Source organism: Chelonoidis abingdonii, chromosome 3 (genome assembly GCF_003597395.2).
Source record: "Chelonoidis abingdonii isolate Lonesome George chromosome 3, CheloAbing_2.0, whole genome shotgun sequence".
Taxonomy (NCBI): domain Eukaryota; kingdom Metazoa; phylum Chordata; order Testudines; family Testudinidae; genus Chelonoidis; species Chelonoidis abingdonii.
The window spans coordinates 140,436,451-140,573,585 of record NC_133771.1 but is presented as its reverse complement, the minus strand read 5'-3'; the positions used below and the strand labels follow the sequence as shown (position 1 = coordinate 140,573,585).

Genomic DNA, 137,135 nt, shown 5'->3' with positions numbered 1-137,135 from the left:
GGAGTTTCTCAAAACTAAAGCTCGTTAAAAACTATCTCCGCTCTACAATGAGTCAGGAACACTTGACTGGTCTTGCTATTCTTACAGTCGAACAAGACATCACTTTGTCTTTGTCATACGATGACATTATTACTGATTTTGCAGCCAAAAAAGCCAGAAAGATTGTTTTTAATTAAAAACTAATCCTTGTTTCAATACCTTTGCATATAAATTTCCAATAAAATGTTGACAAATTAAAAAAATTATATTATTTGCATCATTCTGTCAAATCAGAATTCTTTCTATAGTGCTACTTTTTAGTGTTAGTTCATCAGCATTACAGTGTGCTTAATTAAGTTAAACTGGTTTTAGTAACATGCCTGTGGCAAGTTTTCCTATACTGTAAGCTTATGTTTGTGTTGCTAAGAGCCAGGCAGGCACAGGGGCACCAGTTTAATAATCTCGCCTAGGGCACCATAAATCCTAAGGACGGCCCTGCCTGGAAGTGGGGGAAGGTTTGGGCTTTCCAGCATCTCTCTAGGTCTGCTTGACATCATCTTCTCCACCCAACCTCTCTGCACCCTAACCTGTGTTCCCCACTCAAAACTTCTGTGCTGCAAGAACTACATTTAAACTCTGGAACATAAAAAAACAAAATGAAACATGCCCCCTACCCCTGAATTCCTCCCAAACTCAGACTTTGAAGGATTTCTTAGGCTCTTGTGACTGCCTTCAAAACCTCCAGACTTTTATTGGGTCAACCTTGTCAGTGACCACGAATGTAGATCAGAGAGAGAGAGGAGAAATGAACCCCGACCAGGGAGTCTGCAAATAAGAAAGTTCTTGAATTCCAGACCAACGCCTGTCTCACTTCAATTAAAGTAGGAAATATATTTGTTGCTGAGTTATACAATTGTTGATGTTTTTGAACAGCTAAAATAAACCTGTGGGGTTGGGGAGGGGCAGATGTCAGGCAGGGAGAACTGCAGGTTTTGCAGATACCCCTTGGAGGCAGGAATGCATATTACCATATGTTACCTGATGCATCAGTTGCTCTAGCTCATATTGTGTAATTATTTGCAGGCATCCTGCTATTGTTTTACAAAAGTAATATCTCTGCTGTTTGTTTTGTTCTTACATTAACCTGACACGTAGTTTCATAGCTTCCAAGCAGAGGAAGCTTTACTCTTAAGGAGTGGGTTATATTATTTCCTAGCTTTAGAAGACCAGTGAATGGACACAGAAGCAGGATCTTTGTCTCCCTTACTGGAAACATGTGCACTTCCCGCAGCAGTTAGTTTTGGAAGATAAGTGATCATTGCTATTACACATGCTTTCTTCTAGCACCCTTTACTACTATGCCATATCTAGGGCATCAAAAGCCCCGCACAGTAAAAGTCTGTGTACTCCCAAGCGGAAGCCAACACTCAACCCCAAGGACCTCAGTCAGTGTCACTCAAAATCTTGATTATCTGTAACTGCTTTTCTCACTGGTCCAGCAGGTTTAACAACCTCCTCCACTGCTCAGATCTTCCAGAAGAATCCAGTGTCTTCTAGGAGGACGCAGCGTATCTTGTTGACGGGTGCTTCTTCAGTTGGCCTCCTGAGTGACTTAATGTCCATTGAGCAGCTCCCGATGGTCAGGCTGCCTATGGATTTAAAGTGCTCTTACCGCTATACATAGGACTTGTGTGTGTGTATAGATTGTTACAGCAAATCCACAGATGCAGTTTACATTACATCCCTCACACCATGCAAGTGGGAATCAGTACTTCTCTCTTGCTCTTTCTGATCCTGATTTAAGCCTTTAGAGGGCAGCTCAGTTGCATATTGGTACTTGTATGTGAATGTCCATTTTGTGTACGTATCTCTGAGCATCCAGCTGGATAACTTGGCCATGTTCTGTTGGAAGCCTAAGCTCGTGTGACTTCACTGAACTTGCCAGACTTACAGCAGGGATGAGTGGGGCCTTATCTACAATGTGTGTCCGCTGTGAGTGAGTGAGCTGTACCGTTGTCAATCCACTGCATTACAACTCCTTTGGGGTTTTTTATTGCTGCAGGTGACACTTAAAACTCAGGAAAACCCCTGCTGTGCTGGTGCCAGCCACTATGTCTCATAAGGCACAGTTGAGGCCTTATTTATAAAGGGTCCTTACTCCTGAAAAAGAGCTCAGCATAAGCTTGACTCTCTGACCAACGGAAGCTGGTCCAACAAAGGGCATTACCTCACCCACCTTGTCTCTCTCACGCCAAAAGACAGCAGTAGCTGCTAACTCCCCATCACGTTCAAAGGCATCTCTTATTTTGCAAATTATTTTTAAGCACTTACCAATTAAATCAGTTTTGTTGTTCAGCTGGAAGGATTTTGGAATATTCTTTCCCTCCCACTCCCTCATTTAAAAGGAGAACATTTACAAGCTTCACATCTTTATTGCTTCTGCTAGCTGCCTTCTTTTCTTCTCACTAATTAACAGTTGGCTTTCATGCAGTGAGGCACAGCTGCAGTCTACTTTTGTGGGGGGTGAAAGTTGCCTCTGAACAGGTTTGTGAAGTTAAAGCGATTATTGAAAACAAATTCTCTCTCCCCACCCCTTTCACACTAGTTCTTGCTTGTCTGCTGTGGAAACGTAGGTGTCCGTAAAAAAGACAATCTCGACAACATGTGTAATTATAGGACAAGCCATCTCCCTATCGGTTGGGAGCAAAGAACTAATAAAAGTGAACTAAAAATGTATACATTTGTTCCATGTATTAGGTTATATTCCCACCATGACTGTGCTTGTGTTTCTAATCTCAACTCCTTGTTTTAGCTGGGTGGAACCTTATTACAAGTGGGACTTTCCATGGGATTAACTAGCAGGGAAGCAAACAGCAACAAATACAGTAATCATTTGCTTGTCTCTGGCACCTTTCAATCATTACTTGTAAAGTCCTTTGCAAATATAATTTTTAAAGCCTCACAACACCAGGTCAGTATTATACTCCGTTTACAGAGGGGCAAAGTAAGGCTTAGAGAGCTTGTGACTTACTCATGGTGACACAGCACAATTGATGACAAGATTAGAACCCAGGAGCCTTAACTTTTTCCCCTCCTTTAAGCACTGCAATCTAGTGCAGCGGTTCTCAAACTTCATTGCACCGTGACCCCCTTCTGACAACAAAAATTACTACACAACCCCAGGAGGGAAGACCGAGTCTGCCCCAGCCCTGCGGCTCCAGGTGGGGGCACAACGCTGAAGCCTAAGGCCCTGGGTGGGGGGCCTGTAACCTTAGCCCTGGGTGATGGGGCTTGGGCTTCAGACTTGCTGGGGCCCAGGGCCAACACCAGCCTCACAGCCCACTTTGAGGTCCAGACCCACAGTTTGAGAACCCCTGGTCTAGTGGATCTCAGTCTATTTACCATTGTGAGCTCCATATGCAGCTCCCTATGTATTATGTGGGCTGCATCTACACAATATATATAGTACTTGTATGGCCCTGAGGATGTCAGATGGGCTGCAGCTGTGTGCTGATTGGGCCGCAGGTTGAGAACCACTGCACTTGACCATACTCATTACATAGCTTCAAAGTGCTACCAGGCAGCAATGTTATAATCCAAGTAAAATGAAAATGTGAGTACATACATATAAACTCTCTCACTCTCTCTCTCTTTTGGATTTTCCTTGAGATGAAAGGAATCAATTACCTATACTACTAAGCCCCCCAGTGCATTCTCCATACTCATTTAATCCTTAGCTTCTTGACTGGGAGCCAAGAGACTAAATTCTCCCTTCAGAAGACTTCAATGGGAGTTGCACGTGTGTGTGAATTTGGTCCATTTAGTGCCAACTATGGTGACCGATGGCTTTTGTGTGATATTGGACACCTGTCTCTTGGAAACTGGACCACCACCAAATTCATTACACAATAGCCAGGAAATCACTATCTTATAATACCAACCTCGGGTCACTACCAGCTCTCACCCTTACCACATGCGGTTCTATAGTTCTTATTTGGTGGCACTCGGTTTCAGAAGCCAGTCTCTTTTCTTCAGTAAGATTATTTGTAATTTGCAGACCTAAAGTAGTTGTTACCTCTGGGAAACCACTTAGAAGGCATGTGTAAAAATCAGTCTGGTCTAGGACCTAATGGATAGGTAGTCCACACCACAAACTCTTTATTATAACTTGCACTCTAGAAGGTAGTCCCAGCGCAGTGTTCAAGCAGGGAGACAGAACTGCACACTCACCCATAAGGTCCAGCTATGTTAGGAAGGTGACTCATTACTGATACAGGTAATATAAGGGCAGAATTCAGAGGAAGTTTGGCTTTGTGATTAAGGCAGTAGGACTCAGGAATTCTAGTCTCAAATCCCAGTTTCTTGTTTGACCTTTCTTTGTCTCAGTTCTCCATTTGTAAAACAGGGAAAAATTTTCTTCCCTCAATTCCATCTTGTCTATTTAGATTATAAGCTTTGAGGCAGAGACTATCTCTTACTGTGTGTTTGTACGGCACCTAGCACAGTGGAACCCTTGTCTCAGTTGGGGCCTCCCCCAAGATGCTACTCTAATACAAATAAGAATAATAATTTGGGCCTGCAATAGGAATCTAGTTAACAATTCTGTTACTGATACGCAAAGAAAAAGAGAGTCCAGCTCAATGACTTATACTGGCATTGCAGAACCATCAGGAGTAAACAACAAGATCTCATTTTTTGTCAGTACAGCTATGCAATATGATTCTGAATGCACACAGAACAGCTGAGGCAGGAGGTTTTACAGTGTCCCTTTGAGCAGAACTGCACTTTAGACAGCCACTATAAAATAACCCCAAGGTTTCCAGTACAATTTGTTCAACCTGAGGTTAAATGTCACCTTTAACTCGGCAACAGCTTTATTTATTGCTTCTCCCCAGCATTGTAGCAGTTGTCACTTGCCTTCCAAAACACAAAGTTCCAAATTAAGTACATTAAATGCACTTCTTTCCCTGCCTGGGAAATCACATCTCTCTTACAAACCTTTAAAAAAGTTAAAGCTTTACACTTCTGTAGTACTTAATCAATCCAGGCACAGAAATGTCCGGTCCTTACCTGAGTGAAGTAAAGATTCATCAGTGCCAGTGTGAAAAACTGGAGGCAAACTGGGAAGCAATAGAGAAGCCAGAAGATGAAGGGTCTGAGAGAGTTTGCTGTGACAAAATCTTTGAAGTAAAATGAAAAGAGCACAGTCCTAAGCGAGGCCCAAAATAGGCACAGAAACAGAAACACAGTTTGGTAACTGAACCTCTTGTGCCTGTAGTGGAGGACCAGCCAAAGCTGGACGTAGATAAACACAAAGAGGAGGGAATAAAAAATAGTATATACAGTGGTCAGGCCCAGCTTCACATACGGAGGGACAGCTGGTGTCAGAGTTGGTGGCAGGGTGTCATTTTTCAGTGGGTCCCACTCAGAGGCCTCCATTTGAGATCAGAAATCGTCAAGAGTTGCTTATTCAGTTTGGCTGCTTCTGCTCCTGCTTCCTCCTCCTTTCATCTTCCTACAGCAGCATAGGAACCAAGAAAATGAGAGAAAGAAAACAAGCTGCACTTCCTCTTTGGCAGCTCACTGACGGCTGGAGGCACATGATCACAATTCAGAATGATTCATTAGGGCTGCCTGTGTCAGCAATTGGCAGGGAACGATTCTGAAGGCTGCCGTGCTCTTTACCGATGTTTCTGGACAACCCCTGCCCATCCTTCTGAAAACAAAGAAACCTATCTCCTCCCTGTGCAATTTATAACCACACGCTTTCCTAAACATGCTAATCTTGATTTAAGATGAGGTCAGTAACACTGGTGTGTTATGTAGGAAGCAGTTTCTTGATGTTTTTACTAGTGATAGCCAGGTCAGATGCTGTGTTTTAGTTTTTTTTAACAAGCAACTTCTTTGCTAGTGTTTAACAAAGCTAGTGTTTAACAAAAACAAATAAGAACTAGTGTTGCCAACCCACCAGGATTGGCCTGGAGTCTCCAGGAATTAAAGATTAATCTTTAATTAAAGGTTATGTCATGTGATGAAACCCCTGGGAATATGTCTGACCAAAATTGGCAACCCTGCAAAGGCATCAACCTAAATGTATTGTGTCTGCCTCTTAACAGGAACAAAAGAAAACACTAAATGCCAAAATGTGCTAGAGCATAAGTGTTATTGCACAGGAATTCCTCACTCAAATATTTTCTACCTTGGCCACCTCTGGGACAATAATTGATTGGAGATCCTTATTGAAAAATATGCAGCCATGATGTTGGGATTAGTTTTATAAAATAACACCTTTCTTTGTGAGCATTTCTTATGTTGTGAATGTTTGTCATATGTGGATGAGGCTTGGGAAGTGAAACTGAGTGGTTTTGACATCTGCACTATGAAGAGAAAAAGTTCTCCAGCACCTCAAAGTCATGTAGAAAGTTATGAAAAAAACATCCTGGCTAAAGCAGGTGCAGAGTTAGTGTTCTTGCTGGGTTTTGTTTTATTTTATAATCTACAATAAATTGATTTGAAAAGAACACCCCTGCTAAACTGGAATAGTTTTCAGGGAATCCCAAATTTCCTATGAGCAGTGGGAGCATCTGTTTCAGCAAAATACTTCTACTTCACGGCTATTATCAAAGGCTTTCGGGATCTGAGCAATGGAGGAGATGATGAATTATGTTATGAAAAAACCTACCTGACAAATATCTGCAGACAGAAAGGATGACATGCTAACTTCTGCCTCGCTGAAAGAATTTGATGATGGTGATGATGATGACGATGAATGATTAGCGTGTCTGTAGCATGCATAATTTAAGATGGCACTTTAAAGATATTTTTTTTAAAGATGTTGACCCTGCCCTGAAACTCTTCAAATCTGGGTGTCTGAAGCTATGCTCTTATTAGGCACCTAAATATAAATGGCCTGATTTTCAAAGGTGCTGAGCAATCCCAGATCTCATTGGCTTGAAAGGGATTTGAGGATGCTCAGTGCTTCTGAAAATAAGGCTTCTTATATTTAGGTGCCTAAATATGGATTTAGGAGGCTCGCTTTAGGCATCCAGGTTTGAGGACTTTGGATAAAGAACCTATTACCATAAGGTTCTGAGCACTTCCTAAGATGTGCTGAGTGTCCTAAACTCCCACCTGTTGGGAGACCGTAAACTACCACATAGGATAAGGCCCTAAATTAGACACATCTAGAATATTAAGATGGACAAAGGAAAGGGGGGAAAGGAGGGATAAGTGTAAAACAAATTAAAATGAATCTTATAACTGCAAATGAATGCAAAGTTCTGAGATATAAGCTGCAATAACACTTACATGCTAAGTGCTGTGAAAAAAAGGATTAAAATTGTGGCCCTAGCATCAATAATCCCTGGATTTGACTTTAAATAAGCACCTGGCATGAAATAAATAAGATCTACATTGAACAAATAGAACTCTGTAGGCAGTCAGATTGGGTTTCTAAAAGCGACTCATGGCATTCCAGAAGTGTCACTTTCATTATGTGGAGGTGGGGAAGAACAAGGAGTTTGGATTAGAGATGAAACAGTATATATAGCAACTGAAACAGATATACTCAAAAATAGTTCAATACAAACTACAACAACCCAGTGCATTTAACCCGCACTCAGCTAGATGGAGTCCTCAACGCACACAGTAAAAGACTGGAGCGGGGTAATTTACATTGTCTGATTTAAGTTTCTGAATTACATCCAAGCAAAAGGCAGATGAGTTTCAGTGATGTCACAGTCATATATGGAGCTTCCTTCTTGAGCAACCTCGCAGGAACTCTCCTCTGCAATATCCAGTGACTGTAGCATGCAAGTTACTGCTGGAGGTTCTGCAGGTCAGGCAAAGTCAATACTCTGCTGTCTGGGGCAGTTGATATGACCAGAGTCTCTGGCACCTGTTTCAAAGTAGCGCTAGAGAGGCCTAGTCATACTGGAACCAGGGCTGGCTTTAGGCACCGTGGGGCCTGATTTGAAGGAGCTGCCACTGAAGTCCCGCTGCTGTCTTCGGCAGCAGCTCAATTGCTGCCACGGAGGAAGGTTCCTCCACCAAAAATGCCACCGAAGACAGTGGAAATGATTGAGCTGCCAAAGACGACAGTGTCGTGACTTCGGTGGCAGCTCCTTCAGGACGTTGTGGGGCCCTCTTAAGAGGCGCGGGGCCCGATTCCGGGGAATCAGCTGAATCGCCCTAAAGCCAGCCCTGATTGGAACTGGCACCATGTGAATTCTCCCTCCAGTTCATCTCAGCCAACTCTGTATCCCAGTCCAGAAACTTCTCCCCTAGATTGATGCCAGATACATCCCCCCTCCTTCATTCATATTATCCCTTCCCCACTAGGGGACCTGTGGCAAAGAGAAGGACATGATACATTCCCCAAGAGTATGTCTACAGAGCAAATAGACACACATGGGTGGCCCATGCTAGCTGACTTGGGCTCACGGGACTCTGGTCTCCTATCTCACAGGGTTCTAGAGCCTGTGCACTAGAAGAGCCCAGAAGTCTACATAGCGATGAAACAGCCCCTCAGCCCCAGCCCTGCATGCCCGAGTCGGTTGGCATGGGCGAACCGCGGGCATCTAGCTGCTGTATAGATATACCCAAAAGTCTCCACTACCCTGATATATATAAATAGAACTGAGTAAAAAACTTTTCAGCAAATAGTTTCTTTGCTGGAAAATGCAGTTTTGATCGACCTAAAACCATTTGCAAATTCATGTTGAGTTCGACAAATAGTTTTGAACTGAAATATCAAAAAGTTTTGGAACTGTTGAAATTAAATTTTTTTTGTTTTGACCTGGCTTGACATTATTTTCAATTCACTGAAAATTTTGAAAAATTTCATTTTCAGTTTGTTGCAAAATGATATTTTGGAATTGCCAGTGAACAGAAATAATCTATCATTCACCCAGGTCAACTTATAAATGCCATGTAGAGGCCAGGATGCAAGGACAATGGGATACAGAGGCTTACAAACGCTTCCACTGTCCTCAGCAAAGATATTCCCAGAACTGTTGCTTGTGACTAACATTAACTAAAGATGAAACATGATGTCTCATCACATTTTATCAGTGACCTATAACAAATGTTCACATCTTATGCTGTCAAACTTTAACTCACTAAATGAGTGTAAAAGCGTCTCTGGAATACCAATAGTTCAACACCAATATTTTCCAACTCTTGTATTTGAGCTGTCCTTGAACCAGAACTTACTGTGAAAATGTAGAAGCCAAAACCCATTGCATACAACAATAATTATGTTAAGTATCAGGGGGGTAGCCGTGTTAGTCTGGATCTGTAAAAGCAGTAAAGAATCCTGTGGCACCTTATAGACTAACAGACGTTTTGGAGCATGAGCTTTCATGAGTGAATACCCACCTCGTCGGATGCATGTAGTGGAAATTTCCAGGGGCAGGTATATATATGCAAGCAAGCTAGAGATAACAAGGTTGGTTCAATCAGGAAGGATGAGGCCCTGTTCTAGCAGTTGAGGTGTGAAAACCAAGGGAGGAGAAACTGGTTTTGTAGTTGGCAAGCCATTCACAGTCTTTGTTTAATCCTGAGCTGATGGTGTCAAATTTGCAGATATGAAAACTGAAGCTCAAGCAGTTTCTCCTTTGAAGTCTGTCCTGAAGTTTTTTTTGATGCAGGAATAGCCCCTTAAGATCTAGACAATAGTGGTAGCCAGGGAGGTGAAGTGCTTCCTAACAGGTTTTTGTTTATATTGCATATTCCTAATTCTGGTTTGTACCATTTATCCTTTTCCGTAAAGAGACCTGTCAAGTTTTGGGGCCGATGTACATAAGCAGAGGGCATTTGCTGGCATAATGATGGCGTATATTACATTGGTGAGTACGTGCAGGTGAATGAAACCAGTGATGGTGTGGTGGCTGATTCGGTTAGGTCCTGTGTGATGGTGTCGCCTGGTAGTTATTAAGGCAAGCTGGCCATTGGAAGGTTTTGTTGCATGGATTGTTCCTGAGCTAGAGGTTACTATGGTGCTGGTGGTGCAGTTACTGGTATGAGAATGCTCCAGGTTGGCAGGTTGTCTGTGGTTGGGACGGCTGCCACCCAATGCCGATATTGAGAGTTCATTGGGTCATTCTAATCAAGAGGCTGATAAGGTGAGCATGGCTGTTGTCATCATGAACAGGTCCCGACTACCAAAGGAGGCCGCCAGACAACTCATGAGGAAATACACTAAGAACTGCACCATCTTCCTCAGGACACTCCTCTAAGAGAAACAAATCAACATACCCTTAGAGCCCGGACCAGTTTCCTCCTCCTTCTTCTGGTTTTTTCACACCTCAACTGCTAGAACAGGGCCTCATCCTCTCTGATTGAACAAACCTCATTATCTCTGGCTTGCTTGCATATATATACCTGCCCCTGGAAATTTCCACTACATGCATCCGACGAAGTGGGTATTCACCCATGAAAGCTCATGCTCCAAAACGTCTGTTAGCCTATAAGGTGCCACAGGATTCTTTGCAACAATAATTATGGTTTCACTTAGTGCCCCGGGGCATCATCAGGGAATTTCTTATTAGGCCTAACCTCTTGTTCGTAAAGCATGGTGGGGGTTCAGTTATGGGTTGTCCTTCATCAGGCTCTGAATCTCTGGGGACATTCTAAAATTCAGGAGATTCAGGTGCACTACTATCATCTCTCTAAGGGTCAGCATCCAAAGAATGAAATGGTAGGGCAGCCTTAGGGGTCAAACTGCTGTCTGGCTCAGTTAACATACAGTTCTGGGACTCTAAAGTTCCAACAGCAGGTAACACAGACTCAGGAGCATCTGGATCCTGCTAGCTGAAATGCTGCTTTTCTGGATAGACACTCATCTTTGGAGTCAGTGGAAACTAGAGTCTGCTGGCTGAAATGTCAATGAATCAATGTGTGTGGACAATACACTCTGCAGTTGAAGACTGTCCTCCCCCCAAGTATAAAGAACAGGAGTACATGTGGCACCTGAGAGACTAACAAATTTATTTGAGCATGAGCTTTCATGGGCTGCAGCCCACTTCTTTGGATGCATAGAATGGAACACACAGAAAGAAGATATTTATACATACAGAGAATATGAAAAGGTGGAATTAGCCATGCCAACTGTAAGAGGTTGGCTGACAGACAAGCGTCTTACCCAAATATAAGAAAATAGAATGAGAAGCTGGGTGCAGTTATACACAGTCTTGGAAACTGAAGTGCTTATTCCACTTCTGCTTTTATTCTGCGTAAATCCTCTGTGTGAAGACTGTGATCACTAAAATCAACATCCTGACCCCTGTCATTTCTATTCAACAGACTGTGGGCCTGAAATCTGCTGGTGAGAGATCAGCCTACAGAGCGGGCCAATGGAGAGTGGAAATATTAAGAGTGTTTTGGGACTGCCCAAGCTGAGACCTTACACCATGGAGTTGGGAGGTAATAGTTTCATTCTATACAGCTGTGGGCTGGGGTAACAATACCAGGGATACTGCTTTCAGTTACGAGTGCCTCAATCCTAGGGAGATATTAAAAAACCGGAGGGAATTCAGGGAAGAACAACAAAATGATCAGGCCTCAGGGGATAGCCGTGTTAGTTTGTATTCCCAAAACAACCAGCAATCCAGTGGCACCTTAAAGACTAACAGATTTATTTGGGTATAAGTTTTCATGGGTAAAAAACCTCACTTCTTCAGATGCATGAAGTTTATATTATATTATATTTATATTTATTTATTATAATGCCTGCATCTGTAACTTTCACTCCATGCATCTGAAGAAATGAAGGGGTTTTTACCCATGAAAGCTTATGCCCAAATAAATCTGTTACTCTTTAAGGTGCCACTGGACTCTTTGTTGTCAAAATGATCAGGAGGCTGAAGGGAAGGGTACAGGAGGAGAGATTGAAAGAGCAAAATAAGTGACAACTAAGTTGGAAGATATAGTACCTAGAAATTTCTGAAGGGTTTAAACACCAAGAAGAGAGAGAAATGGAATGAAAGAGCACCTGTGACTGATTTATTTTATATCTTTCAACTCTGATTTCAGAGTTAACAGCCCATGAGGTGAATGGGAAAGTTCACACTTCTCTTAAGGGCCTGAATGAGAAAGAAGAGTCTTATTTACATTGGCCATAAATTAGCCAGATGTGATCACTTTGAATCTACCAAACCTTTGCAGAAGATTGATCATACAGGCTAGTTTAGAACATTTTCCATGTGACTTCTAACTTAATTTACAGATTGTCCAGAGATCCCAGTAAGGCTTAAAACTCTAGTTGATACAGGATTTTAAGGGAATACTTGAACCCTGAAAGGCCATCAAACAGTATTCAGCACAACTCTGAGATTAGAAAATAAAATTATGTTGAGATTATAATGCAATCACCAAGGATATTAATTCATTAGGTTTTGCCTTCCTGAATATACATCATCCCCCTATATAATTATTTCATGAAATTAAACATTAAAACATAATCTGAGTGAGACACTGAATGTTTCAAATGCTTTTCACATCATGGGTTTTGGTTTCAGTACAAACCATGGGCTTGTTAGAACCCATTTAGTTTTGCCTGTAAATATGTAGGAGAAGCCTGTTAATAAAGTCAGTAGCGGGCTTTCACATTTTTACCGTTTTATTTGAATGGTATCAGCATCTTCTCAGGATGGTGCAGAAAGCATCCTAGGTCAGTGAGCTGGAAGCTAACATGCTAAGGAAGCAAATGTACTGATAGGAGCTTGCTATTTGTTTTGTTGCTGGCGAAGGGGAGGGAGTAGAGGAGAGAAGCCAATCTGCTCATGAATGTCAGGCTGTCCTAGAAGGGTATGCTAATAGGCTCCATATGTCCCTCTTTCTGGTGTAAAGCTGAGGAAAAGTAAAACTCTTGACCTCCAAAGATTAGTGGACTTTATTCCTTCTGCTGCATCTTCGCCTCTTTGTAGGCGACGCTGTATAGAAAAACTAGGGAGTTTTGTGCTGCCATCACTTCCTGCAGCAGCCTAAGATCCACAGCTGTGAACTCCCCTAATCCCATGGATCTCAGTGACAGAAGTATACTGCATAGTGTGGTTCTTGGCATCTACAAGCAATGGCAACTTGGTTGACTTCTTGCTACGCTTCCACTGGCCTCATCCCAGCCACCTCTGATCATGTGACCTATGCCGTGTGGTGGTCACATGGTGCATAGCAGAATTTAATGCTGCTTTGACTGGAAACATAGACAATTATTAATTGTTATGCAGGAAAAGTAGAGACATGTCCACATAAACCAAACCAGACACAATAAACAGAGAAAATAGCTTTTGTTGTTGCTCTGGGTAATAAGGAATCAAAGTAACTTCTGTTTTTTTGTTTCTCATCTGTCTCTCTTCTCTTCATTTACAGTGTACTTGGGCAATATTTTTCTCTGACTTCCTCACATGCCTGAATTCCTCCTATCAGACCAAGACCAGTCAGACCAGTCTCTGGACTAGAAGACAGGTAAAAATACTTCAGAATTCCTGGTCATTTCTTTATTCATTCCCCTGAATTGGAGTTTGCCATAGAGTTTTAAATGCCTCATTCTTCACTCTGTCTACAGCAGAGATATCAGACCACCTCCCTGCAGCTCAGCAACTTCAAATTCTCCACTGTCCTGGGCAAAGGATTATTTGAAAAGATAAATTCCTAAAGAGCTTAATAGAAGAAGGTATGAGAAAGGAAAAACTTAGCTATGTAGCAATCGTTCATCCAGAATTTCAGATGCTGCAGGCCAAGCACGGGTCCGCAATACAGATATATGGAATCAAAGCTTTTAATATATCAGATATCCTGACCAGATGCGGCACTGAAAGGTCAACTGGAAGCAAATCAGCAGCTGTGCTACGTGAAAACATGGATGTTTCCTCTGTTGGGGGGGGGGAGAAAAGCTCCAAGTAACTAGGCAATATGGCGTGGGGTCAGAAGTTTACATTCTTAGGCCTGCTAGCTAGCATAAGTACATGTGATCATTTATCATTTTCTTTTGTTCTTTTGTTTGTGGTACAGGAGGTAATCGATCAAAGGGAGGGGGTCGGTAGTATGAGTTAAGGATATAGTTAATTAAAAGATCTGGTAGTTAATGAATTGTAAATGATGAATTGTAGCACCTGTGAACATCTCTGTAAACAAGTAAGGTATATAAGACATGGCAAAGGCTAGTGATGTGTGCATGATTTGAGAGTTGCATCTCCGTGCACCTTATTTGAGATCAAATAAAGTAATACTAGCCTCTCTCTTCGTTTGCCCGGTGTGGTTATTTGCGGATATGCACACCGGGCAAACGAACCCCAAACCATTGCTCTCCCTGCAACACCTCTAAGCAGAATCAGGAATTTGACTTTATTACATAGCTGATACCTAGATACTGCAAGATTGGCGCCCTCTAAATACCAAGGATGGATTAATACAGAAGGAATAAATCAACTCTGCTGGTTTACAGACTCACTTTCAAGAAGTATACGGGAAGCCATCAGTTAGAAGCATTTATAATACAGCTTTTTGGTTACTTCCAAACTGCTGAGCATGTGGAATGAGCTTGGAATATGCTTCCGGTGAGACACTTCTGATCTCTGCTCAGTATGGGTGCTTCTTTGAGTTATGGGCAATAAAAGTGTCTTTTGGATCCAGCTCCTCTGCTATTAATTATTTGGAGGTTCTGATGGAAACTAAACAATATGCTGAGAACTAGTTTTCCCAGGGGAAAAACATCTCCTGGAAGATAGGCTTCCCCTATGAGCATTAGATTCCATTAGCTGTCCCTGGCATGTGCCTTTTATGCACTAAAAAATCTCTATATAGCCCTCATGATAAACCAAATTTATTTTTCTAATCTTATTTTGGGTCATACTGTGTAGTCAACAACAATACAAATTTAGGCATCTATTTTATAATCCTTATGTAGGCAAAGCTTCCAGTGACTTCAAAGAAAGTATAGCATGTGCATAGAGGGCAGGATCCAGCCCTCACAGGATAATCAGATTAAACCAAAATATAAGTAGCTTTAAAGCATGAAATTGCTGGTTGATATTTTTAGGTGCTATTTCCATGGAAAAAAATCCTTCTGGAAGCCTCTCCAAATGCTAGGTCAATGACTGGGTGATTGAAAGGGACAGATTTAATTAACCAACAGAGTTAGAGTTTTGGTGTCTTCTTTGCCACCTTGGACTTTTGTGTAAAGCTTTGTCAGGTAGCCTTAAGATTATGTCAGACAGTTCATAGAATTATAGAATATCAGGGTTGGAAGGAACCTCAGGAGGTCATGTAGTCCAACTCCCTGCTTAAAGCAGGACCAATTCCCAGCCAGATTTTTGCCCCAGATACCTAAATGGCCCCCTCAAGGACTGAGCTCACAACCCTGAGTTTAGCAGGCCAAGGCTCAGTTCTGCAGACTCCCATCTCTCTCATCTCTTCCTAGGGCCCAATCCTGCTCCCACTGATGGTCCATTGACAAATCTCTCATTGCATAATGAACTGTAAAACTCCCATTGATTTCTGTGAGAGCAAGCTCAGGCCCAGTAAGACATCACTAATTTCCTTTTGTAAGAAGATTTCTAAATCCTGATGTTTCTGACCAGGCTGCTGAGACTCCCTCATCCCTCATGGGATAATTCTGTGTGATTTAAAGCAGGATTTTGCAACCTGCAAATCAAAGGTTGAAAAGTGTTGAAATGGATTTGTTACCTTTTTACTATTTGAACAGCTCTGTGCAACCTGCATTGTCCTCGGGATCCAGTATCTGCATGAAAATAAGTATTTATGGGGAACCATAAGAGAGGAACTGAAATTTCCAAGTATTTCCCTTCAGTGGGGATTTCCTTGCCTATTTCCATCATATGGGAGGAGACTGGGGATCAGGAAGGTGTAGTTCTTCCAAACTGTGGAGCAAAGGGATCTGTGGATCTTTGGCCCCATCTCCTTAGGTTTCAGAATCTCTACATGCATCCTTGTTATAGTGGTTCTTGGGGACTTCTGCTCTCCAGAAGAATCTTAATAAATCAAGAATAAAAGCCCTTTTAGGGTGGGCTGATTTTAGCTGCATCCAGCAAAGGGGATTAACTTAATTATTTTTCTTCCTTTGGCTTTTAATGCTACTTTAATATCTGTTAGTTTGCATAATGTCAATATAGTCCTTCAAGAGCTTCCATTTTGTTAGAAATTAACATAGCTTTTTGCCCTGGTTCTCTTTTAGTTCAAGCAACTGTGGTCCTGGCTTTGGGAGCAGAAGGATCTGAGTTCACCTGAGATATAAGTTGCCACATTACAGATCACATGGCTTCCCATTCTGCTCCAGCTAAACCCCATGGGCGGGTCTGTAACACCAGTGTCCTAGGTGTTAGAGACAAAGGACAAACCAGGAAACTACACTAGGAATTGAGAAGGGTTATTTTATATGTTTTTGCTCAGTAACTTTTTGTTTAACACTAAGGATTCTGCAAATAAAATGAACTCAAAATGTATATATCTTTGGACTATCATTTTCTTTGCTACCTGATAACTTTTACAAACCACCCACCTTCAGCTGAGAGTAAAGAAATTAGGTGATTCCTCTAGCTGTAACAGGAATATGGCCAGAGTAGGAGAGAAATGACACCTCCAGACCAACACCCACTATCTTCAGCTGTAGCTATTTACAGGTAGGAAAACACGTAGCCCAGTTGAGGGAGAGAATGAGAGTTTGGGCCCTCCGGTATCGTGGATTATAGTGCGTCTTCTCTGTGGGAGTCTGGTTCCCAGCTATGGTTGCCAACTGTCTAATCACACAAACCCAAACACACTTGCCCCGCCCTTTCCCTGAGGCCATGCCCCTGCCCTGCTACTTCTCTGAGACCCCACCCCCTGCTCACTGTCCCTCATCCTCACTCACTTTCCCCAGGCTGGGGCAGGGGGTTGGGGTGCAGGACAGGTTGTGGTGTGTGGGCTCTGGGAGAGAGTTTGGGTGCGGGGTGTGGGCTCTGGGCTGGGGCAGGGAGTTGGGGTGCAAGTGGGGGTGAAAGGGGCAGCCTCGGGCGGCTCCTGAAAGTGACCAGCACCTCGCTTAGGCAGTGGCTCCTAGGTGGGAAGGGCAGGGGATCTCCAAGCACTGCCCCTGCCCGCAGGCACCGCCTCTACAGCTCCCATTAGCTGCAGTTCCCGGCCAATGAGAACTGTGGAATCGGCACTCCTGACCCCCCCCCAGGAGCCAGAAAGCCTGCCTTAGTCCCGCGGTGCCACCAGACTGTTAACACCTAAAATCTCCCGGTTTGGCTGCAGTAGCCACCAGGAGATAGGGTCTGATTCTGGGAGACTCCAGGCAAAACGGAAAGTGTTGGTAACCCTAATTCCCAACCCTCTTCCACTGTAAGATACATGGTGACTGTGAAAATGGGCTCTGAGGAGAGAGGTAATGAGTAATATGGGGGTGGAGGAATAGAGGAACTCTGAGGGACACCTCCTAAGGTGCAGGTAGAAACAGTTCTGATGTAACCTGCCCTCTTTCTGATGGGGGCGATTAAGTCAGGCTGGTTCTAGCTAGGCAGGTTTCCTTTCCCCTTTGACAGGGGCTCAAAGGAGAACAGGCTGAGACAGAACTGACCATGGCTTAAGGAAAGCCCCTGTGCACTCAGTCCATTTCTCCTTGTTCCCCATTGTGCTGTCACCTCCTCCACATCACTCTCTAGCATCACAGCAGCCCCTGGTAGTCAGGAGTTGTCACTGCAGGATGGATGCATGAGCAAATCCAAAAAAAAAAAAAATCCCAGGCATCCATTTGGTTTTCCTTACTTTTAATCTTGTAAATAAAAAAGTAAGACAAGTGTTTCAGGCTCTGCAGTGTACGAGAACCTACACTAGACCACTCTCTCCTCCCATAGCTGGGAACAGACCCCCAACCCTAGTCCTAACTCACAGGAGCAAGAGTTCCAATCACAGGATATGGCTCTAACCACAAGATGACGTTTAATTCCACTGCATTTCTGCTGATTGCTTATGCTGTTCCATTTGTTATCTTCTCCCACAAAAGAGCTTTGGAGGCCATTAGATGTTTTTGGACAACTCAAGAACACAGCAGGATATGGAGGCAAAGTGGATGGAGAAAAGCTGGGAATTGAAAAAGTGTGAGAAGAAAGGAACATTTTTAAATGGATGTTCTTAAACTTCCAAATTAAGCCACAAATTAAAATCATCCACAAGCAAGTGGTAAAATCCTAGGCTATCTTTCCCATTTCTGTTTGCATGTGTATATATGTAATAGATCTAATTTCAACATTATATTACACTGTTAAAAGATACATTTAAAGAACACAAATTTTGCAAAGTCAAGCACTCAAAAGTTAGGAAATGACAAAACAGAAGTTGCCTGGGCAACCTTCAGTCACCTCCCAGTGCATATGCGTTATGATACTGTCCTTAATTACATGATCACATACTACTTTTTCCACAGGACCTTGCCTTATTGAGTGCACTTGATAGACAGTGTGGACAGTGCTCTGGGAGTGAACTAGGGGTGTGTGATGAGTGATACTATTGTAGGAACCCCAGCCTCCTTTGTTGCAGTAGTTAGAACTGAAAACAGGGTCTTACAATGGAAAATGGCTGGCACCCTGAAGTACAAGCAGCCCTACTCACTCCTCTGATAATAAAATCCTGTGAACACTCAGTATTAGGGTGACCAGATCATTCAAATGAAAAATCAGGACCTTTCCCAGATTATCATCAGAGAGATGAGATACTGCATGTGGGAGGAGGGATTTTGGGCGAACAAGTGTTTGTCCTAGGTTGTGTGGAAAGGCCTTTGTAGCTGCAGGATGTGAAGGATGCTTGTCCTGAGGTGTATTTCGAGGACTCTGGCAGCTGGAGGAAGAACGGGAATAAGAAGCTTTTGGCAGCTGGGAAAAGCTAGGTCTGAGAAGCCTGGAATAATTTCACAGCTGGGATGGAGAAAGGGGATATTTGTCAGGGATGTATTTCCTTTCATCTTCTAACTGCTAGCCTTAGTTTGTTTTGGAGCAAACATCAATCTTAAACAAAGGCAAATTACCAATCCTCTCAGTTAACAGAACAGCCAAGCAAAGGCTATACAATAAAACCCTTCAACCACCATAGAGCTTTTGCTATTAAGACATTTAATCAGATGTGGTCCTTGCCCAAATGAGTGTGATGAGATTTTCTTCCTTTTAATACTGTAATTGTAGGGAAAATTCCATCATGAACTCTCACATTATTTTTTATAGGGCCAGATTAAGAGGAAACCAATCTCCTTACCCTCATTTGTGCAAGGTTAAACATCTTTATGGCAAAACATTTAGAGAGGTTGCCACCTTTTGGTTAAAAAATAAAAGCACCTCTCCAGCTCCATATATCAGTAATAACTGGAGTATTTGAGAACAATCTAGTGACTGTGAGTGTGCATTTTCCAATTATATGTAGGACAGCAGAAATTCCAAGAGCCGGAACTGAACTGAAAATCACAACTATTGCTGAGTGGTGACTTGTTCTGTGGATCTGATCAACATCCTATCAATTCCCCCTTTGAATTGATGTTAAAAAACTTGCGCCTTTGGAAAAGTGATCTGAGGCTTACTTAGAACTGATCTTGCTCCTTCCCATTGAAACAGGTAAGAGTTTTGCCTTTACTTTAAGTGGGATTCATTGTAGTGATCGTTGTATCTTTGTAGTAATACAGACCCAGATCCTCAAAGGCATATGGGCACCTAATTCCCATTGAAAGCAGTAGGAATAGTTGCATAAATACATTTGAGGAGCCAGGCCACAGTCCCTAAGGTTTTAATGCCTCAGCAGATGACACTGGTCCACATTTCCACCATAACCATACAGTGGTATCCGACATACCATCGTTTTCTCCTATTATGAATAGGAGATAATTACTGTAACTGGTGTCTTTAGTAAATGTTGACTTTTAATAATGATGGTAATAAAATTTATCTCTTATATTGCATTTTTCATTAGCAGATCTCAAGTCATTTTTCAGAGGAGGGTAAGTATCATCCCATGAGTCTCATGTCATGAAAACTGAGAAGTCTGCCATGGGTTACAGCTGCTGTTCAACTCACATCCACAGCTTACCAAACCATTGAGTATGATTAGAAGAAATACATTTGTCACTAACTGTGACTTTGTTAAGATGGGAAATTAGTGACATCTTGTATTACTAAGCGAGAGCAACACAGAAATAACATAGGAATAGAAGTGACTAAGAACAGTGCAGTTATTCAGACTTGTGGATGGAAAATTTTACAGAAGCTTGAAATGCATCAATGAAAGAAAATGTCACTGAATCTGAGTCTATTTTAGTAACAAACATTCTGAGATATACCTTATTTGGCAATTTATATGTAGGGGATTTATATCAGGGATGAAACTGGCGTCAGGATACCTATTTATAATTGTTTTAATTAATCTCATGAATTAAAAAATAGATTTTTCAAGTTTAAAATGGAAAGCAAACATTCCACTCATTTTTGCCTTTCTTTGTCACTGACTGGTCCCAGAAGTCCCTCATTTTAGCTAAGCAATAGCTATTATGGTACAGCGTATTGTTGAAAATTGGTGATTGGATTGGTTGCCTTGACTGCATCTCAAGCCATTAGACCCAAATGTTCATTCATCAATTGACTATGGGATTTGAGTGGATCATGGCAAGAAACTGTGACTGGCTTCTGGATCACAAGTGGAAAATGGCTGAGAATTACTGCTTCAATCTATTACTCTTAGAATTCTGCCAGCAGCAGATCAATTAACAAATTCACTTTGAGGAAGGCATCTTTCCTGTGTTCAAGATTATGGTGTAATATACAAAGGTCAGGAACAGGACAGATAATTTTCAAAGCTGTCTCTTCAAAGGCCTCCCACACTGAGGATGGAGATAATTACTGTAAATATTCTGGTATTTAGGATGCTTCTATATCTGTTTCTAGTTTTCCTGCTTTACTATGTTTACTTATGTTTGTCTATCAGTAAATCTGACCTCACAGTAAACAAAATACTCACATGAGATGAAGTTTGCAATAAAGAAGATAGTGTGTTCTAATGGTTAAAATTTGAGTGTGGGAGTAAGTACTCCTGAGTGGATTTAAAAAAAACAAAACAAAAAACTTTAGAAAAAATTAAAAAGTTCAAAGTTGTTTTCATTTAGAAGGATTAAAATCTGACCCATTTTTAATGCAGAATTCATTTACTGGAAATAACTTTTAGCAAAAGCATGACTGAAGATATTATCAAAGTTGTTGCTGAAATTTTTCATTTGACTAAAATCCAGATTTCAATAAATATTATTTTTTTTATTTATTGCAAACCCAGTGTTTGGTAAATGAAAAATCTCAGTAATCACTTCAGTAACATTTCAATTAAAAAAATGTAATGAAAGATTTTGGAAAACCTGAAAAAATTCAGTAATGTTGAAATTTGTTGTTATAAATTTAATATTAAGAAAAAAAAGGCATATTTTTAAAAAATGTAAAAACTATCAACCAGGTGTACTCCTGGATTTTCTATTCTTGATTCTGCAACTGGATCAAGGCACAGCCTGTGTCTGTGCCTTAGTTTACTCTACTGCAAAATACATGTATTAATATTGTGAAGCTTAACATTTATTTGTTAAGCACTTTGAGATCCTTATAAGAAAGGTGCTATAATATTGTATGTGCAAAGGGTTGTTATTCTAGCTTAAATGGTGAAAATCCAGGAAGCTTGGAACTAGAGCTAGATTCTGTTGCACCAGTGAATATTATATATCAATTACCCACTCATTATTTTAGATTCATAGACTCTAGGACTCTAGGACTGGAAGGACCTCAAGAGGTCATCGAGTCCAGTCCCCTGCCCTCATGGCAGGACCAAATACTGTCTAGACCATCCCTGATAGACATTTATCTAACTTACTCTTAAATATCTCCAGAGATGGAGATTCCACAACCTCCCTAGGCAATTTATTCCAGTGTTTACTACCCTGACAGTTAGGAACTTTTTCCTAATGTCCAACCTAAATCTCCCTTGCTGCAGTTTAAGCCCATTGCTTCTTGTTCTATCATTAGAGGCTAAGGTAACAAGTTTTCTTCCTCCTCCTGATGACACCCTTTAGATACCTGAAAACTGCTATCATGCCCCTCTGTCTCTCTTTTTCCAAACTAAATAAACCCAGTTCTTTCAGCCTTCCTTCGTAGGTCATGTTCTCAAGACCTTTAATCATTCTTCTCTGTTGCTCTCTCTGGACCCTCTCCAATTTCTCCACATCTTTCTTGAAATGCGGTGACCAGAGCTGGACACAATACTCAGTTGAAGCCTAACCAGCGCAGAGTAGAGCGGAAGAATGACTTCTCGTGTCTTGTTTACAACATACCTGTTAATGCATCCCAGATATCACATTTGCTTTTTTGCAACATATCACATGTTGACTCATATTTAGTTGTGGTCCACTATGACCCCTAGATCTCTTTCTGCCATACCTCTTCCTAGACAGTCTCTTCCAGTCTGTATGTGTGAACTGATTGTTCCTTCCTAAGTGGAGCACTTTGCATTTGTCTTTATTGAACTTCATCCGGTTTACCTCAGACCATTTCTCCAATTTGTCTAGATCATTGGAATTTTGACCCTGTCCTCCAAAGCAGTTGCAATCCCTCCCAGTTTGGTATCGTCCGCAACTTAATAAGCGTACTTTCTATGCCAACATCTAAATCATTGATGAAGATATTGAACAGAGCCGGTCCCAAAACAGACCCCTGCGGAACCCCACTTGTTATACCTTTCCAGCAGGATTGGGAGCCATTAATAACTACTCTCTGAGTACGGTTATCCAGCCAGTTATGCACCCACCTTATAGTAGCCCCATCTAAATTGCATTTGCCTAGTTTATCGATAAGGATATCATGTGAGACCGTATCAAATGCCTTACTAAAGTCTAGGTATACCACATCCACCGCTTCTCCCTATCCACAAACTCGTTATCTATCAAAGAAAGCGATCAGATTGGTTTGACATGATTTGTTCTTTCAAAATCCATGCTGGCTATTCCCTATCACCCTACCACCTTCCAGCGTTTGCAGATGATTTCTTTAATTACTTGCTCCATTTCTTCCCTGGCACAGAAGTTTAAACTAACTGGTCTGTAGTTTCCTGGTTGTTTTATCTCTTTTTATAGATGGGCACTATATTTGCCCTTTCCAGTCTTCTGGAATCTCTCCCATCTCCCATGACTTTCCAAAGATAATAGCTAGAGGCTCAGATACCTCCTCTATTAACTCCTTGAGTATTCTAGGATGCATCTCATCAGGCCCTGGTGACTTGCAGGCATCTAACTTTTCTAAGTGATTTTTTAACTTGCTCTTTTTTATTTTATCTTCTAAACCTACCCCCTTCCCATAAGCATTCACATATATAGACATTCCTTCAGACTTCTCAATGAAGACCGAAACAAAGAAGTCATTAAGCATCTCTGCATTTTGGGTGGATCCTATCAACAGCAAAGCTTAGCAATAACAATATGATTGAGAATTTCAGCCTTAACTATGATTTTTTTCTACTTTTATTCGTTTCAACCAAACTTTTAATATTGTTTTACTTATAAACATAGTTTTATGAGGTAATATCCTTCTCTTTTGTTAGTTTTGGGAATTAAAACCCTTGAAGTATAAGAAAAGCTGAGTTTCTGAAATATACAGGACTTGATTCTCTTTACAAAGTGAGGTTGTTATACCCACAAAGCTTATGCCTGAATAAATCTGTTAGTCTTTAAGGTGCCACCAGATTCCTTGTTGTTTTGTGGATACCGACTAACACACTACCCCCTGATACTTGACATCATTACATAAGGCCACTTCACACTGCCAGAGTGTTGTAAAAGAGGGCTAGTGTAAGAAAGATTCAAACCAATAATTTTCGATAACAGTGCCACTATTGTTCTTTTAGAGCAGATGTGACTAATATAGATTTTTCCCACAGGACTAGAGTCAGATTTTACATTGGAAAATGAGTGTGCTCTTTTTTAGTTAAAGTCAATAAGGCAGATTGACTTGACTGAGGCTATGCCCTCTACACTATGAGTTTATGTCGAATTTAGCAGTGTTAGATCGATTTAACCCTGCACGAGTCCACATACGCTTTGCAGTCGACTTAAAGGGCTCTTAAAATTGATTTCTGTACTCCTCCCGACGAGGGATATGTGCTGAATTGACCCTGCTGGATTGAATTTAGGGTAGTGTGGACACAGTTCAACGGTATTGCCTCCAGGAGCTATCTCAGAGTGCTCCATTGTGACCTCCCTGGACAGCACTGTCAACTCAGATGCACTGGCCAGGTAGACAGGAAAAGCCCCGCGAACTTTTGAATTTCATTTTCTGTTTGTACACGTGGCGAGCTGATCAGCACAGGTGACATGCAGAGCTCATCAGCACAGGTGACCATGGAGTCCAGAGTCACAAAAGAGTTCAGCCATGGACCGAATGGGAGATACTGGATCTGATTGCTGTATGGGGAGATGACATGCTATCCAAACTCCATTCCAAAAGATGAATGCCGGAATATTTGAAAAAATCTCCAAGGGCATGAAACAGAGATTATGGACAAGCAGTGCTGCGTGAAACTTAAGGAGCTGAGGCAAGCCTACCAAAAACCAGAGAGGCAAACTGCCGCTCACACAGGTCAACCAGCCAGCACTTCTATGATAATCTGCATGCCATTCTAGGGTGCCCCTACAACTACACCGTGCCCTCCTCCCCCAACCCTCCTGGATACCTTGGCAGTTATCCCCCCATTTGTGTGACGAATTAATAAGGAAGCATGAATTTGTACAAACAAAGACTTTATTACCTCTGCAAGTGAGATCAAAGGCAGAAGGGGAAGGTGGTTGGCTTACAGGGAAGTAGAGTGAACCAAGGTGGCGGGTTTCATCAAGGAGAAGCAAACAGAACTTTCACACTGTAGCCTGGCCAGTCATTAAACTGATTTTCAAAGCTTCTCTGATGCACAGCGCGCCCTTTGTGCTCTTCTAACCACCTTGGTGTCTGGCTGCGCATAATCAGTGGCCAGGCAATTGCTTCAACCTCCACCCTGCCATAAAGTCTCCCCTTACTCACAGATATTGTGGAGCACACAGCAAGCAAGTAATGATGCGAATATTGGTTTTGCTGAGGTCTAACCGAGTCAGTAAACTGTGCCAGCGAGCTTTTAAACATCCAAAGGCACATTCTACCACCATTATGCACTTGCTCAGCCTATAGTTGAACTGCTCCTTACTACTGTCCAGGCTTCATGAGCCATGGGAGCAAGGGGTAGGCTGGGGTAGGTGCTGCCAACTGGGAGAGCAGCCTGAGGCAGAAGCCTCCAGCTGGCATGATATTCCAGGTAGGACTGAAACTCCATTAGATGAAACTTAAAGAAGAGTATGACCTGGAATCATTCCCATTTTTGTCCAGGTGCCCCCGACCGACCTGACCGAGGCTGGCCAGGAGCACCCATGTCTGCCCAGGCACCCCTGACCAACCTAACCGAGGTCAGCCAGGAGCACCCACGGGACAATGACGATGGTTAGCAGTTGTATTGCACTGTCTGCTGTCTGCAAGGCAAGGCAAGGGGATGCTGCTGTGTAGCACTGCAGTACTGTGTCAACCAGCAGCACCCAGGAGACATACGGTGACAGTGAGCTGAGTGGGCTCCATGCTTGCTGTGGTATGTCGTCTGCACAGGTAACCCAGGAAAAAAGGCGAGAAACAATTTTTTGCCGTTGCTTTCATGGAGGCGGGGCCCTGACAACGTGTACCCAGAACCACCCGTGACAATGTTTTTGCCCCATCAGGCATTGGGAGCTCAACCCAGAATTCCAATGGGCAGCGGAGACAGCAGGAACTGTGGGATAGCTACCACAGTGCAACACTCCGGAAGTCGACGCTAGCCTCAGTGCTGTGGACACACACCACTGACTTAATGCACTTAGTAGGGACACACACGATCAACTGTATCAAATCGGTTTCTAAAAAATCAACTTCTATTAAATTGACCTAATTTTGTAGTGTAGACATACCCACCATATACATACACCATCTCAGGAGCTGCCTCAATATGACAGATCTGCACATATAAATGGCAGAAATTTGGGCATAGATCTCTGCAAAAATCAATATATTCAACACCATATCCACTTTGTAGCCATCTGTCCTAGGATCATAAAGGTCTATGTAGAATATATTCAAAATACAAGCTGGTCATCAAAATTTAAAAGATTCAGACACCATAAAACTTGCAAATTCTGTGCAGTTACGTTAAACCTATACAGTGCTGGAACTGTCAGTGTTTGCAATTGACCTTTTGCAATGCACCATGAAATTTCTGTATAAGTATTTTTAATCAAATAAATAGCAAGAATAATGTGAACCAAATTTACATTTCATGCAGTGCCTGTAACTAATGTTGCCCTGGGATGTACAGTATATAAGCCATTCAAAGAATAATGAGTTACACTACTATTTATGGAAGCACATATATATAATATGATTCTATGATTCTATGATATATAAAACAAAGAAAGCAAAAATTGCTAGGTAAGACCATCAGCTGGTGCAAATAGGCCATTAACTTCAGTACAGCCCTCTGTCTACCCTTTGCTGACTGGAGATTGCTGGGAGAGAGAGAAATATATCTTTAACTGTTCAGACTATAATTTTAGGAGGTGCTCAGATACCACAGTGATGGGTGCTATATTAACTAGATAAAGGTTTTTGAAAATTACTCAGAACATGGATTTCTGAGCTGAATAATTTAAAGGTGACCTACAATGGTAAAAGTAACTTTATTAGGATGTACCAAATGCTCCTGATAACAGCTAGGTATATGATGTGTCTTCTGGGTCAAGGGAATTCACATTCATGCAGTCTCTCATAAACCCACACACAGTAAACAGAGCTTAAAGAACTTTGCTAATTCTGGTCTGAGTTGTCCTTTTATCATATCAGGATAGAGTTTCACATTGTTCTGATTGCTCAAAAGTATGAAAGAAAAAAACTTACATTTTAAGTAATGTGCAAAGTAACTTTTGACTATATGGAACATTTATCTTATTTTTAGAAACATTCGTCATTCATTATTTACATTTTTATTTAATGTTGTTATGCCTGTTCTAAGCTCTTTCTGTGTGCTTGAGCTATAAGTAGTGTAGAGCTCACTATCTCTGCTTTGGAAACCTACAATGGCAAAATTATTAGAATCACTGTTACTTTTTTGGGTATTCTATAAGAAATTAAGTATTTAATGTTAAGTATTAAATATTTAATAATAGTTAAAATTGAACTGTTTTCTTCAAATGTCACATCAGGGACCAGCAGGGGGCACCATGGTCTTCTTTTCTGTAGAGGGTTACTCGAAAATTAATTATCTTGCCCTCAAGGCTGACTTGGTGGGTGACTGATGCTGTTGTGTCACATGAGACTGTTTATTGTACTTTGCTTTAAGGCATATTTCCTGTGTTCAATATTATGGCACAATTAGAAGTAGGCCTCAATTTTCAGACTGCTTCTTCAAAGGCTCTGCATCCACGGGAGGGAAATAATTTTTGCAAAAATCCCGGGAGTCAGAATTGATACTGACTGTCTCACATTTATTAATGCATGCCTACCCGTAAACCTGACCTTATCAGGAAGCAACAGAACTCTTCTACCATTACGTCGTCACCTTAAGACCATATATCTCTCTTATGCTCCTCTCTGTGTATTTCTGCCGTTTGTTATACCCTTGAATATCATGAGCTGGGTGACTTTATCTGAGTTCTTCTTCTGCTTCTAATGCCGAGCATTAGAGAACGCACAGCTTCAGTTTGGAGCCTTACTGAGAAACTCATTGGCTAAAAACAAGTGTTCAGTTTGGGAGAAAGCTTGATCTAGTGTGTTTCGTAAAGTCACTTCTTGCTGTCAAGAGATCTCAGATCCATTTCCAGCTCTGTCCCTGATTTGCAGTGCGACTGGCGTGTTTTGTGAGCCTGTCACTTATGACCTCGTGGTGTTTTCATTTTTCCATCTGTAAAGTGGGAATAATAATATTTACCTACTTTAAAGGCAGTTTATAAGGTTTGGCTTTACGCAGTGAAAGCTGCTGGTGGTGGTATTGTTACTACTGCTAGACAGAAATCTGTGCTTTGCTTACCAGTGCTGCATGGTACGGTCACATTCAGGACAGGGCTGATGTCTGTATTTTGTACTGAATTGAATTTACTACACAGAAGGAAAAAGTTTGGATGTCCTCAGAATGAATACAATGCTGTTTTCCGCTCACACATTTCTGGTAATTTTGAAGACTTCAGGTCCTCATCTCAAATGACTGGTTTAAAATATCAGCATAATCTTGAAAGTAAACCCAGTTTTTTATTAAATCTGATATCTAATATAATATGTGCTTTTAACTTTTTTTTTTTTAAATAATTGCATTGTAACATATTTTTATTATGTGTTTTCATTGAACAAATACACACGCACATTGTGAGGGAGGAGGGCAGTAATCATTTCCAGGTCAGACAGCTATATATCATACTTTATAGCCACGATGTGGGTGTAGGGATGGGATTGTGGGGAATATGTCATCAATATATTTACAATTGCATAGAACATAACAGGACAAGTATTACTATATTGCAAGAAAGCAAATAGTTGGTAATTAAGGGTGAGATTCTCATTCCCTCACTCATATTGAATAGCACCTTACGTCATGAGTAGGTCTCTTGATTTCAGTGGTCCTATACATACAAGGTGGTACTCAGGATAATCAAGGGTGGCCCTAAAAATTAGGCCCTAAAAGTATCAGTGAGCCCTGTGTTCTAGGAAGAAGTATTAAAATGGTAAGAGTGCAAGAAGTGTTAGAGAATCCTGAAGACTTTACAATTAAGGAAACAGGCATGATTCCTCTTAAAAAGAATTCAAGGTACAAGAAATGGCTAATGTGGTTTTAAAAGTATCTGCTCAAAGATCTGAGAGTTAATTTAAGCCTGTACTAGAAACGGAGAAGGCAGGCAGGAAGGAAACAAACAAAATATACTGCACAGAATTAAAGCCTTTGTACGAAAGGAAAAGGCAGCAGAATGCTATGGTTCAAGAGGAACAGAGGGGCAAGAACATTTCAGGGAACAACAAAAATAGTAGAGAGAAACTCACCCACTAATAATTGAAGAGAGCACTGCAATTGTGACATCTTTGATGGAAAAAATAAAACAACAGCATGTGGACATTTAGGAAGTAATGAAGATATTGACAAAACAGCTAATCCAAAGGCAGGGCAATATTTTAAATGTGAATTTTGGTTCACATGTGTCCTAAGCCTGGGACCCAAGAGTGAGTCACTAAGCCCAGTGCTCTCTCCACAGTAGCACACAGCCTCCCATCACCATTGCTTGATATGTATGGTTATGTTTAAAATTTTGGTTTTGGGTCACTTTAAAAAATGCATTTACTAATGTGCATAGTATACTAATATACTAGACTTCTGAGTCTGTTTTCAGCATATCTGTGCCCAGATCGAATGTGTATTTGAATGGGGCTATTCTAAATAAAAGAGAATAGTCATTTTCTGATACAAGGGGTATCATTGTAAATGGCTAATTTCATATAAGTAAATTTTTACTTTTAACTTTTAAAAAACTACAGCTTAGAAGCCTGGAAGTTTTGTTTAAATCACTAGGGACTGGATTGTGCTGCCCTTATCCACTATGGACTGTATCTTACTTTGCTAATAGTCCCTTTGAAACAAATATGACTAATCATGGAGTAATGTACTACCGCATGTGATTAAGGGGTTCACAATCTGACACTATTTATATTAAATACTGAAAAAATAGAGTTCTTGCTCTCTTCCCCTTCCTCCAAGAGACTTCCCAGATGAGTCAGAGCTACAGTATCAAGCCCTATCTTTGCAAATAATGCCTTTTTCTCCAGGACTAGATAAGTGAATAGTCTTGCACAGAATTGACCTAATGTAGATATTTATCTATTATTGCTCTTCTGTGACAAACCCACAGTGTTATATGCTAAGCTGAAATGTTAAACTATGTTTGGGAAGAAACTATGTTCAGGTCACTGTTTATATTTGTCTGCAGTTACTAAGTAGAATGAAATGCATTGTAAGTAAGGAGTCCTGGGGACAGAAAGAATAAATAGTTGTAATTCATGGAATTACTGCTGATTTCTGGATCTGGACAGCTTCAGGGCCAGGGGAAATTCACAGGCTTTGCACAAAACTATGTTAAAAAAAAAAGGAAAGAAAAACATCTTTATTCAGTTTGGTCAGCATTATGGGTGCACAGAGTTTTATAAACAACTAACTGTATAAAGCCAACTCATTTCTGTATGGAAGTTTATACTGAAAGGGGAAGGACATGAGCACTTTGCTGAATCACGACCTACATAGAAAAGAGATAGCAATAATTACCGCCCAGGCATATCCAGTTTTATTGGATATGAAACAGCTGCTCTACTCTAATCTTGAAAAGTACAGTTTTCAATACAGCAAACTTTGAACAATGTGCTTTAGTTGGCCAAGAGAGACATCAGGAACACAAGCATCCTTGGGCCCTTGAAGTGACTTTTTTTTAATGAGGGGAAAGGGGGTAGCAGCCGCCAAGACTCTCTCTCTATTCCCTGTCACACAAAAAAAATAAACAACCTATCATATTATAGGAAATATTAATATCTGATGTTGAATTCTTCAGAAACCTGGGCTTCTGACTTTTGATCTGGCATACTTCAAAGTCTCCATGTGGAATCCAGAAAGCTGACTAAATTAAATGGCGGGCCAAGTTCTACTTTGGGGGCTACAGTATTAGCCAGAACAGCTGGCAACCATTGTAGTACATCATTCCTCCCTCATCAAATCTTTTCACAAAGCCCAATATCAGGAGACTGTTGGTCCAGGTTGCATTTTCCAAAGCCTCAGTTTCCCCTGTTTGGAAATCCCATTCTCTCTCATCATGGAGCTCTACCAGGCTCTGTGCTGTACTGGAAACTGCCTGAGTTAGTGATGCTTGTCGCTTACTCATTTCTCTATAGAATTCATTTTAACCTATGTATTCGGGTAAAAGGATCAGTTTTATCTTTCCCTAGGATCCTCATTCAATATACAAAGACACTGGATGGACACATTTTACCTTGTAGAAAATATATGGCCCAGATTGTGCTGTACTCTTCGGCCATGGCACTTCAACAGAGCAGGACAGAGAAGGAAACAACTTTGGGTATGTCGCCACCCAAATTAAGGTGTAACTGTAGCACGGGTAGGCCTACCTGAGCTTGCTCTAATCTAAGCGTGGGTAGCAACAGTAGTGAAGACATGGAAGTACGAGCTTCAGTGCAGGCTAGCCACTCAACCCAGGTACAAACCCGCCAAGGACTCTGGATACATACTTGGGTTGCTAGCTCACACTAGGGTACCAGATGTCCCAATTTTATAGGGACAGGCCTGATATTTGGGGCTTTTTCTTATATAGGCTCCTGTTACCTCCCACCCCCATCCCAGTTTTTCACACTTGCTATCTGGTCACCCTAGCTCACACTGAAGTCTGTCCGTGCCATCACATCCTCACTACTCTTGATACCTGCACTAACAAGATTAAAGCTAGTATGGATATGCCTACCAGCACTACAATTATACCTTAATTTGCCATGTAGACATATTTTGAAACAGGTTGTGAGACAGAGTTAGACACTTCCAAGACACAAATAAACATTGGAAGGCAAAAGCTAGCTTATGCTCCTTTGGCATTACAACTCTACCTTGTGTTTCTGAGCTACTAATATCACCTGTGAAGAAATACATTAAGACTTTTCCAAAATTTATTGCACTTCCTCTCCAGAAGGGCTATCTAAAATGGATCTTCTGGCAATCAGTTTTTCAAAGAAATCCTTCCTTCTCTAATAATTTTGATCAGCTAGTTGGAAGGGAAAAATCAATGTGTTCTATCTAAGGGCCAATTTTGCTTATTCAGAGTTGTTTAGGCTGAGAAAAACTTTTTTCTTTAGATAATTTATTATTTTATTACATGCATTACCTTAGCATAGGTTGCCAGGTGTGGGTAGGGTGCGAAATTATGAGCAAGTATCTCAGTCTTCACTAAGACTTTCTAAATAATCTTAAATCAAAGTGTCAAGGCTTGATACATATGGAATGCTTCTTTTTCCAGATGTTTGCTATTGAATTTCTAGCCACCACTAATACCATACATGTACTTTACCTTTGCTGCCTTGCTGATCATCTCTTAAAGGTCCACAAATAGCACCTTGGGTCTGTTGCTAGAACACATGTAAAGTTTGATACTGTATTCCTTTTGCATCCAAAACTCTCACTCAGTTTATTGCAGTGGCAGTTTTGGGTAAATACAGAATGCAGGATCTGACCCCTACTGATACTTTGGTTTTGGTGGCAAATTTTAGATTGAGTGATGATTTAACGTGAGATGTATAAAATCTCCTCTCCTCATTTCCAGACCACAATATGTCTAGAGCATTTTCCTTTTGTTTACTGTCTGTCCTTTGAAGTCTGATAGGATAAGACACCAATGAGACAGCATAGTAATTTGAAGTAATTTTCCACAGCAGTTAGGAGATAAAGCACAACTTTTACATATCTATTTCCATTGTTCCACTCTGATTTGCCTTTCACATCCCATTCCCATTGTTCTGTGAACAATAGTGCTTCATTTCTGTTCACCGCAATCAGTTCTTTGTATATGTTAGAAACTGACTGTACCTTTTGTCATTATGTCTCCTCTAATCACATTTTTTTATTCTGAAGTCTGTACATAGTGCCTCTCTTTTGTGCCTTTTGTTGCATAAAGTTTAAATTTGCATATAGTGACAAAGTGGCAAATCTTGAGATAGTTATACTGCACTTTTTGTTGTGCCAAGCATATGGAGTTTTAAAATAGATTGTTGCTCCATTCCAACCCTCTCCTACTTCCCAAAATTTCCTATTATTCTTCTTGAGGTAAGCTTCCATCCTTGGGAGACAATGGGAGATAGGCTGGATGAAATTTTTTTGGTAAGACGTTTAATATTTTTCATGTGACCTTGTGACAGTTGGGATATTTGTGATACTTGACTTTTATATAACCAGATACTTTGTCCTTGGCGACAATATTGTTTCTGTTCTGTTTCCCTTATCCTTGCCCCCAGATTATATCCTTGTTTTGCTTAAATGAGGGAAAGTGTTCATGGTTTTGTGGGAAATAATTGCATAACTTGACCTATGGTTTCTTTTTCTGAACCCTTAATATATCTGTTGATTTTGAGGATTGTACAAGAAATTAGATGTAAAGTTCAAAGTTAGTCTCTGATCCTGCAAAGACTTAAGCATGTGCTTAACTTTAAGCACTGCATAGTTCTGTTGAAGTCAATGGATTGACAGTGCTTAATGATAAGCATAAGCATAAATCTTTGCAGGAACAGGACATAATGTATGCATCTGAATGTGCTTGTTATAAAAGAAATGAGATCTGGATGATTAATTTGTTCTATGATGATTGGTTGTAATATAGGCAAAATTTTGCCATCAGATCTGCACGTTATGTGTCTCTGGTCTCGTGTACACTTAAAATGTAGGTTGACATAACTACATCTCTCAGTGGCATTAAAAATCACTGTGTGTCATACCTATGCCATTCTTATACACAGTGAATATGTAACTAGGTCGACAGAAGAATGCTTCCATCTATCTCACTACTGTTGCTTGGGGAAGTGATATTCCTTCGCCAGTGGAAAACCCCTTCTCTCAGTGCAGCCTGTGTCTACACTATGGGGCTATGCCCTGTAGTGTAGACATACCGAATGAAAGGTGCTTTATGGAAGGTTTTATTGTGAATCAAAAACCTTATGTGAGAGTCAATGGCATTCTGACATCCTCCCAAATGTACATAACTCCAGATCAATTGTCTGGGAGTTGCATGATTCTCTTTAGCAAATATACCTGGATACAACCCCATACTGACTTCACACATTAGCTCTTGCAAATCATTTATTCCCTTCTATGAATCAGGAAGACAGAGGTTTAAATCCATGTCTCCTATCCCCCATGTGAGTGCCTTAATCACCAGGCTATAGAGTCAGTCTCACTTACTTTCTGTTTGGCATGATTAATATTTATACACAGTGGAATAGAGGGATTGAGAGCAACTCACCCCAAAATATCCTCTAGCCTAGTGGTATTTCCCTAGAAGGAGGGAAATTTGAGTATAAGTCTCTATTATATGGAGATTCAAACCTGGGTCTCCCACATCCTAGGTATGCACCCTAAGCATTGGACTAATGGTTATAAGGAGGAACACACATACAGTCAAACTTGTGGATAATTTTGGGTCAACCAAAACTGCATTTTTCAATGAATAAACTATTGTCCTGAAAAATTTCACTCAGATCTACTTATAACATTTTATTCCCTTGCACATGTGTGTAGGATGAGGGACAACATTGCCCTTTGTGTGCCTTTGTTCCCCCGGGCATCTGACTTTGCCAAGGGTGAAAAAGTGGGTTACTCTCTCCATATAGAAATTTGCTATATTGTATCCTCTTTCCCCTTCTCTCCTGGTCTTTGTGTTCTCCCTTGTGACATAGAGATATTTAGATTTATGATGAGTGACTCCCAAAAGGTTAAGAGGTTCAACTTTAATAAACAGGCCAACATTCACATGTCAAGCTAGTGTGACTTAAACTTTATGAGGCTGTCTGAGATCTTTCTTCAAGCCCCCTCCTTCCATGTGACCTTCTAAGATTCCCATGGCCTGCCCTTCTGAAAACAAATTTCCTTCTCAACAGGCCTGAGTTCCATCCTTCCCAATGATCAGCCCCCTCATTCTATTCTGTATCCTTTCCCCCTGCGATTACTGTATTGTGTTCTGCATAGTGACATAGCCCTGGTCCACACAAGGGGAGGGGGATCGATCTAAGTTATGCAGCTTCAGCTACGTGAAAAATATAGCTGAAGTCAACGTACTTAGATCGATTTCCCGTGGTGTCTTCACCGTGGTGAGCCGACTGCTGCTGCTCCCCCATTGACTCTGTTTGCGCCTCTCGCGGCGCCGGAGTACAGAAGTCGATGGGAGAGGGCTCAGGGGTCGATTTATCACGTTTAGACTAGATGCAATAAATTGATCCCCACTGGATCCACCACTGCCCACCAATCCGGTGGGTAGTGTAGATATATACCATGGTCACTTTATCTTTTGATGATCTATTCATCAGATTACTCTACCCTTTTTGGGTAGTAAGAGACTTTCAACGGGAGGCTGATGTCAGTAGTCTCTCCTCACATCCTTGGCACTAGGTGACTGCAGAGGGAAGCTTGTAGTTCCCTTACCCTGATAAGAATAATCAAAGAGGAGGCTGAGTTCTGTGATGTAAGATGAACTTTGGAGAGAAATCAGCAGCACTCTTCTCCCATAGCTTCATGTTCAGGCAACAGAAATCTTCAGGAGATTATAATTTGTATGGATATATGACCTATTTGAATATCCTATAGAAGCTGGAGATGGAAAAAATTTGTTGAATCATCTTGTCCTTTTCCCCAAAGGTAAATGCATGATTGTTCTCTACAACAGAGTCTTCAATATTCTATCCAATCTAGCGTTAAGTGACTCCAGGGATGGGGCTTCAACCATGTCTAATCTGTGATTTTCTGAATATAAATTTCATTGTTAGGAAACATACATAAGTAGTTCATTACTAATACCTTATATGTCATTCCTTCTAGTCCTCTAATAATTGTTGTTGCTTTTCTCTGAATTCCCGCCAAGATTTTTTAATATGTATCTTTCTTGCATTGAAATACTCGGAAATTATCTAATAAAAATAGTGTCACCATATCCATAAAGGGACAATCATCTCCCCTTAGTCTGTAACTTAATAATGCCTACTCATATGCAGCGCAAAATCTCATTGGATTTTTTGACACTGCATTGCTTTGTAAACGATCACATCTAATTTGTTATCTACTGAAAACCTTGTGTCCATGTCTGTTTTGGATTATATTTCCCCCATGATATATTAGCTGGTGGAATTCCAGGTTGATTCTGAGTATATTTCTTGCCCTCATTTTTAATCAAAAACTGCATAATTTTTTGGTTCTGAATGGTGTTTGTAATGTCTCCCAGATAATAAGTAAGCTTTGTGAAAGCTTTTTTATCCCTCTTCCAGATGTTAGTAAAGATGCTCAGCAGGACACTTTAAATAAAATACACCTCAATATTCAGACTCAATGGAAACAGCACAAAAGGTGAAAATATTCATATGTTGCAGATAACATTGGCTAAATCAAAAGAACTTTTAAAAATTCCAGACTCAGGGTCAAAGAATGTATGATATCACTGACATTACTGATGCAAATATACAGAGACAAATATTTAAATATTCAGACTTCTTATCAAATTCTTATTTATTTCAAGAATCCTCCAGCTTCCCAGAGTTCTTATGCCTCAAAATTCAGACAAGAGAAGGATTTGTTGCCACATCAGAAGAACAGCCTAATCTGGTGGGATATGGAAGCATCCCTGCAAAATTGTAAGTACTCATAGTCGGAGTACACAGTTCTGTCTGTCTCATATAAACTGAACTGCTTGATCTAAACTCCAAAGTTAAGAAAGACTAAGTGTACAAGAAAATGAGTTCTCTCTCTCCTTTCTCATATGGGATTTGTTGTAGATACATTTTTTCCACATAAGAACAGAAAGAGGATGAAAAGCAATGTTTTACAATTTCTTCTCTCTTTTGGGAAATGTACTATCTACTTTTCTTCTGAGTTTGCTGCTGCTCTGCACTTGAGCACTACCGCTTGTTGTTGGAATCTGTTGTATTTTCAACAGTCAGAGAACTTGGTTGGTTTTCTTAAGAGAATTACTGCATCAACATGAGAGTAGGAGGGAACGTGTTACAGGAGATCTGCTTCATTTTCTAAACTTACAAAAAACAATTCAACTGTAAAGGAAAGGAGATGTTATTGGTCGGGTGAGTTGTGGCCCACTGTGGCTGGGATGGGAATAAGGGAGGTACCTTGAGTTTCTGGGGTCGAGGATGGGGTTAACGGGGGAAAACTCAGGCTGATGGGTTTGCTTGTTTTTTTTTTTAATTATGTTCTTGGTACGAAAGAGACGTATTGATGGGGCTGGGATGCAGTGAGGGGTGGGGGGAGCCTTTCCCCTCTAATTGTGATTGGCTGGTTTTCTCTGAGCTGCTTTGTTCATTGGTTTGCGCCTCAGGCTCTCACGAGTCCCCTTCTCCCCTCCCCACCCCAGCCCTGGCTGAGTTTAAAACTTTGGGGGCGTCATAGTTCCGCCGCCCGCGCTGGAGTTGCTGCCGCGCGCTGTGCAGGGAGGCGCCGGAGGAGGCGAGCATGTTCCCCGGGCGGAGCTGGGGCTGGGCGCTGCTGTGGGCGCTGCTGGGGCTGGCCGTGCCCGGGGGCTGCCTGCCCCGCGGGGGGCTGCTTTTCCCCTTCGGCGCGGAGCGGGGTGACGCGGAGCTGGAGCCCGGGGACGACGTGAGCTCCCCACCCCTGGAGCTCAGCGCCCAGCTGCGCTTCTACGGCTCCAGCGTCGGCTCCCTCTACGTGAGTGCGGGACCTGGGGGTGGGGGGGCGGCAGCTAAGTGGGTTGGTCTCTGTCCGCGGGGCGTGCGGCGCGGGGAGCAGGACGGGCCGGGTGGGGCTGCCCCGCTCGCTAGGGGCCAAGCGCAGCCGCTGTAGTGCAGCCCCCGCTGGGACTGGGAGAGGCTCCGCCGAGTGACCCGCTGCCGAGCCGCTCGGGTTCAGCACGTCGAATCCCCCCAGTTTCCCTCCTCTCTGGCTGGTGCCGGACCGCGGAGCCGAGCGCTGCTGCGTCCCGGGACACGGCGCTGCACAACAGGCCAAGCGAACGGACGCGGGGAGGTCTCCGAGCTGGAAGACTTTGGCTAACGACAATCTCAGTGAAAAGCAGATGCCCCCCGCCTTTCTCGGCTGGGAAGCTCCCTCCCTGAAAGTGCTTTTGTTGCCTGGATTTCCGGGGGTTTATTTCACTACAGGGCGTAGGCTACATGCAAAACTTACCAGTGTGGATCTGAACTCTCCGAGTCAGATCCTTGACAGGTGTAAATTAAGTTACTTCGTTGGAACTGGGCTGCTGCACATCAGAGAGGATCTAGCACAGTGATTTTTCAACCTTTTTTTCAATTGTGGACCCCTAAAACATTTCAAGTGGTGATGCAGGCCCTTTTGGAAATCTTAGACATAATCTGCTGACCCCAAGGGGTCTATGGACCACAGGGTGAAAACCACTGTCCTGTGGTAAGGACAACCTTTTGCAGACCTATGGGGGTTGAAACAGACACAGACTCTGGGGACAGGTTGAAAACCACTAATCTAGCCAATGTCTTATCAGCCTGTTAGTCTGTATCTGCAAAAAGAACAGGAATACTTGTGGCACATTAGAGACTAACAAATTTATTTGAGCATAAGCTTTTGTGGGCTACAGCCCACTTCATCAGACTTTTGAGTTAATTTGTTCCCTTAGGCAAGAACAGGCTTTCTTCTCCCCCAGAAGTAATGAGGAGAGAGACAAGGTTGATGTTTTTGTTGCACTGGATTCTAAGATGACTATCAATTTCTCTTCAAATACCAGGGGATTTTACAAATAAGTGACCAGTATGAATTCCTTGGTGGATTGCCTTCTATGGCTGTCTGTCTTGCTAGTGAAAGGAATGAGTTGATGCTTTATATGGTGATTGTTGCTGGTGTGTTACTTAAGTTGCATTAGCACCTTGACTCAAAACTATATCACCTGGCTTAGACTGACATACATTTCTAATATGTTTTGTCATAAAATCCTAATTGACAGGGTCACAAAGCTTTATTTTATTTTATATCAGGTTTCTGATCAACCCACTGCTAACTACTGTAGCTCTGTCTGATTTTAGTGAAATATATTGTCTGTATTGCCAAGTCTGTATTGGGAGGCCATGGATATGTGGTCTGCAGCAGGAAAAGACCTATAACAGTTTAGCCACAGTGTGTAGAGATTTGGAAATACTAGCTGTTCTCCTGGAGCTAAGAAATATCACTTTCATACTGTATGTGTTGTGTGAGCTGCAGAATTAGACAGTCCCTTCTCCAAAGAGCTTGCAATCTAGGTCTTAAGACAAAAGACAACACATGGGTACAGACAGATAGGGCAGTACATGGAAACAATGAGACAATATTGGTTAGCATGTTAGAGAATGGTGCGGTGATGGTGTCTTGAAGGTTTTCTTATGTGAATTCTAGTCTGTATCTTAGTTGTTTGCTGTTTGTATTCTGATAGCAGGGGCGGCTCTATGTTCTTTGCTGCCCCAAGGTGGTTCTGCAGGAGGTCCGCCCTGGTCACGCGGATTTGGCGGCAGTTCTCCGGGGAGGTCCGCTGAAACCGTGGGACCAGCAGGCCTCACAGGCCACTCCCCCCGTGGCTTGCCACACCAGGCACACGCTTGCTATGCTGGTGCCTGGAGCCGCTCCTGCCTGATAGCATCCACAATGTGCTCGTAATTGTCTGCCCATAGGAACATTGTAAGTCAGTGTTTTTCTGCAAGAACCTATGGTCAGAGGTACTTGTTCAGTGTAAAGTGTGAGGCCATGAGGGGGAGGGGGTTATTTAGACTGCAGCATCACCAATATACTGATGGCAATCAGTCCTGTGCTCTTTTTCATGAGCTCTGCATGCTGCAATCTTTCAGTTTTTTTCAGTGTTGAACTTTCAGTGACTATTTAACACTTTTATTCACATTCAGAATGAAGACTGATACTGATATCCTTGTGTTTAATATGGCAGCAGAACCTGGCCTAAACTATTGCTTAGGCCTGGTCTACACGAGGGGGAAGGGATCGATCTAAGTTACGCAACTTCAGCTACATAAATAATGTAGCTGAAGTTGCGTACTTAGATCTACTCACGTGGTGTCTTCACTGTGGTAGGTCGACTGCTGGCGCTCCCCCATCGACTCCGAGTCCGCCTATGTATCTCGCTCTGGAGTCAAGGGGAGTGTGCTCAGCAATCGATTTATCTCATCTTCACTAGTCCGATAAATAGACCCCCACTGGTTTGATCGCTCTGGAGGTGAGTGTAGACATGCCCTCAGTGACTGTCTTTTTTTCCTCTGAGATCTTGTCAGAGATCTGAGGTGTTTTAAAAGCCTATTGTTGACAAGGCACACTACACTGCCTTTAACACATGTTAAACACAGTTAAAGCTGAACCTTCTAAGATCACACTTTAAGAGTGCTGCATAGACATGCTTAGTAACTGAACTTTCCAGTGAACATGAGTATATTGTCCGGTGCACACTGAATGAGTCAGACCCTCACAAGAGCCATTATAAATTTGATTAGTTTATTTATCTGGCATTTTGTCCATTGTACCAGCCAGAATGAATATTTGGAATAAAAAAAAAAAATTCTGGAATAGATTGCCCATGTGAAAAAATTTTACCAGAATTATTTTATACTTTCTTTTTCTATTAAACTACATATACAATATTACTCTTGAGAAACAGAACTTACAAAAAAGTACTGCTAGTTGATAAATATATTAACTGATAATATACTAATTTATAGAATCCTGAAATTTTTTTTAAAAAAAATATTAAAAATTCTTGGGTCAGAGTTAGGGTTGTTGTGATGAAATGTGCATTTCTTTATACTAGATAAAAAATCTTTCCAATTATTCTTAACTTTTAAGTGCTTTGTTTTTGCAATCTTAATGTTTATTAATGTAGGTTTCATTAAATGTAATTCTGTATATCTAACAGTTGATATAAAATGAGGTGCTTGAACTAATAGTCCATAGGCATTTCAGTGAAGGACCTTCTAATCTAGAACTAAAATGTTAGCTCCAGCCCTTTTTGCTCTAACCATCAGTTTCACAGGACACAATGTAACAGTTATGTATTGGTATAGTGCAGGGGTTGGCAACTTGCAGCACGCATGCCAGAGGTGGCACATGAGCTGATTTTTACTGACACACTGCTGCCAGCCGGGGTCCCGGTGACTGGCCCCGCTCAGCCCACTGCTGGCCTGAGTGAACGGAACTCCCGGCCAGCAGCAGCTGAGCGGAGCCAGTGGCCAGGATCCTGGCTGGCAGGAGCTGGCGGATAGAACCCCAGACTGGCAGCGGGCTGAGCTGCTCAGCCTGCTGCCGGTCTGGGGTTACAGCTGATTGCCGCCCATCAGCCCTGCTCAGCCTGCTGCCAGCCTGGGATATCAGCCACCGGCCCCGCTCACCTCGCTGCTGGGCTGGGGTTCCAGCTGCCCGGCCCCTTGCCAGCCGGGATCTGGGCCCTGCTCAGCCCTCCTGCCAGCCTGCAGTACCGGCAGCCAACCCAGAGCTCTGCTCCTGGCCTGGTTCCAGTGCTCTGCAGCCCTTATAAAAAATTACACTACAATTGGCTTCAAAACTTGAAAATTTAAAAATGTAAAAACTTTGTTTGTATAATACAGTAATCATTAAAACATGTATAATGTTAATAAAATACATAGGTTTGATGAAACAAAGTAGTTGTGCTTATGTGCCTGTGCTTAATTTGTGTTTTTGATGATTTACCTACTAAAAAAATCTCGCATGTCTCGCACTCCCAGAAAGGGCATCTCACAGCCCAGGGGGTGCATACAACCAGGTTAAGAACCACTGCATTAAACTGATCAGATCTTCATTTTAATTTAATTTTAAATGAAGCTTCTCAAACATTTTAAAAACCTTGCTTACTTTACATGCAACAATAGTTTGGTTATATAATATAGACTTATAGAGAGAGACCTTCTAAAAATGATAAAATGTATTACTGGCATGCAAAACCTTAAATTAGAGTGAATAAATGAAGACTTGGCACACCACTTCTGAAAGGTTGCCCGTCCCTAATACAGTGGATATCATCTCAGGGATGATTTAGAGAGGTCTGAGGTTGTTTCCTTTTGGAAAGGAGTCTTTTCACTGAACTTGATTTAATTTGTTTTATTACATTTGTAAACTCTTTAAATTAAACTTTTAAATTTTGGCCTTGTTTACATTAGAAAGTTTTGTTGCTTTAACTATACCAGCACTCAGTTATGCAGACAACCAGCCTTATTTGTCAAAAGCTAATTTTTACCCAGAAAGTGTCATGTCCCCACAATGTCTGGTAATTACACTCCAAAAAAACAAACAACAACAAAAAAACCACTTATTTGTTTGAAAATTTGATTTTACAAAAGTATAGTGTATCATTTTTCTACCCACCTCGCTGCTGCCCCGTTTGACTAATTGAGATAGAGCTGTATATAGTGTGTCTGGTATGTTTTACTACAAACCATAAATGTAATTTAGCAATGTGTAATCCAGCAGTTTAAAATGCTTAAAAAAATCTGCCACCACTTCCTGTCATTTTAAATAGAGTAATACCCTAAATGGCAAAAAAAACCCATATAGCTGTTACTGTCTTTAGACAACACAAACCTTCAGCTTTTTTGTCTTTTTATAATAAAAATACCTCTTTATTGAACTGTAATACACATCCATTTTTGGACTTACACATTTTTATTAATGTCAATAACTAAGTGAATTTATATGAGTTTAAAGGGGCATGGTAAAATTAAATAATACTTTAAAAAAACAAATTTCCTTACGTATGTTAATAAAATGCATTAATTCTTAAATTTTGAAATTTAAAAAACAACTTTTCACTACTTATGATAAATGCTTATTCTGTGCACTTGACTCACTTTACACCAGGAATCCAGACTGCTGGGTTTCTAATATTTGTTTTTCAGTGTTTCAATAGTTTGGTTCTTTTGCAGTACAATAATAGCACAATGCTTGGTTGCATATAATGCAGGGTAATGTTTAAATCTGAACAAAACATCTCCTTTGAAAAACAAAACATGAAAATAATCAATTGTTTGTTGAGAAACCTACAAATTACTTGACAGCAACCCTATCAGTTTATGACAAAGTAGGAAATAAGGATAAGTCTATATCACTCTGGGAAGTGCCCTCCCAGATGCTGATAGACAAACACATGCTAGCTGTGCTCCAGCTAGCAATAGCACTGTGGCCACAGCAACACAGACATCAGGTCGGCCGCCCAAGTACAAACCAATCCAATCCTCTCTGGCTACATGCTTGGGAGGCTAGCCTGTGCTGCTGTGGTCACAGTGCTATTTGTAACACACTAGCTTGAGTAGAACTAGCACATCTGTTTACGTACACTGGAAGTATGTTCCCTGCTGCTGTGTAGACATATGCTAAGAGTTCAGAAGCAAGCACCCAATGGCTGGAGAGAGACAAGGATAGCTTTAAAGTTGTTTCTCTTGTCTCTAGTCTTTATTCCATAATTTTGAATGGCTTTGATTATATATGTTTGGTAGCTCCTCTCCCAATGTTATTTTAGATTTCTGTTATAATCTGGGAATCACATAAATTGCCTTTTTTTGTGGCAACAAGTCCAAAATGGAGATGAACTATGAATTTGTGACCCCTGAAAGATGCATGTATATTCCTTGAGAGTATATTTAGTCTAGATAGAGGAGAAATTGACATAGTAAATTTGCCATGGTTAGTAAATTATTCCTCCATATACCCCCATCATGCCTATTCAGATTATAAAGAAAATTAAACACTGTACATATAATATAGATAAATATTTTAATACAGCTGATGACTAGGGTTCTGTGTCTGTTGCAGAGGTTGCAGGAGTCACGGATTCCATGACTTTCTGTGACTGCTGCAGCAGCCAGTATGGCTGACCATGGGGCCACCCAAGCAGCTGGCTGGTGACAGCCACACTAGCCACTTCATTTTTTGATGAACTAAAGTTAGCTATTTGCTAAGTTAAACCAATTGTTCGTGTGTAACCACATCCCAGATAAATGACAAACTATAGGTTAAATGCTGACCCTACGCAGACAGATTGCTAATCAGGAAACCCCTGGCTGTCAGAGGAGGCTTCAGAATGATATTTTCTACTTTGCTTGTGACAGCAACTCTTCAAGCTCCATCTGCAGTTCTTTCTGTGAGAATGTCATCCAAAGTCCTTAAATATAAATGTTTATGTTGCCCCTTATAACTTGCATTATTTTTCACCATTTTCATTTACTTTTCTTTGTCCCTGAAGCCACCATTTCTGTGAACGGTGTGCCCTCAGTGGAACGTCTTATGGAACCAATTAAACTTTTAAGTGTTACCTCTGGGGCAACCTGAACATGAATGTGTTTTGTTTATGTTTCAGTTACAAATCTGCATTGAAAATGATCAATAAACAAGAAATACACATTGGACTGTTTTATGCCAGTTGTAAGATTAAGCTTTTGCCAGACAATGGTTCAGATTCTCCATTTCACCATGGCTGAGCAGCATATAGGGATTGTAAACCTGACAGAACCCATGCCTGGGAAATACCCTGATATAAAAGGATTCCCTGGGTGGCAAATAGCTAACAGAATGGCTTTATCTCCCCATTCCCCTGTAGCCTCTGGGGATGTACTGAAGGCATATCTGGGACTGGAAGTTGCAAAAGCATGCTGCACTCTGGTTTCTGCAGTTACAGAAGAGTTCCTAATGTGCTGGGGAGCCAAGATAAGTTAGAACAGTCTTGATGTTGAATTTCAGTTTTGCTTGTCAATCAAAACAGGGCACTTATAGCCTGAAATAAGTATTCACACACAGACTTGCAGGAAAAAAACAAAATCAAAATTGAGTTAGTTATTTTGGTCCAAGGTTAAGTGTAGGTCAAGCCTAAATTCTCTAGTTAAATTCTAAACTAAGGGTACGTCTACACTGGCAGAGTTACATCGTCAGCAGTTACAGCGCCACTCACAGAGCTCTAAAGGGAAACCGCTGTTTTGTGTTCACGCTGTCAACAGCCTACACAATAGCATGTTCACACTTGTGGCACTTGCAGCATATTCAGAGCGTTGCACTCTGGGGAGCTATCCAACAGAGCATTTCTTCATCTTTCACCACTAAGAGCTGTTGGAAGGCGGAGGGGGTTGCGGGGCATCCTGTGTCATGTCCCAAAGCCCCGATGCATTGCTTCGCATGCCAGCAATCCCTGTGCTTCCGTCTGCATTTGGCGTCATCTGTCAATGGTTTGTGTACTGCACACCCTGCTTCTTCGGGCTGCAGGAATGGCACCTGAACTGTTGACCAGTATGCCGCTTGCTCTGACCAACACGTCACGAGTGGCAGGGGAAACAAGCACTGAGTGGTGAGATCACATCGTGATGCACGTCTGGGATGACAAGGAGTGGTTGCAGAAGTTTTGGATGAGGAAAGCCACATTCATGGGATTGTGTGATGAGCTCGCCCCATCCCTGCGGCTCAAGGACATGAGAATGAGAGCTGCCCTGTATTGGAGAAGCGCCTGGCAATTGCACTATGGAAGCTGGCTACTCCAGACTGCTACCGATTGATCGATTGTTAAGCAGTTCAGAGTGGGGAAAGTCGACCGTTGGACTCATGTTGATGGAAGTGTGCTGGCCCATTAATCGCATCCTGGTCCGAAAGACTGTGACTCTGGGCAATGTGTGTGACATTGTGGATGGCTTTGCACAAATGGGCTTCCCTAACTGCAGAGGGGCGATAGATGGCACACATACTCCAGTTCTGGCACCAGACCGCCTACCCACCAAGTACATTAATCGCAAGGGGTATTTCTCAATGGTTCTCTAGGTGCTTATTGATCACTGTGGGCATTTCACGGACATTAACGCAGGCTGGTCTGGAAAGGTGCATAACACACACATCTTTTGGAACACCGGTCTGTTCAGGAAGCTGCAAGCAAGGACTTTCTTCCCGGACCTGAAGGTCACCGTAGGGGAAGTCAAAATGCCCACTGTGATCCTGGGAGATTCTGCCTACCCCTTAATGCTGTGACTTATGAACCCATACATGGGGCAACTTGACAGTAGCAAGGAGTGGTTCAATAACAGGCTGAGCAAGTGCAGAATAACTGTTGAGTGTGTTTTTGGCCATTTAAAGGCCCACTGGTGCTGCCTCTATGGGATGCTGGACCTGGCCAGTGACAATATTCCTATGTTTATAGCCTATGCTCCATAATATTTGTGAAGGGAAGGGTGAAAGCTTCAATTAGGGCTGGACCGCTGAGGCTCAGCGCCTGGAGGCTGAGTTTGAACAGTCTGAGACCAGGGCTATTAGAGGGGTACAGCACGGGGCCATAAGGATCAGGGATGCCTTGAGGCAGCAATTTGAAGCTGAAAGACACTAATATTTGTTGCTATGCTCGGGAGTGCGGTGCTTGTAATGTTAGGAGGTGATTGGGGCAGACGATGCAATATGAAGACTTAACATAATTGTCTGTTGCTTTGCAGGGTTCTGTTTGCTTTCAGTTAATAGAATAAAGATTGCTTTCAAACCAAAACAATTATTTTATTTAAAAAAAAAAAAACAGAAGAGAGGCAAACAAAAAAAAAATTATCAGCAGCAAGGGGCATGGGAGAAGCCATGGCTAAAGATTTGTGTATGTCCAAGGGTCATATCCAGCCTTCTCCTTTGAAATACAGTGCAGTGGATACTGTACTTCAGCAGGGCCAAACTGCAGAGGGATGGGTGTTGAGTGCGCTGGGTAGTGGGAGTCTGCAGTGCTGAACTGTGATGGGGGAGAATGCCGTGGATATAGACTGGAGCCAGGAGGTTGATAAGGGTGTGTTGGCGGTGGCTGGGGGGGAGCATGGGAAAGAATTTTGCGACAGCAGCTGCAGAGGAGGGCGGGCGTGGAAGTGCTTGGTTTTCAGAGCTAGCATCGCCTGGAGCACATCTGCTTGGTGCTCCATGGCTTCATTCTGGCCCTCAGCGTTCTCCTTTCAGTCTCTCTTCTCACTGTCTTGACACTCCTTCAGTTTCTGCTTATTGGCCGCAGAGTGCATCATAACATCATGCAGAAAGTCCTCCTTAGTTCTTCTTGGCCCCTTTCTAATTCTGTGCAGCCATTCAGCCACCGATAACAAAGAGGGAGGCTGGGCTCCCAAGGTAAGGTGACCATCTATCCCATTTTTAAAGGGACAGTCCCATTTTTGGGGACTTTTTCTTATATAGGCACCTATCACCCCCACCTCCGTCCCGTTTTTTCACAGTTGCTATCTGGTAACCCTATCCCAAGGTCATCTCTGAAGTTTAAACACAACATTTTACAGAAGCAGTATTGTTTGCAACACAGAGAACACTGATTCAGTGATTTAAAACACAGCCACTATTCATGTACCTGTCACTAACTGGCTGACTCCAGGCAAGCACACATGAGCCACAAGACCCCCAAAATGGTGAGTAGCCCCAAGGGAAGGGTAAATCACTCTTCCTGGACCCGGCTGTATACTGGGCACGTGGCTCTTGGGGAGAGCTAGCATTGTAGGGAGAGTCTGATAATCATTCCTGTCCCCACACTTTCCACAGAATATGATTATGGAAGATATCTCACTGCTGAGCATGGGCAGGGAATCAAGGGAGGGTCTTCTCCAAGACTGTGGCTTCTGTCCTGGCCCCTATGTGGCTCGCCTTTGTACAGCAATGGTGTCCTCCCCACCCCACCAGTGACAGCACAGTGGTGCGGGAAAGTTACCATTACTGGGGCAAGAAACAAAACTGCTCTGCCAGAGAACCTGTGGCAGTGGATTGCCCAGTATCTCCATGAGAGTTTCCTGGAGATCTCTGAGGCAGATTTCCTTGAAGTGAGGGAGTCAATCAACACCCTGTTCCGCCGCTCAGACTAGGCATGTGGTGATACGTGCATCATACAGACACAAGCCTGCTTTCTGCAACCCTCCTGCCCCCAACAACTCACTTCAGCGATTCCCAAAATGAAATCCACTTACCAGGGCCTCCTCTCCTGTTTGCACTTTGCCAACATCTGACAGCTGTGACTGACTAGCCTTCTCTAGGGTAGAAAAGAGCTCCTGGCTGCATGCATCTTTGACCTTCTAGTCATCCTCTGCCTCTGGGTCCCCCTCCCCCTCCACATCCTCATCCAAGATTTCTTCCTCCTGGCTTGGTCCACTCTCAACTGGAACACGAGCCACTGAAATATCCACAGTGGCCTTCGCAGCGGAGGTGGGATTGCCGCCGAGTATCGCATCCAGCTCTTTGTAGAACTGGCAGCTCATGGGCGCAGCATCAGTGTGGCAGTTTGCCTCCTGCGCCTTTGTGGTAGGCGTTCTGCAGCTCCTTCAGTTTGACCCTGCACTGCAGTGTGTTCTGATCAGGGACCCTTTCTGTCATGCATCATGAAATCTGTCTTAGGTATCGTAATTCCTACGGCTGGAGCGCAGATGGGACTGGACAGCCTCCTCTCCCCAAATGCTGATGAGGTCCAGCAGCTCAGCATTGCTCCAAATGGGGGATCGCCTGGTGCATGGAGCAGGCATGGCCACCTGGAAAGACGCGCTGAGACCACTGCATGCGTCACCAAACAAGCAAGAAAGGGACTTTCCAAAGGAATTTATGGGGTGGGGATGACGGTTGGTCACCTGAGGTCAGGGAAGTAGAGTTCAAACTGTTGGCCAGAGAGGGGAGAACAGGCATTGTGGGACACCTCCCTGAGCCCAATTGCAGCTCTGTAATCGACCGCAGTGTCTGCACTGGCACCATGGCACTGTAGCCCCAGTGTAGAAAGCTGTACACCTCTTGTTGGAGTGGGGTTTTTTTTTTGTTTTTTTTTTTTTTACAGCGCTACAACTGCACAGTTTCTGCGCACTGAGTGGCTTGGCAGTGTGGACACCTTGGGAGTTACAGCTCAGAAAGCTGCTTTACTGTGCAGAAACTTGCCAGCGTAGACAGGGTCTAAAATTGCAGCAATCTTGAGTGCAAGGAAGGAATGTGAGGAATGGCTTAATTGTGCAGTTTGCACAAAGCCCTAGGCAGGGAAGTTAGGAGAAAGATCTATTGGCTGATCTATTGTGGAAAGTTACACAACATCTCTGCTCCTGCTGTGGGGGGCACATGATAATGCTGTTGATCCTTCACTTTCATCAGCCACAAGCTCTCCGACAAGTGTATAATGTCATGTATACTATCGCTCCTGGATCTTACACTGTAGAAGTAGTATGGTCCAGATGTTAAGGTGGTGTTAGTCCAAATAGTTCCATTGATATTAATGGAATAACACCAGCTTGCATCAGGTGAGAATCTGGCTTACTGGTTAGTCAACAAAGTAATTGTCTTAAGTATTTATTTATCCATTCTAAGTTTGAGTATTTACTTCATTTCTTCCATCCAGAGCTGACCTTATGGGTGGGCGACATGGGTGACTGCCCAGAGCACCATAGTCAGGGGGTACTGCGGTCAAGAGGCAAGGAGTGGGGCGGGCCTGGAGTGCAAGGCTGCAGAAAGGAGCTTGGGGCAATGGGGGTGGGGAAGGCATCAGGCACCTGGGGAGGCAGTGGGGGCCGGCAGCGATGGGGGGGACTAATGGGAAGGCGGCAGGGGGTGGGAGGGATGAGTCAGGGGTGGGAGAGGCAGTGGGTACCAGGGGCATCAAAATACAAGCTTGCCCAGGGTGCCATCTTCCCTAAGCTTCCATACCTAGCAGCACTCTAATGTAAACATTTTTAATAGCTGTGACAAAGTTCCTCCTCCACCTTGGTGGGTCCTGCGCTTATTGGCAGATTTGTTCACATCAGTGATCTTCCCTTCTTATGGAACCCACAGTCTGAGTCAGCTCCTCCTGTGTCTGATCAGGAGTTGGGAGGTTTGGGGGGAACCCAGGCCCGCCTTCTACTCTGGGTTCCAGCCCAGGGCCCTGTGGATTGCAGCTGTCTATAGTTCCTCCTGTAACAGTTGCAGGACAGCTACAACTCCCTGGGCTACTTCCCCATGGCCTCCTCCAAACACCTTCTTTATCCTCACCACAGGACCTTCCTCCTGGTGTCTGATAATGCTTGTCCTCCTCAATCCTCCAGCAGTACACTCTCTCTCACTCTCAGCCCCTTCCCCCCCCCTTTGCTTCCCCCCCAGGCCCCCCTTTTTCCCCCCCCCTTTTAAAAACAAAACAATACCACCTCCCCTTCCCCCCCCTCTTTCCCTTCCTTTGGCCCCCTGAAAAATTGAGTGAGCTCCTTTTAAAGCCAGGTGCCCTGATTAGCCTGCCTTGATTGGCTGGCAGGTGTTTTAATTAAAGTAGCTATCTCTCTGCGCTTTAGAAAGATCTTAATTGGCTGCCAGGTGCTTGATTAAACCTGGAGCAACTGCATTTTGTTACCAGGTGTCGTGGACTCACAATTCGTGCCCACACTTGCCCTGTGTGGTCGTTGGGTGCCCCTTTCAAGTTAGACAGCTTCCCTCGGGGTCCACTCTCTCTCGGGTCAGGCCCCTCCACCTCCTGGAGCAGCACTCGTTGAGCCTTAGCCACGTCTGTCTCTGCCGTGGGCCCCTCCGGGAGTCCACGGCCACATCTGGACCCCCTGGGCCTTTCTCCCTCCAAAGGGGCTGATGCACCCTGTTCTCTAGACGCAGAAGTGACTCTCAGCCAGCTAAACAGGCAGGGTTTATTGAGGAGTTGAAGCACAGCACAGGAAACTCTCAGGCGCCTCAGGCCTGGCCTCTCACAATAAGAGCACATCCGCAGTCTCCTGCATCAGGTGGTGTCTGCCTGCTTCCCCTTCGCCAGCACCGAGCCCCCTGCTTCCCGCTGGTCTCTGATATCCCCGGCCTCAGCCCGCTCAGTTCCATTGCCTTTTCCAGGCTAACAGGGTCGTAAACAGGAAGGCCTGAGTCCCTTTCCTCGCAGCTCTCCTCTGGCTGGAACCAGCCTGGTCAGGTCACCGGGGTCCTCTCTCTGCAGCCATTGTCCTCCACTGGTCAGACCGGTTGTGTCTCGTGGGCTGGGGTCCCGAGTCCTCTCCGGTCCTCTGTAACAACAAACTCCCTCTCCCCTCACCTCGTTAAACCAGTAACACCCAGGTACATTGAGTCCCACCCCCTGTGCATGCAAACCCTGGAAAAGACAGAAAACCCCAAGAAAACCCCCACTTCGTCACACCAGGGTACTAGGAATTTGTTTAGCCTGGGGCTAACATACCTGTTTCTCAGTACTTTACTGTAGCCATCTGGCCTTGCCCCATCACATAGCATAATGGCTAGTATCTAGTCATCTAAGAGAATCCATACAAAAGACTGCATGCACTGAGTTTTGGTCTATAAAGATCAAGAGTTTTGGAGTTTGTGAGAAGTGGTTATTTTGTACTGATTTGCCAGAAGCGGAGGTGAATGTGGTAGCCTGTGAAATATAGCTGTTTGAAATCTTACCCTTCAGAGAGAAGAATGTTCAGTTCTGAATGTACCTTGTTGTTGAATCATGAAAAGTTAAAAACCCAGGATCCCTCCAAATAGATATAAAAAGTGTGTTTTGGAATAGTCCTACAGGTTGTAAACTTGACTTATCTCATAAATACAAGCTTCAGCTTCAATGATATTAGGTATTTAAGAACCGGAAATGTTTCAGTGGGTTTGAAAGTACTACAAAAGTGTTTAGACTTGTGAAATAGCCATGTGAACAATACTTACTGCCCTGTCTAAATGATTTTACCCTTTCTATTAGGTCGCCACTAATGGGATCATTGCAGTGAATGAACCATCAAAAGAAGAAGAATACCTTGGTCAATTCCCACTCAGTTTTGGAGCTATTGCTCCATTTTTGGCTGATCTGGACACTACAGATGGACGTGGGAAGGTGTTTTATAGAGAAGATTCATCCCCTGACGTCTTACAGCTTGCCGCAGACCATGTCCAACGAGGGTTCCCTGAGGCCATTTTTGACCCAAGCAGTGTTGTCATTGTTACCTGGACGTCTGTGGCTCCTTACTATGTACCTGGAGAAGACCTCACTCTGGAAGGCAAGGTGAATATTAGACAGAGCTCTAAGATGGACCAAGTGCAACAGAAGTGTAACTCCATGGTCCATTGTTTTATGTGTCAATTGTAATATTTCATACTTCAAAAAGAAAATTTATTTCACTTTGAGTACCTTACCGCTTTGCTTGTTATGCTTATCACAGCATTCATGAGAAGGAAATTTTTGGGTGAAGTTTCTCAGACATATTTAAAAGGTGTAAGCAGTCCGGCTGATAGCATATGCGCAGAGATGAGGACAAAGCTCCCATATTTTTACCTTTTTATTCAACATCAAACTATCCTTGAACTATTATGTTAACTTTTATAACACCCAAAAATGTGCCAGATACTTGGAATAATCAGGGAACTTAGATGTACTAAAACCTGGACTTTGGGGGCTAAATTAACAAAGAAACTTAATGTGGTGACACTCAATATCATCAGGTCTAACGTTCAGGTGTCTAGAAAATCACAAATGCTGGATTTAGGCACCTAGGCTCCGTACACAATGAATGGAAGAGATGGGATCTTAGAATGGGATTCACAAAAGCCAGCACACTAGGTGATGCCTCACCAAAGGTGGAAGATGCTAAGCCAAGGCGGGCGTGTGAAGCATTTCCCCCTGTCTCATACATAGATACATAGGCACCTAAGTCTGGGCTATAGGGAAGTGCCCCCTACAAAATGGGATTCTCAGCGGAAAATGCTCTCTTGGTTGAGGTGCCTACATTGTTTTTGAAAGAAGTTAGCAGGGAGGGAGGAGGCGCAGTAGCAGCACCCTCATAATGTTTAGCCCAGTAGTTAGGGTACTCATCTGACATGTGGGAGAAACCCCAGTTCAAGTCCCTCTTCTCCCTGATGGAGAAAGGAGGTTTGAACTGGTCTCTGCTGCCAGGACCCTAACGACCGGGCTATGGGATATTCTGACATTGTTCTCTCTAGCTCTCCTGTTGAAACTGTTGCACTCATTGGGCCAAGCGAGCAGGTAAGTATGAGACTGACTCTGTAGCCTGATGTTTAGTGCACTCGCCTGAAAGGTGGGAGACCCAGGATTCAGTCTCCCTACTCCAGTGACTCTTTTTAAAATTTATTTATCCCCATTTCGACAGGGGAGACTGAGAGCTCCACACTAGAATATACCATGCCCCAGTGGCTAATGTATGCACCTGAGAGGTGGCAGAACCCACTTCAAATCTTTCCTGTGTCTCAGTTGGAGGGTGGTACTTAACTGAGTGTCTTCCACATCCCAGATGAGTACCCTAGCCACTGGGCAAAAGGTTCTGAGGAAGGTTGTTCTCCCCTGCTCCCTCCCTGGTGTACACTTTTTTCAGTCTTTGTGTAAACATCTCTATAAGGGCCTGATCTGGTAGCTGATCTCTGAACAATCTTTCCAGACTAGGCCCTGCAGCTAGGTAGGCAGAGGACTGTATATCTGTCTTTCCCTGGTTCGTTCATTGCTCTGGGGCTTAGGTGTCCAGATGTCTGGTGTGGGGCTGCAGTGCTTGTACTCAGGCAAAAACAGATACCTGGTGAACTTATACTGCAGTTGAGGCACCGAGCTAGTTTTGGTGACTACAGATTTCGGGGGCAGCTGAGCAGAGGCTTTGAATCCCAGTGGGGCCTGATTCTGGGATTTAGATGTGTAAAGTGGCAGTTAGGCACTTAAGTCCTCTCTGTGAATCTAGCCTTCGATGTCTTTTTTTGGGTTGATCACATCTAATTCACCACAAACTCGCATATCTGAAATCAGGCCTTCCATAGTAGACTCTTTAAGATACATGTATGATGATCTATGTATGCTTAGGACTTAACCTCACAATTTATTTGAGAGCCACAATCCCTCCTCCTCACCCCATCTTCTAAATCTTTTAGGTCCCATTCTGCAAAGATGTAAGCACATACTTTGTTTTATGTACTGAGATTAGCTCCATTGTCAATGGGACTGCTCACAGTGTATAAAGCTAAGCACGTGCTTCTGTCTTTCCGGCATCAGGGCCTTGTTTTGCCAAATACCAGTTTCTTGTGTCTCACTAGGCTAGGGGCATAGCATCCACCTTCCCTCTAATGGGGCCCATGCTGGGGCAGTGGTAAACAGCTAAATGGCCCTCATTGGAACACTGTCTCAGCAAGGGCCATGATTGCAGTGACATGGATGTTCTCTACCAACAAATGATAAAATACTTCTCCAAAATCCTCTCCCCACCTGACAGCCCTAAAATAAAAAATGCAGATCAGAATTCAAAATTGGATGTGCTGTCTGCATCTAAACATACGTCATTTACAGTCCAGTGCAGCACCACTAGGCCAGCTGATTCCTTGACATCTGGTAGCTTTGAGGGTTGGTTTTGGTTTGTTTGTTTTTGTTTTTAATTTGGTCATTTTTATTTATTTATTGGCTTAGTATAAACTGGGCTTTATGAAAGTATAAGCTGGGTTTGGTTGATAAGTATCCTGAACACTGCTGCTGGTTATCCAGTACAGCATGCACTCTGAGGGGTCCTGTATTGTGTGTTACCCCTCACTGCACACCAGTGGCTTCTTCATCTCCATGTGGGGCCTGAGATGCCCCAGAATGTACTGAATTAGAGAGTTTAAAATGATAATTTCTCTGCTCTCTTTCTGTGGATAGTCCTTTAATCTCCATGTTGAGCTTCAGCTGGGATTTAAGTCTTTAAAACAGAAAACTCTGATTGTAAAACATCTGATAAATGAAAATGTAGTAATTTTGGAAAGTCAGTATGAGTATTTGATATCACCTGGTTATTGTGTAAGGACATTTCTCACTTGAAAACTGAATCTTTTTTTGGGCCTAATTTTGCGGAAGCTGTGAATTCAATATACTATTCTGTGCAGATATTTGTAATTAGCATCTAAATTTGATACAAGATCGTCCAGGAACAGCCAATCCACTCCATTTTTCTGTTAAAAAGACTTTTCAATTTGCTAAACATATACTGAACTTAGGGCTTTTTTAAGCATCCTAATGGCTATTTTACATTGACTTCAGTTTCTCTGCAGTAAGACTTTGATTGTGACATTTAAGCATAGTCAAAACAAATGTGTGTTTGAAAAAAAAAATCTGTTTCTTTGAAAAACTTCTCAAAGGAATTTAACAGTCTCTAATAATTGTGTAATGCACAACCCATTGTGTGAACCATGTTTTGTTTTATAAAGTGTCTCTTCTTTTTTTTCTAATCTTGAATATTTTCCCACAAGTAAATGGAATTTAAATCTTCCCCACAGAGAAACACATTCCAGGCTGTTTTAGCGTCTTCTGATTCCAGTTCCTATGCTGTTTTCCTTTATCCAGAAGATGGTTTGCAGTTCTACAGTGCACACTCCAAGAATGCTGAGGAAAACATTCCTGCTACAGTTGGCTTTAGTCAAGCCGCTACAAACTACTACTTTTGGATAAATCCAGGATCCTACAATACAGTTGCTAATGATGAAGAGTCCATCAGAAACCTGCAGGAGTATGCTTTTAAAATAAATAAATAAACCCAGATCCCAATTTTTTCTACTGTCTGACATGTTTTTATGCAGTCTGCAATGTGAGGAAAATGTCATAGCTAATAAGATGTCATTAGCCATTGTGTTAGAAATCATAAAATTTGATCAACATTTTTGAAGAATGACAAGTTTCAGAGTTGCAGCTGCAAAAAGAACAGGAGTGCTTGTTAGTCTCTAAGATGCCACAAATTTATTCGAGCAAGAGATTTCGTGGGCTATAGCCCACTTCATCAGATGCATGCTCAAATGAATTTGTTAGTCTCTAAGGTGCCACAAGTAACTCCTGTGCTTTTTGAAAAATGAGACGTTTTTGACCAAGATTTTCAAAAGTGGATGCTGATGTTGTCTTCAGTGGGAGCTACTGGGTGCACAGCCCTTTTGAAAATTGGGACACTTCCTGAGAAGCCTAACTTTAGGCATCCCTTTTTGAAAAGTCTTGACCTCTGTTCATAGGTGCTGGAACTGCCTGTAGGGGTGCTGCTGCTCCCCTGGGCTTGAAGTGGCTTTCATCATATATAAGGTTCAATGGCTCTCAGCGCTCCCACTATACAAATTGTTCCAGCACCCCTGCCTCTGTTTTTGTGGGGAAAAGGACAGGAAGGAAAGAGAACAATTCAGAAAGTTCAGAGTGCTACTATCAACATGGGTCAAATTATACCCCCTTTTCTTCCCAACCCTCCCTAGCCTCCAGATAAATTCTAAAGAAAGTTCGTTCTCAATGTATATTAAAAATTCCAGCCGTGTGCCCTAAGCTGTATTTTGTATAGGTCTGATGATTCATCCAATTTGTTGTTGCATTTATCAGTGGAGAAAAGAATCAAATATGTAGTGATTTTCATATAAAATTTATATTTACTGTTATGTTTATCTGACCCCTCGTTTAGTGTGGTTATGCTCTCTTTCTAGGAGCAGCAATTCTGGAAGGAAAGGAATCTGGGTTTTTGAGATTGGTAGCTCATCTAATAGCATTGTGCCTGCCAAAATCAGCAACAGTCCAGAACTTGGTGATGATGAACAGTATCAGGAGGTGACCTCAAAACCAGCTGTATTGCACCATGACTTGGTTGAAATAAGCCCACAACAGGTACCATATGATGCTCCCAGCAGAAGAGGGGATCAGCAACATATTACATATAGAATTCCTCAGTCAGCTTCAGAAGATGACTTACAGCCACCACACAAAACTCTAACAACAGAGACACCTCCAAGAGAGTCCTCTTTCAATCAACAGCCAGAACTCTTAACTGGGAAAACGCCACCTCAGTTTCAGGTCCAGCGGTTCCCTCAGCAGTATTCTCAGGTTATAGACGTGGAAGATATTGAAGATATTGAGGAAACTGGGATTGGTAAAGTCATTTGTACTGTTTTAGGCTCTTGGCACCTGACTTTCCCCCTTACGCCCCATTCTCCCACCCTAACACCCCAATGTGGCTTCCACTTTGTCCTGAGACCAGCCTCCTCTATCCCCCTTATCCACTTGTTTTCCACTTCCCCCATCATGGGAGGGTGTCAATGAAAGATCTGTGTGGGAAGCATGAAAAATAGATTTATTTAAGGAGTGCTCTCTAAGCTGCTGGATATAGCCTATTTTCCCCCCAGAATGGCTTCCCACTGCCTCCTCCACCCCAAATTGGCTCTTTCTTTTTGATTTGCCCTTCGACCTCTGAAATTCCAGACAGAGCTGTTTCGTTTTGGCAATGTTAGGGGGACGTGTGGACAGTTTCAAGTCCAATTGTAATACTTGACCACAAACATGTCTGGCCAGTCGTGCTTACCACAGACTTGTCCCGCAATGGGTCTGTTCTCAGTAGCTTGCAGGATCGAATGCTGTGGAGAAACTAGTGTCTCTGTGGAGAAACTAGTGTCTCTGTGGAGTAAATTAATACTTCTGAAGGGCAATATAGTCTCAAAGGTACCTCTGTCTTAACAACATTTTTTGATCTAAGTTGTTTTGGTTATTATGGTTGTTAAAGTAATGACCTGCATTTTAACAGTTGCAATATGTTGCTGCACTTAGTAGGGATTGTGTGTGTGTGATACAAACTGTTTTCACAGAAATATAACTTTATAAACTCTTTATAGAACACAGATGACTTGATAAAGTCAGAGAACCCTGAGCCACCACTACAAAAGGCTGTTTACAATTTAGGATTCCCTGGTTTTGTGTGTTTAAAAGCTCTATACTAGCAATGCTACTTGTTGAGGCAATGAATATAGCCAATACGAAGCCGAATGCGACACTGAATAATTATTTGAATGACAGGACTCAGAATGTTCCCTGACCTCAGATGTGAGGGTTGTTATATCTGTGAGCTTGGAAGAGCACAGCTGTGGGTTTTAACAGTGGTTGCATGGGCTGACTGTTGTGATAACCAGGCAAGGTACTAACAAACTTCAACGGGACTTTATTTTTAAAGTGGAAACCTTTTTACCAAGCTGCTGCCGCACCCTCGGGACTCTCACTCAGCCTCCTCCACTCCTCCCCTCTCCTTCCTGTTTCCTGTCCTTTGAGACTCCCAACAGCCAATGCTTCCAGTTCTAATAATTACAAGCAACATCTAAACACCACACTGTCCCTTCTAGGGTGGGCAGAAAACTAGAACCTTGAGAAACTTTCCCCATGTTTAGCTTAAGGACCAGATTGACAGCTGGCATAAATTGGTGTACTTCCATTGACATAACTTAAGACAGTAGAGCTCCACTGATTTGCAGCTGCTGAGGATCTGGCCCAGTACCTTTTACTGGAATATTTGGGCAAATTAGCTACATATTGCAAGGCAAGCAAAAATCTGTTGCAGTTGTTTGCCCTTCCTAAAAGCTGATCAAATGGGCACAACGAAATTCTGAAGCTAATTCAGAATTGTGTTGTGTTCTAGTTGGCCCTATTGTGAATCTCTGTAGATGTTATGGCTGAAATGTAATATGCAGAATAATAATTGGTTGATCTTTCTTCCTACAGTGTTCCGTTACCATACAGATGTCCAACAGACCTGTGCTAACAACCGTCATCAGTGTTCCGTTCATGCTGTTTGCAGAGACTATCCCAATGGGTATTGTTGCAGTTGTATTGCTGGTTACAAAGGAAATGGCAGGCAATGTGTAGCAGAAGGTAATGTAATTTTTCAAAACTAAATAGTTGTACTAACATTTTGTATGAGACATTTAATGTTGTAATACAGTTATGTGGATAAATAGGCAATGGTTTTTTTTTTAAACCGTCTTTGGTATGGAAAGGGGTGATGTTGCTGCTTTTCTCATTTAAATGGTTTTTGTAATCTACAGTAAAGTGTTGTATCTTACTACAAGAAGTCGCACTATGTTCCTTGGGAACATTCTTGAGACTTTATTTGACTGACACAGATGAGGCTAATGGTACTGCACTGAGGTTTTCTCTCTCATCCTGCTGGCTGTAGAGTGTAGGCGCTCAGTAATGATGAGGCATTCCTCTTTTATGGGGTATTGCAATGCGCAATGCTTCATAGTAGAAGCCTTTCTGAAAAACATTCAGCCCACTAACATGAATGCTGACGCTGAATGCAAGGTTGGTCCAAACTGGATGGAAGTTACCCTTCCTAATATTTATTGCTTGGAAACGTACATTTTTTCCATATAGTTACAGGGTGAAGAAAATATGTAAACGGCTGTCTGGAATAAACAATTAACAACCCAGTGCCCTCAGTGTCTAGTTTAGTTCTCTTCCCCCTCTCCCCCCGCCCCTTTTTATGTAAACAGGAAGCAGACAAACTGGGAAGTGTTGGATGTCTAAATTTCACATATAAGCAAATGGGAATACTGCAGTCTTTGGCAGCCCACTTCTTAAAATGTAATGAGTATTTTTTTCAGGAAAATTAGCTTCTTTAGATACTATACATTTAGGAAATCAAGGATTTGTTTGTTTGTAGAACTCTTGTGACTATGAGCTGGACAGCTTTTTTTTATCAAAGCTTTTATTGTACAGCTGGCAACTTAACACATCATTTGTTAAAATGGGCTGCCACAGCTGAGGGCACCGAGCTTCTGTGAACCAGTCACATCACAGCACACACAAAGCTTCTGCATTACTCAGCTGTCTCTCCAGACTTCAGCAGTCTAGCACAGAGGCTAGAATAGCCTGTTATATATGACACTTTAATCACTACAAACCAGTGTTAGTATCTGAATTTTTAGTTTATGGAGCTTTGTGTGGAGAAAAATAATTGAAGGCTGCTTGGGCACCCTCAGTCCCAAAGCATAAGTTGAAGGCAGTGGGCAGGTAACTTTTTACTATTGCAGCCAAGATGATACTTTGAATAATACAGTGAAAAAATGAACTGAATGCTTTAAAATGTCTCCATTTTGAAATGGAGATAAAATAAGAAATTACACAAGCTTTTCAGCCATGCTTGGTAGGACAACTGAACATCTAAAGGAAAACTAGAGACTGGTTACTCTTTGAACGGATCAGGAATGTTTAGATCCAGGGTTCTAGTTTGGGCCATCTCTAGAAATCAGCTTCTTTAAAAGTGCATGATCTGACTTTTATTACTGGAGTCAAAGTATGACTCCTGTTTCTCTGACTTTTTCAGCTCCTATAGCAAAGATCTAAGCTGCTTGATTTTGTTGGATCTATATTTCAACATTGTGCTTGTGAGATCCAAAAAGGAATTTCTTATGTATACACTTGTAATCCTTCTAGTAATTCAATCTGTACATGCATTTTGACTGTTAAGTAACTGACTAAAAGCTTTTCTTGCTTTCCTGTTTTTTACAAAATGCAAAAATTGCAATTAACTCAGTGTTAGTTACAAATTTAAACCAATCCAGAGCAAGGAAAATAAAAGATCTGAAAATAATGTAACTTAATGCATGTACTTTATACTTAGAAAATACCACAGCATCCTAAATACTAATCCAGAATACTACCTCTGTGCAGCACTAGTGACTACCTGTGTATGACAGAATTTTGAGGAAAGTTGAGATATAAAAAATGTGGGACTATAATGGTACGCAGTGTAACCTTAAATACAGCAAAGCCTGTTGTGACCACAAAAGGAACCATAAAAAAAAAACAAAAACCTTGGTTGCTTAATAGAAGTAAACTTAAAATAAGAAAGAGCAAATTTGTACTCTATAGCTCTGAAGATACTTTAGGACAGTGGTTTTCAAACTTTTTTTCTGGGGACTCAGTTGAAGAAAAGTGTTGATGCCCAAGACCCAGCGGAGCTAGGGATGAGGGACTTGGGGTGCAGGGTTGGGGTGCAGGTATTAGGGCTGTGGGATGGGGCCAGGAATGCGGGGTTCTGGGCTGGGGCAGGGGGTCAGGGCTCTGGGCTGGGAGTTCAGGCTCTGGGGTGGGGCTGGGGATGAGGGGCTTGGGGTGCAGGAAGGAGCACTGGGTTTGGAGGGGGCTCAGGGCTGGAGCATGAGGTTGGGGTGTGGGAGGGGGTCAGGGCTCTGAGCTGGAGGTGCAGATTCTGGGGTGAGGCCAGGGATGAAGGGTTTGGGGCTTGGGGTGCAGGAAGGGGTTCTGGGTTTGGAGGGGGCTCAGGGCTGGGGCAGAGGATTGGGGCACAGGTTTGGGGTGCAGACTTACCTCTTGTGGCTCCCAGTCAGCGGCACAGCAGGTCTGGCTCCTAGGCAGTGGCACGCAAGCGGCTCTGCTCCCAGCTCCCCACCCCAGCATCCATTGGCTGGGAACTGAACTGGAGTGCGGAGCTGGTGCTTGGGGGTGGGGGCACCGTGCGGAGCCCCATGGCCCCCCTTCCTAGAAGCCAGACCCGCTGCTGGTTGCTTATGGTGTGCAGCGTGATGTCGGAGCAGGTAGGCACTAGCCTGCCTTAGCTGGGCACACTGCTGATGGGACTTTTAACATCCCGGTCAGCGGTGCTGACCAGAGCCGCTAGGGTCCCTGGGTGCTAAGCAAGGCGAGCCAGTGCCTAACATGCCGCGACCCAGTACTGGGTCGCGACCCAGCCTTTGAACAACACTGCTTTAGGGCAGACTCTGTAGGCAGGAATTTATATAATTAGGGGCTTTACTGTATGGCATTCGGGTTTTTCTATATAGCATTCACTATTTGCAGATCGTATAACAAAACAGCTTGTTTGTTCAACTGTCTATTCCTGGGAAAAAGGAAAAGATCTAATTATTGTAACTCTGCCCACTCTCTCTTTTTCATGCCAATGAAACCGTAATTGCCTATGCAACTTTACACTGCATTTGTAGGTGGCTTGTATGTCTAACTCTGTGAGCATCTGTCTCTTACCATGAATGTTGACGCTAATTTTCTACTTTCTTTTTACACAAAATTGATATACTGATTAGAAAATGTAGCTCTGAACAATTGTGTTAATTCTGTTTTTACTTTGCGAAATCCTTTACCTTACATTGATGTTTTTGATTGACCAGGTTCTCCTCAGCGAGTGAATGGGAAAGTGAAAGGGAAAATCTTTGTAGGAAGTAACCCAGTTCCAGTTGTATTTGAGAACACTGACCTCCATTCTTATGTTGTGATGAACCATGGGCGAGCATATACTGCTATCAGCACTATTCCAGAGGTGCTGGGGTATTCTCTGCTTCCGCTTGCTTCTGTTGGAGGTATCATAGGATGGATGTTTGCTGTGGAGCAGCAAGGGTATAGAAATGGATTCAGTATTACAGGTAACTTTTTTTAAATTAGAACTTGTTTAAAAGGCTGCTTTATACTTTTTTTGTGTCTTGAGGCAAGAGAACTGTTAAACTAGAAAATTTTGAAGTAAATTATTAGAAAGATGCAGAAGTTCTCTGTTTCCTGAGTAGTATTGGTGGTACTATATTAAAACTTCAGCCCATTTCTCTTAATGATATAATACAGCTATCTGGAATTTTTACTTTACACTAGGCACAGATGCCTAGTAGTCAGAAACCCTGAGCACTGAGTCAAAGTGGATTAGCCAGTTCTCATTCAGTGAATTGATGTTATCAGGAAGCAGGTGACTTATTTTGGGAGGCCTGAGTATACCACACCTCTGAAAATTGGTCTGTGTGTGTTAACAGTCCACAATTTTCAGTTGCATTTTTTATTTTTAGGTAAAAATGGATGGAATTTTAAATCAGCACTTGACACAGAGGCAGGAGCCAGGTTCCTTTCTTTTTCTTACTTCACATTGTTGAAGTTTTCTAAATATCTCACATCTTGCTCTGAATTCACCAACTTGTACAGATGCAGCAACTTTTCAGTTTAGACCTCATACTATGTATAGATGCAAATTCCTAGATAACTGAAAATCATGTCACTTAGCAAGATAAGGTGGGTGAAGTCTTGGGCTCCCTGGGGGGCTGTGAGCAGGTTTCAGGGGATCCATCAAAATAAAGCAGTGAGCTGGGCCAACGTTAAACTCACTGGGGCCCCGGGGCAGAATGCTGAAGCCTGAGCCCTGCCTCTCAGAGAAGAAGCCGAAGCCTGAGCAACTTAGCTTTGCGGGGGCTCCTTGTGGCGTGGGGCCCCAGGTAATTGACCTGCTTGCTAGCCGCTAGTGCGAGCCTGGCTTTTAATCTACCAGATATGCAGAAAAACAGTGGTGGTGGTGCAGGTGGGCCGTGGAGTTTTTGTAGCAGGTTGGGGGGGCCTCAGAAAGGAAAAGGTTGAGAACCCCTGTTTTATTGGACCAACTGCTGTTGATGAGAATGACAAGCTTTCGAACTTACGCAGAGCTCTTCTTCAGGTTTGGAAATTCCAGATAAAAAGTTATTACTTCACCCACCCTGCCTCTCTAATATCCTGAGACCAACATGGCTGCAACAACACAATCACAGCTCTTGAAAGATACATTTCCCTAAATTTTCATCTTCAATCTGTTCCTGCTGAATACATCTGGCTATTTGGCAGTTGTATAAATAGTCATAAAAATGTAAATGGGTCTTAATTCAATAAATCACAACTGTTGCAAAGTGTGGAGAATCTTTCAGCATAAGGAAACCTTTATACTACAGAACTAGCATAAAAAGATGCTCCTCCCCACTAAATAGTAGAGACTTAAATCTGTAGGGTCATTTTGAAATTATACTAGTACACAAATTTGTAAAATTTAAAATGCTAATGGAAACAGTGGGTCTTGTTGTATCCTTGTATGGCAACAAAGCTGGCCTTTAGATACTTGAAAGAAGCAGCCAACATGCAACAAGGTAGAAAGGAAACACCCTCAAATGAAAGTTTGGTATAAATATTTGAGTGTCCTCAAAAATTCAGTATTTACATTTATTCCTTTGCAGTAGCTGCTGCCTGCTGACATTCCCTAAAATGTGGTGAGATTTTTGTTTGATACCACATGAAAAAAGTCCTGAGCTTTCTCAGACTATATACTTTTGCTGATGTTTAATATTATCTTAGTCTATCAGTGTACTATGGGGAGGCTATCCTTCTAATGACAGGAGAATTGGAGCGAGAGGTGCTGAGCACCTGCAAATCCCTGCAACTTAAATGTTTTGTCGTAACCACTTCAAGTCTCTTGGTAGTTATCCTTAAATGGGGAAACCTGTTTTTTTCCCCTCTGATTACTGTAAAATCATTTGGGGGCATATTTACTGCCTTGTATATAGGAATCTTTTAAATAAGGCACCGAACAAGGTATATGATAACACGTAGGGTGGGATTTTCAAAACTCCCAGTCTTTTAGGAATACAAGTCCCACTGAATTTCAGTACGAATTGTGCTTCTAAGTGAGTTTGGGATTTTTGAAAATCCCACCTTTAAACAAAAATACAACAAAATGAGGTGAAAGCAGAATTTGAGCCTTAAAGGTGAACTTTTTACCTGCCAAGACTGGAGTGCAAGGATCTGTGTTTTCTCCTACAACAGCAAATCAGCCCAGATTCTATGCTGTGCTCAGCTTTTGCTTGGCACAAAAAGGATGTGGGGTTATTGGGGAGCCAGTTACAGCACCCTGATTATTGGGGTATAGCTGTGCTGAGTCACTATGTAGGTTAGATATTTCAGTTGCTTATAGTCCCAAATGAACCATATGCTAACTGTGTCCTGGCTAAGCCCCCAACTTGTACCTCTGTGCTGGACTGGCTATACAGCCACTGATAGCTAAAAGGTTCCTATGCTGGGGGTATTCACAGCTAGATGGATCTGGCTGCTTTTGAGCATCTAAGAATGCAATGAAAAGCTGGCCCTATGAATACCTAAAACATATTAGGCTTTAGGTGCTAACAATAGCATCAGGGAAAATGCTGCAGGGGAAATGCTGAACCTTCAACTGCAATTTTGGCAGGCAAGTGAGAAATTCACTGATTGTCTGTTAAAATTCCTATACATTTCAGAAATATTTTTGTAATTCAAGGCTACAGATAACTAGAGATGGGTCTGAATTTCTGGACTGATTCAAATTCTACCACTCAGACCCATCTGTGAGTATAATCTGATTTAGAAGTTTATGCATCTTTTTTTATTTGATGCTTTACAGTTCTGTGGCACGAATTTTGTCAGCCTCATCAGTATGTTAATTGAATATAGAATTTTGTTCTTGGGGTCTTTTTTGTTTTTTGTGTATTAATTTATTGACTTCCTGGAAGCTAGTTCAGGAATTTATAATGTACATTGCAATGTTTTTTTTAAATTTGGGACCAGAAATGTTCTGCCTGTTAATAGATATATTTTCTCTAAAGAATAAAACCATTTTTCAACTATAACACACATGGTAAGACTTACTATTGTATATTTTGGCTCTACCTCAACTCTTCTCTTGATCTGAAACCTTTTCTTCTGCCTTATTTGCAGTTCAAGATGTTTAGTATCTAAAAGTCTGGGTTCTTTTACTATACTCAGTGCTGGTGTGTCAATGGCAATTTCTAGAACTATAATTTTTCCTTTATATGGAAAAAAAAAAGGTGAACTATTAGAATATCTTGCATAATAGCTTGGAGAAAATATTTGCTTTTTGTTTGTTTTTTGGTTTTTGTTGTTTTGAAGAGTTGTGGGCAACAGTTTGACTAGATGGATTCAAATTTAGTCATGGTTTGCCTAATCTTGATTTCTAGGTGGTGAGTTTACACGGCAAGCTGAAGTTACCTTCCTTGGCAGTAATGAGAAACTGGTTATCAAGCAAAAGTTCAGTGGAATCGATGAACATGGTCATCTTACAATCAGCACAGAAATGGAGGGCAAAGTACCCGAGATCCCATTTGGTGCATCAGTCCACATAGAACCATACAATGAGCTCTATCATTCTTCTAGATCTGGTAAGAAACAACATGAATTAATGGAGGTGATTATAACCATATTCCTCAGAAGAGAAAATAAGATTCTGAAAAGCATGGCCTGTTACACAGGTTCATACCTGTTTTCAGTGTAGAGTTTGCTACCATATACTTGTTCTTTGGCTCTTTGGAACAACTCAATGAGAATGTTGTAATAACCTTTATCCTTGAAAATTGCATGTTCTTGGTCTCTTGTGAGATTTAAAATTTTTTTATTAATTATGTGGTGTAAAAAATGCTGGATTGACAGCTCTAGAGACACTGAAGGGGCCTTTCTTTTATCTACAAAACTGATACAATGTAGACAGCAGCAGTGCAGATTTCCTGCATTGCTTGCCAATGTTTCAGTTCTGATCTACAGCGCTCAAGAGCAGAGGGTGATTTGGTTTTTCAGTTTATTCAGTCCGTGGTCTCTTTTCTAAGAGACTACCATTAACTGTACCTATTGCTGTGAGGCTTTTTGCAATGTGCACAATGCTCCACTAGGAACTGGACTGAGACTTATGTATCAGTTTACATAGGTCACTAACCAGTTATAGACTCATAGACTCATAGGTCAGAAGGGACCAATATGATCATCTAGTCTGACCTCCTGCACAAGGCAGGCCACAAAACCCTACACATACACATTTATAACAACCCCGAACCCATGACTGAGTTATTGAATCCCTCAAATTATGATCTGAAGACCTCCAAGCTGCAGAGAATCCACTAAACAGCAAGCGACCCATGCCCCACGCTAGCAGAGGAAAGGCTGAAAAACCCCCTAGGGCTCTCTGCAATCCGCCCTGGAAGGAAAATTCCTTCCCGAACCCCAAATATGGCGATCAATCTAAACCCCTGGAGCATGTGGGCAAGAATCACCAGCTAGCAACCATGCAGAAAGAATTCTCTGCAGTACTCGTCAGTTCCCCCTCCCATTTGCCCCAACATCCTCCTAGCCCCAGACCACTCGAGCAAACATGGTATCTGGTCCGATAATCCCAAGGAGATTGCCCAAATTGAAAGTCTATCCGATGTAGTTCATATGAAGACATGCACCCATCCACTATACTTATCAAGCTAGTCTTAAAGCCAGATAGAGTCATTATGTGCCCACTACTTACCCGTCGGTGAAGGCTGTTCCAGAACTTCACTCCCTAATGGTTAGAAACCTTCGTCTAATTTTCAAGTCTAAAACTTCGTAATTCCCAGTTTGTACCCATTCGTCCTTGTTGCCTACATTAGTACTAAACTTAAATAATTCCTCTCCTCACCTACCGTTGAATCCTCCTGATGATATTTATATAGAGCAAGCATCATCCCCCAGAGCCTGCTTTGGCCAGGCTAAACAGCCAAGCTCTTTGAGTCTCTTTCATAAGGCAGATTCCATTCCTCGGATACTAGTAGCCGTCTCTGAACCTGTTCCAGTTTGAATTCATCCTTCTTAAACATGGGACACCGAACTGGCACACAATATTCTCAGGATGGGGTCTCACCAGCGCCGTATATAACGGCACTAACACCTCCTTCTCCTTGCTGGAAATACCTCGCCTCATGCATCTAAAACCGCATTTGCTATTTTAACAGCCATTATCACATTGGCGGCTCATAGTCATCCTGCTATCAACCAATACCCCGAGGTCCTTCTCCTCCTCCGTCACTTCCAACTGATGCGTCCCCAACGTATATCTAAAATTCTTATTATTAATCCCTAAGTGCATGACCTTGCACTTTTCACTATTATATTTCATCCTATTACTATTACTCCAGTTTACAAGGAGGTCCAGATCTTCCTGAATAGTATCCCGGTCCTTCTCCGTGTTAGCAATACCCCCCAGCTTCGTGTCATCCGCAAACTTTTTTAGCACATTCCCGCTCTTTGTGCCAAGGTCAGTAACCATCTGATAGTAACCATCACTGTGACTTGGGCAGGATTTGCTAAATTATGTTTAGATAAATATTTAGTACATTGTTTGAAACTCTGATACATGAAAACAAAAGACAGGCCAAAATCAAGTGAAATTTCCTCCCTTTGAATAGAAAAACATGGCAGTGCTTTATAGCTGCTTGTCTGCAGAATTCTGTTATAGTACAATCTTGCCTTTGATCCATGTCTGCAGATGGAAATGAGCTCTGTACTCTCCCTTTCCTCTCTTATCCATGTGCTATTTATTGTATTTCAGTGATCACATCGTCTTCTACCAGGGAGTACACAGTGACAGAACCAGAACGAGATGGGATTACTCCCTCCTACACTGTAGCCTACCAGTGGCGACAGACCATCTCATTTGACGAATGCATTCATGATGACTCACATCATGCTATTTCTGCCACACAGCAGCTTTCAGTAGACAGTGTCTTTGTCCTGTATAATAGGGACGAACAAATTCTGCGATATGCTATGAGCAACTCAATTGGCCCAGTCAGTGGTATGTATAATGGTAATTCTTCAATTTCTCTTTGGGGACTTGGATTGTGGGAGACAAGCTCCTTTATATTTGTCTTTGCATTGGCTGGATGTTAATGAAATAGATTATATAGCTGCGTTACTTACCTGGAATTCAGAAATACCTCTTGTAAATTGAGCACCCAACTGCTATTGAATTTCAGTGGTATTTGAGTGCCTAATTCCTAGGATACTTTGAAAATACTAGTTTGAAACATTTCCTTACTAATACATTCATGGAGAATTTTCATTTACCGCATGTACATTTACCTTTTAAACATATAACAGTTCTGTCATCAATTAATCCATTTTTATACTGTATGGGAGCACAAACCCACTGCTGCAAAAAACAACCCAGTACTAGAATGAATCATGGCTCATAGAAACTAACTTCTATTTAATGGCATATCTTTCAGCCATCATAGTATTTCATTACTAGATGACGTGCAATAGCCAATTATACAAAATGTTTTATTAGAGTGAAATGATAAACTTGTTTGGGTGTGTTGGGGTTTTTTATTAATTTTGTTTTATTTTAAAGGATTTTTATTTTAAAAACTTTTATTTTAAAGGATTTTTGTGCAAAGGTTGATAAGTCTGGGCAACCTTAATGACAAGTTAGTGAAGTTTTGGGGTTTTTTGCGGGAGTTAAATTAGGTGTGAGTGAAGGAACAATTTAAAAATGCAAACCAAGTGAGTACAGAAGGGAGTAGGTTAGTTTTTGACAGCAAGGATACAGGTTGAAATAAGGCATTCCTAGCTGCTGAAAAAAAACATCCCAACCTAAACAAAACAATCTTCTTTAGTGACTCAAGAGACTGAAAGGTAACTGCACAAGTGATTTGACTTAACCTTGCTTTTTAATTGTGTATATAATTTGCTGTGGGCTTTTATGCATAAAAGTGTCATCTGTATTGTTTTTATGATTTACCTTTGTAAAACTTCTTGAAGAATTTGTGCTGTCATGTTTGAGGTAAAAGTTATGATTCATCGTTGACCTGCATCTCAACTGTAGGAACCCCTCTTCCTGATGAGACCAACTGGCACAGAACTGGCCCTCACACATACTGCAGGTGTAAGCAATCTCCCCTCAGTCTCTGCCTCAGTCCCCATGCTGCTGCAGGGATGGATTCAGACTTTAAACTTCCCTTTAAATAAAGACAATAAGAGACTAATGTTTGTCAGATAGTTACACTTAACTTGGCCTCGTTTTAGCGTCTTCAGTGGCTAAATACAATCTCTTTTAACAGATGGTTCTGCTGATATCAGCCGGAATCCTTGCTACACTGGTACCCATGGTTGTGACACCAATGCAGTATGTCGTCCAGGAACAGGAAATCAGTTCTCTTGTGAATGCTCTGTAGGCTTCCGTGGAGATGGACGTGTTTGTTATGGTATGTGAAACATTTATGCATCAGAATAATGGCTTGTGTAGATTCTGCTTGTCGTCGCTGGAATATATTAACCCTCAGAACTGACCCTTTTGGCCTCGACTATTAAAACATGTCTTGAAAAATCTTGCTATTGGAATATGGTTCTCTAAAGCTTTCTGAGGCAGGAATTCTTTCAGTATGTGTTTTTGTACAGTGCCTAGCACAAAGAACCCTAAAGCTAATTGATGCTTGAGTGCTATAAATTCATAGTGGGGGAAGAAGACAGTTCAAAATAATTACTTACATTCTTTCCTTGGTGAGCTAGTGCATATATTAGAACTTCATAATGGCTAACAGAAATTTTGTAATATTTTTGCCTTTCAAAATCCAGAATTTTCATTTTTCTCTGCTACCAATCCTACCTACACTGCATATCCCTAAGAGGACTGCTATTTTCTGCTCAGACTACTTATAACAAATGTTGCTATGGCCTTGATCAAAGCAGTTAATATTGAAATCAATAGCAATCTTCCCACTGTCTTCAAAAGACCCAATAAAATCCAATCTCCGTTAGTAATGGATTCCAATCTGAAGATTTGTGTGAAGACCAAGTACAATTTTACAATTTATAGCGCAGTTTGCCCCAGTCCACATAGTCTGGCGATACTGTGTTTATAATGTGGTTGAGACACAATGAAGTTAATTAATCATTGTTAAATTCATTTGTTTTGGCTGTCTAGTCTGAATCTGTATTCCTCTTGGTTTACTGGATCCCCTTATGCCATCTCAGCTGTTGCTGACTGGAAAAACTTAGACCAATAGCCAATGCTGTAAGAGCTTTTCTAAATTAAAAGTGCTCCTCTGTATATATGTTAATACTCCACAGGGTTGCTTTGCTTTTTTCAGATTTTATTGTGAAGCAATCTCAATTTAGGTGCTTATAAAAGAGGAGGGAGCAGTTTTAATAAACTGTTTAAAACCTAACGCTCTCCAGCTGTGTCTCCACAAAGTCTTACTAGGAATCCTGGATGGGAGTACTGAACTCTTTGTACATGTAAAACATTAGTTTATGGATGTCTTGGGCTATGCAATCTATATACACCTCTACCATGATAAAACGTGACCCGATATAACACGAATTCAGATATATCGCAGTAAAGCAGGGCTCTGGGGGGGCAGGGCTGCGAGCTCTGGCAGATCAAAGCAAGTTCAATATAACACGGTAAGATTTTTTTTGGCTCCCAAGGACAGCGTTATATCGGGATAGAGGTGTAATTAGTAGTACATTATTTAGAAAAGGACATAGCTGTGGTACCTCAAATACCGCTTGTAATAAGTGTAAATAAATATTTATTTTCAATGTACTATCCAAAATCTTTGCAACTGTCCTGATCTTTTTTGTTTTTTAAGCCCAGGGCAGCCTCTGTAAACAAGAGATAAAGAAAAGAGGAGAGGAAAAATTATCACACAGGTCTCTGGGTTACCCTTGCTTTTTGGCTCTGATAACATTTTCACTTCCAGAGACTATTAAATGACTATAATGTGATTTTAAGTATTCCTCTCCTCCTTTTAGTTAATAATTGAATATAGCTGTTTCATTAGAGCTGAGAGCTCATGTAAAATGATTGTACTCATACCTACTACCATAGAACCTGTATCTTGTCAGAGCACTCTAATTTTGTAGAATGGGTAAAGAATGTTTGGAAAAAATGGAAGCCATTGGAACCATCTTTTCAAGACTGGACTCATTTAAATGGAAGCACTTCTAAAAAGAAGTCTGTTCTTCTCAGTTGTCTGGCATTCCTGTTATCTAAAATCACAAGTCTTAAGTATTTCACAGGACTCTGCAGTTTAATGTATGACTTACAGAGTAATAGCCATTTTATATTGGGTAACTTCTCAGGGTGAAATATGTTGTTAGGCTGACAAAGCTAAACTGTGCTATTTTGTTTGACACTCTCTCATAATTTAGTCCCTCCTACATATCCCAGATCACATTAGACATTCCATAGATGCCAACACTAGCTCCTCCTAGCTGGAGATCTATAAAACCTGATCATATAAAGCTTGGAATGCATGACTTACAGTTAAAGTTATGAATCAATATGACATCTGTACAAGTCCTCCACATGTTACATTTAGTTAAACTGTAGTTGGTAGCTGCTATATGGCACAATTTAATAAAATATTAGTCCATTTTATTTTCTGAATGTGTGCTTTCTGACAATTACATGCCGTAAATTATTATGCATTAGTGTAATTCTCCAAGTAACAAGCCTCCAGTGTAATCAGTGATGCTCATGCTGTACATAGCACATATATGAACAACAAAATATATAATTTATTTTAAAATCTAACTTAAAGTTACAGCAGCAATTGTTGGTTGAATCCATATTGTACCGTAATGATTAAGTTTACTGCTATAGCTTTGTGCAATCATGTCATCTTAGGAAAGGAACCTTTACTGGCCTGTGGAAAGTTCTTGAGTATCTCTTTGGAAATGTTAAAGAATAACAACACAACTGGTGTATGGGTGGTTTTTTAGATTAGCTTTATTAATCTATCTATTTATTTATTTAGTAGTAGTCGCATGATGCCCTTGTTTCCAGGATCCACATTGTTCACCCCTTTGTAATAACTAGAATCTTTATAACACTCTCCAGATGTTGATGAGTGCTCAGAGCAACCGACAGTGTGTGGCACCAATGCAGTCTGTAATAACCAGCCAGGAACTTTCCGATGTGAGTGTGTTGATGGCTATCAGTTTTCAGATGATGGACGGACTTGTGTGGGTGAGTTTAGTTCCAGATTTTCTTAAATCATGTACTAGCAGGTTTTGGGAAATGTGACTGTTACATAGAGCACAGATGTGGAATCAGGTTCTGTTTCTGTTTCTGCCACTGATTTTCTGTTACTTTGGGCAAGTCACTTAAAGGTGACCTTCAAAGAATTTTTATAACATTAGGTGTGTGTCCTGTTTTCACAGTTTAGAGCCTTTTAGTACCCACTGCTTTTTCCTTGTGAAGGTACACTGTAATCAAGCCACCTCTCAATCATCTTTTTGATAAGCTAAACAGATTGAGCTCTCTAAGTCACTAGAAGGCATTTTCTCTGGCCCTTGAGTAATTTTTGTCTCTTTCCTACAACCTTTCCAATTTTTAAATATACTCTGTAAAATATGGAGAGCAGAACTGTATGCAGTATTCCAGTATCAGACTCACCAATGCTGTATACAAAAATAAAATCACTTTCTGACTTCCCTGTTTATACATCCAAGGATTGCATTAGACTTCAAAAAAGCAGAGTTTAACAACTCAGAACTAGTAGGAATGGTCCCATGGAAAGAAAATCTAAGAGAAAAAGGAATTCAGGAGATCAGGCAGTTTGTCAAGAAAACAGTATTAAAGGGGCAACTGCAAACTATCCCAATGCAAAGAAAAAATAATAAATAAATAAGAGGCCATTATGGATGCATTAGGATCTCTTGAATGACCTGAAAGTCAGAGAATCCTACAAAAAATGGAAACATGAACAAATTGTGAAGGATTAGTACAAAAGAATAGCATAAGCATGTAGGGACAAACTCTGAAAGACCAAGGCACTAAATGAATTACACCTAGCAAGTGACATAAAAGGCGATTTAAAAAGAGGCTTATAGAGCCTTGTACATCAGGAGCAATAGAAAGATGAAGGAAAATGTAGGTCCGCTATGTAGCAGGGAAGGAGAGTGCATAACAAATGATATTAAGAAGGCTGAGGTGTTGAATGCTTAATTTGGTTTTTAAAAAATTGAGAACAGATACTTAATATTAATATTAACATGTGGGAAGGAACACAAGCCAGCATAGGCAAAGAATAAGTGAAAGAATATTTAGATAAGCTAGATGTATTCAAATTAGCAGGGCCTGATGAAATTCACCCTAGGGTACATAAGGAATTAGCTGAAGCAATCTCAGAATCATGAGTGATTTATCATCTGAGACTTATGGAGGATGAGTGAGGTCCCAGAGGACTGGAGAAGGACAAAAATAGAACCTACATTTAAAAAAGGGGAAAAAAGAGGACTTGGCAAGTTTATAGACCAGTTAACTTAACTTCTTGTTACCTGGAAAGATATTGGAATAAATCATTGAATAATCAATTTTGTAAGCACCAAATGGATAATAGGGTGATTAAATAAATCAATTTGTCAGGAACAAATCATGCTAAACCAACCTAGTTACCTTCTTTGACAGGTTTACTGGTCTAGTGGATTTGAGGGAAGCCATCAAAATAATTTAATATGATTTAGTAAAGCTTTTAATGTCCCAAATGACGTTCTCCTAAGCAAATGAAGGAAATGGAGTCTAAATGAGATTACTGTAAAATGTGAACACAGCGGCATATTATTGCCAAGGCCGACAAATTTATAATAGCAGCATTTTTGTAATTGCGACATCAATGACGCCACGATTCTACCAATCATTGTGCGTATTGAAACCACCAGTGATGGCGTGACGCCATTTAGTAAACATACTCGCGAGAATCCTAAACATTAATAATATGACCGGAAGGAAGAAATTTAGTGGTTCTCAGTTAAAAAAAAAATGCTATACAAAAGAAAAAAAGGGAAAATGAAATTGATTCCTTTGTTGTATCAGATAGTGCCAATAGTGAGACAGAAAAAATAGTTGAAAGTAGCAGTGAAATAAAAAATGAAAATATTGGTGTTGATATTGAAAATATTGATATTTAATAAGTTCATATGGGGCAATTATTTCAGGGCCTAGTGGCGACAAAATCATTAATCTGCCACTGGGTGCACAACTATACTCAGAGTGATTGTCAATGTTTCACTGTCACTCTAGAAGGACATATCTAGTGGGGTCTTGGAGAGGTCAGTCCTGCATCCAGTACTAGTCAATATTTTCATTAATTATTTGGATAATGGAATAAAGAATGTGCTTATAAAATGTGCAGGTGACACCAAGCTGGGAGGGGTTGCAAGCACTTTGGAGGACAGGCTCAGAAACCAAAACAACCTTGACAAATTGGAGAATTTGTCTGAAATCAACAAGATGGACTTTTTCTTTACTGAATGTCAAAGTACTACACTTGCCAAGGAAGAAACAAGTGCAGAAAATGGGGAATAGTTATATAGGCAGTGCAGTAGAAAAGGATCTGGAGGATGTAGTGGATCACAGACTGAATATGAGTAAGACCTTTTTGTTTTTATTTTTTAAATTTTCAGGTTTTATCAGGTTTTATTAAAAAAAAAAAATTAAAATGAAGGGCAGGTGGAGGTGAGGAATGGAGGAGTGCCTGGTTGGGAGTGTCCTCTGTGCGTCCCTGTTAAATGTAATCAGTTCATGATTACTAGTCCAATGAATAATTCATCTTTATCCATCATAGAATCATAGGATTGGAAGGGACCTCAGGAGGTCATCTAGTCCAACCCCCTGCTCAAAGCAGGACCAATCCTCAGATTTTTTTGCCTCAGTTCCCCAAATGGCCCCCTCAAGGATTGAACTCACAACCCTGGGTTTAGCAGGCCAATGCTCAAACCACTGAGCTGGTCCAAAACAGAGCTACCACATGTTGGATGCAGTATCTTTTTATGTTAGAAAATTATCATCTATGACTTGTAGAAAGACTGATGCTTTGCTAGTACAATTCTCAGCGAAGTTTTCTTGAAGGCTGAATATAAATCTAAACAAACGTAATTTTAAAATTGTCTGTCTCAGATCTCAGCTCTTTCATACTTCCCTGTTACTTTCAGCTGTGGATTCCAAATGTAATTGGTGTTCATAGTTGTAAAGAGGGAACAATTAAAATGAACAGTTACTAACATGCCATCTGATTTCACAATGCCTTCAAATTTAAGGCAGGTCAGTCTTAACTCCAGTTTTAAACTGTCCCATTGTGTTGCTCCCACTTCTGAGCATACGCTGACAAACTGTCTGCTTCCTGTTTCTGAGAGCTGGACTGCATTGTTGGGGTCCTGAAGTGAGCTGGCTGCAGTAAGTTTCCCCGAACAGGAGGGGCCGGGGGCCATGGTCCCTCCCACTTTTTACCTGCTGTAAGGGCGAGTGAAGGGGGGGAGGGGGAGGGGGAGAAGGGGTGACGAGGAGCAAGCAGGGGGTTGGGGGTGGGGGAGGCAGCACCAGAGTGGGGCCTCAGGAGAAGAGATGGTGCAAGGCAGTTGTTATGCTATACAAAGCACATGGGATCTTTTACGAGTCCTGCCAATTGATGTTTAGTTACCAGTTCAGAGTCTGGATCAATCTAGTGGCCAGCCAGATTGGTCGCAGAGGGGAGCCGGGCTCTGTCGGTTGCGATCCGATGCTGCTGGAGTGTGGCAAGACGAACCAAAAACCCCATGGCAGAGCACCCTGTTCTTATGGTCTTTTTTTCTCTGTTGACGTCTATAGATTTTGCTGTATCAGTTTCTGACTGGTTACTTCTTAATTGGTGTATCTTTTGATGTAAACATTCCAATACACCTCCAAGAGGGTCATCCTGTCCTTTGTTCTGATTTAATCAATTGTCCTCAGGGTGCCAGACTTCACCTCAGGGTCGTCAATCTGGCCTTCATTATGGATGCGCGTTGATGATTCTCTGATGTCCTTTAAGTCTCTTCACTCCTTCTTCCTTGACCATCTGGCTATAACAATGGCCTTCACACCTTATCTTTTCCTGATGCATACATTCCTCATTCACACGAACAGTCTTTTACAGTTAAAGGTATACAGCAGTTTTTATGTTGAGCAAAAAACGGCATTGTAAATTAAGCCTTCCTAAATCTTATAATCAAAACAGTTTACTTCAACTTTCCTCTAATCTCCTTAACACAGACACAATATAAAATCCTGTCTCTAAGGCCTTGGCTGCACGGCGCTTTACAGCACTGCAACTTTCTCACTCAGGGCTGTGAAAAAAACAACAACCCCTGAGCGCTGCAAGATACAGAGCTGTAAAGCACCAGTGTAAACAGTGTCGCGCTCCCAGCACTGCAAGCTAATCCCCATGAGGAGGTGGAGTACAAGCAGCGCTGGGAGAGCTCTCTCCCAGCACTGGCGCTGTGACCACACTCACGCTTCAAAGCGCTGCCGCGGCAGTGCTCCCACAGCAGCGCTTTGAAGTGTCGAATGTAGCCATACCCTTACTTTCTATACCTTAAAACAAAGAAATGTATATTTAACTAGAGTGCCTAATTTGTAATACATATAGGAAACCATAGTAGACATTATTACTTACCCTAAAACGAAAGAGTGACCATAATCAGTCATAAGGATTGTTCTGGTCTGTCATTCCTTTCTGCTATTCTAAAAGGGTGGCTGGCAGGATGAAATCAAATCATACATTCATTCTTATAGTACAATTATAAAATCCTGCTCCTACCCAGGGCTCGGGGAAAAAGTGGCGGCACGGTAGTGAGGCCTTGGGAAGAGGCGATGTGAGGGCAGGGGCTCCAGGAGAAGGAGCGGCACGGGAAGATGTGGCCATGATTCGGGCACCGTCAGCCCCCCAACTCTTATGGACGTTCTGCTGCTCCTGGGTTGCAGTCCATGTGAAGAGCATGGAATAGGGAGTCCATATTCTTTGAGTAGGACCAAATACCAATGTTCAAGAGGCCCACCTTCTACCCTTGTATTATGCCATTTATGAAACTACATTTCAACACCGTTGGAAATTCCTTCTGACCTGAGACTAGAAAAGACAATTCTTCCACGCCCTTTCTTCCAAAAAGGGATCAACAAGTGGAAAAAGAGAGAATTCAGTTTTTTTGCTCTCTATATACTAGTCCAGATAAAGGTCTGTCTTCAGCTTGGTGTCATTCTATGTAACTCTCAGATTTATCATTTGGGTAATGTAATGTGCTGTTTCGAACCCCTACCTACTAATGCTGTCGTGGATCAGTGCTGTGTGTAGGATGGGAATCTTGAAGTTCCTACTGGAACTTGCTAAAAAGGAATTGTAACGGCAGAGCATTGGAGGGAGGGAAACCGTGCTAAATCCCTGCTTAAAACGAAATCTAAGCCTCTGGGGTTTTGAGGAAATTTTCTTAGCTGTGTAATGTCAAGTGGCCTGTGAAAGCTTTAAATAAGTAACTTTATTGGCTCTGCTAAGTAACTTTTTATTAAATATTTTCTTTCTTACATTTTTGGTTGTTACAGCATCTGCTTGGTGGAAACCTGAATTTAAGAATAACATAGTCAGGCGTTTTCCTACCCTGGGCAAGTACAGGCTCACACAATTTTTTTTTTTCCCCTTACTCCCTCTCAGGCTTTTGCATTTACAGACGTTCAACTTGTATGATAGCTAGCTAAGTCTGAGGATGCTTGTACAAAATGCGTGTTTAAAGTGGATTTCTTTGTGCGCAGATTAATTTCCCATGTGGAATTTTCATCCTGTTTAATATTATATAGATTCTTTAAGGGGTTGGATGCCTTGCCCTGGAGAAATTTAAAAACCCCAAGAGTTTAAAAATCAAAAGACACACTGAAAAAAAAGATCATGCAACTTGTATAATAATTTATGACACTCTTTTTGGACAGTCTTGTGAATATTGAATGATTTTAAAGGGAAAGTGTGCCACCTGTTCGCACCTCCTTTTGTGTGTGCCCCCCTTCAGTTTGAAAATTCACGTGAAAGACAAGGTGGGGTCAGGCAGTGGAAGAGTTAATATTGGACACTGGAAGGGGAATTTGACTCTTACGCTATCTCAGGGTGGAGGAGGAGAGGGAAAGGTGTGGAAGGACAATTAATCTTTTCTTGTCTCCCTTTTGTCACTTCAGCGTGAAACACTTTTTCCTTCCGGGCCCTGTTCTGCCAGCCCCCATATAGACTGCGTCTACATTGCATACCAGTGCTGGCAGAGTGTGGGGTACATATAGCTACATGCTACAGTGAAAAGCAAGCTGCCTCCACACTGCAGTGTGTAGCTTCCTCTGTCTGTGAAAGGCTTTGACATGGGGGAGGCAGCAGAGAGACTTAAGTAGCTCCCTAATGCCAGAGCCTTTCACTGTGATGAGGAAAGGATCTTGGAGGAGGGATTTACTGAAGCCTTTTCCCCCACTGCCCAAGGCTTTTTTCCCTGTGGCAGGGGAAGGCTCCTGCAGCTGTGAGGTAGCAGGACACCACTCTGCTAAAAGTAGCCGTGTAGGCAGGGAAGGCGCTGCTTGGGCTGTAGAGAGCCATGTAGGATATATGCCTGGAGACATACGCACAGGCTTCAGGCAGATCTTTTAAGCAGTGCCTCACAGCCTATGCTGCTATTTGTACCTATGCAAAGAGGGCTACCCAGGTGTGTACTCTACGTATCACTGTAAGAAGTGCATGATGTGGATGTACCTATAAAGTTAATCTTTGTGGCACTTCCGGTGACCAGCTCTGGCCAAATTCATCCCTGACATAATTCCATTGATCCCCAGTTTGTCCCTTTCTTTCTAGCAGAGGCATTGCAAAGATACACTCTGCAGTGTATAGGGCTGGAAGGAAAATGGAGAGTACCTCGCTGATGAAAACAAATCCAGTGGCTCTCTTCTTCCCTTCTCCTTCCCCAGGGATGGGGAGTCAGCACTCTGCAAATCTAAGCACCAGAGCAGGTGTCTGTTGCCTTCTTTTGTGCTTCTTCAACTTGCTCTCTCAAGGCAGTGCTCTTCCTCAGCTTTAGCTCTTTTGTAGTACTTGTATTAAGTGCAAGTGGCATGAAACTCCCAAAATCTTGTGACCTATTAGCATGTCAGGGTTACTGGAGTTGTGTCTATTTTTACTGAATATTTAGGTTAGTTGCATAATAGGTTTTTCCATTGATGATGAAGCTGTTAATATGGTGTTGGGCATAGGCTGTTGATCAAAAGCTGTTGATTCCATCAGAGGTGGAGAAAAGGGTTGTAAATGGGTGCTGTGCTCAGATTGTGGGCTGCAGGTCAGGAGGGTTTTTGGATAAACAACCCAGAGTATAAAATGGGGGAGGGGGGCTCTATGCTAAAATTTACTTTCATAGAGCAACAAATCTAAATGATCCCAACTCTGTCAGTGGTTTTCTACCAGGGCTTTCCATGTGGAAAAGAAGAGATAGTGACTCGCATCATAGATCTTGCTGTGACAGCAGTGTTTGCTGGTGGCATTGTAATCTAAGTCTGTACTGCTGAGAGAGAACTCAGAACTTGCTCTCCAGTCATCCTGTCCTTCCTAGAAAAGAGCTCTTGGTGAGCACTCATGCACCAGCAGTTAGAATGCTGCTGTGGCTGCACGTGTTTCAGATTCAAATATTTCTGGGGACAAGGGGATTTCAAAATTGATTTTAATTCTTTTTTGCCTCTTCCCCTTCTCTTTGACACAACAAGTAGGAGTGGGAAGTTCTGGAGAGTGATGGAAGTAGTATTGGGCATGGAATAGCTGTTGTTACTGTAGGAAATGTGATAGCAAACACAGCTGTAAGTAGATTGTGATAGCTGCTGCAGTTAGCCAAAATTTCTCCCCATTAATCTACAAATGTATTTGGCTCCTACTGAGTCACAGCTCCCATCTGTTGTGAAGTGACAACAATCCTGGGACAGTTTAGTGGGATACTGAATTATTCCCAGTGTGTTTTGACTGATAGTTCAGCCAACATGTTGATAGGCCTATACAAGGTTATTTTCTTGACATTTTTTTCAACCAGTACTTGATTAATTACAAAAAGGAAAAATCTTTTGGATGCTAGGATTTGTGTGTGTGGTGACTTCTCTGTTGCATAGTACAACACATTTTTGGCCCAAACCTGCAAGGTGCTGAGCAGAATGAAGCCCTTCATTTGTAAAATGGCCTTGTCCTGCAAGGTACATAGTGTAAGTAAGTACAGACTGATAAATAAAACAAAGGTTCCTTTGTAATTTATACCTTTTGAGAAATTACTTTTCTTTCTCTGAAATGCAGATTAAGTAGAGGGAAAATTTAAATGTGTAAAATCTCGTTTTTAATTTTGTGTTTATCTAAACTTACAGCTGTTGAACATGTTATAAACCATTGTGCAATGGGCACACACAACTGTGATATTCCTCAGCGTGCCCAATGTATATATGTTGATGGCTCTTCTTACATCTGCACATGTCTAGATGGCTTTTCTGGAGATGGACACTCCTGTGTAGGTGCGTAACGCCATTTATTTATTTAAACAGTTTTGCTGATTATTATATATGCTAGTGAGCCAGCTGATACCTGCCTTGGTTTGATTTTTAAATCACTTATTTCCGATTTTCAAATAGAAGGTGTCTTGGTTGATAGGTCTCCTGACAGACATAAATTCAACCCTTATGTTTCCCCCCTCATTTGTAACCCAGGTTGATAAGTTGATAAGTAGCCTGGCTCTGATGGGAGAATTGCAATGATCTTAAACAGTTCTTAGTTTATGGTCACCTAAACAAAACAGGTCTGATCCTCAGTTGGTGTAAATCCATGTAGAGCAATGCCTGTTTATTTCAGTTGAGGATGTGGCCCACCATACCTGTCACACTGAATTTGTGATACTAACATGCTTTTTTTCACATTACTTGGACTGCAGGGCAGTTGTGCCTTCCCATAATTGTATGCACTGGAACCTTTGCCAGCCAAATCCTAACCATTTTATAGGGTCCACCAATCTGAAGATCTGTTGCTTCAGAAATCCAGAATTTTTTTAAATAATGTGGGTAGGTATCTGTTAATAAACTGTCAACAATGCTTTTTCTTAGAATTTTCTGTTTAAATTTTGCATGCTTTACCACTGGAAAGCAAATCCTAACCTAGATATGGGGGTAAAACTTTTTCAAGAGCAACGAAGTGGCATAGGAGCTGAAGTTCCATTGAAAGTCAGTGGAATTTAGGATCCTAGGTGTTAGTCACTTTGAAAAATGAGACCTCCGCTCCTAAGCCACTTTGACACCTTAAAACAAACAACTTAACAGTGATCTATAAGCTATTGTATATCATGAGAAATTATCTGGCCTGATCTTCTGTTTTACAGATGTAGATGAATGTCGTCAGAACCGCTGCCATCCAGATGCTTTCTGCTACAACACTCCTGGGTCTTTCAGTTGCCACTGTAAGGCAGGTTATCGTGGGGATGGTTTCCAGTGTGTATTAGGAGGTAAAGTTTTACAGTTCTTCAATTTGGGACCAGAAATAAAGCTCAGGAATCAGAGGACAAACGTTTAACGTATTTCGTCACTAGAACAAAAAAATATTAGTAGCCTTATTGTTTTAATGTAATATTTAATTGATCAGTGGCTGGTGTCTAAACATTCTGAGACTCCTAAGTGTATTTAGGGCCAGATTTTCTAAAGGTCAAATAAATAGGGCTGTATGTAGTGAGTTGATACCACAATTGTGTATACACAAGGTCAGTTAGGCATTTAACTGGCTATTTGCTCATACAAACCTAGCAATTCAGCATGCCATTGCATTCACACTTTTAGTGTGCCATCTTTGTCTCCTATGGTGTTGAAAATCAAGCCCTACTGTTAATATGATTCAATAGTTTCTTCACTTTTCAAAGGAGCCCATCTTCATATTTTTCTGGGTTCCCCTTCTCCCCATCCCCTCATTGGTTGCATATTTAAATTTATGACCTTTCAGATAGGTCTTATAGGCTCTTGGTGTCTGGTCCCTCATCCCTGTTTTCACTTGATTTAAAGTAGATATCTGTGGGAGTATTCATTGTATTATCTTTCAACTGATGCAGTGTGTTATGAAGGGGAAGGAGGAACACATGTTCACTCCTTCTGCAGTAAACAGGGCAAGATATAGTGATTCTAGTCCCTGTTTAGGGAAGTCAGTGTCTTGACATAACAATGGGTATAACCTGTTCTGAAAAGGGATCTATCTGTCTGAACAAAACAAATCTACTCTCTTTTTTTGTTAGGGTAATAGCTCTCTAGCCATTCTATTTTTATTTAAAGTTATTTAACCAGATGTTTCAGCTACTAGAATTATTCCTGTCCTTGTGAGGCGTTTGTGTAATTTGCAATACTTGTTTTCTTTCACATATGTCAAAATTAATACAGCTAATGAGGAAAAAAGAACTATTCCTGCCTAATGCCCTGTGGGTATTAACAACTTTTATTCAGATAGGATAAGCTGTCCAGTAAGTATATTAACATGTTGCACTGTTACTGCGTGGCTCTCAGATTGCATAAGTGGAGGAAATGGGCATATTGGTTTCAAATTTGTTATTGTAACTGGTATCGCATTAATTCTATAAATAATTTGTCACTTTTCATTTAAATTACATTACAAACCTTTTCAGACATTTTACGATAAAAATGCTGCATATGAAGAGTAGTTACTAGAAAACGGCAGTTCCGGTCAAATAAAAACTGACCCAAACACGAACCCAAAATTTGCCAAACTTTTTCTTAAGATTTGAAATTGTAACAACTCTTTTTTTTTTTTTTACCTCATCTGTTTCTTCACATTCCAAACAGAAGTGTTGAAACAACTATGAGAACCATTCTTCCTGTTCTTGGGTCTAGAATTTGAGCTTGTGTAAATCCTTGCAGCTCCACTGGCTTTGTTTAGGCTACACCAGTTTATACTACTGGACAATCTGGCCCAAAATGTTCAACTTGACAGACCCAAGAGTTTCAGATGAACATACTTGGGTAGTTAATCAAATCTCTAAGCCATTTGAAGCTTGCCTCTTATTAGTACTACTTATGAAACATTTTTGAAAGAATGGTTCTTTCTATTTATACATTTCTGTAGTACAGCACAAAGCAAAATGTCAAAATCTTTATGCAATTGACAGAGTATGATTTTTTTTTTTTTTTTTTTTAGAGCCTTCAACTTTTTAAAGTTTGCCTAGATGTGTACTTAAATGACATACTATATTATGACTGAAGCTTAATTTTTAGGGGGTCTTCCCCCTATATTTCTTAGTTGCCCTAAAAATCAAAACTTTTAGAACTGAGTGCTTAATGTCTCATCACTGAGGCAAAAGAGGCATTTGCAGCACACTAGTAAAAAGTTGTTGTGTGATAGTGGTATTTTATGTTTGTGGATCATATTTATTTAACTCTTCCTTAACAGCACATATGGTATGTCAAATCGTCCAATATTTGTAGACTTTTCTGTACTAACTAAACTCACTGGAGTAGATTGAAGCCAGATTTGCAGCATTAATTCTGAAGCTCTAGCTTTTGTCACCTTTTTAAGCCAATATTTCAGTATTCTTAGTTTTCATGCATGAATACCTGTGTGTATAGATGGAAAGTTATATAGTGTTTCTTGCCTCATTAAGTATTTCTCAAACTAACCTGAAGATGAGAACTGAGTTCTTGCCTTAGAAGGAACTTCTAGGTAATTTGAAACCAAATTGAAATTTGAAGATTCTAAATTTTTCCATGAATCACAGATGTAGAAATATTGCTTTGACATCTGTTGCATCCCCTTTGTTACAGCAGAACCAATGGTTTAGTATATTGAAGCTGGCAAATTAATGTTATGCAGAAAGCCTAGTTTTAAGAATATATTGAATTTCATCTGAATATATATAGACGTGTTTTCACTGTTCAAAGTTTATTATTTACTGCATAAAACAAATGTACACTAAACCTTTGTTTAAATTTATTATGGTTAATACAAAGTGACTTTTAGTGTATAGTAGTAGCTTCATAATATTTTTACTGCTATGTAGGATGACTTCTACTATATTTCTTTATGGAATTTGCCTAAATGCTTTTAAAAATCTGGTCCCAAGTGCCTAGTACTCCAGCTGCACCTTACATCTGCTGAGTTTAATACCCTATTTGTTTGGCTGGTCATCATAATTTTTTTTTGAGTCCTATACCTTACTTGACCTTCCACTTTCAAGGTAAAATATCTTGCTGTGTATGGATCTATCCTAAAACAGTGTTAGTGGTAATATAATAGCTAGTAGGGTTTTTAGTACCCTGTGTTTTTTAGGGCTGAGAATCTACTAAAGTTCATTAAACTTTTTATGTTTCTGGGTTTTTTTGTTTTTTTTTTTCTTATGACTTCTGCTGTGAATTAGGGACATACCTAAACCACCAGCATCTGTCATAGCATTCCCTCTCAGATCTGAACCTTAGAGTTCAGAAAATGAGATACTAGCACATGAATCCTCTAAGCTTAAATTACCAGCTTAGATCTGATAGCACTGCCACCACCCAAAAATATAGTGTTTTGGGGCTCTCTGATCTCCCCAACCTTCCCTGGGGACCCCAAGAACCCAAATCCCTTGGGTCCTTAAAACAAGGAGAAATAAACCATTCCCCCTTCTTTCCCCCTCCCAGACTTTCCCTCCCTGGGCTATCCTGAGAGATTACTGATCCAAACTCCTTAAATCACCATGCAGAGAAGGCATGTCCTATCCCTTCACAAAAAGGCAAACGAATTCAAGAAAAACAGAGAGAGATTTCACCTCTCCCCCGTCCGTCTCCCTTCAGCAGTCCTGGTGAGTATATCCCAATTCCCTGGGATAAAAACAGGGAAACAAGAAAAACAAATCAGTTCAGGTCTCTAAAAGAACTTTTAATAAAAGAAAGGAAAAAGTAAAGAATTATCTCATGAACTTCAGATGTAAATATTACAGGCGATCACTATTCTTACAGACGCCAAGAAAGAACTTTTCCCCCAGTAACAATACAAATAGTAAAGGTAGTTAACCCAGACCAGATCCCAATTGCAAATAGAGTAAAACAATCAAAGCCTGAAACCGCGTTTTTACCTTACTATTTGAACGGAAACTTAGAGAGCCTGTATAAGTCCGGTCTCGTTCAGACCACCGAGAGAAGAACACACAACGGACAAAGACCACAAACAAAAGCTTCCCCCACCCAATTTAAAATTCTAAAGTATCTTTGTCTCGATTTGGTCCTGGTAGTCGTGGGTTTGTTAACCTTTCTAGGTGAAAGAGACCCATTACCCTTAGCATCTGTTTATGACAGCATCAAAATTAGTTTAGCTGCATAAAGTTTGATGTACAAACTGATGGTAGGATAAGAAACTTATCCTTTGGCAAGTGAATTAAGTCTGATTGGAATACAGTAGAACTCTACTACTTCTCACTTCAGTAAGCTGCAACGCTGGTAATTTCTCACAAAAAAGCTTGTGGTTACTCCACTCTCAACATGAGGGGTAGTAGGCAGATGCTGTGTAGAGGGCTTCATAAATCGCTAAAACTAATTACTTGTTATAAATATACTATGATGATATTTAGTTATGAAGTTTGATCATAATTAAAACCAAATTATACTTTGATTAAAAGTGGACTCAAGTACATGGTTCAGCTTATTTGTATAAACTGTGCTTTTGTCCACTTTATTGGCTGACTTTTTAATATGTGGTGCTCCACGTGCATCTCCCAGCTGGAGTATTTTAGTGAGGATCTTACTTGTATCAAATTTACTGTCTATCCAGGCTTTTTCCCTCCTACCTACTTCTTCCATATCAAGATAGGATCTCTAGTTGACCTAAACTAACTCACCTAATACACCTCTTACCCTATTATAAAACGCTGTCCTGGGAGCCAAAAAAAGTCGTTACATTGTTTAAGGTCAAACCACGCTATATCGACATGCTTTGATCCACCAGACGTGCGCAGACCCCCTTCTCCCCCGCTCAGCCCACCCCGAGCACTGCTTTACCGCGTTATATCGGAATTCGTGTTTTATCGGGGTAGAGGTGTCTCTCTCCAGATAGCTATCAGCTTGGAGATTTTCATTCGACTAATTGCTCAGTCCTTGCTACATATAGTTTTCACAGCAGCTTATACAACTGGCTGCTTATGATTTTTTTATCACAAAAAAATGAGTCTAGCTACTGCTGAAATGGGCCTCTTGAAACAATTAAACTGACAAGTAGAGATGGGCCCAAGCCACAAAGTTTGGACTTAGACCTGAACTTTACTAATAAGCATCAAGATTCAGAACTAAGCATCTGTTGAATCTAATAGACAAAATGTTGCTTTATGCAGCCTTTGTTTTCCTTGATACAAAATTTAATCTTGAATTCTGGGCTCCATACAATGAGTAACAATCTGTTTTATGCATTTTTCTTTTTTTCTTTTTTTCTTTCTTTTTTTTTTTTTTTTTACCAGTACATGGTAAATCTTCTCTCAGAAGTAGTTGTTGGAAATTGTCTGGAATTTCACATTCATTCCAAACTTGGCCACCTTGTTAATGAAAGAGTTGATGTGAGCAGTGACATTCCAGCAGCTATTAAGAATGTCTGAACTTCATTATTTCCTCACGCTTCATTTTTTCAGTTAAAAAAGAAACAGATGTCTGAGCCCTCCCACGCCTGCAAACCCCAGAGGCTATGTTTACTAAACAGGAAAAAAAAAAAAAAAAGATTCTTGGGTTGGGACCTATGGCCACTAAATCATATTTTTACTTCAAGGTCCCAGAGACACAGACAAGGTTTTCCTCTCGAGGCCAGAAGAGTAATGTGTATAATCTCTTTCATATGAGAAATGCATTGACAGCATTAGTCTGTTTACTGTTTGTATTATATCACTACAAATACAGGTAAACTGATAAATAGGGGTGAGATTTTAATGTTGACATTTTTAACCTGTTCTTTGAGACTGTTCAGGACTAGCAATTGAAACCCAGTGTAGTTTCTTGTAGTACCCAGAATGAACTGTCCAAACAAGAAACATAAAGTAACTATGAGATTACATAATGACTCTGGGCACGGTATGAAAACATTTTCTATAGTTTCCATTTGAGAATGAAAATGTGATTGAGTTGGTAGATCAGAAGTTGAAAATATTTTAATGGCTTATAAAACTGACTATCTGAATTTGGCATGATTCAAAGCCAGTGCATAGTCACTTTTGATGGGTGACTAAGGGGAGGAAGATGTCCTATATACTATGGAACTTGAAATAAATTGAAAATAACATGGATGCTGGAAAGTGTGATGGAACAAAAATTAAACAGCTGTTGCTATAGGAAGGTCATTCTTATACATTTATAAGGCTGGTCTACGCTGGGGGGAGGGGGTCGATGTAAGATACGCAACTTCAGCTACAGGAATAGTGTAGCTGAAGTTGACGTATCTTATTTTGACTTACCTCCCATCCTCATGGTGTGGGTTCGACAGCCGTGGCTCCCCCGTCAACTCCACTTCTGCCTCTCGCCTGGTAGAGTTCTGGAGTCGACGGGAGCGCATTCAGGGATCGATTTATTGCATCTAGAGGAGACACGATAAATCAATCCTCAACAGATCGATCGCTACTTGCTGATCTGGCGGGTAGTGTGGATGTACCCATAAACTTCAAGGCCAGAAGGCATCACTAAGACCATGTGGTCTGACTTTCTTCATAACACCAGCTACCTCACCCAAGAATTTCTACATCACCCAGTAGTATTTGCGTCCAGACCATAACTGCTGTTTGAGCTATAGCATATCTTTTAGACAGACATTCTGTCTTGATTTACAACACTTCAAGTGATGGAGAATCCACCACAGCCCGAGGTAAGATGTTCCACTGGTTAATTACCCTCACTGTTAAGAATATATGCTTTATTTCTAGTCTGAATTTGTCTAGCTTCAGCTTCCTAACATTGGATCTCATTATGCTATTTTTGCTTGATTAAAGAGGTATCTAACATCAGAAATCTCTTTCGTCATGTAGGTACTGGTAGAATCACCATTTAAGCTTCTCTTGGATAAACTAAATAGATTGAACATAGATATCTCTCTGTAACAGATTTTTTTTCAGACCTTAAATTATTCTTGTAGTTCTTTTCTGAGCCTTTTTCCAATTTTTCAACTTCCCTTTTGAAGTGTTGACACCAGAATGGGACAGAGCATTCCAGTATGGTCTCACCAGTGCCATGTGCGAAGGTAATACTGCCTCTGCACTCCATGACATTCTCCTAGTTATACATAAAAGGATCCTACTTACCCTTCTAGCTGCAGCATCATATTGGGAGCTCAGTTACTTGTCTACTGCTGTGCATCCGAAGAAGTGAGCTATAGCTCACCGAAAGCTCATGCTGAAATAAATTTGTTAGTCTCTAAGGTGTCACAAGTACTCCTGTTCGTTTTGTGATTTTTAAGTCCTTTTCAGAGTCACTGTGCTCCAGGATACAGGCCCTGTAACAAGGTGACCGTTTACTGAGCGCCCACTCCTGTGGGGGGGGCTGGGTTCTCTTTACAGGTACCCTGCCCCTTTTAGCCCCCTAAGAACTATGCACAGGATTTCACATAAAACAATTGCTGTATTAACACCACCCCTACCTGGGGCCAGTTTAATAACAGAAATGGGTCCTAACAGTCCTCCAGGGTCCCAAAGTAAAGTCCATCACCACACAACAGTCCATACTTAACTCTCATGTTTGTCTTACAGCTGGAGCGCGTCTTCCATCCCAGTCTGTTCTCATCCTTCTTCTTAGCTAGGTATCAGCCTTCTGACATGGCCTCTAGGCTCAAACTCCATCGAGGTTTCCTCAGAGCCTCTTGCTCCCTTGGCTTCTCTCTAGATCACAGCTCCCTTGGTCTCAGGGTCTTCCCTGCAGGAGCTGTTCATGTTCTACAATCTCCAGAGCCTCCTCACTTCATTCTTTTTCTGTTTGTTTTCCACAGTGAAGCAAACTTGATTGGATAGTTATAGCTGCCACCAGCTACAATTCCTAAATACCTCATGGTTTATATTCTCTCATCCTGCCCTGTATCTTTCAGGTAAGGTATGTTGTAACAAAGCCTTTCTAATACTATCCCTTTTCCCTAATATTTTTACTACAAAATATAATAACTTTTGTTAGCTTAATATCAGAGGGGTAGCTGTGTTAGCCTGGATCTGTAAAAGCAGCAGAGAATCCTGTGACACCTTATAGACTAACAGACGTTTTGGAGCGTGAGCTTTCGTGGGTAAATACCCACTTCGTCAGACGCAGGTGTGCGTCTGACGAAGTGGGTATTTACCCACGAAAGCTCACGCTCCAAAATGTCTGTTAGTCTATAAGGTGCCACAGGATGCTTTGTTAGCTTAAGCCATTGAAATTCCTCAATCTTTTTCCCTTTCTTTATCAAAACCCTTACATACCCATAAAAGGTGATCAGTTATTTCTTCCACCTTACATCACATACATAGTCCATCTTTGTGTTTGTTTATTCAAAAAAGATTTTTGTTTAAACCACAATGACCAGTTAATACTCTAAACAAAATCACTTCATTTTTCCTGTCCGGGCTCGGTATTTCATTATCCTCTACTCAAAAGCACAATTCAAAAAATCATCTTCATCTTCTTTCATTGATCCACATTTTTACCACTTCTCTTTCTAAATCATTCTGTATGAGGTGTCATGCTGTCTGCAGGGGCTCACAAGTATGAGTGCCAACCTCAGGGCAGACTGTCCAGGAACTGGATGCAAACCCCAAATTGTTTGTGTTCTATAATTTAGATTTCACCAACCAAGTAACACATGTGAACTCCTAAAGCACTATGACAGCCTTAATATGGAGTCACAGGCAGTCCCATTTGGCTCCCCAGTCTTGTCACCCCAGGCAAGCATGCCTCTGTGATAGATGGTTGCTTTACACCAAAAATCGCAGCAATATTCAGGTTACTCCTAGTCTCAAAGGACCAGTCACTCACCCTAAGTCATTTTGCGCCTTAGATCTCACACAAAAGACCATGCTTGTAGCCACACCTGTAATAAACTAACGAAAGGTTTATTAATTAGGAAGAAAAAATGAGTTGTTTATAGGGTGACCAGACAGCAAGTGTGAAAAATCGGGACACGGGGTGGGGGGCAATAGGAGCCTATATAAGAAAAAGCCCCAAATATCGGAACTGTCCTTATAAAATCAGAACATCTGGTCACCTAGTTGTTCACAAGGTTAAAGCAGGTAAGCATACATGCACAAAGATAGTCTTAAGTTCAAAAGGTTTTAGAAGTTTCTTTAATAAGCAAGCTTTTTTGTCTTTTGAGCTACTTGGGGATCTCTTGCATATGTTTAGATATCTCTGCCCATCAGAGTCCAGATAGCATACAGAGACCTTCAGGTGAGAGATTTTTATCCATTTCCCTAGAGCCTAAGCTGATGGGAGAACTCTTCCTGGGTGGATGGGGGGAGCAATCGACAAAGTCTTTGTTCCACAATGGCCCATTTGTATTCAGCAGTCCTTCCTGATGGGCAGGAGGTAACACCTTCTGTAGGAATCTAGCATTTTGCATTAGATGAAGTTTTTTTTCCTGTTTGGTGAGTTAGAGTTTCTGAACAAATATTTTACAGTTATAGCGCAAACACTTAAACATTACCTTTATAGCATGGGACATACTGTAAGTATTATAAGCAGCACCCTCCAAGCATTCCATACATTCTAAACACTACACACATTCTTATAACACGAATATCAATTTTAACTATACGAACCCACAGGTAAGCCAGACTGGTTTCCAACTATTCATTTGTGAGTGTTCAGTAAGGCCTGGGGCCTTGGCAGGTTAATTTTCATCATTGAGTCAGATGCCACCAGCAGAAGGTTGATTTGATTTTCTTTTTTGATGGTTCAATTTCTGTAGTTTCCACATCAGAGTTTTCTTTTTAGAAGACTTCTGAAAGCATGCTCCACACCTCATCCCTCTCAGATTTTGGACGGCACTTCAGATTCTTAAACTTTGGCCAAGTGCTATAGCTACTTTTAGAAATCTCGCATTGCTGCCTTCTTTGCGTTTTGTCAGATCTGCAGTGAAAGAGTTCTTTAAAATGAACAACATGTGCTCCGTCATCATCCGAGACTGCTATGACATGAAATATACGACAGAATGCGGATAAAACAGAATAGGACGCATACAATTCTCCCCCAAGGAGTTCAGCCACAAATTTAATAAATGCATTATTTTTTTAATGAGCATCATCAGCATGGAAGCATGTCCTCTGGAATGGTGGCTGAAGCATGAAGGGTCATATGAATGTTTAGCATATCTGGCACGTATATACCTTGAAATGCTGGCTACAAAAGTGCCATGCGAACGCCTGGTCTAACTTTCAGTTGACGTAAATAAGAAGCGGGCAGCATTACCGCCGGTACATAGAAACAAACTTGTTTGTCTTAGGCCACGTCTACACTACGGGATAATATCAAATTAGCTAAAATCGGTTTTATAAAACTGATGATATAAATTCGATTTCAGGCGGCCACACTAGGCACAGTAATTCGGCGTTGTGCGTCCATGGTCCGAGGCTAACGTCGATTTCTGAAGCGTTGCATTGTGGGTAGCTCTTCCGTAGCTATCCCATAGTTCCCGCAGTCTCCCCCGCTTTTGCAATGATAGCAGAGATGGTTACCGGTCGTTCTGTACCGTCTACTGCTGGAGAAAACTGGCAATGAGATGACGGTTATCTCTCTCCCTCTGTACTGTCCGTGCTATCATGAGTGCCCCTGCTGAAATCGGCCGGGGGCGCAACGCAAAAGCAAAATTGGGATTGACTCACTTGGGACTGAGTCAATCCCTCCCTTATGTTTCTAAAAAATAGAGTCAGTCCTGCCTAGAATAAGGGCAAGTGTATTAGAGGACCAGTGTATCAGAGCACAGCTGCTCCGTGTCAGTATTCACAGGGGGTGCCCCTGCAACAACCCCACCCGTTGCTTCCTCCTCCCCCAACCTTCCTGGGCTACCGTGGCAGTGTCCCCCCCATTTGTGTCATGAAGTTATAAAGAATGCAGGAATAAGAAACAGAGACTTGTTAGTGAGATAAAATGAGGGGGAGGCAGCCTAGAGCGCCAACAGGGGCTAGCTATGACAGTCCAGGCAGTACGGATCGGTTTTCTTTACACAGGAAAGGGAGGGGCTGATTGAAGCTCAGCCCCCAGTTGCTATGATGAAGACAGTTACCAGCCGTTCTGTACCATCTACTGGGAGTAACTGGGAGTCATTCCCAGTTTTTACCCAGGCGCCCCGGCCAGCTCACCTGAGGCCAGCCAGGAGCACTCACGGGCTGATGGCGAACGACGGATATCAGTCATATTGTACCGTCTACCACCGGGGAGGGGGAGAGGAGCGGATACTGCTCTTCACTGCTGCAGCATCGCGTCTACCAGCAGCATTCAGTACACATAGGGTGACATTGAAAGAAGTCAAGAAATGATTTCTTTCCCTTTTCTTTCACGTGGTGGGGGGGGGGAAGAAACTGAGGAGCTATTCCCTGAACCACGCAGACACTGTGTTTGAACCTACAGACATTGGGAGCTCAGCCAAGAATGCAAATACTTTTCAGAGACTGCTGTGGACTGTGGATAGCTGGAGTCCTCAGTACCCCTCCATCCATGAGCGTCCATTTGAGTCTCTGGCTTCCCGTTACGCTTGTCACGCAGCGCTGTGTATCCTGGAGATTTTTTTTTCAAACGCTTTGGCATTTCGTGTTCTGTAACGGAGCTCTGATACAACAGATTTGTCTCCCCATACAGCGATCAGATCTAGTATCTCCCGTACGGTCCATGCTGGAGCTCTTTTGGATTTGAGACTGCATCGCCACCGCGTGCTGATCAGAGCTCCACGCTGGGCAAACAGGAAATGTAATTCAAAAGTTGCGGGGCTTTCCTGTTTACCTGCCCGCTGCATCCGAGTTCAGATTGCTGTCCAGAGCAGTCAGTGGTGCACTGTGGGATACCGCCCGCGGAGGCCAATAACGGTCGATTTCCGTCCACAACTAACCGTAATCTGATATGTTAATATCGAATTTTAGCGCTAACTCCTCTCGTCGGGGTGGAGTACAGAAATCGATTTAAAGAAGCCCTTTATATCGACTATAAAGGGTGTTGTAGTGTGGTGGACGGGTACAGCGTTAAAATCGATTTAGTGCCTGTGTTGTAGTGTGGACGGGTACAGCGTTAAATCGATTTAATGCTCTTTAAATCGATTTAAACGCGTAGTGTAGACCAGGCCTTAGTGATTGGCTGAACAAGTAGTAGTACTGGGTGGACTTGTAGGCTCTGAAGTTTTACATTGTTTTGTTTTTGAGTGCAGTTATGGAACAAAAAAATTACATCTGTAAGTTGCACTTTCAAGTAAATAGATTGCATTATGGTACTTGTATGAGGTGAATTGAAAAATACTATTTTTGTTTGTCATTTTTACAGTGCAAATAGTTGTAATAAAAAATGACTATACAAAATAGACAGTGCTCATTTTGTATTTTGTATTGTAATTGAAATCAATATATTTGAAAAAATCAATATTTAATAAATTTCAATTGGAATTGTATTGTTTAACAGTGCCATTAAAATTGTGATTAATCATGATTAATTTATCACGATTAATTTTTTTGAGTTAATTGTGTGACTTAACTGCAATTAATACACAGCTCTACTTACAATTCAAACTACAAAAGAGGGGAAAGAAGTGCAGTGTAAAAGCAAAGTGATGAGTGCTTGTAGTTGTAGGATTTCATTTTTTTGGTTGGTGGTGATGGTGCTGGTGAATTTTTGTGTATGTTGTAATATGAGCTACAGTAAGCATTATGAGTTGAAGCATGAGAGTAAGGGTGAAAGACTAGCCAAAATAAATGTGTGTGCTCAGTATAGAATGCATATGCCGATGATGATTTTATTCCTGTTCACAGATTTTTAATAAAAATATTCATCTAAAGTAGGCTGTTTACAAGAATGAAAGAATAGATCTCAAGATAACCTTTAGACAGTTGGATGGAACTGAAAGCTTACCACAAATCCATAAATATAAAAATGCACATAGAGCAGGTAGCACAAATGAGTGGGAGGATGATTTTCAAAGGTACCCAATTCTCATTGAAAAGCAGTGGGAACTGGGTGTTTAGTTGTCTTCTGTATCTTTATAAATATAGGCTAAGACTTTAAAAGTTTAAAAAAGCCATGGGCTCCAGAGTCTGGAAACTAGATGTCTGATCCAATAAGCTCTTACTTATGTGAGTAATCCCATTGACTTTATTGGGACTAATTGCATAAATAAACATTTGCAAGATTGATCCCTAGCATTGCAATAGCAAATAAAGCATAGGGTTTTTTGTTTGTCAGGGAGACTTAACAAAACTGCAGGGTGAACTGCTATGGTTATATAAAAAGTATCTTCACTATAGCTGCCTGTCTATGTGATGAAAGTGAAATTATTTTGCTTGGGATTCTCTTACATAAATATTTTTGTAAACTCTTATCAGTTGACTATGGCTTCAGTTCATGAGAACTCTGCAGATGTGTTTTGGAAACTTTCATTCTTAACATCTACATTCTTCTTAACTAACTATCGGAAAGGAATTGTCAAAACTAAGGCCTCAGTCCTTCAATTGGAGCCATGTGAGCAGCGCTTTGTGACTGTATGGAGTTTCAGGATCTACCAACATGGCTCTGATTGCAATATTTGCCTCAAGTCCTAATCCTGCAAACAGTTATGCATGTGCTTGTTTAAGTAAAGTTGAACACGTATAAATATTTGCAGAATTGGGACTTAAATTGGTAGTCATGAGTAACTTGCAACTTACCATTTTGCTGTGGGTTTTGCCATCTTGTTTTTTACTTTCCTATAACTAGCATGGAAGGTATCCTTGTAACTAAGTTCATATACATATGTTAACTCCAAGATCCTTGTGACATTTCTATTTAGCTGTAGTAAGACTGTTTTATATAACAACCAGATTACAGTTAGAGTGCATGCATTCCTTTCTATAATTCGTAATTGCTAACTCCTTTTAAAAATGTATTCATTCTCTTGATTTATATTTAGAAATTTAAGTTGTTAATAAAATAACTGCTGGTTTAGTTTTGTTAGTGTAATAGAAATTCAATATTGACTGAGGCTATTTGGTAATTAATTCTTGGGGCAGCGAGGAGCAATGGCCAACCTCTGGGATTCGTATTTGTTTTTGGAGGAAGGAGGGGCTGATGCCTTCTCACAAAGATAATTTGGATGGATAATAGTTTCCTTTTAAACTCCTAGAACAGTAGAAAAAAGTGGCTGGCTTCCACCTGCTATACACCCTCAGCTTTCACTGGAGAATGCTATACACAGAACATGACCTCTTAAAAAATGCAAGCAGTGTGGGCAAACGAGCCAATTACTACATTCCCTGCTTTTTTTTATAGTGCATTGCTGGGAAGATGATCATTTCAAACACACACAAAATATTAGCTCTATAGTGTTTCTTAAAAATCTGTGCTCTACCTTGTCTCAATGTACTTCACCACTCACATTAGAGCTGAGGCCAAATATTTCATTTGTTTAGAGACGCTGAGCTGTTCTCCAGATATTTGCATTTCCCTATTTTAATTTTGTCCAGGTGTCTGAGATGTGTCCCAAATCTGTCCTTGCATAACTGGTTTAAATATCTTTATTTATTTTATTTTTTAAATCTAAGGTTTGTATCCATGTGACTGTAAAAACCATACAAATGAGCTGTGTCATCTGCAGAGCCTGTTCTACTGTCATTGTTCCTTACTAGGCTGTTGTATGGTGTAAAACACAAACAAATAAATGGAAGTGGTGATGTTAAACCTTATCATCAAACAGTTCATAGTGGTTGTTGCTGGCTGGCTGGAGAACTGGTTCTGCAGGCTGAGAAAGGAGGTAGGGTATGTGCAGTCACAACTGATCTCTCCCTCCCTCCCAAAACGCTGCAGGGACCTTGAAAGTAAGATAACACTAATCCAGCCAGTTGTGTCTGGAGACATAAAAAGTAATTTGTCTGTATGTTTTGCGTTTCTTTATGGTGAAGGGCAGGTCAAAGGAAAAGCTGGTGTTCCTCCCATGCTACTAGTCCCTGTTTCATGAGGTATATGATTACAGTATATTTTTTCATAAAACCATTTTGTGATGTCTTTTGGAAAAGCTGTTCTTCAGAGGACTGTGCCCAACCCTCCTGATCATACAGAATGGTGATGGTTCCTTTGTGACCTTTTTATTAACAGCTTTCCACAGGTCATGGGGCTGCTGCATGTCATCAGTTTCTAGACTGGTACAGGAAATCCTACCTTAATGTTGTAGTTATGTTCCTGAAAAATGCAACTTTGAGTGAAATGATGTTAAACTAATCCAATTTCCCCATAAGAATTAACGTAAATAGGGGGGTTAGGTTCCAGGGCAGCTTCCCCTACTCTGCAAGCACCAGGGGCGGGGGACTTAACCCTCAACCCACCCACTTCACCCCTTCCCCCAAGCCCCTTGACCTGCCGCTCCTCCCCCATCCCTCCTAAACGCCGTTTGTTTGCCATGTTCGGGAGGCAGGGGAGCGAGGGAGGAGGCGCACCGAGTCCTCCCTCCTACCCGGGGCAATCAGCTGGCTTGCCACATTCGGGAGGGAGGGGGAGCCTGTGCGCCGAGTCCTCGCTCCTTCCCCCTCTCTCCAAAACCCCGCAAGCCAGATGATTGCCACCGGCTGGAGGCAGGGGAGGGAGGCGCGCCGAGTCCTCATTCCTCCCACCTCCCTTCTGTCCGGGGCAATCAGATGGCTTGTGGCCTTTAGGAGGGAGGAGGGGAGGAGCAAGGATTTGGCGCAGGTTCCCCCTCCCTCCCCCCAGCCCGGGGCAATCAGCTGGTTTGCGGCATTCGGGAGGGAGGGGGAGCCTGCACGCCGGGTCCTCCCTCCTGCCTCCAAAACGCCGTAAGCCAGCTGATTGCCATGGGCAGGAGGAGGGGGAAGGTGCTGATCCGGGGATCTTCCAGCGGGTAGAAGGTGCTGGGAGGAGGGGGGGGGGGGGCAGTAGAGAGGCTGCCAGCTGTGGAGAAAGCAGGCAGCCAAACAGTGTAAGAGTGGAGCATTGCACAACTTTAAATCAAATGTTCTCTAATTGATCAGCAACAAAACAATGTTAAGTGGGACAACTTTAATTGACGAGTTACTGTATATCTGTTCTGCCTGATATGTCCTTCTTTTCAACACATTTACAAGACAGTAGAATCTAGTCCTATGATATCTCCGCCCCACACCCCTTGTTTATGTCTTCTCTCCCCCCACCCCCCTTTTTTGGACCAGACCACACTGTCTTTGCAGATACCAGAGGGATGTCACCCTGCTTGTCACATAAAGCCATAAGGAGGCACTACTCTTTCTGGCTTCTGCAGAGAACTTGTAATTTCTGCTGCTTATCATGGACTTGCTCTTGTGGATCTGAAGGGAGAGTCCCCCTTTAGAGCTGCAAAAAAAATTACATCTACTATATGGCATAGCTAATTAGCTGCAATTCTAGGGGGGAAGGGGTTTTGCAAATTGATTACACATTATGCTGCCTCCTCCTGGAGGAGTGAAGTTCCATTCTAGGTCACGATGTAAAGGCAGAATGAATACATAAAGTATTAAAATCTAGCATTTGCTCATGGTCTCAGACTATACAAAGTTACACTTGTAACACTAATTGATGGTGAAATCTGTTTTGAGATAAATGTGCCACACTTCCATTTGTCAGGTTATCATTGAAGTAACAACACATTATCTTTTCAGATAGGACATCAGGACTTGTAATAGTAAAAACTTTCTTTAAAGGCTGGAGTCTGGAATACTCTTACCATATTCTGCTGCACTAGGATGCTGTAGCTGGTCAGGTGTATAAAATATTCATTGCGTGTTTTTTTTTGTTTGTTTTTTTTTGTGCAGAACTGGAGAAAACTAAATGTCAGCGTGAACAAGAACAAGCTTTGGCTAGTGGGGGCTCTTCCTACTCACAAAGGCCCATACCCATTGGTCAGTTTGTTCCTCAGTGTGATGAGCGTGGGAATTATCAACCAACTCAATGCCATTCTAGCACTGGGTATTGTTGGTGTGTGGATAGGGATGGTAATGAGATTGATGGCACCAGAACTGGACCAGGAATCCGACCCCCATGTAAGTTGCTCAAGTATTTCTCTCTTCTACAGGTATCTCTTAAATTGTTGCAGCATCTATTTTCAGTGGATTCTGGTATACCATATAGGTGCAGCGCTGCACTGGAGTATTGCAGAGTTGTGCTATCTCAGTGGGAGCATACCTGTTGCTAAACCTCTTGAGGGCTATAACTAAGGCTCTGTTTTAGTACAGGCATTTTTAGTAAAAGTCATGGACAGGTCACAGGCAGTAAACAAAAATTCACGGCCAGTGACCTGTCCGTGACTTTTACTAAAAATACCCCTGACTAAAACTTGGTGGGGGGAGGGTGGTCCAGGTGCTGAGGGGGACGGAGGGATTGGGGGTGGGTGAAAGCACACAGGCACCGCCCCTGCAGATCCCATTGGCTGCAGTTCCCGGCCAATGGGAGTTGCAAAGCCAGCGCTTTGGGTAGAGGCAGCGCACAGAGCTTCCTGATCATTCCTCTACCTAGGAGCTGAGCGAGGGGGATGTCATCGCTTCCGGGGCCAGGTAAGTGCCGCCCAGAGCCCTCCTCCCCCCATCCTGTACCCCTTCCCCCTCCCACACCCAAATTCTGCTGCTGCTGGCTGGCGGGGGGGAGTGCAGTGGCCCAGACTGCCCCAGCAGCTGCCAGTACGACTGGCACAGGGGCTGCCTGAGCTGTCCCTGAGCCAGGTGCACCGGCCACTACAGAAGTTACAGAAAGGCACGGAATCCGTGACCTCTGTGACAAACTCGCAGCCTTAGCTATAACACACTCTATTGCACCACCACATGCAAGAAAAATTCAGAAGTTGTAAAATATCTGTTGTACTACTTTTCTTGTTACTATCCATTTATAGTGCTATTTCTTTCTAAGATGTTTGTAATTTATGCATTGAAGATAATGGTTTGCTTTCCTGTATTTATATGAACTGACTTTTTCATTGGCTTTTTGTCATCTGTCACCAAGGTCTGAGCACAGCTGCTCCTCCTGTTGTTATTGGGCCCTCTGTTCGACCAGATTCAATTCCTCTGCCCCCAGGAACACACTTACTCTTTGCCCAAAGCGGGAAGATTGAACATGTCCCACTGGTGGAAAATAGTATGAAGAAAACTGATGCAAAAGCTTTATTGCATGTTCCAGTGAGTATCTATTCTACTCCTATAGCCACTGGTGCTTAGGGAAAAATTGTCCTCTTGGTCACTGAAGAGACAGATTATGGACCTTGTTTAGAGGGGAAACTCTCTCAAATCTCCCTTACATTGGAGGACTTACTCATTTTAGTCCCAGATTTACCTGTGTTCCACATAAATATGGTATCCTCTCACTCGCTTATTAAAATTATTTATATCAGCAATAAAAAGTCCTGAAACTGAGGCTACAGAAAGAGTTATTTACACTAAATGAAAGGTTCCCACAGCATTTTAACTTTTCATCATGAATGAATCTTGCGTCCCTTCTTATGTCCAAAAAAGCCTATAGCTCGTATGTGGGAACACCTCACTCCCAGACTCATGGTTTTCATTGGCTTCCTGTCCACTGCAGCCTCAAATATAAAACTCCATATTACTCTTAAAGGTCTTCCATTGAATTTGTCTTTTCTCCTCCTGTCATCTGTCTTAATATCACCCTGTTCTCCAGTCAGTTCCCTAATCACCTCAGATTACTCAACTTGTCTGTCCCCCTCTCCAGGTCTGGTCCCTGTCGGTAAATCTTTTCCCCACATTCTTTCCCACTGTTTGGAAAAAGCCTCTTCTCAAATGACTCCCTGATGCTTTTCAAATCCCATCCTCTTTTCCATGGCATGTGACTCTTAACCAGTGGTGGGCAACCTGCGGCTCATGGGCTGCACACGACCCAGCAGGGTAATCCGCTGGCGGGCCACCAGACAGTTTGTTTACATTTACATGGCCACTCGCAGCTCCCAGTGGCCGCAGTTCACCGTTCCCAGCCAATGGGAGCTGCAGAAAGTGGTGGCCAGAATGTCCCTACAGCCCATGCCAGTTCCCACAGGTTATTCTTTGTAGGCCAAATACTGATCTCAGTTACACTGGTGCAACTCCGTGAATAATGTCAGTAGGATTGCCCTGATGGAAGAGTAGAATTGGGTCCATTGTCTCTTGCCTGAAGATTCTATATAATAAAAAACTGATGTAGATCAGAGCCAGTAGAAACTTGGGCAGTCAGGTTGATGTATAAGCAGAACTGGACATTCCTGTCAGTGAGGGTGGTGGATCCGTCTGTCTGGTCTGAATAAAATAATTTTAAAAGAGAAACTCCAGTGGAAACCTTCATAGGAAAGGCTAACTCTTAGTTTAATTGTTAATGAAACTTTTCCAACCCTTTTCCTTTAAACTGACATAGCTGGATTTATTTTTTTTTAATCCCAACTTCTAACTATAGAGAGATTTGTGTAAATGTCAAGCAGAAACAGCATGTTGCAACAGGCAAACACTCTGATCACCCTGTGACCTATAATTTGAATGCATGGTCAAGAACACCATGCATAAATAAATCTCATTTTAATGGATGTTTTTGAAATGCCTTGTTAAGGAGTTGTTGGACTCTTTGTACTCTTCCATTCTGTCAGAATCTTATCTTACTAAGGCATCACAAGAGACAGACTTAGGAATCCATACAAAGTGAGGAGTGTCCGACTAAAAGTCCCATCCAATTGCTATGATAAGGATACTTTAAATCTAAATGTGTGCTCTTTAGGTTCTGCTTTCTTTTGCAATAGATTCTTAAATCTGTTCTGCTTGTCCACTGACTGTCTCAGGAAGAGGAAAAGCTGTGGTTTATTTTAAATAAGAATAGTTCATGTATTAAAAAATGCAGTTTTAATTTAATAAATTGTTTTAATATAGTACCATTCATACAAAGCAGTTCACAAACTACACACACAGCACCAATGAAATGCAGCCACCTTGAGTATGTGGGTTAGTGGCAGGCAGCAACTAAACATTGCATTCCACATGTTAAAGGAATGTAGGGTGCAGGAGGAAGAGAACAGACTCCATATAAGGGCTGCCTGAGTGCTCCAGCATTGGGAGAGTAGATTGTGGGGACAGCACTTGAATGAGTGAGGAATGGATGCATGGTGTGTATGTATCCAGTAGACTGGGTGAGGAGTTGACGCATGGGAGTGTGGGGGGAACCCCCAGTACAATGTGGGTGCATGATGGACAGGGGTGATGGTGGTGGTGACATCCAGGGAGCAGTGGGTGCACAGGTATGTTGGGGAGAGAAGGTGTGAATGATGAGTGGATGAAATGTGGTTGGGTGAGTGAGTATATTGGTGGCTGGCTGTTCTAGAGCCTAGTGGCAGAGTGTGTGATGGGTGTGAATACGTACTAGATGTCACAGATGGGTGAAAATTTAAGGTAATGGAAGGACAGAAAGATGGGACAGTTAGAAAAGAGAAGTTAAGGAAAGAATAAAGAAGATGATGAGAGAAAAACAGTGACAGGAAGGAGGTACTCATGAAAGAATGTGTGAAAGAGGGAGATAAGGAAAAATTAATCTGAAGGAAAAACACTGAAAAGTCTGGAGGGAAATATCAGGATTCCTGAAAGAAAAATATGGAGAAGGAGGAAAAGGAGAAGAAGGAAAAGGAGAAAATAAGTAAAAGGCAAAGAGACTGCATCAGTCATTGAACTTGACACCAAAATAAACCAATGTGCATGGTGTTTAATCTGATATGCAAAATTGGTTATTGGAACTATCCAGAAAATTCGGCACTAACTCTCAGTAGGTCACTGTGTTTGTAACAGAATCAAATACAATTTAAGGCCTGATTAATTAAAGGAGTTTTGATTAAAAGTTTTGTGGGCTACTGAAAGATAATTCCCAGAATGCCTGTGCCTGCCAGTCCAGCCTAGATTTGTGGAGTCAGGATGACTGTTGTGAGATGGAGGGATCACAATTATTTCCTTTTTTAGATGAGTAAAGAGGGCATCTGGCCAGACTGCAGTCTGGACAAGGGTCGGGGTGCAGCAGCTTCTCACTTGCACTAACTACTTCTCCAACTGCTGTAAATCTGCTCCTCCTGGCCACCTACCTCCCACCTGTCTCTATAGCTCTCCTCCATAACCTGACTCCAGCAGGGCCCCTCTATTAATTTGCCTGCTGGGCCCTTATTCTTAACTTTGGCCCTGCATAGAGTGTGATGCTTAGACCCCAAGCCATTCTTTCTAGCTTTAGAACGGTTATTTAATATGAGGCTGTAATAATTTACTTACTGACTTACAGGACAGAGTTGTTATTGGAGTTGCGTATGACTGCATGGACAAGATGGTTTACTGGACGGAGATCAGTGGCCCCTCCATCAGTAGAGCCAGTTTGCATGGTGGGGAGCCAACAACCATCATCAAAACAGGTAGCAATATCGGTTTCTGCTTCATAGATTCATTTCCAGCAGTGAGTGTAAAGACCTGCATACACCAACCTGCACTTACCATCCAATGGCTCAGCCTGACTGCTCCAAGACTAGATTGTTTAAAAGAAGGTCAGATTGGCAGAAATCAGAGTGATTGAATAATCTTAGGTTTTAAAAATCTTTACATCTAAAAAACCTGTCTATTTTATTATTACTTGTATTGCGGGAGCACCTAGTGGGCCCAGCTCCATTGAGCTAGGACAGGACATACAGTCCCTGCCCCACAGAACTTACAATCTATGTATAAGGCAAGTGACAACAGGTGAATACATCTAACATGTAGGGGGAGCACAAGGTAACAGGGAGATGATTGTGAGCTGGGTAATGAGCAGCACTCACCTTACACCACCTGCCAAACTATTGTTGAGTTTTTTTGTAGGCTGCTCGGCAGGAGGGATTTGAAGGATGAAATAAGCATTTCTAATGGGTCTGCCATCACAAGAGCTAGGACAGGTCCCCAGCAGTTTGTACTAGTAGGTATGAGCTATTGGATAGCACCATAAACTACCTTTCCACAAACTTTCATCATGAAGTATAATGGATTGCTCAGCAGTCACAGTGCTAAACTGTACTCATACTTCTGCTGTACGTTAGCAAAACAAACTTCATGCCTATTAAGCCATTATAAACAGATTTGGGGAGGGGAGTTAATTTAGCAAAACAGTACAGTCACATTTAAAATTTTATTTTCTGTGTATCTGCTTTCGTTTGTCCTGTTTTTTAATAAGTATCTCCATCTGAGGTTTATTTCTATTGGAACTGAAAGGTGCTTCATTCACTTGTTAGAGATCAATACAGTTTGGACTAAATTAAGACTCTCAAGGCAGTAGACGGATGGGCAGCTTGCACTCCCCCTGGCCCACCCAACAGTGGTGGTTTTAGGGGACATTATCTCTGCATAAGGCAGAGGAAAGTGTCGTACTTCTTGGGTGCAAGTGCCAGACTGCTCAGCAAGCACAACTGGTACAGCTGTGCAAAAGACAGCGAACATGGGGCATTCTGCCCAGAATTGTCTATCTTGCTGGTATGTAGGGGCTAGAAGGGTAGCTCTGCTAGTGTCGCACCTTCAGTGACGAGGCTGTAGTTTCCTAAAGGATATAATATCTTTCCCTGTTTGACCCTGTGGGCTGGCTCTTCCCTACTCTTGAGCTGCATGCAGATCTCAGCAATCCGCTCTAAAGTCTTTGCAAGGACACACTCCATCACATACATGTACCTTATCCTGTTTTTAAGGGGGCAGCTCCCATTTCTCTACTTCCATAACTGATGCAAATATTTACAAAAATACCAACAAAACCTATACAGCAATAAACAAATATTAAAACATTCAAAATTACTACTAAATGCATAATTTTACAGTGTAAAACCATTTCTATAATTATACTTGATTCCAGGGTCCTCACACAAGCAAAGTGGAATTGGTCTTTGCCCTGCTTTGTGCTCAGGAAGGGGATGCAATCATAGAATATCAGGGTTGGAAGGGACCTTGGGAGGTCATCTAGTCCAACCCCCTGCTCAAAGCAGGGCCAATCCCCAGACAGATTTTTTTGCCCCAGATCCCTAAGTGGCCCCCTCAAGGATTGAACTTACAACCCTGGGTTTAGCAGGCCAATGCTCAAACAACTGAACTCTCTCCCCACTCATGTTGTTACCTCTGGAGTGGGTACTGTTAGGGGCAGGGAATAGGTTCCTTCTGACTAGCTTCTAACACTAGAACCATGACTTGGGCCTCCTAAGGGCCTGATGTCCAAAATACTCACAAGACTCCCTTTCAATTCTAGTAGAACTAACCTCAAAGGTGTATTCTAGACACTTACAGTGAGTCTGTGCCCATCCACGTATAGAGGGGTTGGTGGAAGGACTACTACTTTCCATGCTGTTTATCTTTATCTTTAAGGACACTTCAGAACAAAGCTCTTTTTGCTTATCTGAATAAGCTAGCAGGGGAAGGAAGCATAAAATAGAAATGCTGACACACACAATTCTTATTGATAGTGGATTATATGTATATTGCAGTGACTTTTCGGAGAACCTGTGACTTCATTTAATGAGAATTGTATTTGTTTCACATCTTCCCTCCTTCTTACAGTGTGTTGTACATTGTAGAGCCATTTAACACTATATCATGAAGGGGTGAAAGCAAATGTGATCAGTACTTCAGGCCCATAGGTGGTTTGTTATAACCAAGTTGCATTTTCAGGTAATCTTCCATGTCTTTTGTCTGCTGTGGAAGCAGAAAGCATCTAAAGACTCATTCAGGACTCTGTTGCCCTTGTTGCTGGTGCAGATTGTGACAAATCAAGTGCTTGTGAAGTGATGCTAGTGCAATAGTTTTCTTAATTTTCTGTACAAAACATCAGATGCATTATATCGTGGAATCAAAACAAAACACTAAGGTGTTGACTAAAAGTGTTTAATCAGGCATTTACGTGGTGTGCTTTGCTAGCCAAAATGTAAATTAAAAATTGGAGAGCCACTACTCCCAATCTTTCAGAAGACACTGAGATTATCCTGTTTTTGCTGTTGCTCTCCTTTCTGTGTGCTGAAGCTCCCTTGTTCGATTTTGCACTTTGTTTTTGTATTGAACATTTATTTCTTTGTTCATGTTCTTGTGATTTGGAGTTTGTTTGCTTTGCAGGGGCATGTTTTGGTATGGGGCTCTATCCAGCTCTCGTCTGCCTCTGCAGCTGCATAGCCTCCCGAGGCCACAAGTTTCCTGAGCTCTGCAGCTGCAGGGGCTGCTCCACACAGAGAACTTCCCCTCTGCTGCAGTTGTTTAAATCATATGAGACATACATGCGTGCACAAGCTTGTCCACTTCCCAAGGGCAGAGTTTGGGACTGTCTCCAGCCTGACTCCAGTACTGGTATACTGAAATCATGGCACTGGGAGTGACTGGTGAGGTGGGGGAGGGGATGCACAGAGCATGTTTAATATATTCCCTTACACATATTAGCTGGGGCCAAGTTTCCCTCTGGCTAAGTGTTAGCCAGCCAAGAAAGACATTTACTTCAGGCCACACACAGCTTCTTTAAATCTCCTGGCTGACCGCTCAAAATAGAAGGGAGAAGGGACTCCTGGAAACCACTGGTAGCAGATGTCTAACCCACTACCCTCTCCTATTCCCCCCTAATAGACCATCAGAGTTTGCAGTCCTACCATTCAGTGACTGGGGATGGGAGAGAGGCTCTCCACCCCACATGAGGCAGCTCCCACTGCCTGCTGACCTCAGCAAGACATGAAGGGATATAGAAGCATGATTTGGGGGTGGGAGAGGAATCTAATTTACATTTGCTCTCTACAGCTTGATCAGTTCTTTGTAGATTTCAGTCTTGGAATGGATGTTCGTTCCCACTTGTCCAGCATGCACACATGTGCTTGATCATGCGTACCCATACACACACGTGAGTTGTGACGCAAATAAGTTACAAACCAAGATAAGGCAATGCAGCTTCTGCTGATTATGGTCCAATATAACTCTATTAGAATAATGACAGTGTCAATTTTTTTAAAAATCCCACCTTGCATTTTGCGCATTCTCCCCAGGAACCCAGTTTGGGTTGAGAAATATAACACTTGTTTAATGGTTGAATAATGAATAAATGTGAAAATGAATAGACAAACTCAATTTATTTCAATTAAGCTTTCTTTGAAATTCAGAAATGGGGAGTGTAGTTCTGCATTTGAAAGCTTCCCTGACAGCTGGTTTTCACGAAGGGACACTGACGTTTTTGAGACAACTGCATGTAATATTTCCTTAGTGGTTCATTCAGAGTTTATACCTCTGGATTTAGCCGGAAGTGGGATTGTATTTACATTTAGTTTGTTGTGTGCAGCCTGTTCTTCTCTATGGACCTGTACGTCCGGAAAACTGTAGAGCAATTTTTTTGAGCTGGCTGAGTACAAGAAACTTTAATATGCCTTTTTATTTATATTTTTTAAGTATTTGTTTCTCCTGTTATTTAGAGTGAGAAATCACTGGGACCAGAGTAATAGGTCATTGTCTGCTATTTCCTGTTGCTTTTGGAACAGATAACCGTCCAAGAAGAACTATGCACGAACAGTACTAAAACATATTCCAAACAAAATCCCTCCGCAAAACACAGAATTGAATTTAAATTCCATCTAACTAGCTAAGATTAATTCTATTAGCACGTTGGAGATTGATTGATTAATATTTTAAAAGGTATTCAAGTTTATGTATTTAAATTGTAACCGGTACAAGAATATAGCTTTCAGAATGATGCACTGTTTCTTCTCCTTTTGTACTGACATACTTCTAAGATTTCTAAGCCCACTCCAGATCTTTATAAAGACCATTTGGTTTTCCAAGAGGATAGAATAATTTCGATTCTGATGAGCAAGTGTGTTTGTTTCCCTACAAGCCATTCTTCTTCTTAAGTCTGCACTACACACCTATTTTTGTATTAGCATTACTATTTTAGATAAAGTTGTGATTTTTTTGGTTTGTTTGGTTTTTTTTAAAACAAAAAATAGTTATCCCAGTTGAACCCCTAGTGTTGGTGCAGATATACAGATAAGTGCCTTAATACTATTATAGTTCACTTCCCGTATGGGAATACACTATACTGGTATAACTGTGCCCACACTAGGGGACTATACCAATGTAGGTGTACTGATTACAGTTACTTTTGTAGGTAAACATGCCCTTGGGTTAGAATTTGTGCTAAATTCCAGCAATTATCAGGATGAGAAGTGACTTCTAACTATATATATTTATTTTATTTATTTATTTTTAAATTAAGTAGGTCCATTGGCATCTCAGATTTGAAACAGTCAATATAATAGAATTGTGCTTCCTTCAGAAAGGACAGTCACCTGACCTTTGTAAGCCAGCTTGATGCTCCAGACTAGTGGAGCTCTGTTACTGGCATATTGGAGGGAGTGGGTCTTGGCAACACAATATAAAGCTGGATGTTGTGGGACAAAGAATTGTAGTGGGTTTTTTCTTGATTTTGTTTTTTTGTTTCCTAAATTTCAAATACAGTATGTACCTCCTTTTGCTCCAATTATTTAGCATATTCTTGTAATTCTAAATTTGGGTAGGTTTGTTCCAGCCATTTTTGAAAGAGTTCTACAAAATTCAGTAAGGATAAAACCACCAGAAGTTTATTGGGTTCTATAGAAATTATTCTAAGCAGCCTTTGGAATTTAATTGAGAATTGTATCCCTGACATGGAATTCTATAGTATGATTTTATATATTGTTAAATTTTATGAAAGTGTTTAAAATAACTCTTCTTTTGCCTAGTTTGAGTACAGGTCACCATTGTCTTACTACTTGCATGCTTTTGGACCAATTTTACTTCAATACTTTTTTGAGTTTGTATTTTTATATTGCCTATCATGATTTTTCTTGTAAAAGTGGTGTTCTAATAACTGCAGGGGGAGGGGGGATTGTTTGTCCTATGCCTCAAGTGCCTTGGCAGGGGCATGCTTTATGAATTATGCACCCTATTCCGCTCATAACTGTCTCCAACACTGCATAAATGCATGTGATGGGCTTTATACAAATTAATAGAATTAAACATACAGGTTTGTTTGTACTTTTTACTTCTTTGGGATCCCTTTCTGTGATGCAGAAGACTTCCTGATTCCTTGTGAACAAGAGGTTGTCTTAAGCTCATCATCCTCCCCTATCCTTACACAGATCATAAGTTAAAAAAAAGTTAGAAAAGTGGCTGTTTAGGAGACTGTTTGGGAAGGCCCCATTCTACACCTTGGGGTTATAGGGCTAAAATTAAACTCCAGGTTGGGGTGTGTTTCTGTTTGTTCTCTTTGGTTAGTGAACTTGGTTTTGATTTCTTGTTACAAATATTCTTTAATAAAAAGGCCCTCCTAACTCTGGATTTTTTTTTTCTTGCTATTTACACTCCTCTAGCAGCCCATAGGGCTGATCTAAAACCCATTAAAATCAATTGGAGTCCTTCCACTGATTCAGGGGCTTTTGGTATATTTTAAAATTAACAGAATAATCTATAGAAGTATCAACTTAGAAGTTGTTTAACCCTGTTGAATTGTTAACACATTTACAGTAGGCTTAAACTGCAACTTCAGCTTGTGTTCTGTGGGAGGCAGCAGTGTCTATTGATTAGCACAGGAAACCTATATACTGTTCTTGACTGACACTGGCCTGGGCCCCAGCTCCTGTGAGATGTGCCATTTGGATTGATCCCTGAGCCTCTGAAGAGCCCCACTGACTTCAAGCCTAAACTACCTGCATGTCCTTTAATTTTCTCTACAATCAATAGTGAAATAAACTAGGCGCCTTTGTTGTTCTCTCTAGCAATTAGATTTGTGGTCTTTCAGGTGCCAATTAAAGATCTCTTTTGTAGGAGTGCCAGCCTTACTAATAAGTTACTATTTTTATATTTTGTAAGGCACAGCTTTTATTCCTCTTGTAACAGGTTAACACACTCTGTATAAAACGATCTGTTGGCCTTAATTGTGATTGGACAGACATTAGGAAAATTACTTAATGGGAGCTTTGCTGCTCAAGCTGGAATAACTGTTAAGTGTTTAGTATAACTATATTAGGAAACAAATTTATTGTTTGCTGTTTTGTTTTTTCTTTGTTCTGTTCCAGACTTGGGAAGTCCTGAAGGAATAGCAATAGATCATCTCGGTCGCAATGTTTTCTGGACAGACTCTCACCTCGATAGAATAGAAGTGGCCAGGCTGGATGGTAGCCAGCGCCGAGTGCTGTTTAATACTGGTCTGGTGAACCCGAGAGCCATAGTAACAGATTCTGTGAGAGGGTATATAAATATTTTATAGACTTTTTTAATCAACATCTTATGTATATATCCTGAAAATCCCTCTACACTCTTACACTGTCATCAACTAGTATAAAGCTTCAATATCCTTTTTTCAATCCTAAAAATACTCCTATAATTTAAGTATTTTATTAGAAATAAAAATTTCTTTCAGAATGCTTATTAGAAGCATTTCTCCCTAGGCACAATAATGCATTTTTATTAGCAATTAAAGTACTGGATTAGAATAAGCATTCTTATTTTTTTTTCTTAGTGGAAGCCATATTTCCAGTACTTTGACTTGCAAAAAACTGCATTAGCTCCTTCTCTATCTACATCTCTGCCTTTATCTACTCCTGACCATCATCCAAGTACCTTTCCTATTTATTCTGTCTCCTTCACCCACACCCAATAGTGTTTTCTATGACACTGTTATGCTTGGGACATCCTCCTAATTAATATATACCAAGACTCCTCCAAAAGTTGTAAAATCCATCTGTGCCATAAAACATTTCAGCTACAGTGCTCACCTTTAAACCCTTGCCAGTTTTATCTTAAATAAATGGATTAATTCTTACTATTTGGGATATTACTTAAACTGTGCTATGCGTATTATGTTCTCTGTCTAGAATACTACATAAACTAAGGCAAGTGTTAAGGTATGAGCACTATACAGTGGTCCCTGTTTGTTCTATTACACCAGCTCATTCCAATGAATTTTATGGAAGCATCTTGTTCATGGTTTGGCACATTTTTCCCTTGTGTTTTCTTAAGACTGGTTGTTTCTTTTTCATTCTTAAAATTGCTATCTTAATCCTCAGCAGCATACAAAATTAAAAAATTACATCCATAAAGTAACCTCCATAACTAATTACCTTCACAGCACATTATTGCTGTGCAGCATTAACAAGCAATGTGCGACTTGAGGGGAGAGATAAAATGAATACCCATTACAATGTTTTAAGCCAGTAGTTCCCAACTGCATTTTCTTTTTTTCTTTTTTTTTTTCGCAACCCTCCCAGGGTCCAAATTCACGAGAAAGGAAGGGGCAATAGGCCAGCATCCTTCTCCACTTCTGCCACCTCCTTCTCACTTTGCTAAGAGGGCACCAACCACTTGTAGCAGCACCCTGAGACCACAACCCTAATCCAGGCCTAGTGGAGAGAGGTACGGGGTTTGGAGAGCAAGCCCGCCCACCACACACACCTTGCCCTGGCAGCTCCTGTCCCACAGGGCTGGGCACAGCTCTCTGCTAAAGTCATCGTGTCCTGGTGCACAGGGTTGCAGCATCACTCAGGTTTGACCCTCTGCTTGATGCAAAATTGTTTTATATTTAATTTAAATAGTCACAAACCACTGATAATGCAAGTTGGGCACAAACTGATCTCCATACTCTTATGTTGGGTCTTAAACTGCTGTTGTCAGAAGTGTCATTTTCCAGGAACATATTTGCCAACCAAAAAAAAAGTCATTTCACTCAAATACTTAATTTCCAATACAACTGAAAGGTTTTTGTTTTGTTGTGGGTTTTTTCCAGTCATATGAGCTTCTAGGAAGTTGTGCTAAAAAAAAACTAGTGCAGCTTTCTGTAATGAACAAGGACTACTTAAGCAATGCAACAAAAATCTGAAGAGTTCATAAGGGAGAATGGGGAATATATCCTGGAAGCCTGTAAATGGTGCAGGACTCGCCCCTGCACCACCTCCTTCTGGTCATCTAGGGAATTAGCTCTTTTCCAGGCTCCGGAGCACTCTCTGCAGGCCAGTGTCCTGTTTCTAGCTGGCCCCATGTCCCTCTTGGCCCCTGGTGCCCGTTTACCCTGGGGCTGCCCCCTGGCAATATCCCACCAGTCCCTATGGGTCCCCTCTCTCAGGGCAACTCCCAACCCTCTATCCCCACCTTGCCTCAGTCTGGGCTACTGCCAGTAGCAGGGGCCGCTCTAGACATTTCACCACCCCAAGCACAGGGACCAAGCACACCTGCAGGAGGTCCACTGGAGCCACGGGACCAGCAGACCCTCCACAGGCATGCCGCCGAAGGCTGTCTGCCTGCTGCCCTCTCGGCAACCGGCAACGCGCCCCCCGTGGCTTGCCGCCCCAAGCACACACTTGGCATGCTGGGGCCTGGAGCCACCCCTGGCCAGTAGTCACCAAGCCCCCACTCCCTGGGACAAACTACAGTGCAAAAACCACTTATCATAGGCAAGGTTGTTCAGACCTGCTGCCTTCCAGTACCTTTGTGGGCCTTAGACCAGGCCCTGCAGCCTGGGGAGTTGCCAGCCTGAGGCTCCCCTGGCTCTCCCCAGCCCTGCTTCATTCCTAGTACACTTTCTGCAGACAGCCAGGCCCTGCTCTATCCCAACCTGGAGAGAGCCTCCAGGGTCTCTGCCTCACAGCCTTTTTACACAGGCCAGCTGTGGCCTGGATGGGGCATGGCCCCCAGCTGAGGCTACTTTCCCCAATCAACCTAGTAGCTGCTTTCTCCCAGCCACAGCCCTGTCCCAGGGCTGTTTTAAGCCCTTCGAGGCAGAAGTGGGGTAACCACACTGCTACAAATCCTGACTAGATTTCTCAAGGAGAGTCTTTGGAAGGGTTATCTTCTTCCAGATGTTAACTGAACAAGATTTTCTTGAAAGGAGCATGTATGTGACAGCTCAAAATGCAGATATTTAAAACTAAATAAAGGAAGAGTGCCACTGATTTTCCTCTTTGTGGAAAACGTGGTATATCCTGTAAGTTGCATAATTAAAGGCTCTTCCAGTAATGCAAACAGATTTGCATGTGTAGACCCAAGTACCTGAGTGGAACCTCATTGACTTCAGCAGGGTTGGTGTGTTAGTTGGCAGCTTCAGGGAATGTATCCAAAGTATTAATAAAATGGTGGGTAAAAGGTTGAACTAGCAGCGGTTAATGCTCCGAGTCTCATGTGAGGTTTTTCAGACAACTGACTCTCTAGATGATGAGAAGTTGCCTCTGATTCGGATCTGTTGGTAAATATTCTTCTAAGTTATACTGAAGAAAATGTTGAATTAAAGTAAATACATAAATATGTGCTGAATTCTCACTAATCAGCCTCAGGGCAGGTGGTGGGAAGGATGACTGCAGAGAAGTTTGTTTTTACCTAGACTGACTTTGTATTGTTGAAATGGATTTTTCTGTTTGGCACCTGGTAAATGAGTTTCTACACAACGCTGGAAAAGCAATTTCTTTTAAAGGGATGCTATTTCACTATACTTCAGGTATTGTCTATCAGAGTCACATATGCTGCTTTCTGCCATTCTATCTAAATGTTCCCTGTTTCCTTAAACATTTTCCTTTATGTAAAAAAAGAAAAAGAAAAATCACTTCAGATTGATCAGTTATTTTAATTTTTTTGCCTCTTCTTCCTATTCAGAAATCTTTACTGGACTGACTGGAACAGAGATGCTCCTAAAATTGAAACTTCATACATGGATGGCACAAACAGAAGAGTTCTTGTTAAAGATGATCTGGGATTACCTAATGGTCTGACATTTGACACTTACTCCTCAATGCTGTGCTGGGTTGATGCAGGTAAAGAGAGGTGCTGAAATGTGTATTCATAACGGACTAAACATTATAACCAGTGCAATGATGCACAGCATCACTCATGAGCAAATGCTCTGAGTTGTTTAGACTTCATCTTTCCTCAGGCTTGAGAGACATACCTAAAAGTATCCACTGTTTTATTTATTATCTCTTGCTGATTCACCAAAAGTAGGTTTACAAGCTGAAGGATTTTAGTTCAGAAAGGAAAAAGTGCTAGGTATGGTGTAGACTTATTTTGTGTCTGCTGCAAGCAAGTATATCTTTAATCCATGTTTATCCCTTGATAGGGGAATTGGGTATTCACTATCTAAGGCCATGGAACTTCATCCAGTTATCCCTTGAATGAGCCCAGTAATTTGTATTTGACTTTAAACATGTCTTCCAGAAAAGTATCCAGTCTTCATTTGATGGCAATTGATTATAGAGAATCTACAACTTCTCTTGGTAGTTTGTTCCAGTGATTAATCATCTTCGCTGTTAAAAATATGTGCCTGATTTCTACTTTGAATTTGTCTGGTTTTAGCTTACAGCCATTGATACTTGTTATGTCTTTCTCTACTAAAGACTCCTTTAGTACCCAGTATTTTTTCCCCTGTGAAAGTACTTACACACTGTAATAAAGTTCTCACTATCTTTTTGATAAGCTAAACAGATTGATCTCTTTAAGTCTCTCAGTAGAAGACATTTTCTCTAGCCCTTGAATCTTTTTTTGGTGTGGCTCTTCTCTGCATCTCCTCCAATTTTTCAACATCTTTTTAAAAATGTGGACACCATAATTGTATGCAGTATTCTAATGTTGGTCTCACCAGAGCTGTGTACCAAAGCAAAATCGCCTCTCTGCTCCTCCTCACTGCTCCCCTGTTTATACATCCAAGGATTGCATTAGGCTGTTTTGTCACAGCATTGCACTAGGAGCTCATGATCAGTTGCTTGTCCACTCTGACCCCTACGTCCTTTTCAGAGTCGCTGCTTCCCAGGATACAGCTCCCTTTCCATAGCTATGGTCTGTGTTCCGTGTTCCTAGACATATACTTTTGCATTTGGCTGTATTAACACACTTTTTATTTGAATGGACACATCTTTACCATATCGCTCTGTTTGACTGTCCTGTCCTCACCATTATTTACCGTATGGCCAATCTTTGCGTCATCCACAAATTTTATCAGCAGTGGTTTTATATTTACTTCCAGATTTCTGATGAAGTTGAATAGCATCAGATCCAGAATCAAGCCTTGTGGAACTCTTCTAGAAACACCGCCATTTGATGACAATTCCACATTGACAACTACTTTTGAGATTGGTCAGCTAGCTGTCCTAATCTATTGAATGTGTGGTCTATTGATATTGTATATTTAATGAGGATGTCATGCGCTACTAAGTCAAATGCCTTGCAAAGGTCTTAAGTATTTTACATCTTTGCAGTTATCTTTATGAAGCAAACTTGTAATTTCATGAAGGAATTAAATTTGGGTTTCTTTGACAAGAACTAGTTTCCATTAAACCATTTTGACTGACGTTCATCCCATTCTTATTCCTTAATTCTTTAATAATTATTAGCTTTTCCCAGGATTGATGTATTTTTATCTTTGCCCAGGATTGATGTCAGGCTAACCAGACTATAGTCACCCAGATCATCCAGCTTGCCCTGTTGCAATATTGGCACCAGAGCACTCTTCCAGTCGCCCCAGCAGAGAGGTGCAAAATTGAATGGGTATTCAGGTTCAGCTGCCTTCTCAGTGAAAGAATTGCTCTTTTCCCAGCTCAAAGTCGAGGTATACTGGCGAGGCACTGTGAAGAAACTTTCACTGCTGCTCCCCAGGCTGTAAATCTTCTGTGGATAAATCATCCTTTAATCTTCAGGATGGCCAGGCCCACACTCTTCATGAGCAAAATTTGTCGTATGCACAAATTGTCCCTGCTGCTGTAATCTTTCAGTCTAACTGAACATCCAGACAGGGACCTGAATGGGCTTTCCTCCGTCGTTCTAATTAAGTCCCACAGGCACATACTAATAAATGAGACATTTTATAAAAGGTTTGGTCCTTGGCATATAAGGAGATGTGAGCTGGAGAAGAATTTGGCTGGGTAGGGGGAGCAGGACTTGAGGAAATTATTCTCTATACATGCTCTTTTGATTATGTCATTGTGCTTCCCCTCTTCCCCCTTCAAAAAAAAAATAAATTCTAATGTACAAAGACTAAATTGTTTTACTGTGTACAGGCACCAAGAGGGTGGAATGTATGAACCCCAGTCAGCTTGGTCGACGAAAGATCCTTGAAGGAGTCCAGTATCCTTTTAGTATTACAAGCTATGGGAAGAATTTATATTACACAGACTGGAGGAGGTAGGTTATCTGTTTAAGAAATTATATGGTTGTATTTTAATCTGGTCTTCTGCCTGGTAGAAACTGAGATTCACTGCATCTGTTCTCTTGGCAGCACATGTATTCTTCCTTAGAGATTTTATTTTTTTTCCTCTCCTGGCAATCAGCTGAGGCAGGGCGTAGTGGAAATTTAGAGTTGGATGTATTAATGTTCCTAGTTAACTGTTTTCTCAATTTAAAAGTTTGTTCTCTAACAAGATGCTTTTAATGCTGAACGTGATGGGGATAGGTTTAATAGGAGGAGGTGGTTTAATACGTCTTATGGCAGCACTTGCTTTGAGGTTTAGTACAGAAATTGATTATTTGAGGCTCAAGAATTCTTATCCTTATTAGTATGTAAATATTCAATCAGTAATAAGAAGAAAACATTTTAGCTGTTGACAACACTTATTTTTGTTTGCTGGAGGTAGGTGACTTAAGTCTTTGCCACATTATGATCTAGGCTGACTTTACTAGAATCTGCAGATTAGATTCCAGACTAAATGTTTTTACAATACCAGTAGTTTGTTTTTAATCCATATAAATGAGTGACCAAGACTCTTGAACAAATAGTTCCACTGATATCAACAGGGCTACTTGGGAGTACGGGCTAGTCACATAACTAAGAGGTTCCAAGGCTGAACCCAGTATCTATGAAATATTACTTCAGAATGCCATTTAAAAATGGGAAGTGGAAAATATCGTCATTGTGCCAGCCAGTCGGCTTTTGTTTACAGCAGGCAACAAGTGCACCTGAGTGGCTGAACTCCTACCCTTCTAATTCTGAATGTCAGATTTTTCTTGAAGTGGAACGTTGTCCATAACAATGGATCATTCCATTGTGGCCATGCCAGGAATAATATTGTAGGAGAGAAAAGTATCTAAATTGCCAATAAACTTGTCCCCTAGAGGGACACGGTCAGACTGAGTGCCCTATGTTTACCTTTCCTTCCACAAAAAAAGACTGTTGCCCTGCTAGTAGAAGATCCCTCTGCTTCCCAGAATCAGGGCTGTGACATATTTGGGTTGCCCAACAGCAGTGGGATTCTGTATCAAACAAACCAGAGCCTGGGATTCTTCGTCCTCGGGACTACTGGCTATCCTCTGGTCTGTCTGTGCGCTTCAGCATTACTAGCTGACAGGGTGTTTAAAATATAAAAAGGTATCTGGTGCTTCCTCTTCCAATTTTTTTCTTCTGAGGTCATCTTAGGGGAAAGCCCTCACTCACCTTTACGCTTTTCTTTTGTGTACTGTAGGGATGCTGTTATAGCTGTGGATCGCACAATTTCAAAAGAGAACGATAACTTCCAGCCCCACAAACGTGCCCGTCTTTATGGGATAACTACAGCCTTTGCTCAGTGCCCACAAGGTAATCACTAAATCCCTATGTTTCTCCAGGAGCTATAGAATATGAATGTAGTTACCCAGCAGTTCCCAAGCTGTGGCCCACAGAGTACTTGCTTTTGGCGGTGGAGAGCAGACTGGTCACATGGTTTCCATCTCTTAACATTAACGGATGCTAAAAATACAACTTTGTCCACGTAAGCAATAACTATAAAAGTATCTCAGTCTTCCTGCTGGGATCAATAATCCCGTGTTTTTTAAAAAAGGAAGAGTTAAAGAAGCAGTAGGTGGTAGAATAGGCTAAGTCATTCTTGCCCTACGTAAATGTTAAGCTTTTGAGTTATATCCATAAATATTCACATGTCCCAAAAGCCTCTTGTGAATTTTGGAAACATGGTAATGGTGATAGTAACTCTTTTCAGAGAACCAACATTCTTTATTTCTCTTCTTCTTCATACTTAGCTTGAGCAATAGAGGCTCAGAGGAGGAAATTAATATCCTTGAAATAACAATTTCTGTTTCTCTGGGAATTAATGCAACTGTTCAGTGTTTTTATTTCTGGCCAAATTCAGTCTGGCTGTCAACAGAAGAGTTCATGTTTTTAGGATTACAATGGTCCTAGATTTGTGAGATTTTTCTTTTCAGCTGAGACCAAGATTATGACAAAGTTTGAGTTTAAAGGATATTTTGCTAATGATTTTGAGTAGTTTAATGTAGGTGCTTACTTACCATAGTGTGTGATTTTTAAAAAGGATGAGTATATAGATAACATCTTCATTGAGAAACTTGTTAAATGTTTATTATATGTATTATGGTAGCACCTTGAGGCCCTACTGTGTAGGCAGTGTACGTACATAACAAAGAGAGAGTCCTTGCCCCACAGAGCTAACCATCTAAGTAAATGTGAGTTTACATTTTTTTCATGGCCGGTTTTCTCTGCTCTGCTTCGGGGCAGGGGAGGGGGGGTTGTGTGTGTGTGTGTGTGTGTGTGTGTGTGTCTGTCACTCTCTCCAAACATGTTTCGTGTCCCTATTTTAAAAAGAAAATCTCATGATCTAACTTGCCTCTCTAAATACCATCCTGACTCCCTGCCCCTCAAATCCTGGAGATATACAGCTAACTCTCGCTGTCTTAGACTCCTCAAATCTGGCTGCTCCCTCACCACTAAAGTGAAACATTGTCACTAATGACCTTTTCTGTGACCTTGTCATCTTTGGTCTATATACTACTTTTGATACTGTCTCTTCCACTTCCTCCCCTTGGCTTCCAGCGCACACAGCTTTCTTTCTTGCTTATTCTGCTTTGCTCGAACACTCCTTCACCGTCTTCTTTAATGGCTCCTCATCCTCCCCTTTCTCCTTCATTTGGCTGACATCTCTTAGGATTCTGGACTTAGTCCTCTCCTTTTCTTTCTTTCTGTTCACTCGTTCACTCACTGACTGTCTCTAACGTTCACAGTTAAATAGAATGCAAAGTTCTGGATATACTTTTTAAGCATAGTCCTTCATGTTTCCTGTAGCCAATCTCGGAAACTCTTTTTTTCTTTTCTATGCAATCACTGCTGCTCCCTGTGGACCTTTCCCCACCCACTGTGACCTAATTCCTAACTCCAGAAACCTGCCACCTGCTCCATCATATGATATCCAGATTGGTACTTGGTATCTGATGGGACTAGGGGGATGATGCTCAGGAGCTGATCAATCAGAAATCAAAAGTAAAGCACTTGCAGCCCTAACTCTGGTGTGGTTTATATTTTCTATAACGTTCCTGGTTTTTCTACTATATGAATTGGTTCACCCTAGAAGGCTTTTTTATATGTAAACTCCTCTTCTTTTGTAGGGCATAACTATTGCACAGTGAATAACGGAGGCTGTACTCATTTATGCCTGGCTACCCCAGGAGGCCGCTCTTGTCGCTGCCCTGACAATACCGTTGGAGTGGATTGTATAGAAAGAAACTGAGAGCTAAACCAGGAAATGTGTTAGAACAGAGTCTCCCTTTGGAAAAGTACTGTAAATAGTTCACAGCTATCAGCATAAAATGAAGACAGTAAAGATAAGCTCCATGCTACTTGTAGGGGGCAAGCCACAATACATACGCCATAGCACAGCATGGTGACATTCAGGTAAGTCTGTGCTGCCCAGGGAGGGTCGCACTCCTGCAGCATCACTTTCTTACCTTTAAAGAGGAGCTTGGGGGCTCATTTGCTCCTGTGCTGGGCTCTGAACCTCCCAGTGAAATTATTGTACACTTTGTTTTATGCGGGGTGTCAAATCCTGAGGTGCACGAGAGATTGGAATTTTGAGCACCACTGACTGTGCTGTGCATTGGAGCACACAACGATTCAGCTACAGAATGGAATGCTGTAGCCCAGCATAGGTGCAGCTGGGTCGCAAATTCATCTTAGTTAGACAGTAAGCCTGGGGTCCAAAGCATGGTCAGTGAGTGCGTGAGAACATCCTTTGGAAACATGAACTCCACAATGCTTTAATACACCTCCCTCCCCGCCCCCAGTTGCCAAAGCCTTTATACATTAAAGCTGCTCTCTCAAACCTTTGCTTTTTGGCTATTGATAAAGTTATAGGAAGTTAACCAATACGCTTTAGCACAGGGATATCTCTGGTACTGATTTATGTTACTTCTTCATACTGTGTGCAATCATCTTAATACCAGCAGTACTTTAGTGGGTATTGTGAAATTTTCCGTGGAATTTCCCAAAAAAGGTTTATTTTTTGTCTTGCTAGTGGACACTTATTGAATAGCTTATTGGATATCTCCAAAGCTGAGACTTGGGATACAAATCCCAATTACTCATCAAAGAATGGCGATTGATTGGTGTTGTGTTTTTAAAGGGACACTGTCAAGTATTTTTTAAAATAGTGTTTACATTTCCTATTTTTGTGATATTATTTTATAAGCTTGAAAATGACACTTCAATTTTTTTTTCTTTGCGGCAAACCTAGATATTTTATTTTCTTACAGACCATGAACAACCATGATAGTCGAATATTTGTTAGGCAACACTTCTGACAATCTCACAGGGCTTAAAAAAAAAAAAAAAAAAAAACCAGCCCTGTTCATGTGTCACTTTTACAGTAAGGGCAAACCATCTGGGCTGGAAATCAATGTGAAGATAGAGCGTGTCTCCACCGACAGCAATGTTTACAGAGCAGTTAGGAAAATCCAGCACAGACTTCATAAGAGATTACACATTGTAATGATAAAACACTTCAATAAGCCTTGCTTCAGCAGACCATTTCTAGGAACAGGATTTAACTTTTGCTCCTGCTGCTGCAGGCAGGGTAGCTTATCTGCAGTAGAAGAACCAAATGTGATTGTGAGAGTCATGTATCTAAATAGCTGTCTTTGTAATCTCTTGGTTACAGTGATAAATTACAATAAAAAACCCCAGGCTATAGTAAAAAAAAAAAAAAACACAAACAAAAAAAAACCAAAAACAACTGAGGCCGTTCTCCTCCAGATTATAACATTGCTATAACAGAGCCAATTTTGAGCTTGAACTATTTCCTTTTTAATTATGTATTTATCACAAAAATATCAAATGCCATATAGAATGTTAAAGTTTTTTTGTAACTTTTAATAACTTTTTTAATTCATTGTATTCATATACTTTAATGTGTCTTAACTGTAAATACCAAAAATGTATTGAAATGAAGGTGCTTAATAACTGTTCCTCCAAAATTATTCAAATATCAGGTGATACATTAAAGTTTACACTCTGTACAGCTATTTGTAGTACAGCCAATAAATAAATTTTTTTGTATAAAAATGTCTTTTGCCTGGCATATCAAGTGGTGTCTTATATCCTTAAATTTTCTTATGATGAATTTTAGTGCACCATGTAACTTGGTCACTGTGTAAACCAGAGTAAGATTTGCTCCCTGACTTCCAGGATTTGATCTTAAAGTTCCAATCTTGCAATTGACTCCATGCGAGAGCACCTGGGCACCTGCAGTTGTACTCCACTCAGGTATGGAAGCTGCCTGAAAGCCATCCAGAATCAACTGCAAGACTAGGCTCTAAATTAGACCACACAGTTCAGATGCATAGGGCCTGATCCAAAGCCCGTTGTAGTCAATGAGAGTTTTTTCTATTGGCTTTGGATCTGACCCATAGGGCATTGGATAAAGAGCCAATCTTAAAGCCATACAGGTTTTTTAATTATACACGTCTGTCTTTAGCGGATTATCTAAAAGTATATTTTAAAGAAAGATTTGAATGAAGAGGTTGATCTGATAAGACTTATTGGCACCTATTCTGTGTTCTGCTCTAGCTGTCACACATATCCTGAATGGTATCTTATCTCCTTTGGGACCTCCCATTGCCAGATAACACCGAGTCTGAGTGTCATAAATACCATATAATTCTGTATTTAAAAAAAAACAACCACCACCCTCTAAACTAGGAAATACCAAAGTTAAATTTGTATGTTGAACCTTAACTCTGCCCTCTTATGAGTAGGAGAAGTCCTGCAGTGGCAGTATGTGGTCATATAAATAATGCCTTGACACAGAGTGTCAGAATTAAGTTTGCACAGTCTTAACTTTGGTATTTTCTGACGTTAGACTGCTTAACTTTTTTCAATCTTAATTTTCGCATAAGATAGTGGAGGTTTTGCATTGCGTTTCCTAGGTGTTTTGTATGTGTGTAAGACAAAACAGGAGAAGATCTAAAATTCACTTTTACAGTTTGCCTAGACACTCTGGATAGGCGGCAGCAGGATGCCTGAAGTGAAACCAGGTTTACAGACTGCTACGTTGAAAATATGAACACAGTGAGAGTTTTGTGATTTATTTCAGTGGCAGTTCAGTCATACTAAACCATTACAGCTACTCCTAGTATCCAGGGACAATACATGTCCTAGGGATACACACAATCAAGCAGCACTACTGGATAAACTGTTGTATGGTTTGTTTGTTGTGGGTTGTTTGTTTGTTTTTCCATATTTTAAAACCTCTAAGAATGCTCTGAAAAAAAATACATGAAAGTAATGCCTTCTTACTCAACAGATTTGCTTCTAATGTATTCAGAGCTGTACTGCCTGACTTGAATAAAATTAAAATTTTCACTGATATTATTCCTGTTAGCACTATAGAGTCAATGCAGCTCAGTGGGCGGAAGCATGATTCTGTTCTTCCTTGTACATTGTGACCAGACTTGTTTGCTTAATTCCAAACCACTAGTTCTGTGCAAACCGACTAAAAGCAATGAGAGTATACAGGTGTCACTGAAGACCTAATCTGACTGCAGAATCTTTTACTGATGTCATAGAGAAGAACTCAACTGGGGTCTTGGAGCTCAGACTGAGAAAGTCTGTTTTAAGTTATAAACCGAGCACAATTATATGGAATCAAACACAACAAACATGATGCCATTTTAATATAATCACTCTTTCAGAGTAAAATGGCATTTTAAAATAATCCTTGATTTAATCATTACACATGAATTATATCCCCACACACCTGGAAAACACCAGTAGTCAGTGAAGGGTAGTTGCTAGTCACTTGCAGTACAATCCTAATTGACATAGTTAATGTTTTAAATCAGAAAAATTAAAATGATTTGTACTGAGGATAGAAGTTTCCACCTGGGGAAACATCATACAGAGGGTTTGCTTAGTGGCCTAAGCATCAGGTAAAGGGTTCCTAAAACCCTGCAACATAGGAATGTAGGAATTGCCAGACTGGATCAGAGCTAGGGTCCATCTAGTCCACTATCCTGTCTCTGAAGCATCTGGTGCTAACCCAGGACCAGCACCAGGGTTTCTGGTGCCCTAGGCGTCAGGCCGTCTCGCAGCTCCGGTGGACCTGCCGCAGGCATTCCCGCAGAGGGTCCGCTGGTCTGCAGTTCTGGTGGCGCTGCCGCAGGCATGCCTGCGGCAGGTCCACCCGAGCCATGGGACCAGCGAATCGTCCGCAGAAATGCCTGCAGCAGGTCCACCAGAGCCACAAGACCAGCAGACCCTCTGCAGGCACGACTGCGGCAGCTCCACCAGAGCCGCCTGCCGCCTCTCCGGCAAAATACACTCCCCCTCCCCCCATAATGCTGGTGCCCTAGTTGCCTAAATGAAAGCACCGGCCCTGTGCTAACCACTGTCAGAGGAAGGTTCAAGAAACACTACCACATTTACCTTCAATAATCTGCCTAATCCTCAGCCCCTGTATAGGACTCATCCTAATCCTTAAGAGTTAGAGAGTGGTTTAAACCCTGAAACATCAGATTTGAATCTTGCTAAATTCTTGGCCTCAATGAGATCCTTCATCAATGAGTTCCACAGTCTAATTATACTATGTGTGGAAAGAGTATTTACTATTAATTTTGAATTTGTCTTCCTGATAGGGTTGACTCAGCTTTTCATCCTTCTACAGTTTACTGTTTGGGAGTATGCATAAAAATCTGAGTCTCTTGCTTCCTCTGTCTGAGCATTAAAGACCGCGTGGCATAAAATTAAGGACTTGCCTTGCTATTCCTGGCAAAATTTCCCCATCCAACTTCATCCTCAAGTGCTATGCATCCACTTGGCCCTCATCCTCCACCCCGCAGGCAGCTGCATTTCAGTGGTGCTGGTATATACATTATCTGTGAAGTGCTTTGGGTTGAAAGGTGCTGTACAAACTTATTATTTAAAAAATAATGAGTTTGGGACTGGAGATCAACTACCTCTTTCTCCTTGGGTGCTGTGGAGTATTAAAATAAGGCTTGTCAAAGTTTAGAGTTCAGATTTTCTTGCCTTTCAAAAGAAAATAAGAGGAAAATCCTTCAAAAGAAAACAGGAGCCATGGACCTGTTCCCAGCCCTACTGGGAGAGTGAAAACTCCGTAGGAGAGTGGCTTTACTCAATGGTAAAATAAAAAGAAATTTTAAGTGGAGAATGAATGAGGGAGGACAAGGATAAAATAGTTCTCATTTATTAGAGATGTCAGTTAAGCATTTTAGAAATGCTTTAATTCAGATCTATTTGTAAAAGCTTCAAAATATCTTTTTACACTATATGCTAATGTATTAAGCAACAAAAGGTGAATTCTGTTTTCCATTGCAGTTGTGAATCCACAGTATTTAGGAGCAGAATTTGGCCTTGTGGCACTTTAAAATAGTGTCAGCAAAGATCTGGAAAGAAAGGGAAATTTTTACTCAGCACTGAGTTCATCATAGTATCAGGCTAGTAAGGAGGGACCCATACAATGCAGTGCAAATAAAGCATAAGTGTTAGGACATAAAACATCTAATGGAAGATAAGTGTCTTAATCCTGTAGACCGCTTTTAAAATCTTAAACTGTTAAATCCACTTGTAGGGGCACTTTACCCTACACACTATAGGGAAGAAGCAGTCACTTAAAGAAATAAATCTGAAAACTTGCCATACTGTATGTTGCTGTGAAGTATGTCTCAAATTTTATACCATTTGAAATTATCCTTCTGAGAAGGTATCGGGGTAGCCCTGTTAGTCTGTATCCACAAAAGGAGAAAGATACATCTAAACCTGACTGAAATCATGGGTCTGGTCCTCAATCCATGCCTGCATGTGAGAAACATTAGGAAACATATGTCAATTGTTGGAGATTTTGCTTTTGATTCCCATGGCTTATTATCTCCATGGAATTCGCTTCTCATGGTGCTGCTGGCAGCCCAGGGTAGTTTGCAGAGGCCTAGCATTTTCTTGGTTACTGTTCCAATTTGGCAGACTGCTTGCTCTGCATTTATCCGATTACACAATTTTGTCACAACATGTTAGATTTTTAACTCTCATGAATATAATAGGTGATTTATTAGAGGATGAATGGACCCTCAATGGCAGTGTCACATTGCATCAATTTAACCTTGGGTTGAATATGGTCTCTTTCTCAGTGCAACATTTCATAGTACTTTGCTCTGGAGATAGTTTGGCAACAGTACAGAAATCTGATGGAAAATGAAGATGTTGCCATAAATTTAGGTTGTGCAACATTTAAAGAAATAGACTGTACAATTTTAAGAAGCCTCCTGCAATTGTCCTGTTTATAAGGACTAAGTGTTACCTTCAGAATTTAAGATACGTATCTAGGGATTTGGCAGGAGTTTACATACTAACTGCTTAAATCATCTGTGGTGTTCAGATTCTTCTCCACTTGAATTCTGCTGTTGGCTTTACTGGCACTTGTGTGACGGTCTGAGGTGAGGAAAATAGGAGAAAGATGCTTATGTTGTCCCCTCTAAATGTACTCATTAAAAGTACTAGTTGATAGTGGACCCTCAGACAGCTTAATTTAAGCACTGAGTGGTTCAGCTGCTTATGAGGTGCACTGAAGTGTTTTTCTGATATCCAACTGATACAAAATAATTGTGAAAATTATTCTGTTCTAAACCAGATAGGGGTAATAGCAGTAAATGCTGGTCTGCCTTTGATATTTTATTGTAGCAGGATGTTGGAATTAGAGAAGGGGAACAACCTCACTAATCACAAGTAACTAGCACAACTCATATCAATTATTTATAGACAATGGTACATCTCCACCAGAGGTCCCCAAACTGTGGGGTGCACACCCCTAGGGGGGCATGGAGGAATATTTGTGGGGGCACAGCAGGCCCAGGCCAGCCCCGATGGGGAGTAGGGAGCGAGTGCCACCCAGGCCCCCCAAAAGCTCTGCTCTGGTCCCATCCCCAGCCTCAGCGCAGCTGTGCACCAGGGCACAGGCCCAGCTGGGGCTCTGCTCCCAGCCCTGCCCCCACACTTGGCCCCTGGCTGCAGCTCCATTCTGGCTGGAGGTGGGGGCAGGGCCTGGTTACAGCTCCGCTCCTGCCCCCCAGGTTTAGCCCCTGGCTGCGACTCTGTCCCCAGCCCCAGGCCCACTCCTGGCCTCAGATCCACCCCCAGCCTCAGCCCCTCTGCCCCTGTCCTTGTCCCCTCTCCCCCCAAGAGCCATGGACCTGTTTCCAGCCCTACTCAGGGGGAGGCAGATGCGATAAGGGGGGCACGACTCTGAAGCGTTTGGAGACCACTGGTCTACACTGCAAAAAAAGACCTGCAAACTGGCTGTGACTGGCTTGGATCAGCTGGCTCAGGTTGCAAGCCTATAAAATTGCAGTGAAAGCATCTGGGCTCTGGCTAAGCCCAGCCTCTAGGACCTTGCGAGGTGGGAGGGTCTCAGAGCCTGAGCTCCAGACCCAGCCCAAACATCTACACCAGCTGTTCTAGGCCTGTTGGCCCCATGCAGCCCAGTTAGCACATGGCTGCAGCCCAGCTCATCTGTGTGCTAAAGGCTGGCCACATGCTGGAGTCCCAGGTTTATGGCTGCCTGGCACGGAGGGAGGATGGGTCTGGGCTGCCCAGCTGGTCTGGGGGTCAGGGCTCCCAGCCTGCCCCACACAGTCGGGAGTCCAGGGCAGCCACCTGGGCCCACAAGCTCTGAGCAGTGAGACCAGAGAGAGAAGGCTCAGACAGCTGAGCTGAAGGTTCCTAGGCTGAAATCCTAGGGGCGGGCCTGGGTTCCCCTACCAGCCACTCGGTGAGTGGCACCAAGGCAATATGTGAGCGGACTGCCTCGGACTATTGAGGGCTAAACCTCCCCCAGAAGAGGGGAACACGGACAATCACACTGCTGGAGGCCTGGGCCATGAAGTGGATGCTGTGGTTCCTGAGGCTGTGGGAGGAGCTGCAGGCGGATGGAGTGACTGTGCAAATCACGGATTGGGGGGCCATTGACCTTGAGGTAACTCCCAGAGTATTAGGAGGAAGTACTAGTCTGGTGGTGAGTGGTGTGCCCCAAGACAGTAAGAGCAAACAATGTATTCTATGGATCTAGCTCCTTTTTCTGTTTGATAATTATCTGTTTTTACAACAGTACTTATTTGAAATTGTGACTGATGGTGGTTTGAAATGAACGAGGAGACCTTGCTGGGCCTGCGTGACTTCTTTGCAAACTGCCATGAGTACTGCCTCAAGTTCTTGTTCACAATTCACTGTTTGTACCATGTGATTGGTCACTCAGAGTGTGGGGGTCTTTTTAATACTCCCTGACTGGATGTTTTGAAAGCAAGCAAAGGTTTTGAAGGGATTATTTATCAAATATCTTTTACAGGCAGACATGCACATGCTCTGTCACAAGATGAACAACTTTCTGGAGTGGCTGAAAGCAATTTACTAATTAGTCTTCAGTGGCACTGCCACTGACTTTTCTAAATCAATACATTGCACAGGTGACTCTTAACCTGGGAGTTTATTAATATACAGAAAAGGAAAGTCTTCCTTGGGGGAAGATGTTTTTTGGGGGAGATTCAGTTTCTGAATGTGCAATCTTGCTGAGAAACACAACTAGTTGTTCCTTAAAATATGAGGGTTTTTTTCAGATAAATTAGCATTAGGCAGATTTGTGCTATTAATCTGTAGTTTCTTTATTCAGTTCTAGTTTAAAATGCAGCCAAAAGGTCTGAAATGTTTCTTGCACACTTAATACAGGATTTGGTGTAAGAATCAGTCTGTCTTGGTAATGAAACAAGAAAATTTCACTTCACATCTTTAGTGAAGCCAGTTATGTTCCTCCAATTATGTACCGTAATTTATATATCTTCCACCTTAAGCTAAAATTTCATTTGACTGAGGAAACACAAAAAGGAAAGGGCATGATTATTCATAAGCCAGTATTAAAAAATAAATAAATAAAATTGAGCAAGAAATGTTTAGTATCCATTTGCTCAGTATTGACTGACTAGTTCAGGACTACCCAAGTGTACAATGGTGCCAGCTCTCTATTTTATCCTGAGCATCAAGACCAGCGGTGGCTCCAGGCACCACTGCTCCAAGGGCGTGCCTGGGGCAGCAGTCAGGCAGCCTTCGGCGGCACACCTGCAGGAGGTCCGCCAGTCCCGCGGATTCGCCGGCAATTCGGTGGCGGGTACACCAAACCTGCAGGACCTGCGGCCCTCCCATAGGCATGCCGCCGAATCCGCGGGGCTGGGGACCTCCCGCAGGGAAGCTGTCGAAGGCAGCATGCCTGCTGTGCTTAGTGTGGCAAAAAAGCTAGAGCCGCCCCTGATCAAGACACTTGAGATTTTTCTCTAAAAACCCACAGCTCCTGCCTGAGAATCTCAGGCTGTGTTTAAATAAAGGAAATTTCTAGCCATCATGGTTGTAGAGCATGTTTCTAGCTTCACAGTTTATACACCAGAAGATGCACAAGAATTTGTTCCACAGGGTGACTGGCCTGTTTAACGGGAGATGGGCCTAGTCTCTTCTCTTCCCCTCCTTCCCCCCACCCCAATGCGTAATTAGCTTATCTCCTCAGGTTGGGGGAAATGAAGGCCATGTGATCCAATCAGCCCCTTAGCTAGACTTTATCTAGATAAGATGGAGGCCTAGATAGAAAGAGAAAGTATTGTTTCAGCAGCAGTACATAGCTGTTGAAAGGCCGTGAAGAGCTGGAGACAAACCCAAGGCAGGCAGAGGCCTGTATCAAAGGCTGTAGGTAGGAAGGCCTGTGAGTGCCTGTTTGGGAAACAGCAGGGAGCCCAGGAGGGGCTGAAAGGCACGCCAGAGGGTGCACTGAAAAAATTAAAGGAGAGAATACAGGTTCCTTGGGAAGGAGGAGCTGGGCCTAGTCTGTGACTGGGACAAAGACATGTTTTGTTCCTCAGAATGGGTGGAATTTTCTTAAGTATGTAGCTGGAGGGCCAAATCAGAAAGGAAAACTGAGGCAGGAGTGCTGCAGAGCCACTCCATGCCATGAGGGGATGGTTTAGAGGCAGAAACTCAGTAACAGGACGCAAAATGTGTGTTTGGGCGGGGGGTGGGGTTGTTTTGTTTGTTTAAATCTTATAATTTTGAAGCTAGTCTCATGATTTTCTGAATGCTTGGGGCTGGTAATACTGAAAGGTGTACAGAAAAGTTATTCTTGGGAAGGAGTATTGTCTAGTGATTAAAATGTGGGAACTGGGAATCAGGATCCAGTGCCAACTCTGCCATTAGCTTAATGTAGGACATTAGACCCAAGTTTCAAAGATTCACTATTTTATGGTGCTTCACCTTCTGGATGCCCACCTTCAGACATGTACAGACTGACTTTTTTCAGAGGGGCTGAGCTTGAATTAGGTCTTAATTAGAATTAAGTCTACAGGTCTTAACTTGAATTAGAGTTGTGGATTCTCAGCACCTCTTTGTTTTCCTTTCACAAGTTGGGCACTCAGAATCAGGCCCCAGTCTTTGTTTTGGCTCAGGCTTTCCTCCATTTACCACTCTGTAAAATGAGGTATAAAGCCTTTACCTCAGATGGGTGCTAAGGCTTGTTTAAGAGGTGCTGGGAGATCCTTATGTGAAATACCACATGCTCGAGCAAAGCTGGTGTGTGACGGTTCACCCACACTGAGAAGCCTATTCCCAGCAGTTTTGGAGACATACCCATAGACTGGATGAGTAAAATGCCTAGAATCAGATTTGCAAGTAGAATTCTTGTTTACATCATCTAAACTTTCTTCCACTAATATTTGTTTAAAATAAGCTGTTTTCATGTAAATTAACTTGTTAGCATATTCATGGCAAGTGACCATATGCTGAGTCGTGTTGTCTCATTGTTTGCTTACATTGCCGCCTCCTGTCTGTAGCCAGCTGTTGCCTCATATCTTATATTTTTAGGCTGTATACTGTTGGCCAGGGACTATCTTTTTGTTCTGTGTTTATACAGTGCCTAACAAAATGGGGTCCTGGTCCAGGACTGGGTTAGGTAGGTGTTGCCCCTTTTGTTGTTTGCACCACAGCATCAACATGCAAAAGCCAACTCAATTTTTAGATAGCTACCTTTAAAATTTGAAATATTTGCTTATCTTAATAAATGTCATGTTACCTGTGCTGCTGCCCCCTAGTAGGGAGGTACAAGTCATCTGTTTACTAGTTTGGGGCTCATCATGATTTTGAGGGGCTTGATGTTGGCAATATTGCAGCACTTTCAGTTACTTCAGAATCCACCTAGCTTCCTTCCCCTTCTCATTCCCCCCACACCCGTCCAAAATCAACCAGCTTCCCTAGCCATCCTTACCCACAGCTGCCATGTTTTACACAGCCTCATGTTCTACCCTTACCACTGCCTTGAGCAGAGTGGATTGGTAATAAAGTGAATTTTGTCATATGCACATCAGTACTTGTGCACATTAGCTCATGTGATTTGCATGAAATGTCACACGTGGAAGTCGCTCTCTTCCGTCTTTATTTATGTGACGCTGTGATCTGCCAGGCCTTTTCCAGACACCCTAGTAACTCGTAGGGTCAGCTTTTGTAAGATTCTGAACTGAATGAAAGTGCATTGGCTTACAGTCTCCTGGCTCAGTGAGGGGTATCAATACAGACAGCAGGTAAAATTCAGAACCATTGCACCCACTTATACCTCTCTAATTGGAATCAGTGGTCCCTGTCAAGAAGACTTTTCTTCTGCCACTCCTTAGTGGCACTGCCAAAATAACTTCTACTCAGGGTGCTTTGATTAAAGCAAGAGAAATGTGGGCTTGACACCTGAGGGCTAAATCTTGCATTATGAAGTCAATACTTACTCTAGCAAAATTGCCATTAAATTCAATGGTGATTTTTGGCTGGGTAAGGGCTTTAGGATTTGGCTCTGAAGTATTAAAAAAAATACACTTTTAGTTACATATTTAGAATATATATACCTGTGTAGTTTAAAATTGAGGTAAGAAAGCCATCAGAAATTGTGCTATGCATCTTAACTTCCTTTTATCTAGAGTTTGTCTCAGTTTGCACAAAATTTTAAAATGTCTCTCAATTCCTGTAGCATTTTTCTAAAAGGGTGTGAAGGGGGCCCCCTTCAGGCTGCTCTGTACCACTTCAAGCCTATAAAATGGTCTGTTCTTGAGCATGCTGGTAACAATACAGTACAGAACTGCAAACACTGCTTGATTTAAAGTCTATACAGAAAACAATTGTTAATAATATAGGATAATTACTGTGACACTAATGTAACCATAAATTCTTTATTAAAGTTAAAGGCTGAATTGTAGTTCTACAATTGCTCTAAACATGTTTTAAAAGCCTATAGAATAAGCAATTTACTGCATGGAAATAGTAACAAAACATTTTATAAGCATTTGATTAAAACACTTACAAAAGGGCTGAATCCTAGAGGTACTCAGACCCATATTAGTTGACTTCAGCTTGGTCAGGCAAGTAGTAGCAGTGAACCCTTAAAGAGTTTACTTTTTTAATACTCCTTTAACAGACAAGTGCTGTCAGATTGTGGACTTTAGCTAGTGCCACATGAATCAGTTTTTTATAATACATTAAACAAACATATAGCCAATTATTTACTGCACCTGGTATCCAATTAAACATGTTTGGTTTGTTTGTTCAGCCCCAACCGTATATAAGATAACAAAAATAATTGGCTAAAACTGTGTGCCTCCTCTCAGGGGCAGTCACCACAGATCACCACCCTCCGAGCTATTATGAGGTTGAAGTTCTCTGTATAGACTGTGGAAGATCGGTGTTTTGAAGAGGGACTTGAAAGAGGATAATGTGGTGGCTTTAGGGATGTTAAGCGGAAGCTTCCAGATGTGGCATAGGTGGAAGTGCTTGTCAGAAAAGCAGATGGTGCAGGCATCACTGGTAGAGCAAAGGTGATAATAGCTCTGCCCTACCTAGGTAACCTAAGCTGTGAAGGCTTTGGAAGTAAGGATAAGAGTTTGTAATTGACAGGGTTACCATACATCCGGGTTTTCCTGGACATTGCCTCTTTTTTTTTCATCCTCCACCTTTTTGTTCGGGCAGATTTATCAAACAAGCCATGTCAGGGGTTTTGCAGAGCAGTCATTGTGGCTCAGAAAGGAGGAGGCACTGACTGATGGCTGTTGCTGCGTTCTTGCCACTGACAGCGACACTGTCCCCACACCTCCAGTGAGTACTCCTACCACAGGTACCCCTCCAGCATCCCCCAAATAACCCTTCCAGTACACACACCTCTCCTGCACTCTCCAGGTAACTCCTCTAGTATACATATACCCCTCCAGCATCCCCTGCAACACTCCCAAATACCACTGCCAATACACCCCCCAACTGCATCCTCTCATGTGTTCCTTCCAGCACCCCTCTGGTACTCCTCCAGTGTGTACATGTATATACCCACACACACCCCCACCAGCAACCCCAACTGTACCTTCCCTCAAGCTCCTCCTCTCCACATCTCTTCTCCTCCCCCGGCGCTGCTGGCACTGTCCTCTTTTGGGGAATCTGAAATATGGTAACCCTAGTAATTGACACAGTGAAAGAGGTGGAACCAGTAGACTTAAAGAGGAGGGTGACATAGCACAAAGACTCAGGAAGATGATCTTTTGAATGGACTTGAGGGGAGGCATTGAGGCCAGAAAGGAGGAGGAGATCGAGGCTTGGACAAGAATTTTGGCAGTGTGCACAGAGAGGAAAGGTTGGAGAGGTGTAGGTCTACACTCCCTCCCCTACCAGGTCTACACTACCACTAATGTGGGTATGTATAATGTCACTCTGGCATGTGGATAAGCCACTCCTGAGTGATGTAAGTGATCTCAGCCTACTTCTCTCGCCAGCGTAGCTACCGCCTCTCATGGAGGTGGATTTACTATGCTGAGGGAGAGCTCTCTCCCATCAACAGAGGGTCTTCAGCAGATGCACTTAAATGGTCCAGCTGTCCCAATGTAGCTTCTAGTGTAGACTAGACCTAAGACATGGGTCTCCTCTTAATCCACACATCCAGGCCAACAACCAAAGGTGGAGCCAAAATTAGGGTCTTGTGTGACAGGATACATGGTGGTGCTGTCCACAATGATAGAGAAAGGGGACAGGTTTTCAGAGGAAATATCAGGTGCTCCATTTGGCTGTGTTCATTTCACTCAGTAGCTAGACATTCCCAAGGAGATGACAAAAAACAGCCTGAGATTGTCCATAAGGCATTGTGTTACCTTTGAAGGCATCCCAGAAAATACAGTTATTGTAGCAGATAGAACTAAACATCACTGGTGTAGCTGAATGCTAATGGTGCCTTTGTATTCCTGGGGCACAGATAGAAGTGGCACCAAAGAAAGATAATGGATGTCCTAAAGACTCAAATAGTAGGATAAACAAGGGCATTCAAAGATAACTTGCATGGTCTGGAATTTTAAGTACTTTGTTGTTTGAACTAATCCAATATACTAACATGTAGATGAGGAGTTGAAGAGAGAAGGTGTGGTTGTAGCTGTGTCAGTCCCAGGATACTGGAGACAAAGTGGGTGACCTGAAGAATAGCTCTGTGTAGCTCAAAAACTTCTCACACTCACCAACAGAAATTGGACAAATAAAAGATATTGCCTCACCCACCTTGTCTCTCCAGGAAAGAGGAAGCCAACTGTCAACTTGAATGGATAAATTCTAATAAAAGGGCAATATGGATTTTGGAGTGTTACTCTTTCCCCCACCCCCACCCAGGAATTGGAAAAGGATTTTCCTATATGTGAACTGAATCCTAGAGACGGAAACCTTTCCAGTGGCATGTGACAAAGGAAGACGCTCAGTTCTGAAAAAAAGATGTTATCTGAAGGCCAAGTAATTGCTGTCCCATTCCTTCATATGAAGCCCAAGTAGATAGGTTATGACCCACAGAGAAATGGGAGGTAGGAAAGTAGAAATTGCAGGGGTTGCACAATCACCTGAAATATAGTGGCAAATACTTTTTTGCAAAGAATTGTTCACTTGCATGGAATTCAGTATCAGATATTTTCACACTGCATTTATCTAGTGAGAAACCTAAGGCCAGTCTGTCTCACTCGCCTGGTATAATTATACTACTATAGTTATACAGATATAACTCCTTGGGTGGAACATAAGCTAAACCAGGGGCTCTCAAACTGGGGGTCAGGATCCCTCAGGAGGTTGTTACATGGGGGGTTGCAAGCTGTCAATCTCCAACCCATACCCTGCTTTGCCTCCAGCATTTATAATGGTGTTAAATATATTAAAAGATGTTTTTAATTTATAAGGGGGGGATCACACTCAGAGGTTTGCTGTGTGAAAAAGGTCACCAGTGAAAAAAATTTGAGACACTGAGCTAACCTGAAAGGCTATTTCTGCAAAGGAAGTTCTGGTATAACTATAGTGGTATAATGATACTGGTAAATATCCCTGTGTCAAAATGCCTTAAGTGCTTTGCTAATGCATAACTCCAGATGGATCTACTCAGCTGTGTGTAAGTCTGACAGTGAGCAAAAGACAGATTTTTCTACCAACTGTATTTTTAAAATTGCCTCTGCCCTTGCAGAAAAGCATGATCAATGTTTCTTTCTCCTAACTGCTGTCCTACATGAAAGAGCATTAAACATATTCTGCAGCTCGCCTTTTCTTGATAGCAAACGACTTATTTGGTTAATGCATATGAATTCTAGAATAGGCATACCTGATATGGGCCTCAGTCCAATAAATAACAATAGCTACCACTGAAAGGTCAACTCTAGCATATCAGTTAACTAGCTGTAAAATAACCAATTAATTTGAAGTTAAAAAGTCTAGTGTCAACATACCCACAATGTGTTAAACTATACCAGTTTGGCATGCTTGTAGTTTCACTTCTTCTGAAGCATCCAATATACTATTGATGAATGCTGGGGGCAGGATGTTGGGTTAGATGCAAGAGTGGTCAGGCCTGGAACCATAAATCCCCTCTTCTATTCATTCTTTGCCATCACATTTTGAGGAAGAGTGGAAATGAGCTTCCGCAGAGATGAGTGTATATATTGTCTGCCATGAGCTTGTCTTGATAGAGTGGTGGGTACTCCATGTCTTTTCCAGTGCATTTCCCAGCAACTTATTGTAGCAATTCAGTTGAATATTGAAATGTTGAGACCTGCCTAAGCAAACCTACTGGAACAAATTCTGCTCTGTTATACCAGTACATCCTGTTTAAGTGTGGTTGCACTGGTGCAAATGAGAGGAGAATATAGACTATTGTTTGTTTCAGCATCTTTGTCCTAATGAAATTAACCTAAACAAGTTAGACTGAGATTCTGATAACCCATCATACAAATGTGTCCAGCATTCCAATAGACCATCACATTGTCTCTGAGCAACCTTACCTCGAACTCTTGTGCATATGCATTATGATAGTCTTAAATTACATGAACACGTACTATTTTTCCATCCTGCTCCTGGGCTTTAGATGCCTAAAACCCTTTGTGATTCTGGTCCAAAACAAGGTGTTAGGCTTGCCTTTTAAAAACAGACTCTGGGAGGTTTGAGAGAATGCAAAAGGACATGCTTTTTGAGCTGGGGAATATTTTGACCTGCAGACCTGAATTAAAGGAGTTAAAGGAGACTCCATGACTGGCAAGAGAAAATGGAGCCAGAGGAGTGGGGTCCAAAGAAGGGGGCCTGTTACTCCCCTGAGGGCAATGACCAAACCCCAAAGAAGAGTGAAGACACTGAGGGAAGAAATGGCGTACAGGTGAGTGATTTTTAGAAAGAGTTTGCGGAAGAATTTCTTACTTGCTTCAACTGTCTTATGTCCCTGATGAATTAAACTATAAACTGGAGTACCCATGATGGTGGTGCTCTGGGGAAGTTGTATTTGAGTGACTGAGGTGTCTTGGGCTGTCAGCAGTGGTTCTAAGGACCTAGGGCAGTTGGACCACAGGATCCCATTCTTTAGAATTGGTACCAGGGGGTTTGTGGCCAGGAAGTGTGCCCAAGAGAACAGATTATGGCTATAGCCTTCCCAGCCCAGAGGGAGCTTTGAAAGCACATGGATCCAGAGTCTGGGTCCAAATATGGCTGCCTGATTGGGAAAAGGCGCAGGAGGGGTCAGCCAGGTCTGTGACACTTTGCACTGAAGGCATTCAGCTTTTATCTTCCTCTGCTTAAGGACAGTGCTAACCTCTTCTTAGCATCCACTGGACCAGATCTACACACCTGCTGCTGTCTTATATAACATGAATTGGTGGCTCTGGTTCAGTTTTCTGATAGATAAATGGATAGATGTTCATATCATAAAAATCACCATAATTGACTTGTCACCTTTTTCAAACTCACTAGAAAGGGGAGTGGAGTACCGGAAGTTTTGAACCAGCCGATCTCATGATGTGGGAGCAGCATGAACAATAGTCTCATCGCATTAAAGGACAATGCCCCATACCATAGTAAAGTCTTGGAGCCCAGCAGACCAGATTGAGAGTTAGATCATTTTAATAAACACAGTTGGGAGCACTACTGACCACTAGGTGGAAGTGTAGTAACATAATTACTACAGCATTTATCTGTCTGCTTGCCAACCCAGCACCAGTGTGGGATAGGAGTGCCCAGGGCCTCTCATGGACATGAACCTAGACTAGACAGTTGGATTTAGAACCAGAGACAAATTGCAGTTTGGTGTTAAACGATAGAAAAATGAAACTCAGTAAGTGTAATAAATGGAGTTTCAAGTTTAAAGCCACTTGTACAGAAATTAAGGTTTTTATTATGACATAGAATGGAAAGATCCATATTAATCCAAATTCTTGGGAATTTTAAAATTGTTTTTCAGAAACCCTTGAGTTGGGACACTCAAATTAAAATAAAGTAGCAGAAAAACTAAAATTGGTTCATAGCTAAATGTGATGGGACAAACTAATTATAATGAAGTGTTACTGGCAGCCAGACACTAGCAACAGTAATCAAGTGGTATTATCAGCAGGAATACTTTGGGCATTTTATCTTTATGTACATTTCTCTATAATATCTATATATTAAGAGTGTAAACTTTTGTGGGCAGGGACTGTCTTTTGTAAGATGTATCTACAGGGTCTGACACAATGGGACCTTGATTCCTGATTAGTGCTTATAGATGCCGCTGTAATAAAAATGTCTGAGTGCAGTACTGTTTAGGTTCTCTATGCAAACTTCAGGTTGTGTGTTCCCAAACTATTCCATAACTGCACTGAGCTTTGTAGGAAATCCCAGAGAAATTGCCTTGAGGCTGAGAGCACATCAAGGTAAAAAACATTGTGAGGACTGATGTAATTGTTCCCCTGAAAGTGTTATAAGCCCAGGAATCTTAGAGTTGAGATTAAAACTAAAGACACAAACAAACATGTTAGAGCATCCAAACAACCATAACTGTACCTTGTAGTGACTCCATGCCATAATATTAGAACTGGCTGAACATTTTCCAGTGGAACAGTTTCCTATCAGAAAATGCGGATTCCAAACATTCTGTAAGAGCATATTGATTCTGTTGAAAGTTTCAGTGGAAACCAGGCAGATTGGGTGAGCTGTCTACCTATTTTCCTTCCAGCTGGCCTACCTGTTTCCTCAGCAGTCACCTGGCCACCTGCTAGGGAGTGAGGGCTCCCAGCCAGTCATCTGGTTTTAAGCTGGACAGTCATGCGGCTTTGTCTACTATTGTGGTGGATGCATGGAGGATGCCATTTTGCAGACTGCACTAGTCCACCAGTCCCAGTGTGATCCTGCACACACTGGGCATGCAAGGTCATGCAAGCAGGCACAGGGCAACATCCTTCGCAAAATGTCCTCTGTGCAGTGAGCTTGCACATATGGTCCATGTAAGATTACGCTGGCAGGGAAGCCTACACAGTTTTGGAAGTGCTGGTA

General features: G+C 41.8%; 2 protein-coding genes across 3 annotated transcripts in view; one reads left to right on the top strand and one right to left on the bottom strand.

Moving 5' to 3' along the window:
• The window catches only part of GPR137B (G protein-coupled receptor 137B), a 53,361-nt gene extending 47,697 nt beyond the window's left edge, over positions 1-5,664 (bottom strand). Inside the window, exon 1 of one of the 2 annotated variants that reach the window (XM_032775042.2) lies at positions 5,050-5,664. In XM_032775042.2, coding sequence (XP_032630933.1) covers positions 5,050-5,418 — 369 coding nt within the window. In that variant the 5' untranslated portion in view covers positions 5,419-5,664. The remainder of the gene's footprint in view (positions 1-5,049) is intronic. The other variant, XM_075064176.1, reaches the window with a different exon arrangement.
• Positions 5,665-37,314: 31,650 nt separating this feature from the next.
• NID1 (nidogen 1) lies at positions 37,315-119,061 on the top strand. The gene is made up of 20 exons (XM_032775043.2): positions 37,315-37,527; positions 51,500-51,799; positions 55,036-55,265; positions 56,209-56,648; positions 58,262-58,411; positions 61,690-61,941; positions 65,302-65,502; positions 67,686-67,931; positions 69,199-69,342; positions 71,985-72,113; positions 80,292-80,435; positions 81,290-81,412; positions 97,862-98,089; positions 99,042-99,214; positions 102,324-102,450; positions 109,117-109,288; positions 112,679-112,836; positions 115,072-115,195; positions 116,470-116,582; positions 118,397-119,061. Exons 1-20 carry the CDS (start codon positions 37,315-37,317, stop codon positions 118,516-118,518), a joined length of 3,789 nt encoding a protein of 1,262 aa, XP_032630934.1. The 3' UTR covers positions 118,519-119,061.
• Positions 119,062-137,135: the final 18,074 nt, after the last annotated feature.

What these genes read in the sequence shown, in the direction of transcription:
- NID1 (XM_032775043.2), top strand. Translation starts at nt 37,315, where the DNA reads ATGTTCCCCGGGCGGAGCTGGGGCTGGGCGCTGCTGTGGGCGCTGCTG. An exon ending in CTATCATTCTTCTAGATCTG is followed by an intron (nt 65,503 to 67,685) that starts GTAAGAAACAAC and finishes ATTGTATTTCAG; the next exon opens with TGATCACATCGTCTTCTACC. An exon ending in AGATGGACGTGTTTGTTATG is followed by an intron (nt 69,343 to 71,984) that starts GTATGTGAAACA and finishes AACACTCTCCAG; the next exon opens with ATGTTGATGAGTGCTCAGAG.